This window comes from Oncorhynchus keta, unplaced genomic scaffold (assembly GCF_023373465.1).
Source record: "Oncorhynchus keta strain PuntledgeMale-10-30-2019 unplaced genomic scaffold, Oket_V2 Un_contig_2186_pilon_pilon, whole genome shotgun sequence".
NCBI lineage: Eukaryota > Metazoa > Chordata > Actinopteri > Salmoniformes > Salmonidae > Oncorhynchus > Oncorhynchus keta.
The window spans coordinates 225532-349423 of record NW_026282653.1 but is presented as its reverse complement, the minus strand read 5'-3'; the positions used below and the strand labels follow the sequence as shown (position 1 = coordinate 349423).

The following is a 123892-nucleotide window of genomic DNA, read 5'->3' as shown; positions in this document are numbered from 1 at the left end:
TATTGCTGGCATAAATGTCCATAACCAGAGGTAATTAAAACACTGTTCTGTGTTCTTTTTCTCTCCTCCTCTCTGCCTGTCTTGTTGTACGTGGAACCTGTCTCACATGCGTTAATTTAAAAACCTTTAAGATGTACAGCGGCGAACCTGACACCTCACCAGCTGTGGCATATCGGAATGCTCCAAACACCTGTGTCTGAGCCAGACTATGCAGAGGTATGTGTCTGTGTGATATGTTAATGGCTTTACAGATCTTCCTTTAAATGTATCTTCTCTAATACAGATTGTTTATTTTGAGCATTCCAGATTTAGCAGGTGGAGGACCTGCTTTATCAGGAGGATAATTTGGCATCTGGAAACACTGACAAGGGGGTCATTGTGTCACGGGTGTTGTTGGAAGTAGACCAAGGTGCAGAGTGGTGAGAGTGAATTTTATTTTATTTAAATAAAATGTCGCCAACAAAACAAGAAATAACAAAACAACCATGAAGCTTAACAGGCCTAAGTGCCACAAACAAAGTTAACTACCCACAATGAAGGATGGAAAAAGGGCTACCTAAGGGCTACCTATGATTCCCAATCAGAGACAATGATAGACAGCTGTCCCTGATTGAGAACCATACCTGGCCAAAACATAGAAATTAAGAAACAGAAAACAAAACATAGAATGCCCACCCTACATCACACCCCGACCTAACCAAATAGAGAAATAAAATGGCTCTCTAAGGTCAGGGCGTGACACATTGTTCCTGACATCCCATGCCCCCTGTCTGAGATTCTTGCTGTGATTTGAACATATAAAACTGATAAATACCATGTAACAATCAACATTTTGCAGTATAACAGTGTCAAATGAATTACATGTGAATTATTGTAACATGTTCACGGCACTACCATTGGACATACAGCAAACAGGTTCCAAGTTCAGAGGTGAACCTATAGTACTTTCTAATAATGCAGTGATCTATGATGGCTAGCAGACCGGTGACGTCGACCCCCGAGCACCGCCTGAACAAGGAGAGGCAACGACTTCGGGCGGAGGTCGTGACAGTACCCCCTGACGCATGGCTCCAGCACCGCGTCGACACCAGCCTCGGAGGGCGAGGTGCAGGGCGATCCGGATGGAGACGGTGGAAATCTTTTAATATGGAAGGATCTAACACGTCCTCTACCGGAACCCAGCATCTCTCCTCCGGCCCGTACCCCTCCCAGTCCATGAGGTACTGAAGGCCCCTCGCCCGACGTCTCGAATCCAAAATGGATCGAACAGAGTACTCCGGGACCCCCTCGATTTCTAGAGGAGGCTGAGGAACATCACGCACTTCAGCCTCCTGGAGCTGGCCAGCCACCACCGGCCTGAGGAGAGACACATGGAACGAGGGGTTAATACGGTAATTAGTGGGCAGTTGAAACCTTTAACATACCTCGTTCACTCTTCTCAGGACTTTAAACGGCCCCACAAACCGTGCGTCTGCCTTGACGTTCTGTGAGCCTGGTCTGTCAGAAAGAGTAAACACAAAACGAGTGAAAAACATGGCCCACCTTTCCTGGCGAGGATTCAGTCTCTTCGCCTGCCGGATGTACTCCAGATTGTGGTGGTCAGTCCAGATGAGAAAATGGTGTTTAGCCCCCTCAAGCCAATGCCTCCATGCCTTCAAGGCTTTTACGACAGCTCACAGCTCCCGGTCCCCCACATCATCATAGTTTCGAGCTGAGCTTCTTTGAAAAGAAAGCACAAGGGCGAAGCTTCAGTGGCGTACCCGAACGCTGAGAGAGTACTGCTCCTATCCCAGCTTCAGATGCGTCCACCTCCACTATGAATGGCAAAGAGGGATACGGATGACTCAACACAGGCACCGAGGTAAACAGAGTCTTCAGGTGTCCAAAAGCCCTGTTCTCCTCAGCCGACCACTGCAAGCGCACCAAACCCCCCTTTAGCAGTGAGGTAATGGGAGCAGCATCCTGACCAAAACCCTGGATAAACCTCTGGTATTAATTGGCAGACCCTAAAAACGCTGAACAAAACAAATTGTTGGAAGATATATAGATCATATAGATCATGCTCCAACAGGCGACCAAGCACCCTGCGCACAAGGGACACATGCTCGGCGCATGTAGCGGAGTATATCAGAATATCATCGATATACACCACTACACCCTACCCGTGCAGGTCCCTGAAGATCTCATCTACAAATGATTGGAAGACTGATGGAGCATTCATCAACCCATATGGCATGACAGGGTACTGAGGTGGTGCTAAATGCCGTCTTCCACTCATCACCCTTCCGAATACTCACCAGAATGTACGCACTCCTGAGATCAAATTTTGTGAAGAAGCGTGCCCCGTGCATTGACTCAATAACCGTATTTATCAGAGGTAGCGGGTAACTATATTTCACCGTGATTTTATTTCGACCTCGATAATCAATGCACGCCAAACCGCCATCCTTTCTTTTCACAAAAAAAGAAACTCAAATAAATGGGTGAAATGGATGGCTGAATGTACCACTGATGCAGGGATTCAGAGACATACAAAATACTTATTTTCCACCATAATTTGCAAATAAATTCATTAAAAATTCTACAATGTGATTTTCTGCATTTTTTCTCATTTTGTCTGTCATAGTTGAAGTGTACCTACGAAGAAAATTACAGGCCTCTCTCATGTTTTTAAGTGGGAGAACTTGCACAATTTGTGGCTGACTAAATACTTTTTTGCCCCACTGTAAGTTTTCATGTACCGAATAAAAATCTAAAGTTCAATGTGTTTTCATCACATTTTCAACTGATAGTTCTGTCACAAACTGTTGCGTTAAATAGCAAATGTGCCTACTCTACTCTTGGCACATGCGCTCTAGACAACAGTTAGCTGAAACAGACCTTAACATCCATCACCCAATGACACAACAACCCAGGCATTGTGTGGTGGCAGTCATGCATGTCAGAGAGATGGGTGGGGAGACTTGCCGTCTTTTCCAGGTCAGTTACACCTTTCATTATACGATTCATTGGGTGCCTGAAGCATATATTTATTTACTTATCTCTGACAATGACATGTTCTATCATGTTTCTGACTCTGAGCCATTTAGACATCCCTGAAATAATGGTTTCTCTTATGTCTTCTCTCATTTTATAAGAAAATAATTCTGACATTTCAGCACCAGTCTTCTTAATCCAAGTACAAGCTAAACTGAGGACAGTTGAACATAATCACTTGTGGAATGTTTTAACAGCAGTTGCAAGTGATGAAGGTTGTGATTGATTGCCTGGCACAATGGAGAGAAAGTTCCATCCCACATGGGTGTGTGGGAGGGACTGGTGGAAACTAGTGTTCAATTCTGATGTGAAAGACCTCTCCGTGACAACATTTATGAGCCACTCTAAGTCTTTCATTTCGAAGGGAATCAGCACCAGACTGATGTCATTGCCTAGATTCATGGCACTCTCTGGGTGCAGACGTGGTGTGTTGGCCATGAGCCTGACATTTTTCTCATACGAATCGTGCCACACATTTACTGTAGGACGACTGTATTTCTCAGACCATTATGACTATAATGTCCATCATTTAGGTACATTCAATGTACGAGTTGTAAATGTAGTTTAGGTACACAATAGCTATATTAGGATATATTAGTGTATATTTTTCACGTTCTGACCTTTATTTCCTTTGTTTTGTCTTTATTTAGTATGGTCAGGGCGTGAGTTGGGGTGGGCAGTCTATGTTTGTTTTTCTATGTTTGGCTTCTGTTTCGGCCTAGTATGGTCCTCAATCAGAGGCTGGTGTTAGTTGTCCGGCGCTGCCGGAATCTCCCGTCCATTTGGGACCCATGGCTTGGGTCCCCAGTCAGAGGTCGGCGGCAAGGGTCGCCGCACATAAGAGGCCACACGGGTGGTTGAGGAGGTGGACAAAAACTGTGGTGAAGTGGGGTCCACGTCCCGCGCCAGAGCCGCCACCGCGGACAGACGTCCACCCAGACCCTCCCCTATAGGTTCAGGTTTTGCGGATGGAGTCCGCACCTTTGGGGGGTACTGTCCCGTTCTGACCTTTATTTCCTTTGTTTTGTCTTTATTTATAGTATGGTCAGGGCGTGAGTTGGGGTGGGCAGTCTGTTTGTTTTTCTATGTTTGGTTTCTGTTTCGGCCTGTTTCGGCCTAGTATGGTTCTCAATCAGAGGCAGGTGTCTCTGATTGAAAATCATACTTAGGTAGCCTGGGTTTCACTGTTGTTTTTTGGGTATTTGTTTCCTTGTGTGTGTTTGTCGTCACACGGTACTGTTTCGGTTTTTGTAGATTTCACGTTATCGTTAATTGTTTTTGTTCGAGTGTTCATTCGTCTTTATTAAAATTATTATGGGCACTTACCACGCTGCATCTTGGTCCGATCCTTACTTCTCTTCAGACAAAGAGGAGATCTGCCGTTACAATATTGATATTAATTTGTTTCAAATGTATATTCAATACGCACCAGTCACTGAACTTCCACCACTTGAGGGTCTCTGTTGACATTGCTTTCGGACAGCAACATATGGATAGAATAGTTAAAGTGCTTATCAAACCATTCAGAGATGTTAGTCTGGGTTACACCGTGTCTGCAGGCCGTTGTCTGGTAATAGATTCCGCTAGTGTGGTCCAACTGAGTATGTTCTCGATTTTGAGTAAATACTGTTTGTTGCAAACATCATACAGCAACAAACCAATAGGACAATGACCAATAAGCATTTCACTATATAATATTTTTCTCAATATGAGCTGCATTGCTAGACCTCAAGCAGTTGATGAGTGTCCTGAGAACTGTTTTGGGGGGGAAATGTTGAGTCTTATGATTTTAGATACGATGTACAACTACATGAATAGTTGATATTTCAATATCCAAAATAATAACTGTGATATGTATTTCCCGATGTGCAGAGATGATACCTATAGCTCCCTGTAAACAAGAAATTGTGAAAAATATAGTTTAGATTAAGATTAATTTCTAAATTAAAAAAGTCAAAAATGCAATGGAAATAGATTGAACTTTAAATTTTTATTTGGTACATGAAAACGAAGTGAAAAGCTACATTTTGTGTGCATATGTCAACATGCACTGATTTTTATCTGCAAGAAGTCCATTTGGTGGAAACACCACTGGTGGGAAAATACACATATTTTCTTAATGCAGATTTTTTAATATTCACATGAGAATCTGTCACCAATTGGATGGAATATTCTAACACCTCATTTGACACTTAACTGTGGCTCAATTTCACTTGTGCTTATGTGAAGATAGAGTTCCACACCTTTTGTATTGTATTATTGTCTGTGTCATTAAATCATTCAGAAGAATTAGAAAGCTATTAAGAGCAAGTGAGTTGTGAATAGTGTTTTGTGAGTACAAAAACATACTGGAGGTGACAACTGTCTAAGAGCAATGCATTCAAACCTTAAAATACTGATTCTCCAATTACATCCATAAAGCCCTTATTCTTGTGTTGAATTCCACTGAATTAAAGCTACAGTTATTGGGCGAGCTGACAAAATACCCATAGAAATGTGAGTTATATATCTATCATTCTCATTGAAAGCAAGTATAAGAAGCGTTAGATCTGTTCAATCTGTGCTATTTCTATGCTTCCCGTTCTAAAGTTTATTTTTTGCATCTTTTACTTTCGGTTTTGTACGCCGGCTTCAAACAGCTGAAAATACAATATTTCTGGTTGTGAAAAATATATTTTGCAGCAGTTTACATGGTACAGTGATTTTCTATACAAAACTCATGGTTAAATAAACTGAAATTAGGCAAATAATTATACATTTTAGCAAACAGGTTATGGTGGAGCGATTTCTGCATAGTGCATCTTTACATAAAGATTTGTTTGGAGTGCAAAAATCTTCACTCGAACATAAAAAAATGTAAATACTCAAAAGACATTGCATTTCGTATTCATACCTCATACGTTTATTTACATTCTTAAGGTCTTAACATTAAAATACAATGTCACCCTTTCAATACACCATTTTAACCATGCCTGATAACCCAACTTTAAAGTACATCCTTCCAACCATTTTAAAGGCTTCACAACGAAAAAATGGATACAACTATTTATATTGAATATTTTCAACCAGGTTTGTACAACATGCAAAGCAAAAATAAAATGTATCATATGAAAATATAATGAATATTGAGATAGAACATGATGATTTACAAAGGAAAGAAGAAGGAAGAAAAAAAACAAGCAATTGTCTTGGGAAATATGAACACTGGTTCACGAGGCAACAAGTGACGAAGCTAAAATATATTTTCCAAATATGTAGAATACAGTCATATGTAGAATACAGTAAAGATTTCAAAACTGAATCATTTTTGTGATAAACATTTATTTAAATCTTAGCCTTGTACAAATGTTCTTAGTTCAATCTAGTGAAATAAAAGGGTGTCGATGCGGTATGAAAATATTAAGAACATTTGTATGACTGCCATGAATTTGGGAAATACCTGATGATAACCATATTATTTTTCCAGTTCTGAATCACTCAATTTACAGTATTATTCACACCTTGTAGTCTGTGAAACCCTTTCATGCATTGAATATGCAGGCACTAACAAAAACATTACAATACAGCAATTGTGATTCATGTGGTGGTGGTTAGGGCTGTTACCATATGAGATCAGATATATTAGTAGGCAGGTGTAGGGTAGAAGCAAGGCAGTACAATGATTCATTATATTTTGCATAATAAACATTAAGATCTGCCTTTTCAGAGTTATTTGTTAATAATTATCTGAAAAATAAAAGGCGAAACTGAATTATGTAAACGTATCTCGGTGTAGTCTTAAGTGTTAATGCTAACGTTTATTTCAGCTAAGTTCTTCGTTTTGACTTGACGGTCTCAGGAAAACATAGGCTTCAACAAAATGAAGAAAAAAATACTTGAATATACAGAATTGATTCAAGATTTGTGTCTGGCAAAACGATTTCTGCTGAGAAGTTATTGCAGCTTGAGATGAGACCAGGGGTGTCCAATGGTGTTTCATGGTGATGTGAGGCATCTTTTACTTCAAGTGTGTTGGTCCATGTTTTATTATGTTGGGATTGCCATCCTTGGAATGCTCTCTCCAGGAGGATGCTTAACTGTATAAAGACTGCATAGTTTTAACTGTTTGATAGTCCCTTGTATATCACAAGCAGGGGATAGGTAGAATCCAGACATTGGCACAGTATTAGGGACAGTACAGCAGAGATAAGAAAATATTTTGAGGCTTGGTTTTCTTGAAGCATTTGCTCCAGTGTTATAATAAATCATTGTTCTGTGACTATTTACTCTGCTCTGCAGATTGGACGTTTTGTATCTATTTCTAGACATTCTAAATGTCCTCCTACCAAATAGTTTAACAGCTTTCACATCTAATTTGGTTTGCTATAAAAATGGATACTTTAACCAAGATACTTTCTTTGATGGAATTTAATAGAATCCAAATATAATTTTAACCCAAGTCAGAAAATGTTAATTACAATTAATAACAAGCTGACTTAAAAATAGAACATTTTCAATATGTCTAATATTGAAAAGGTTATTAGCAATATCATTATAGTTGCTAAAAATAAAAAGATATTTTGAATACAGTCAGCTCTTCTGTATTTAAGCATATAAATAATGCAACACAAATGGACTTCTCAGACACAATACAAAAGAGACCAACCTAAAATGTACTTTGAAAATGTAAAACTGAATCAAATTTTGACCAAATTCACTTAAAGCCAGCAAAAATAATTACAATATATTGCTGAAAAGCCCCATAATAACCACATGCAGAGCAGAATAAAGGTAGACTATTTTTCTAATAAGAATTAGGCAACTGGGGAGTAATTGGTGTGTATTGTGGTAAAACTTCTCTCTTCAGAATTGCAGTTCCTGCCCATTGCTAATGATGTCAGGGCCTGTGCTAGCGCATCCATGCTAAATCCGCTGTGTGATCCTGCATCATATCTGCGCCCATAGCTTGTGGAGCTGAAGGATGAGGAAGATAAATTAGTGGAGAAGCCAGAGCCTGTGGCATCAAAGCTCCCTCGTCTGGAGCCTGACCTGGAGCCCGTTCTTGAGTCGGGCCGGGAACCGGATGCTGACCCAGAACTGTTAACACTGTAAGGACTGTAAAGGCCTTTACTTGACTGAGAAGACCCTTCCAACAGACGCAGACCAGAACCCTCCTCAATCATGCTTCTATCCATCGCATCCTTGTATGAGATCTTAAGCTTTGTCTTGGGGCAGGTGAGGTATTTGGAGTATCGACTGATATCCCGTAGCTTCTGTGCAGTACGTGCATCTAGGGTGCCCTTGTTGATAGCAACATCCAGTGGAACTCTGCCATTGACATCTGGTTCGATCAAACCACCAGTTAGATATTGTACTTCTAGGAATCTCTGTCCCGCCTCATAATACAACCACCCCTTTTGTAATGCTTGTGCAGCAGACATTTTTGTTTTGGTTCGGGGATCCTCAAATCCATTGAAGGCCTTCTGTGCCAGGTTGATTCGGTCAACCATGATCTTATCCACAAGTCCCATGTTCACTGCATCTGCAACTGAGAATTTCTCTCCAGTATTTGGATCAATGATGCCACCAGTGGAAGCCTGAGCCTCCAGCAATCTTTGACCTGTGATATTGTCCACAAGATTTCTGTGCATGGCTTCTGTCACTGACACCTTATCCAATGTGTCAGTATCTAGTATTCCAGCCACAGGGCCCGATTCTTCTGTTGGGTCATTCCATATTGTTGCTGGGGGTTTGATAGAGGGGGCTGAACTATTGGAGTAAGAGGAGGATGACCTAGATCTGGTGCCACTTACGTTTCCGGACAGCATGTCCGCAAACTCTGTGATGGACAGAGTGCCAGCACGGTACTGATCCAGAGCAGACTGGTCAATGAGGCCTTTTGTGGTGGCATCATCAATATCATACTGTTGGCCAGACCTTCTATCAATGATCATGGACTTCACAACACCATCAGATGAGGATATAGTAATCTCCTCCCACTCACACTCCTGCTCTGCAAGCTCCATGTAGGTCTGGTGATCAATAAGTCCTTTGTGATATGCCTCGTAAACAGACATCTCTTTGCCTGTCTCTGGGTCAACAATGACTACTCTACGTTTACGCACAGACGATTTGGAGGATGTCTTCCTCTCACGTTTCTTTTCTTTTAACAGCAAAAGTGCAAGTCCAGTTTCCGGGTCAATCAGGCATCGCTCCATCAGCTGCAGGTAAGTGAGGTTCTCCTCAGTGTTAGGGTCAAAGAAGCCTTTCGTGTCATCAGATGGGTCTGTAAGAATGCCATTCATCTCCTCATCAAACAGACCACGTGTGTAGGCCATCTCAACTGGCAAGCGGTGACTCTCTTCTGGATCAACGATCCCACCAGTGGCAATTTGGGCTTCCAATAGTCGAATGCCATGGTCTTTCAGAATGAGACCCTTTTTCATAGCCTGGAATAGAGAGATGTTCTTGCCAGAGTACGGATCCCTGTAGCCTGTAACGGCACGCTCAGCAGAGATGAGCTTGTCTTTGAACTCTGAACCAACGACTCCCATTTTAACAGCTTCACCAACATTCAGCTTCAGGTTCTGTATTGGGTCAATTATATATCCTGTTGCTGCTTGAGCCTCAAGAAGTTCAAAGGCTGTCCCGGGTCTTATCATGTTCTTTTTCATTGCTTGGTAGATTGACAGACGATCTTTGCTAGATTCTACATATACTCCGGCAATGCAGCTTGTGCCCTCAAGGTACTTCTTCACTTCTCTGCTGACCTCTTCCACTGAGATAAGGCCTTCAGTGAGATTATTGTATGTCTTTTGGTCAATAATCTGCGAACAAAGCAGCTCATCCAAGGTAACTTGCTTTCTGAGACCCTTGAAAAGCAGCCTTCTGTCTTCCATCGAAAGTAATCGCAGACCACTCTCTTTATCAACTTTGCATCTCTTCAGCAGTTGGGCATAAGTCTGTCTCTCCTCTGTGGTTGGATCAACATAACCTTGTATATCACAGTTTGGATCAGTGATCCTGTCAAATGTTTCCTTATTGATGTACCCGCGTTGCATGGCAACATCTGTGGGAAGGTGGAAGTAGTATTCTGGATCCATAAGGCCTCCAGTGGAAGCCTGGGCTTCAAGGAGCCTCAGGGCATAATCCTCAGGAACAAGGTATTTTTTCATCGCTTGGAAGAGAGAGATTACTTTTCCACTGTAAGGATCCTTGTAGCCAGTGACTGACCTCTCGGCAGAAAGAAGTTTGTCATGGATTTCAGGGCCGACTATCCCTTTGCGCACAGCCTCGTCAACAGTTAGCAATTCATCTTTCACAGGGTCAATGATGAATCCTGTTGCTGCTTGGGCCTCCAGGAGACTGATAGCAAAATCAGGCTTAATGAGACCTCTCTTCAATGCCTGGTAAATACTGACCTTAGAGGGGGAGTCTGAGAGGATTCCAGCAATACTGCCAGTGCCAAACAGATACTGCTTTACAGATGGCATTTCCATAACCTCACGGATAGTTTTCTTCTCTTGCTTCAACAGATTGTATGTTTGAAGATCGATAATGCGAGAACTGTAGAGCTCCTCAATAGTGACTCTTCGTCTGATCACGTCACAGAACATGCTCTGCTCTACTTTCAGTATGTCCCTTTGTTCAATGATTTCAATGACGATGATGATCATTCTCTCCTTTGTGATTTGCCCACGACGATACTGTTCCAGGAGCCTTAGCTTTTCCTCCTCAGGGAGCAGGTTTGACATCATGACATCCCATAGGGTCATTACCTTCCCTCCATAGGTCTGATGAGGGATATCCACTTGACTCTTAGTCAAGTCTGTCTGTGCCTGTTCTTCTGTGTATACGTAGGACTTATCCACTGGACTTTGAGCTTCAGCTTTTGATAGTGGCAGGAAGCACAGACCAGTATCTGGATCTCTTATGCATTTCTCTTGCAGTTGTTTATACGTGTAACTTTCATTAGTGTTGGGGTCAACGAAGGCTTTGATATCCCCTGACGGGTCAGTAAAGGTCTTAGCCATCTGCTTATTGAAATAGCCACGTTGGAAGGCAACATCATTTGGGACACGGTGACTGCTGACTGGGTCAATAATCCCCCCTGTGGCCATCTGAGCTTCCAAAAGGGGAATGGCATGTTCTCGTAGCACAAGCTCCTTCTTCATGGCTTGGAAGAGGGAAATAATGTTGCCTGTGTATGGATCTCTGAAACCAGTCACTGCTTTCTCAGCTGAAAGAAGTTTCTCGTGAACCTCAGGACCAACAACTCCTGCTTTCACAGCATCATCCACAGTGTACCGCTGGTTTTTGACAGGATCGATAATGAAACCAGTTGCTGCTTGTACCTCGAGTAATGCAAGACCTGTATTTTGTCTCAATATATTCTTCTTCATTGCTTGATAAATGCTAACCTTTTCCTTTGAGTCACCCATATAGATGCCTGCAATCTGTCCATCTGTTCCTTGCAAGTATTTCCTGACTGCGTCCATGTCACTGATTTCTTTCGGTTTCTTTTCGCCCTGTTGGAGTTGATCATATGTAGCTTCATCAATTATTTTGGATTCAAACAATGAGTTGGCAGTGACAGGTGCTCTAAGACCTTCAAAGCTGGCCTGTTCTTTTTCCTGTTTCTTGGTCTCCTTTTTATCAACCATTGTGACAAGGATTGTAATAATTTGTTCAATAGTCACTCTTCCAGTTCTGTACTGTTGAATTACCTCGATTCTTTGTTCCTCTGTAATATATTCAGAGTTTATGATCTCCCAAATAGTGACTTTCCTTCCTTTGAAAGGTCCATACTGCAGCTCCATTGTTGCCTGATTCAAGGCATCTTTGATCTGGAGCTCAGTGTATTGATGATCCTCTTTTGACTTTTGTTTCTCTTTTGACTTTTGAATTGCATTCTCTGAGAGCGGAAGAAATGGAAAACCAGTCTCTTTGTCAGTGACACATTTTTTCATGAGTTGTACATAAGATGCATTCTCCCACATGTTAGGATCAAAGAATACTTTAGTTTCATCAGTGTGGTTGCTCAAGGTCTTGTTCATTTCTTCTTCAAAATATCCACGTTTACAGGCAACATCATGTGGGATGCGATAACTTTTGACTGGATCAATTATACCTCCAGTTGCAAGCTGAGCCTCTAGCAGACGGATACCCTGGTCTTTCTTAATAAGGTCTTTCAACATTGCCTGAAATAGGGATACATTCTTTCCAGTGTAGGGATCTTTGTAGCCATTAACAGCTCTCTCTGCAGACAGAAGTTTTTCATGCATCTCTGGGCCAACAAGACCTGATTTAACAGCCTCATCCACAGTGAGCTTCTGATTTTTGACAGGGTCAATTATAAATCCAGTCCCAGCTTGAGCCTCAAGAAGAGTCAATGCAGTCTCGGGAGAGAGCATCTGTTTCTTTACAGCTTGATAGAATGGTATTTTCTCCTTGGTTGACTCAATGATCACTCCAGCAATGCTAGGTGTTCCTCTTAAGGCTTTCTTAACACACTCCATCTCAGAGATTTCAATGACAGTTGTTTTGCCATTATGCAATTTGTTGAACAAGTCTTTATCGATGATCTTTGATTCTAGAAGTTCAGCTGCAGTGACAGGTGTCCTCAGACCATCAAACACAATTTCATTCTTCTTCGCTTTGTCTTCCACAACACTAATGACAATTTTGATACATTTTTCTATTGTGATTTTTCCAGTCTTATACTGATGAATCAGATCCTTCCTCTGTAGCTCTGTAAAATAATCTGAGTTAATGATTTCCCAAATGGTCACAGTCTTTCCTTGGAATCTTCCAACTAGAACAGAGATATTTGCTTTAGTGAGTACATCTTTAGTCTCTTCAGTTGTGTAGGTCTTGTCACTTTGTGCAGCGTTCTCTGTGATTGGTAACACAAGTAGGCCTGTCTCTGCATCTGAGGTGCACCTCTCCAATAGTTGCTGATAAGTGAGGCTCTCCTGAGTGCTTGGGTCATGGAATAACTTTGAGTCAGCAGTAGGGTTTGATAAAGTTCTGTTAATCTCAGAATCCAATTGGCCCTGCTTATAGGCTGTCTGGAGTGGTACACGGTGACTATTGACAGGGTCAATTATTCCACCAGTTGCAATCTGAGCATCCAGAAGTCTAACGGCCTGGTCTTGTTCAATCAAACCCTTTTTCATTGCCTCAAAGAGTGAGATTTTGTCTCCAGTATAAGGATCTTTGTAACCAGTAGCTGCTTTTTCTGCAGAAAGCATTTTGATATGGAGTTCTGGACCTATTAATTCCTCCTTTACAGCTTCATCCACAGAGAGCATTCTGTTTTTCACTGGATCAATGAGGTACCCAGATGCTGCCTGAGCTTCAAGAAGCATTGTGGCAGCACCAGGAGAAAGTTTATTCTCTTTCATGGCCTGATACACACTCATTTTCTGCTTGGCTGGGGTCAAGACTCCGCCAACACTATTCTTGCCTTTGAGACATGTTTTCACTTTCTCGGTCTTGCTCAGGTCTTGCACTGTGGTTTTCCCTGTTTTCAGCTTGTCAAAGTCCATTTTGTTCAGTATACCAATGTCATGGAGCCTGCTGGCGGGAACCTTGTCCCTAATACCATCAAAAGCAAATGGTGAATCTTTGTTTGTCTTTGCACCATCTACTACTTCAGACCCATTGAATACTTTATTTGTAGTCCCCACCATTGTCATTGCAATTAGCTGGTCTTCAGGGACCTCCTCAGTTTGAATCTCCCTTTCTTTAGTGTGGGGTGTTACTGATTTTTTAGGTGTAGAAAGTTGCTGCAGCTTCTCATGAAGCTTTTTATTCTCCTCACCCAACAAATTATCTTGTTCAAGCCTTCTATTTTCAAGATCCTGCATCCCTTTCTGCTTATTGCACATCTCCTCCTCAGCATCCTTCTGCTTTTTCAAAACGGCATCCATGGTAGCCTGGAGTTTCTTCTTCTCCTGTTCCATCTGCTTCATTTGATGATCCTGCTCATCTTTGAGGGCTTTGGCCTTCTTAACCTCATCTTCAAACTGTTTCTCAAGCTCTTCCTCAATGAGCTTTTCTTTTTTCAGCAACATTTGTTTTTCTTTCAGGATAGTCTGCTCAATAATTATCTTTTCCTTTTTAATTTGTTTTTGTTGGGCATTGGCCATCTAATTTGGAGAGAAAAAAATAAAGATAAAATTAATACAACTTTAAAGACATTTTTGCACATGGTCTTAACATTATATTATTCTGATTATAGTTAACTGCTACATAATATAATCAAAATATTAATATATAAATATGATATATTATATACGACATGTAATATTCTGAAATGTATTCGAAATCGGTTTCATTTGAAAAGCATTTGCTAGAAAATACAATTTAATTTACAAAACGCTGCAACATTCAGTTCATGAGCTGGACACTTAGTATTGATGACAGTCTCTGCAATTCACATGAATAGGACATTTGGATCTCCTTTATGTGTTAGTGTTTTTGAGAAGCTATGGTTACTTGCAAATGGATTTTCACAAGATTATTTTACATTGCACAATACCTCTTTAGACTTAGTCTGTAGATCTGCAGCCTCTTTTTGTAATTTCTCATTTTCTTTCTCAAGGTCAGCTATGGTTTTACATAAATCATCAGACTGTTTGCTTCTCTGTAATCTCTGCCCCTCCAGTTTATCTACAATTACTTTTTCTGAAGCATTTTGCTCTTTCTCTTGGAGACAAACTCTTATCTCATTTATTATCTCAGCTTGTTTCTTGAATTTCATGGCCTCCTCCTCTGCTTTGGACTGAGCATCACTGAGCTGTGTCACCCTAAGCTTCAATTTCTCTGCTTCTGCAGTTGTTTCACGCTGCCTCTTGCGCTCAGCCTCTAGAGATTTTTGGAAGCCCTTTGTCTCCTCATCAAGACGCTGCTGCATTTGCTGCTTGTCCTCCAGCAGTTTTTGGGCCTGCTCCTGAGCTTTGTCCTTTTGTTTCTGGAGCTTCTCTGCCTCAGCTTTCAGTTTAGTTGCTTCTTGAATAGCCTGCATATTCTCCTTCAGCATTTTGTCAGCAAGAGCCCTCTGTTCGGCAAGCTCGGACTCTGCAATCTGTCTCTCTTGGGCTGCCTCCTGAGCTTCTAAGCTTAGCCTGGCAGCATCCTCTGCTAACTTCTTCATGTTCTCAGCTTCCTCTTCCAGGAATTTCTGAGCATTAGCTTTGTCTTTATTCATGAGACGCTGATTCTCATTCTCAATTCTAAGCTTAAGTTTGACCAGCTCCTCCATCTGGACCTTGACCTTAAATAGCTCATCCTCAACTTGAACTTTCTGCTTGACAGCATTGCTAACTTCATCCTTTTGGCGCTGAAGCTCCTCATCTAAAACATATTTCTGCTTATCAGTCTCATCCAGTCGCATTTTCACCTTTGCTAGCTCCTGCTCAACTTGTGTCTTCTGCTTCAATGTTTGTTGAGCTAGCTCTTTGTGCTTGGCCATCTCTGCGTCTGCCTGCTGCTTCTGTTTCAGAGCAGAAGCCTCAGCTTCTGCTCGCTTTGCAGCCTCCTGCTCTGCTTCCTTCTTCAGTCTCTCAGCATCCCCCTGAGCCTTGGCCTGTTTGGCAGCCTCAGCTTCGGCTGCTTTCTTCTGTTTCTCAGCATTCTCTGCTTTTTGACGGAGTAAAGCAGCCTCTTTCTCAGCTTTCTCCTTGGCCTTCTCAGCTTCTTGTGCAAGTTTCTTAGCCATGTCAAACTCCTCTTTGAGCTTGGCCTGGGAAAGATTGTCCTCTTTCTGCTTGACCAGAACATCCTGTGCTCTCTTTTCTGCATCACTACATTTCTGTGCAGCCTCTTTGGCTAGAATAATTTGTCTCTCTGTTTCTTTGTCAGCATTGTCCTTCTGCTTGTTAGCATCGGCAGCAATCGTTTTGAGGCGCTCAACTTCTTTCTGAGCTACATGGCATTGTTGTGCTGCTTCTTCCTCTGCAGCAGTGATCTTTTTAACTTTCTCTTCAGCTTGCTTTCTTTTGTTCTCCTCCTCTAAAGCAAGCTTTCTGAGTTTCTCTGCCTCTTCCTCAGCCTTGACTCTGTTCTTATGCGTCTCATCTGCAATGCCTTTAAGCTTGTTCAACTCCAACTCAAGATCTAACTTGCCTGTTGATGCCGTCTCAAAGTTTAGTTTTAGGATGCAAATCTCCTCCTCGACCACCCTCCTCTGCTTAAGAGTTTCCTCTACAATCTTCTTCTGTCTCTCCAATTCAGAATCAGAAGTCTTCATAAGCTGGGTGATCTTTTCATCAATGTCTTGCTTGTGCTGTTTTGCTTGGTCTTCTAAGACCTTTCTCTGATAACCCTCATCTTCGGCTTTTCTCCTAAGTCTCTCATTTTCTGCCTCTTTATCCTTCAGGGCAATCTCAGCTTCAGTTTTCAGGCCAGTTGCTTCATTAATGGCTGCCAGTTTTTCCTTGAGTATCTTCTCAGCCTCTGCTCTTTGCTGAGCCGCATTATTCTCCGCTACCTGCCTCTGCTTCTTTGCCTCTTCAGCGATTGATCTCAGCTTAGTCGCCTCTTCAGCTAGATGCCTCATTTTTGATGCCTCAGACTCGAGGAGATTTCTGCTTTTCTCTGTTGTAGACATGGTCTCCTTCTCAGCTTTCAACTTCAACTGAAGAAGAACTTCCATTTCACTTCTCACTTTAGCCAGTTCGTCTTCTAGCTGTTTCCTTTCTTTTACTGCAGCATTCACCTCATTTTTCAGGCGCTGGAGCTCTTCATCCAATAAAGACCTCTGTTGCTTACCATGGTCAAAGTCAGACCTTAGGCGAATTAACTCTTGTTCTGCAGAGAGTTTCTGCTGTGCTGTTCCCTCTGCCAATTTCCTCTGTTTATCCAGCTCCTTCTCTGCCATTTCCTTTTGCTTAAGAGCAGCCTTTTCAGCCTTAGCCCTTTTCTTTGCCTCTTGCTCAGCTTCCTCTTTCTGTTTCTCTGCTTCCTCCTGAGCCTGGCTCTTCATGTGGGCTTCTTCCTCAGCCTGGAGCCTCAAACGGAGTGCCTCATTGGCTTTCTGCCTCCACTTCTCAAGCTCCTTCTCTGCTTCCTCCCTGGCTTTGTTGGCTTCTTCTTGTTGCTTCTTGAGATACTCTGCCTCTTCCTGCAACTGAATAACAGTGTCCTGTTCTTGTTTCAGCGATGCCTCAAGCTTTACTGCCTTCTCATTAAAGGACAAGCGTTTGGTCTGCAGTTCGGTGGCGGCACTATTCTGTGCCACCTCCTCTGCAACCATGACCTGCCTATGCTTCTCCCCTTCTGCCTGTTTCATGCGCCTCTCTGCCTCTTCAGCTTGCACCTTGAACTTCTGCAACTCATCCAGGGCCTTCTGCTTTTGCTTGGCAGCTTCTTGTTCTGCCTCTGTTTTGCGATTCAGTTCCTCCTCTGCGTTGCGCTTTTTCTGAGTCTCTTCATTCACCTGCTTGCGAAGCTTCTCTGCCTCCTCCTGAGTAACTTTCCTCAGTCTCTCAGCCTCGGCAGCCATGTCCCTGAGCTGCTGTAGTTGGGCCTCAGCTGTGGCCTTTTGCTTTATGGTAGTCTCTAATTGGATTCTGATGATAAGGATCTCCTCCTCCATCTTGGTACGACTATACAGTGCCTCCTCAACCTGCTGGCTCTTGGTTTGGATCTCCTGCTCTGACAGGTTCTTGAGTTTGTGCAGCTCCTGCTGTATGTTGTGCTTCTGTTTCTCAGAATCTACTTTCACAACCTCTCTCCTGCAGACCTCTTCTTTCATTTTCAACTTGAGTACCTGGGCTTCTTGTTCCGCTTTAGTGATAGCTTTGATGTGTGCCTCAGCTAACTGCCTTTGTTTGTCTAATTCAGCCTGCATCTCAGCCAACTTTTTTCTCTCCTCCTTCTTTAGTATTTCAGTAGCTGTCTGTATGAGTGGAAGCAAACAGAAAAGGGTAAAACAATGTTAAGTATTACAGTGTTAGAATATAAATGTTTGAGCTGTTTGAAATACTCAAAAAAGTTAAACGTTTAAGTACATGTAGATAGACAGAGTGGGGTCCACAATTATCGACACCCTTGATAAAAGATGAGCAAAAATGACTGTATAAAATACATAGTTCAAATACTGATAGCTACAGTGCATTCGGAAAGTATTCAGACCCCTTCACTTTTTCCACATTTGTGACTCACCACCTGGATTTGGTCTTATGTAGCAAAAGCTGAAATTGTGTTTTTTTACATTGGATGAATTAGAGGCTCAGAGCTACACAATGGTATATCATACACTGCATTTGAGGAACAATGGGAAAGTAATTCTGCTTTGAAAGTTGATCAACTTGTAAACTCACTTTTGAGAAAATCACCTTCAAATGTTTTGATATCAAGTGATGAGCTCTTCTTTGTCTACACCGATTCAGCATCATTCACACCCTCTTAAGCTTTAGCCCCACACATCTCGTTTCGCTCTTGGAGCGCACACTTGACGCTCTGGCTGATGATTTGTTTACCTAAATCAAATCAAATCAAATATTTGTCACATACACATGGTTAGCAGATGTTAATGCAAGTGTAGCGAAATGCTTGTGCTTCTAGTTCCGACAATGCAGTAATAACCAACAAGTAATCTAACTAACAATTCCAAAACTACTGTCTTATGCACAGTGTAAGGGGATAAGAATGTACATAAAGATATATGAATGGGTGATGGTACAGAGCAGCATAGGCAAGACACAGTAGATGGTATCGAGTACAGTATATACATATGAGATGAGTATGTAAACAAAGTGGCATAGTTAAAGTGGCTAGCGACACATGTATTACATAAGGATGCAGTAGATGATATTGAGTACAGTATATACATATTCATATGAGATGAATAATGTAGGGTATGTAAACATTATATTAGGTAGCATTGTTTAAAGTGGCTAGTGATATGTTTTACATAATTTCCCATCAATTCCCATTATTAAAGTGGCTGGAGTTGAGTCAGTGTGTTGGCAGCGGCCACTCAGTGTTAGTGGTTGCTGTTTAACAGTCTGATGGCCTTGAGATAGAAGCTGTTTTTCAGTCTCTCGGTCCCAGATTTGATGCACCTGTACTGACCTCGCCTTCTGGATGATAGCGGGGTGAACAGGCAGTGGCTTGGGTGGTTGTTGTCCTTGATGATCTTTATGGCCTTCCTGTAACATCGGGTGGTGTAGGTGTCCTGGAGGGCAGGTAGTTTGCCCCCGGTGATGCGTTGTGCAGACCTCACTACCCTCTGGAGAGCCTTACGGTTGTGGGCGGAGCAGTTGCCGTACCAGGCGGTGATACAGCCCGCCAGGATGCTCTCAATTGTGCATCTGTAGAAGTTTGTGAGAGCTTTTGGTGACAAGACTAATTTCTTCAGCCTCCTGAGGTTGAAGAGGCGCTGCTGCGCCTTCTTCACGATGCTGTCTGTGTGAGTGGACCAATTGAGTTTGTCTGTGATGTGTATGCCGAGGAACTTAAAACTTAATACCCTCTCCACTATTGTTCCATCGATGTGGATAGGGGGGTGTTCCCTCTGCTGTTTCCTGAAGTCCACAATCATCTCCTTAGTTTTGTTGACGTTGAGTGTGAGGTTATTTTCCTGACACCACACTCCGAGGGCCCTCACCTCCTCCCTGTAGGCGGTCTCGTCGTTGTTGGTAATCAAACCTACCACTGTTGTGTCGTCCGCAAACTTGATGATTGAGTTGGAGGCGTGCGTGGCCACTCAGTCGTGGGTGAACAGGGAGTACAGGAGAGGGCTCAGAACGCACCCTTGTGGGGCCCCAGTGTTGAGGATCAGCGGGGTGGAGATGTTGTTTCCTACCCTCACCACCTGGGGGCAGCCCGTCAGGAAGTCCAGTACCCAGTTGCACAGGGCGGGGTCGAGACCCAGGGTCTCGAGCTTGATGACGAGCTTGGAGGGCACTATGGTGTTAAATGCCGAGCTGTAGTCGATGAACAGCATTCTCACATAGGTATTCCTCTTGTCCAGATGGGTTAGGGCAGTGTGCAGTGTGGTTGAGATTGCATCGTCTGTGGACCTATTTGGGCGGTAAGCAAATTGGAGTGGGTCTAGGGTGTCAGGTAGGGTGGAGGTGATATGGTCCTTGACTAGTCTCTCAAAGCACTTCATGATGACGGAAGTGAGTGCTACGGGGCGGTAGTCGTTTAGCTCAGTTACCTTAGCTTTCTTGGGAACAGGAACAATGGTGGCCCTCTTGAAGCATGTGGGAACAGCAGACTGGTATAGGGATTGATTGAATATGTTCGTAAACACACCAGCCAGCTGGTCTGCGCATGCTCTGAGGGCGCGGCTGGGGATGCCGTCTGGGCCTGCAGCCTTGCAAGGGTTAACACATTTAAATGTTTTACTCACCTCGGCTGCAGTGAAGGAGAGGCCGCATGTTTTCGTTTGGAGGCCGTGTCAGTGGCACTGTATTGTCCTCAAAGCGGGCAAAAAGTTATTTAGTCTGCCTGGGAGCAAGACATCCTGGTCCGTAACTGGGCTGGTTTTCTTCCTGTTGTCCGTAATTGACTGTAGACCCGGGCCACATACCTCTTGTGTCTGAGCCGTTGAATTGAGATTCTACTTTGTCTCTATACTGACGCTTAGCTTGTTTGATAGCCTTGCGGAGGGAATAACTGCACTGTTTGTATTCAGTCATGTTACCAGTCACCTTGCCCTGATTAAAAGCAGTGGTTCGCGCTTTCAGTTTCACGCGAATGCTGCCATCAATCCACGGTTTCTGGTTAGGGAATGTTCTAATCGTTGCTATGGGAACGACATCTTCAACGCACGTTCTAATGAACTCGCACACCAAATCAGTGTATTCATCAATGTTGCTGTCTGACGCAATACGAAACATATCCCAGTCCACGTGATGGAAGCAGACTTGGAGTGTGGAATCAGCTTGGTCGGACCAGCGTTGGACAGACCTCAGCTTGGGAGCTTCTTGTTTTAGCTTCTGTTTGTAGGCAGGGATCAGCAAAATGGAGTCGTGGTCAGCTTTTCCGAAAGGAGGGCGGGGCAGGGCCTTATATGCGTCGCGGAAGTTAGAGTAACAATGATCCAAGGTTTTTCCCGCCCTGGTTTGCGCAGTCGATATGCAGATACAATTTAGGGAGTCTTGTTTTCAGATTAGCCTTGTTAAAATCCCCAGCTACAATGAATGCAGCCTCCGGATAAATGGATTCCAGTTTGCAAAGAGTCAAATAAAGTTCGTTCAGAGCCATCGATGTGTCTGCTTGGGGGGGGAATATATACGGCTGTGATTATAATCGAAGAGAATTCTCTTGATAGATAATGCGGTCTACATTTGATTGTGAGGAATTCTAAATCAGGTGAACAGAAGGATTTGAGTTCCTTTATGTTTCTGTCATCACACCACGTCTCGTTAGCCATAAGGCATACGCCCCCGCCCCTCTTCTTACCAGAAAGTTGTTTGTTTCTGTCGGCGCGATGCGTGGAGAAACCCACTGGCTGCACCGCCTCCGATAGCATTTCTCCAGTGAGCCATGTTTCCGTGAAGCAAAGAACGTTACAGTCTCTGATGTCCCTCTGGAATGCTACCCTTGCTCGGAATTCATCAACCTTGTTGTCAAGAGACTGGACATTGGCGAGAAGAATGCTGGGGAGTGGTGCACGATGTGCCCGTCTCCGGAGTCTGACCAGAAGACCGCCTCGTTTCCCTCTTTTACGGAGTCGTTTTTTTGGGTCGCCGAATGGGATCCATTCCGTTGTCCTGGTTGAAAGGCAGAACACCGGGTCCACTTCGTGAAAGTCATATTCTTGGTCGTACTGATGGTGAGTTGACGCTGATCTTATATTCAGTAGTTCCTCTCGACTGTATGTAATGAAACCTAAGATGACCTGGGGTACTAATGTAAGAAATAACACGTAAAAAAACAAAAAACTGCATAGTTTCCTAGGAACTCGAAGCGAGGCGGCCATCTCTGTCGGCGCCGGAAGTAGAGACATTATACCTCTGGATAACATGAAAACAGCCGTTACTGACACCGGCCATATTCAACTGGTGTTATACACTCATCACGTAATGTTTGCTAACGAGCCAGCCAGCTAACATTAGCTAGTTAAGCAACAATGAACAAAGTGCCAACAACGAACAAAGTGCCAACATTAATAAAAAAATACATATATTTAACTAGGCAACAAACTAACTAAGAACAAATTCTTATTTACAATGACGGCCTACACCGGCCAAATCCAGACAACACTGGGCCAATTGTGTGCCGCCCTATGGGACTCCCAATCACATCCGGTTGTGATACAGCCTGGACCAGGGTGTCTGTAGTGATGCCTCTAGTACTGAGATGCAGTGACTTAGACCGCTGCTCCACTCAGGAGCCACATTAGGATATAACTAGAAAAGAAAACAGCTCTGGGAAATGAATAATAACGTCCGCTAGGGAGCCAGCCAGCTAACGTTAGCTAGTTAGCTAACAGTACACCTTAGCTTAAGACATATACAGTGGGGCAAAAAAAGTATTTAGTCAGCCACAAATTGTGCAAGTTCTCCCACTTAAAAAGATGAGAGAGGCCTGTAATTTTCATCATAGTTACACTTCAACTATGACAGACAAAACGAGAAAAAAAATCCAGAAAATCACATTGTAGGATTTTTAATGAATTTATTTGCAAATTATGGTGGAAAATAAGTATTTGGTCCCCTACAAACAAGCAAGATTTCTGGCTCTCACAGACCTGCAACTTCTTCTTTAAGAGGTTCCTCTGTCCTCCACTTGTTACCTGTATTAATGGCACCTGTTTGAACTTGTTATCAGTATAAAAAACACCTGTCCACAACCTCAAACAGTCACACTCCAAACTCCACTATGGCCAAGACCAAAGAGCTGTCAAAGGACACCAGAAACAAAATTGTAGACCTGCACCACTTGGTTTGAAGAAATCAACTGTGGGAGCAATTATTAGGAAATGGAAGACATACAAGACCACTGATAATTTCCCTCGATCTGGGGCTCCACGCAAGATCTCACCCCGTGGGGGGTCAAAATTATAATAAGAACGGTGAGCAAAAATCCCAGAACCACACGGGGGAACCTAGTGATTGACCTGCAGAGAGCTGGGACCAAAGTAACAAAGCCTACCATCAGTAACACATTACGCCGCCAGGGACTCAAATCCTGCAGTGCCAGACTTGTTCCCCTGCTTAAGCCAGTACATGTCTAGGCCCGTCTGAAGTTTGCTAGAGAGCATTTGGATGATCCAGAAGAAGATTGGGAGAATGTCATATGGTCAGAGGAAACCAAAATATAACTTTTTGGTAAAAACTCAACTCGTCGTGTTTGGAGGACAAAGAATGCTAAGTTGCAGGAGCATTCTTTAACCGATAGCTAGCTAGCTAGATAAACAATGCACCTAATGCACCTAGCTAGCTCGCAACATTTAAGATCACATACATCACATAACGTTAGCTAACAAAGCCAGCCAGGTAACATTAGCTGGTTAAACAACAACAAACAAAGTGCCAACAATGCCACAGTGCTGGGAGCTAACCAACCAGGGCCAATGTTATCTAGCTAGCATTAGGCTTTAACTAGAAAAGAAAATGCCTCTGGGAAACAAATAATAACGTCAGCTAGGGAGCCAGCCAGCTAACGTTAGCTAGCTAGCTAACAGTACACTTTAGCTTGAAATGAAACCACTTTCTGTCAAAATTACAAACGTGTAATATCTGAAAATGTAGCTAGCTATCGCTAGACTATCTCACCTGTATACATCATCATGCCTGATGGACGCGTCTCCCTGTCAGGAATGCCATACCACAGTTGCCCTTGGTTTGAAAATGTAATCTGGAGACAGCTGTTTTCTCCATCTCTTTAGCTATCATACTCTAATTCCACTGATTTCAAAACTTGATCCTCCAGAAAGTGGAAAGCAACACTTATGCAGCTCCACTACACAATACCTAAAAAAAAGGCTGCGTTCGACAGGATTACCAACACATACTGATGAGCTCAAATAGACAGAAGCCTTCAATATGGCAGACCAATCCAAACTCCTCTCTCGGCATGTCCAGCCCACTCATTATCTCAGTCAATCATGGCTAGTGGTAAGGTTTGCCTCCTTTTTCTGTGGCTTAACTAACAAGGCTCATCATTTAACAATTCTTTTCTTATTTACAAGTTTGTTTGGCACATGAAAGTTCACATGTTCGAGAAGGCATTTCTGCCAAAAAAACACATTAGTTGCGCTTAGTTTCCTGAATCGGGTCAAATTTTGTTACGTTACAGCCTTATTAAAAAAATTATAATAATAATTAAACTCAGCAATCTACAACCACAATACCCCATAATGACAAAGCGTGAACAGGTTTTTAGAAACTTGATTGATTCAATGGATTGGACATGATTTGGAAAGGCAGACACCTGTCTATATACAGTCCCACAGTTGTCAGAGCAAAAACCAAGCCATGAGGTCAAAGGAATTGTCTGTAGAGTTCAGAGACAGGATTGTGTCAAGGCACAGCTAAGGGGAAGGGTACCAAAACATTTCTGCAGCATTGAAGGTTTCCAAGAACTGAGCAATCGTGGGAGAAGGGCCTTGGTCAGAGAGGTGACCAAGAACCCGATGGTCACTCTGAAAGAGCTCCAGAGTTCCTCTGTGGAGATGGGAGAACCTTTCAGAATGACAACCATCTCTGCAGCACTCCACCAATCATGCTTTTATGCTAGAGCGGCCAGATGGAAGCCACTTCCTCAGTAAAAGGCACATGACAGCCGCTTTGAGTTTTCCAAAAGGCATCTAAAGGACTCTTGGACCATGAGAAACAAGATTCTCTGGTCTGATGAAACCAAGATTGAACTCTTTGGCCTGAATGCCAACCTTCACGTCTGGAGGAAACCAGGCACCACACATCACCTGCCCAATACCATCCCTACGGTGAAGCATGGTGATGGCAGCATCATGCTGAGGGCTTGTTTTTCAGCGGCAGGGACTGGGAGACTAGTCAGGATCGAGGGAATGATGAACAGAGCAAAGAGAGATCCTTGATGAAAATCTGCTCCCAAGCGCTCAGGACCAGACTTGAACCCGATCTAACATCTCTGGAGAGACCTGAAAATAGCTGTACAGCGATGCTCCCCATCCAACCTGACAGAGGTTGAGAGGATCTGCAGAGAAGAATTGGAGAAACTCTCCAAATACAGGTGTGCCAAGATTGTAGCGTCATACCCAAGAAGACACGAGGCTGTAATCGCTGCCAAAGGTGCTTCAACAAAGTACTGAGTAAAGGGTCTGAATACTTATGTAAAGGTTAAATTTCCGTTTTTTTTTTAAATACATATGCAAACTTTCTAAAAACATGTTTGAACGTTGTTATTATGTATGCTAAAAAGTTCTAATGTTTTTGAGCACACAATTTATTTTATACAGTCATTTTTGCTCATCTTTATCATGGTTGTCAATAATGTCGGAACCTAAATGTATTTCAAATGAATAAATATTCGTTATCTAGGGACAGAAATGTTTGCTATTTGCTTTGAGAAAATAATCCCATACTTAATGTATGGCTCACATAGTGAGACTTTACATTGCAACAACACTATTGAGATCTTGAATAGCATAATGCAGTTGAGACATTTTTCCTTGTTTTCTCTTGTAGAAACCATTTCATCTTTCATTACTAAAATCAAATAAGAATCAATCAAAGAACACGTTCAATGTACTGACTTGGCTACTACTCTTGAACTTTACCTTGGACTAAGATTGTATTATATTTTACCTTCTTCAAATTCAATCCACCATGTTTTAAAATTGGAAATAAACTTGAAAGGACAGAAGCAGAGAAATAATAATGTGCAAAGACCATGCAAAGTGTATTACCCACAGAGGCTTAAATCGAGTTGATCAGTATTTTTTAATTATTAGGAAAAATTCGGAGCACCTACACGGCCATGTACAGAGGTTTGTAAAATGTCAAAGCTACTGTACGTAAGCAAGCCAATCCCAATTACTGACATTTACTGCATAATCTAATCCTACTTTTATGCAAGATATTTTGGAAGATATATTATTTGATTAATAAGAGACAAGGTCCAAAAATGGGGATTTGATGTCTTCACTATTATTGTACAATGTAGAAAATAGTAAAGAATTAAGAAAAACTGGCGAACTGGTGTTCTGACTGGTACTATATACTGACAAGGAAATATTTGATTTTCCATAAAGAGAGTGTTTTATAGTAACTGTTGTTATAGCCTGCGTATGTGAGTCTGTTCGTGCCATCATGCCACTCCTTGACATGCCACAAAATGTTTGGCATGGAACAGAGTTGACATGATAGCACAAACAGATCTTGGACCAGGATATTGTTGTTATGGTTAGTGGATAAGCAGGGAGCTGCTGCCTATTTTCAATCTGTCCCTCAATTACCTCCTCATCCTCAAGTCGGTGCTGTGTCTCCATTATAAACTTGATGTACTGGCTGGTCAGAGTCATCAATTCACTGTAGCGGGTTCTCAGAGTCACATACTGAAAGACAATTCCAGATGTTTAAAGTCCTGAAACAATTGTGAATAATGATCATACCTCCAAGACATGCTAGCCTCTCACCACAGCAATAACAGGAGAGGTTAGCATTTTTGGGGGGTATGATATTTATGCCTGCATTCATCATTATTCACGACAAGATTATCCATAATCATGGTAGCATCCACATTAATGTAGAAGTGTTAGAAACATTCTTATTCTTATTTACAATAAAAGTGATTCCAAAACGACACAAGACATTATTTACCATTAATTTCTATTGGGCAAAAAATAAGCAGAAACACAACTAAAACAAACAGCAAATGCATCCAACAAGTTTGTAGTCACTAGCTTGATGTAATTATTGTGTGCTAGGAATATGTGGCCAAATACTACATTTCTGACTGTTGATGATGGACTACTTTAATACACATATAATTTCTCCCAATACCTTTGGTCCCCTAAAACTATGTACAAAACCTGCTGCCATTTCTAAACGGTTCACCCAATATGGATGAAAATACACTCACATTAAAGCTGTCAGTCTGCACCTATATCTCATAATCATTGTTTAATTAAAACTGTCCCAATACTTTTGCAGCTCACTGTAATTGTAAACAACTTTAAAGCTACTTGAAGCTGTAAAAGACTATTAAATAAATTCCCCATCATGTCTATATGTCTACCTCTTGGATGATATTGTCAGATGCACACTCCATTTTGGTTTTCTTTAGGGGTGAAGCCAGAGGTGACATCAGAGCTTTGTACGTCAACAACTGAAGGTCATAGTCCTGGGGAAAACACATTGACATAATATACAAATATCATTGATGCAACAAATCTGCATTTGCATAATCTTATTTTAAGTGACATCTGATCTGCATACGCACCTTGACCGCATCAATATATGACCTTGCATGTTTTTGACACTCCTCAACCTTATCTTTGGTTTTCTCGATCTCTTCTAGGAGTTTCTGCAATAATAAAAGATTGTAAAACTGAAAAACCGAGTCTTGATAACGTAACATTACATTACATTCCATCATCGAGCTAAGAATCTTCAGCTCCCCTATTTGTAATGGAAGCCTCCTGATACCTAGTCCTGGGTGCCTCACATCGATGGTGGATTAGGTGAGTTTCCCTGTTACTATGTAAAACACTGAGCATCTTGGTAGAATTATTATTATTATCAGTTGTACAGTACCTTCTCCTGTGCCAACTGCTGCTTGAGGGCCTCGCTGTCACCGATGGGCACAGCCTGGATTTTCTCCTGCCTCTGCTTGGCATCATTGAGCCATCTGATGAGCCAGTCATAGCTCTCGCGGTAGGAGCGCATCTGCCTCCCCAGCAAGTCCAGCTCGCGTTGGCGCAGGTCTATCTGGGCGAACACGGCCTGCCAGCGCTCCTCTAGCACAGCCACTACTTGGCGAAAGTGTTCCAGCTCGGCATCGTGCTCGCTGTGGACCTGCGTCATCCGCTCGTTTACGACCATCTTCTTCTGCAGCTTTTCCTGGAGAGTGTCGAACGTATTCTGGTCATCCTCGGCCTCGCCAAGCATTGTCTACCAGAGAGAGAGAGGGAGAGAAAGAGAAAAAGAGGGAGACAGAGAGCGAGTGAGAGAGTTAGAGAAAAAGAGAGAGAGAGTAGACAGAGAGAGAAAGCGAGAGATATATAAAGAGAGTATATATATATATATATATATATATATATATATATATATATAGAGAGAGAGAGAGAGAGAGCGAGAGAGAGAGAGAGAGAGAGAGAGAGAGAGAGAGAGAGAGAGCGCAAGAAAGAGGGGGGGAGAGAGAGCAAGAAAGAGGGAGAGAGAGAGGAACATTGCTAGAAATGCATAGAAATCATTAAGTCACTGTCTGATAACCAGTCCATATGAAAGCATTGTCTACACACCAACGGATAGAATACAGTTAATTCTAACAGAGATACTGTACCTTTAGCTGGGTGCGGTAGTTCTCCACCTCTTTTTCGTCTGTTGGTATCTTGTTGACATCTCGTAAACGGGCTTCGTACTTTTTGAGGGTGTCCTCTACACCCTTTGTGCTGCGGATCACTATGTCGATGGTTTGCAGTCTAAACAAGGAGTGGTGTATAGTGTTAGCTGTGTGTGTATTTTGATTCAGATAAACTATTTAGATTGAAGATGTTACTTATTGGTCTTATGGTTTTGATATGCATGTAGTAACAATCAGAGTTAGCGAGGGACTCACTTGTCCAGGTACACGGAGGACAGGCTGTAGATGTGCTCCATCTTCTTCAGCGTAATATCCAGCTCAGAGCACAGTACTAGGGCGGAGCTGGACTGCTGAGCGGATGTCAGTACCTTCTGTGTCTTCTCAGCCACATTGGTCAGGTCTTTCTTCAAGTCCTCCAACTCTGAATGGACTTTCTATGAGCAGAAAAGGGAATAATGGACCATAACTAGCCATTCCACCTGCAGTCTTTTTTTCATGGAGTTGCTAACAAGCAAAATAGGAATACAAAGGTCTTCTGAAATAATTATGACAAGAATCGAGCAGATGTAACATACTACACAGCATGTCTGATCTAAAAACGTTAGTTTGCCCTTCTACTGCCTAACTTAATTTACTTGACACAAGGGAACTTGAAATACTTTCCTAAACAATAACCCTCTGTTGAATGTGGCCTGGCTCTGTTTCAAATAGGTATGTTATCTATTTTGGGCTGACAATTCATCACAGATCTACCATTAACTTCAGTCTGTTTACTTTGGGATTGGATGTGTGATTTACGGTAACCATTGCAGTGGCATGGTGACCCCCTGAATTTAAATTACATACAGTCATGTGAAAAAATAAGTACACCCCCTGCAAAGTGTTTTTTATTTTGTTTGACATATTTGGACACCTGGATATTTGAGCTAAATTCCAACCAAAGGTAAACCAATTAACAAATCACGCACAAAAACGTTAACTTTTATTGGAAAAAAGTCAGTATACCCCTACCTTTACCATGACATAAAATGGCAAAGATTTGAATCAGGTGCACCACAACAAGTGCAAATAATTAGAAAATCATTAGAGAGTAACTTGGGAAGGTCCAGAAACTTGGTCTGGTTTGGTCTTAACCATATGTGTGTGTCAAAAGACCTATCAAAGGCACTTAGAAGAAGGATTATTGATGTCCATGAGTCTGGGAGGGGTTAGATATCATTTTCCAAGCAATTCGAAGTACATCATTCCACTGTCAAACAGATCATCTACAAATTGAGAAAATTCCAGACCACTGGCAATCTAACTAGGGCAGGTAGTCCCACAAAATTCAGCCCAAGAGCTGACCGAAAGATGCTCATGGAAGTCTCAAATAACCCCAGGGTAACATCAAGAGATTTACAGGCTTCTCTCTTTACAGGCTTCATGTAATACATGTATCACTAGCCTCTTTAACTATGCCACTTTGTTTACTTTGTCTACATACTCATCTCATATGTATATACTGTACTCGATACCATCTACTGTATGCTGCTCTGTACCATCACTCATTCATATATCCTTATGTACATATTCTTTATCCCCTTACACTGTGTATAAGACAATAGTTTTGGAATTGTTAGTTAGATTACTTGTTGGTTATCACTGCATTGTCGGAACTAGAAGCACAAGCATTTCGCTACACTCGCATTAACATCTGCTAACCATGTGTATGTGACAAATAAAATTTGATTTTGATTTGATTTGATTTAGCCACGATCTATGACAACTGTCATAAAGAGACTAACTTGGCCTACATGGGTGGTCAGGAAGGAAGAAACCTCTGGCAAGACTTGAAAATGGCTGTCTAGCAATGATCAACAATCAACTTGACAGAGCTTGAAGTATTTAAAAAACAATAATGGGAATATAAATATACAGTGCCTTGCGAAAGTATTCGGCCCCCTTGAACTTTGCGACCTTATGCCACATTTCAGGCTTCAAATATAAAGATATAAAACTGTATTTTTTTGTGAAGAATCAACAACAAGTGGGACACAATCATGAAGTGGAACGACATTTATTAGATATTTCAAACTTTTTTAACAAATCAAAAACTGAAAAATTGGGCGTGCAAAATTATTCAGCCCCCTTAAGTTAATACTTTGTAGCGCCACCTTTTGCTGCGATTACAGCTGTAAGTCGCTTGGGGTATGTCTCTATCAGTTTTGCACATCGAGAGACTGACATTTTTATCAGGATTGACATTACAAAAATTACATTTTGGCAAGCAATTATTGTGATTCATCCTATATTGTTCCTAACATCTTTACACCCTAGCAACAGTTGTGTGACACACACACACACACACACACACACACACACACACACACACACACACACACACACACACACACACACACACACACACACACACACACACACACACACACACACACAACCCCTTTCCCCCACAAACAACCATAAACACAGATGCTAAACAGTTGTTCCATCCCAGATCCCAAATCAAGAAGGGACTTGATTTATAAATATATATACAGTTGCAGTTGAGAGATTTAATGAACCATTGTCAAGTCCTAGGTGATGGAGATCAGATACACCCCCTTCCCCTGAAACACCCACATGCTGGTTCCCCGTTGTGACCCTATTCCAAAGCATCTCTGTGCAGTCAGACTGTTGATGATTTTGTGCCACCAGGGCCACAACAATATGCCCCCTCTCTGAATGTCCGAGTGTGATCCCCTCCCCATGGGTTTACAGCAGCTAGTGTTGACAGCACTGCCACTGCCTGGGTGGGGACCACCAACCGGCTAGGTACAAGGTTGTCAAGGTTTTCATTTAACATTTAATTCATTTAGCAGACGCTCTTATCCAGAGCGACTTACAAATTGGTGCATTCACCTTATGACATCCAGTGGAACAGCCACTTTACAATAGTGCATCTAAATCTTTTAAGGGGGGTGAGAAGGATTACTTTATCCTATCCAATGTAGACCTTTAAAACAAACACACTTAAGTTATTAAGATAATGATATTTTTTGTCCATCAATGATCTCTTAGGTTGATGCATCATTATTCAGGAAAATAGCTAACACGTGTGTCTTCTTCTGGACTTTAGGGGAGGTCTCCCTCTCGCTCCACATATCTCAGGCCTGCATCCCACACACCCCTACTGTACAGTACAGCCATGCCATGTTAAAGATCACTCACACGAAAGCACACTGTCTGCTATTGGCCACAAGGGCTGCTTGAGTTGTTCATTTACTACTTGGGAATACAAAAAAAGCTCAACTCCCTCTCATTACTGTTTCTGTCAAATATATTCTAAAACGATTTTCGTCTCGAAACACCACTCGGCCCATGATTGATTCTGAAATGAACACAACGGCCCTTAACAACTCTCGACAAAAAAACTATATTACCGTTTGCAGCCGTTCCTTTTTGACAGTAATGACTTGGTCATGTGATTCCAAACCTGCGTCTTGACATTTTTACATGTTATTCAAATAACCCTGGGAGAGTTTTTTTTTCAAAAACGGAAGAAAAAAAACAGATCCACTCGCAAATGTAAGTGTGGATTAAAACAGTCTACTCTTCATAATGCTGGTTTCCTCTCCGGCCTTCCTGGAGAACCCACGGCCAAATTTCTACCTTTACTCACACCAACCGCTCGAGCCGTCCAAAAAACTAAACACAAACACAGTGTGAGGGTTTGATGTTTGCCAATGAAGTGTCAGCAAATTGCGGTTTAACATGTGATTATCAGTGTCATTATTTATTATTATTATGGACCATTTTTGCATAGCAAAAGTATTATGAGTAAGTACGCTGAGACAAGCGGCCTGTAATGGGAGCAAGTGCACAGGGTGCCACATTACTCATTGCCAGTGTAGTTCACTTGTTTTATCGCCGTGCCAGGCTGCACTCTAAAGGGCTCCCAATCTCTGCCATTTATTCCAGTTATTCCATATGCATCTGAACTGGACTGAACAGGAAGGCTTGTTAAGTAGCCAGAGGACTGACATGCAGTCTGAACGGTTCACTTTGTTTCTTGAACTCTCTGCTGTATGAATTCTTTAGTCTTTATAACTAAATCTGTTGTTATCCAACACTAATCGTTCTATGCAAACAGAACAGATGATTTTGTTTATGAAAATAACCACTGGTCTGGTTGTCCACCATGAACTTGGCAACAGAGATAGTAATCTATATCCACCTGTTTTAAAGAGAGAGTTATTGGCATGCTTCTATAATGGGATCATTGCTTAATTGACTGTGGCAACAGGCACTTGCTTCCAGTTGGGAAGACTCTAAATGTAGGATATCATTCTGTCAGTTATGAAATATGAAGTGGAGAGAGGCCGGTGTGAGTGCTACTGGGACATTTTACTATTATTTTTTAAATTCCTCTGCAATCTTCAGGCCTACAGAGTTTTTGAGTCAGATGCTAGACATTTCCACATGATCTTAATTCATCATATACAACTCCAAAAGCCTTTTTTATCGTAAAAACGTATTTTTAAAAAAATGAAAAAAGCCACAGCCTTATCAGTTTGTTGGCTACGTTTCTGAAAATAAGCCTTGAATTTATTAAGAGGTTACGGTGGCATAAATTAATGCATATGGCTTGCATTGTCCCCTGAGTCACTCTGACAAATAAAAGAAATACAGCAACAACAAAACAAGTCATGGGAGTACCTTTAGCAACCATTGAGCGCTGCCGGGTCACGGTTTTCAGCCATTATTTCTTTTTGAGGGGAAAATGACTGATTTAAAAAATCATCCCACGCAAAATAAAGCCAGCCAAGGAAAGATTCCAGAAAGTGTGACTGTTGAGGGGAACTAAATGACAATGAAATAAACGTGGGTATGCCGTAACATGACAAATGATTTAAGAGTCTGTCAGCTTACATTTCCAATATTATGGAGGAGTCATTTTCGAGGCAGCTTTCTCTCAGTCCGCTTGCCCATGTTCATTACTGATGGGAGGAGAGCTGCTTTAGACACCAAAGGGTGTCTGTCTATAAAATAACTCTTTACTTCATCTTTTGTTAACGGCAGAAAAGCGCACATTCCTCCTGCTAACAGTCACATAAAAGATCAGCGCTAAATAGAATCTGTGTAGCTGCAAAACTTAACAAAATGTCCAAATAATCACTTCGGCCAGACACAACGTAAAGGACGAGACGTGACTACTTTTGGGAGTGGAAAAAGTGAGACTCACATATGAACACATGAGAAGTCTCGTAAAAACGCCACGTGATCGCAGCATACCATCCAAACCGCTATCACTAGGATTTCCATTGGAACGTACTGTTAGACCCATCTCCCCATACTTTAAATTCAGCTCTCTAAATTCCCATCAGACTCGTGACACTAAGTTTGCAAACATATTATCTGAGTATTACGACCACCTATGGCTGCCCACTCAATACATGCTGAGTGGACATCAGTCAAAACAAAGATGTACTTCTGTGTGGGTAATTTGTCAAAGTCATTAGTTTTCATTAGCAGCTTTCTGAATTTCCTTCTATGTTATGCTCTCCTATCAGTGGGCTTTGGCTTTGTAGGACCAACACTGCCAGGCAGGCTCAGAATCTTGAGGGGGCGGTGCTGCTTTAGTAGGTCTCTGACCACATTCATCTTTCTGATTTGGCTGCGTATAGGCTACTTACAGTAGGCCCATAAAATAGATAAGAACTTCTCCTTAGTGTATGGGTCACTCATTTGGGTGTCTAGAGTATAGGGTTGTGGATCATTCCACCATGACAGTAAATACATCAAATATATTAATAATTCATTTTAAAATGTGTATCCCATATCTGCACAAAATTGAAAGCTCTCTCTCACAACCCCTGTTAACAAACACACATGGGCTCTGGGATTTGCTGCCACTATCCTTTTTCACTTAACTCCACACTTTTCCAAACACAAAAACACACCCCAACTTCCATCACAATACACATACCCACATACTGTGCCTTCTATGTCCTCTGTGTTTTATCTCTTCCATGTTGATTCAGTACTTTTGTGTTCAGTTCCTTTATATTTCATGATGTATTATTTCACTAATTATCCTTTCTTCTAATGATGTCTTATCAATTTATTAAATACTGTAAATGGAATGTCTGAAACATTTTTTCCCCCAATATTCCCTAACTAGAATGGTATAGTGTAGTTGTAGTTTATTTCTTTAACAATTGTTGTATTTTATTGCTTTTCTATATATTTTTTTATTACAATCTCTACCATGGCTAGTTTTGCGTGTTCCATTATTCGACGACTCTATGGGAACTTTGAAATATTTAGAATAGCCTTGGAGTAGTTTTTGTGTCTCGGAACATTTGGTTATCAATATACATTTTTTCGACGACGAGAGCTACACTTTTTCCTTTCAATTTATTTTCCTTGAAGATTGGGTACAGAACTTTGCGCCGTTCTGTAATTTCCTTCGGGAACTGATCATTCATGTCTATTTTCGTGCCAGCAAGCCTTTTACCCAGTCTTTTAACTATTATTTTATCTTTAAAGAAAGCAAATTTGGCAACGATTGGCCGCTCATATCTCTGTCCGAAACGGTGTACACGTTCCAAGAACTTCTCCTTCTTTCTCTTGGATACCAGTAAGTACCAGATGTTCTATCATGGATCTAGTCTGTATGTCAAGTAAGGCTTCTCTCAAAAATATGTTTTCCTTTTTAAGTTCATTAACGTTGGTTTCAATCTTGTTGACTGTCCCTTTTGCTTGTTTGTTTCTTTCTCCAATGTCACAGTTTTTTCATCACTCATCTTGAGCCTTGCCTTCAACTCCTTTATATCCTTACTGACTAATTTGAGTATGCCCAATTTGTAATTTATCGATTTTAACAGATCAGTTCCCACCCTTACCATTCCCGGTTGTGAAAAGCTTAAAATATCTGTGTCAGTCGAAGAGTTACGTTTTCTTTCGGGATGGGTTCTCCTTTTTTACTCTCCGTCATGTTTGGGTGTTGCTTGTTTTGGTAATATTTGTCGATAAATTTCTCTAGCGTTACGATTTGTTTTGTGTTGTTATCCAGATTGAAGGTTATTACCCACCAGTTTGTGATGTGCTAATATTTAGTCTAACTTACCGATATTGAATATTACGTTTTGATCTTGAGGTGATCTACACTACTGTGTTCAGTCCGCCATCTTGCTCAATCTAGGGTGTGAATACTTATGTAAATGAGATATTTCTGTATTTAATTTTCAATACATTTGCAAAAAAATCTAAAAAACATGTTTTCACTTTGTCATTATGGGGTAGGGTGTAGATGTGTGAGAAAAACATATTTAATCTATTTTGAATTCCGACTGTAACACAACAGAATATGGAATAAGTCAAGATATATGAATAATTTCTGAAGGAACTGTATTTTTGTGTCGACCACAGGAAGACTAGCTGATGCATGTGCAACAGCTAATGGAGATCCTAATAAACAAAACAAAACAATGTCACTTAGGGGTGAAGTCCCTGCAGTACCTTCTGCTCAGTGGTCCTCTGGGCGCAAGCCAGGTTCTTGTCCACGGGCTGACGCAGACGTGTAACAGTGCGAGTCTCACAGATCTCCAGCTTCAGACGCAGGTCCTTGATCTTGGTCAGGTAGCTCAGGCACTCAGATTCTTCTTCTTCACCTGAACAGAATGGAGAAACCATTACAAAGGTGTATAAAAATATTAATTTACAGCTCAAGAGGACCAGAATCCCAGATCATAAAATAGTGCTCTGATCGCTGATTAACCTCTTAGACTATAACACAGTGTTAAGAACCTCAATGAACCGTAAAGGAAATCACCTCATTCCCTTAATATTGAATGATACAAAGAGCATATTTTTGCTTAAAATTATCAGCTTACATGGGTTGCATCCCAAATGGAACTGTATTCCTTATATAGCGCACTACTTTGGACCAGGGTTCATCTCACAGCAAGAATTGGCAAATCTGGTGCAGTCCATGAGGAGGACATGCACTGCAGTACTTAATGCAGCTGGTGGCCACACCTGATACTGACTGTTACTTTTTATTTTGACCCCCCCCCCCCTTTGATCAGGGACACATTATTCCATTTCTGTTAGTCACATGTCTGTGGAACTTGTTCAGTTTATGTCTCAGTTGTTGAATCTTGTTATGTTCATACAAATATTTACACATGTTAAGTTTGCTTAAAATAAACGCAGTTGACAGTTTCTTTTTTTGCTAAGTTTATGTCATTTGTTCTTTTACTTGTGAGACACAGCTGAGTGAGCATAATCATTTGCTTCTTTTATTTTACTTGACTGATGGCCTGCATCTGATGGTCAGTCTGAGTGGAGGGAGCAGCGGTGAGGCTCTGCCTCTCACCCTATTCATCGTCCCTCCCCTCTCCCTCCGCTGAGAAAAGGGGACAATGTCTTCCACTTCATTATTTATGCCTCATTCACCAATTCATCTTATTACTCATAATAACAACAACGCAAGCTTATAGAAACACTTTGCTACTCATTCATCGCAGCGTGAGTGGAAGTAGGGAGATTGAGCATTTCATGGCTTATAAAAGTGTTGAACAAAATGTTGACTGTGGTGAATAACAACTTAAACACTAACTTACACATAAAAACAACAGCTTCTTTGCTGTATTTGTTGAGTCTCTCTCTAGTCATAGATTTAAACGTTTTTAAATCTCACAGTATCAACTTTGCTGTGTGCTTGAGGATTATTTTAAGTCAATGGCTCAAGGAAACTGCAGACACAGTTGTCTGAGCTACCTGATTGGCCAGTGGTAGTCCTATAGGTACACGTAATTTGCTTTCTGGGCCTGCCGAATAGGCAGAGTTTTACCTTCAGACACATGTAATGATTCAAAATGGGAACACATTGCCTTCTCGGCACTAGTGCTGATGAATCAAGTGCACCTACCGCCAACAGCGCAAAATTATATATATCCAGGTGAAAGCTATGATCCCTTATTGATGTCATTAAATCCACTTCAATCAGTGTAGATGAAAGGGAGGAGAGAGGTTAAAGAAGGATTTTTAAGCCTTGAGACAATTGAGACATGTATTATGTGTGTGTGCCATTCAGAGGGTAAATGGGCAAGACAAAATATTTAAGTGCCTTTGAACAAGTTATGGTAATAGGTGCCAGGCACACCAGTTTGAGCATGTCAAGAACCACACCGCTGCTGTGTTTTTCACTCTCAAAATCAAACTCAATCAACTGCCAGCTCATGCAGGAGAAAAATTCAGAATTATTACACATAATTAAACAACACAATGCATCAACACAGGCAAACTCATGCGATTTGACAAGGTGGCTAACACAATGAACAGCGAAGTTAGAGAAAATCTTGGATGGTGACAATGATGGTTAGAAAGAGAGAAGTTGATGGAGTGAATCAGAACGGCCTATTTCCAGCCTTATCTATCAAGCTTAGCCAGTCAACACTGCAGTCTGACACTGCAACCAGGACGGACACCTTACCTCCAGTGGGCACCACATTGCCTGTAATGTGAATTCAACAGTTAACCACTATTTGTAGACAAATGGCTGTGATGAAATTCAACATTTCTAACAACAAATATTGAAATCGTGATGTTCATGAATGGAAAATGCAACGACAACTCAGAAGGTATGCAATAAAGAGTGCAATAAAGTGTGCATAACAAAGTGCAATACTGATGTCATCAAAAATAACTTGGTTGGATGCTTCTTCTTGTACTATACAGGCCTTCTCAATGCTCGGATGTCGGACACTCACCTTTCTCCACAGAGTGCAGAAGTCCTTCGTAGTGCTGGCTGGCCTTTTTGTAGCCACTCTCCACCTGCATTCGGTCGTCTGCCCCAAAGAGCTGGGAGTCCTGGCTGTCTCTTAGAAAGTCTTGGAGGTGGAGCTCCAGGTTCCTCAATGCTAGCCTGTACTCCTCCACCGTCAGAGTCCTAAACTGCAGTGATGGGGAAGAAAGATAGGGAGGGTGAGCCTGGTCAGGCAGAGTGTTATATTCTCTTTTCCTGAATTACATCAGAAAATCCCCCCCATTCCAGAACCTTTGGAATTGTATAGCTAACAATAAATAATTCTGAGGGAGTAATATAATTCTACAACCAAGAGACACCATCTAATGACAAAAAAATGTGTTCTTTATTCTCTGATCTACTGTCTCCAAAAGTGTATATTGTATGTCCCAAATGGCACCTTATCCCCTATGTAGTGCACTACCTTTGACCAGGGCCCGTATAGCTCTACATAGGGAATAGGGTGCCATTTGAGACACAACCTGTGTGAAACCTTGAGCTCACCATGGTAATGTTCCATAAGCTGATGAGGTGGATGTCTCTCATCAGGTACTGCCAGGACATGAGGCTCTTCATGTCCACGTGCAGCATCTGCCACAGGACCAGCAGGTTCTGGTGACTTTCGTTCAGACTGTGGAGGAGGTTTGAGGTTAGTGAACCATACAAGTGCTGGGGTCAAATGTCTTTACGAGGCATCAAATGTCTGACAATGGTTAAATCAAAGGGCTAAATCAGAAGTTCTATCCACCTTATTTTAGCCTGGTAGCCATTCTGTATCTGCTCTCTTGCCAACTCCTTATGGAATTGTCATTGCAAACAACAATGGAGCGGACAAGAGCACAAACAGATCTGGGACCAGGATAATGTTGTTAATGGTAAGGCGAAATCAAAGGTTTTAGTCATATTGTTTTAAGGCAAGGAGATGATTGGTTGCCTCACCCTGAGACACCGCTCACTGCGTCCTTATTGGTGGGTGGAACCAGGAAACAGATGGAGGGCACAGTGGCCTCGCTGCCTTTGGGGTTCTGTACTTTCCACTTGTATGGTTGAGAGTTATCCATCAGCGCACACTCATCCCCTCTGAGGACTGTGATCTGGAAAAAAGAAAAAGAAACTCCCATGTTGTACTGTATCTGACCAGTTCTAATGACAGGCCTTCGAACATGACTAATAAGATAAATAAAATCAACAGATACTATTGCTGTTATACTTCTAAGTGTCACTAATCTATGTTTTGAATAAACACTCAATTTCCACAGATTCTGATAAGATGCGCTTATACTAAGTAGTAACCTAAGAGTGTTTGCTCCTCCACTGGAAAGCTGGTCACATGAACAGTAATATCTCCTCACCTCCATCTGTTTGAAGTCGCAGATGGCCTGGACAGGCACTTTACCCTTGACTGGTGTACCAGGGTTACGCGGCTTCAGCTGGACAATGGTCTTGGCCCTCCGGTTCAGCCCATTCAAGTGGGTCTTAAACTCTTTCAGTTGCTCCTTCTCATCCTATATATGAACCACCACAGGGGTATTTAACAAAACAGACAATGAAAGATGCTGTTGCTTTAGTAATGTCACTGAATCAGAGTTGCTGTATTTTCTCTTCACTTCTTCAATAAAGTAGAATAAGTCAACCTACAACTGCGTCCTGTAACAAGTCCTCGAGTCGTGTGACAGTGATGTTACGGTCACACGTGTATTTCTTCTTCATAGTCTCCTGCATCTTTTTCATCTTCTCCTCTGCCTCTTTCACGTCTGAGAAAAACTACCAGGGTAGAAAAAGAGGAGCACAAACCGTTTTAGAGATAGGATGATGCATTTTAATTGGACTATCTGAGGGGGATATATGAGTTGGCATACTTGGAAGTAGGAAGTGTTCTCTTTCAGGTGGGACTCGATGCAACAGCAAAGCTGCAGGATCCAACTCCACTGGGTCTGCAAGGCTTTAGTGAAGGCCTTTGGTGGGGAGAGAAAGAAATAGCTTAAAAAACCACCTATTCTCATATCCTCTGCTCTTAGAAATAAAAGACAAAGTCAAATCCATGTTAAATATATACTGTAATGCAGGACAATTTATGCGGATTTTTGCAGATAGAACATAATTACAACAATTTGAACACCGCAAATTCACCACAAGTAAGCCCAAAAAGAGATTGTATTTGAAAATAACATGATCATTTCATACCTTGATTACATTGAGGAACAATCACAAATCTTAATTTTATTAATGGGTAAATATTTTCTGAATACATTTTTTTAGCTGAATTTTTTTTAACCAAAAACGAAAATCTGAAAAACTTTGCGGTGGCAAAACAAATCACTTGTGGGACGGTTTTGGTCCATGGGCCCCCTGTTAACAACCCCTGCTGTAATGTGTGTGTTTGTATAGTGGTCAGGAAATTACAACAACTTAGAAACTCTAGTGATTGTGTTCTCACCTCTACAGACTTCTTGGCAGGGTGACCCTCCTTCAGCAGTTTGTCTCCTTGGATCTGGACACTGTTGACCCGCTTCTCTCTGTGCTCCAGCTCTTTCATCACCCCCTGAAACAAAAAAACAAAAAACAGAGTGTTATGGCATTAGGGGGGATATTACTAGATATGAAAGTGCATCCACCTAATCATAATAAATTACATTTCATTGTCAAAATAATAATTTAACATAATCTGATCAAAATCAAATTAAAGATGGGAGTACTACTGTTCTGTACAGTGCAGTACCTTTTTACTTTACCCTACAAGATCTGTATTGTGCCTAACTCTATTTAGCTAATGTTGAACTTTCCAGGTTGGGTGAGGATGAGAACAGCCATACCGAGTAGTTGTCTTTCTTGGCATTCATGTTGGTATTGCGTTCGCTCCAGTCATAGTTAACCTCCTCCTCCTCTTTCTCATTCAGCCACATCAACTCCTTGGTGGCTGCAGTGACAAAGGCATGAAGCTCATCCAGGCTGCACAGACGAGCCTTGGAAGAACTCTGAGGAGAAAAGAATTACAATGAGATTGGAGAAGCATTAGATAAATGGCAGATTGTTGAAAATTTGTAGTTGTACGTTAATATTTTGAGTCAATAACTTACCAGAAGCTTGCTATAATGCAACTCCAGCTTGAGTAAGTAGTCTCTGTAGGCACATTTGCTGACAGGGGAGAGCTGACTGAAGGGGAATAGAAAAATACGAAAGATTAGAGAAGAAGCATGGCTAAAAAAAAGAAGCGATCATTTTGGCAGTAACCAAAGAGGATCAATGATGTTATGACTCAGTCTAATTTTCCCCTAACTCCAATCCCATCCCAGGTAGTTTTTCACACTGTACCTCGTCTGCTTTTGCTTTGTTGATCTTAGCATGGAACTCCTCCACTGACTGGTGCAGGCCGCGGTGGCTGCCCAGCCGGGACTCCACGGTGTGCAGGTCCGAGCCCCATTCCCCCTGGTCCACCCACCTCTGGTTCTCCTCAACCCAAGCCAGCAGGTCCTGGATGTAGCACAGGGTCACCTCATCCAGCTCGGGATGCACCCTCATTGGAACCTGCTGAAGGGTCTGCATCTGGGACATGGGTATTTGGGTGGCAGTCACTCCGGACTTCAGGCTCAGGTTGTACTCACTGCAAAGGTTCACCAGCCGCTCGTGGAGACGGTACACTCTGGAGGTAAAACAGGAGAAACAATGCTGAATTGTTCAATGACAACAAAACAGGTATTTCAATCAATTGGATTTAACAAGTTGGTTTAACAATACAGTAAGCGCTTAGGTTTCATCGCGTGTCACACAAGGCCTCACAATATTACAGTAATGCTCTGAGTGGATAAGACTGCGGAATAGCCAGACTGCTAAATAGTCAATTAATGGTACCCGAACTATCAGTACTGACTTGCACTGACCCTACTCAAACTGACTAGACTATATATACACACTCACTCACACACACTACATTGACACTCCAACACAAAAACCCACACACACATTCACATACACTACTACCCCCCTCCCACACACACACCCACATTACAAACTCACACACTTTTACAGTCATGATTTGCGGCTGCTACTCTGTTCTTTATTTTACTATTACTATTATCTATTCTGATGCCTAGTCACGTTACTCTGCCTTCATGTACAGTACATTTCTACCTCAAATACCTCTGCACATTGATCTGGTACAGGTACCTCCTGTATATAGCTCCATTCTTGTGTATTTTATTTGATTTATTTTGTGTTACAATTATTATTATTTTTTAACCATCGTTGGGAAGGCCTCGTAAGCAGGCATTTCACGGTAAAGTCTACACCAGTTGTATTGTGACACAAAGTTAGATTTTATTTTGATGTGGTTTTACTCAGTGGTTGTTCTGACCTGCGGTACATCTGTTCAGCTTGTAGATGGCGTCCGTTCTTCAGCAGCTGCACGTCATTGAAGAGGTACCGGATCATGCCCTCTGCCTTGTCCAGGTCTGTCTCTACCTCTGCTGTGTGCTTAGCAGGCTTTGCTGAGCTCAGCAAATGGAGATCCTAGAACATATATACAGTATAAACACTATGACACCATGTGTTCCATCTTGAATACAGCATTAGTAGACATCAGTCCATGAGCCTGAGAATGCTTTTGAACATCCGAACACATCCAATCTCACATAACTGTGGGGTATTCAATCACTGTATCATTGACTAGTCAGTCTAGCAGCATGGATTTGTGGTGACAAATCTGTAGGGCCACAGATTGTACATTATAAAGTCTACATTGGCTGTGACTGTCTGCCCCGGCAGGGTGTGAGACTCACCATCTGTAGCAAACCCTCAACCTGGTTGAGCTGCTCCTCACACAACCCAGACTCCATCTGGACCTTACTGACAATCCTCTGCAGCCGCTCCAGCCTGAGGGTCAAAGGTCAACACATCAGGTCAACACATGTTCCACAGTCTCTCCTAAATCAGCTCTGAGGCTGGGGTATTGTCTAAAGAGGTAATGAAATAACTAGATGATGGTAATGTAAATCGTGACTGGTAATACTTTACTCAAAGACAACAGTGGCCCTTTGGCCAGATCCCTTGTGAAACAAGCATTTTGACCTCAATGGGACAACCTAGTAAAATAACGATATAATGAAATAATAATGTTGGTATAAATTTAAATCCAATGGACATAAATTTCAATAAATTTCAAGAGCATCAATACAAATATCTGGAGAAAAGACGTTCGGCAAATTAGAGCAAACATTACACAATCTTCTCAGAAACATTATGCAGGCAGGGTAAAACACTCACTCCTTCTTCACCTTCTTCTTGCGAAGTAAATACTCTAAACCGTAGCTCTGACTGGCAAAGGCCATGATGGATTCTCTGATAGCTAGTCCTCCCCAGTTGCTATGATGACAGTCCATAGGATGTTGTAATGCGATAAGGTTTTGTGAGGTTAGCTGTGCTGTGACTCACAGCCCACAGTAGCTTCCCTGACTACTGCCCTGACTGCTTACTTTAAGACGGGAAGTCTTGTGATGAGGGACCAACCCTTAACAAAAATTACATATGCCCTGCTTTCTTGTGATTTGGTAAGGATGGTCCTATAATAACTTACTTATGACGTAAATAATCACATTATTGAACGTTTTTGAACTCTTAGATCCAGACATAAGTTCTGGATCTTTCAGTGAATCATCATGTGGTTGTCCAGCTATCTTTATCTCACAATGTCTTCTCACATCCACCAAACTGGTTATGATCCACATAGTTACAGTACCAGTCAAAAGTTTGGACACACGTACTCATTCAAGGGTTTTTCTTTATTTTTTACCATTTCTACATTATAAAATAATAGTGAAGACATCAAAACCATGAAATAACACATATGGAATCATGTAGTAACCAAAAAAGTATTAAACAAATCAAAATATATTTGAGATTTGAGATTCTTCAAAGTAGTCAGCATTTGCCTTGATGACAGCTTTGCACACGCTTGGCCTTCTCTCAACCAGCTTCATCAGGTAGTCACCTGGAATGCATTTCAATTAACAGGTGTTCCTTTTTAAATGTTCATTTCTGTAATTTCTTTCCTTCTTAATGTGTTTGAGCCAATCAGTTGTGTTGTGACAAGGTAGGGGTGGTATACAGAAGATAGCCCTATTTGGTCCATATTATGGCAAGAACAGCTCAAATAAGCAAAGAGAAACACACGTCCATCATTACTTTAAGACATAGGTCAGTCAATCTGGAAAATGTCAAGAACTTTGAAAGTTACTTCGAAAGTTACTTCAAGTGCAGTCACAAAAACCAGCAAGTGCTATGATGAAACTGGCTCTCATGAGGACCAACAGGAAAGGAAGACCCAGAATTACCTCTGCTGCAGAGGAGAAGTTCATTAGAGATAACTGCACCTCAGATTTCATCCCAAAGAAATGCTTCAGAGTTCAAGTAACAGACACATCTCAACATCAACTGTTCAGAGGAGACTGAGTGAATAAGGCCTTCATGATCAAATTGCTGCAAAGAAACCACTACCAAAGGACACCAAAAAGAAGAAGAGACTTGCTTCGACCAAGAAACCCAAGCAATGGACATTAGACCGTTGGAAATCTGTCCTTTGGTCTGATGAGTCCAAATGTGTGTTTCCCACCATGAAGCATGGAGGAGGAGGTGTGATGGTGATACTGTCAGTGATTTATTTAGAATTCAAAGCACACTTAACCAGCATGGTTACCACAGCATTCTGCAGCGATACGCCATCCCATCTGGTTTGCACTTATTGGGACAATCATTTGTTTTACAACAGGACAATGAACCAAAACACACCTCAAGGCTATGTAAGGGCTATTTGACCAAGGAGATGTGATGGAGCGCTGCATCAGATGACCTGGCCTCACCCGATCTCAACCCAATTAAGATGGTTTGGGATAAGTTGGTCCTCAGAGTGAAAGAAAAGCAGCCAACAAGTGCTTGGCATAAGTGGGAACTTCAAGGCTGTTGGAAAAGCATTCCAGATGAAGCTGGTTGAGAGAATGCCACGAGTGTGCAAAGCTGTCATCAAGGCAAATGGTGGCTACTTGAAGAATCTCAATATAAAATATATTTGGACTTGTACTTTTTGGTTACTACATGATCCCATATGTGTTATTTCATAGTTTTGACGTCTTCACTATTATTCTACAATGTAGAAAATAGTAAAACAATTAAGAAAAACCCTTGAATGAGAAGGTGTGTCCACACTTTTGACTGGTACTGTAGTTACAGAGGCCTTTGGGTGTGAATGCTCTTTTTTACAATGTTTTATGTCCTGTTTAATGTGTTACTTCTAATAGACATTGAGCTTCTAATTTAACAACTGAAATACAACAGAAACACCACGTGACAGAGTTCCCAAATCAAGAATTTCTCCTCAGAACTGCATCTAACAAAAACATCTGTAACGGAATTCAGCATCATCTCAAAGATGAAGGTATAATCTCAAACATCATTGACCCTCCACAGTGTTGTACGTACATATAATGGCAGTCTCACCTCTCATATTCTGTCCTTAGAAGACACTCTCTCTCCAGTATGACTACATGGAGACGACCCCACTCCTTCTCCACATCAATAGGCTGGTACCCAGGGGGAACCTTGACATTACCCACCTGAACTGCACCCTACAAGGACAGACAACGACAGGCACAGGCGGGAACATTTTCAAAAAAGGGCCAGCATTTACTTGATGCATTTAGATTATTTAACTATTCTTCAGATGTGTCCCAACATTCACACTGGCCGTTGTGGTTTGCACCTTCTTCTCCTTTTCGTGGTTTAATTGCTAACCTCAAAAGACATATAGATGTGTTTGGATCGATTCTTGTCTGCTTCCTTTGCAGGCAGCTCTGTCTCCTTGAACTTCAGAAACTGGCGCCAAATAACCTGTGGTTTTAAGATGTTGCTGAATTAATTCAACATGACAATTAAACATACGAAGCTCTTGTTTCATCACATCGCTCAGACAATTTTCAGAAATCAGAGACAAACAGGTAGATTATTTCCTTACCAAGCAAGACATAAATTATGGAGGCTTTAGTACCCTTTACCAGTGACTTATTTTCTCATTGCAGACCACTTCCATAACTGCTACCCCACTGGCCCCAATAGGAAAAAATTATGCTAAATTAATTAACTGTTACAACTGAACATAGCCTTTGTCATACATCAAGTCTCTAAGACAATTATAACACATTTGGAGCAGACAGAATATTCACTTACATGTATCAAGAGATTTCCCTAATAGGTGAGGAGACTTACCTCAATCTCCTCATGGCTGGTAGGGAACTTCCTCTCCTCAAACACGATGATGTGGTGTCTGATCCACTGCAGCAGCAGGGTCACCAGCTCATAGTACTCCTGCCAGCGCAGCTCCAGCTCCTGAGGGACACACAGGAGACAGAAAAGGGTTCATTTAGAGAAAGGTTGAATAGACTAAATCAGTTGTGGGTAGTCACCATATTAAACATCACTCCACTGGTTAAACATGGTGTAGGTTGAGGTTTCCTCTAGATGCTGATCTTGGGTCAGTTTTGCATTTACCCCTCTAATGGTTAATGTTAGTATTGGGGGAGGAGAAGCTGATCCTATACCTGTACTTAAGGGAAAATTCACTCCGGAGCATCAAAGACATCTTACATTTTGGGAAGATGTGATCTCAAAGGTGAGACCAGGAGGATTCCCCCTAGTGGTGATGGCCTATATGGTTCCAAGAAGACGACACTTACATTGGCTTTCACCTCATCCTGGACGTCAGGTACACGGGGCATGACGTCATACAGGGAGGAGACGTATGTGATGATGGACTTCTCGTCTGGGTGTGGCACATCCACATCTTAATAGAGGGGAGACAATGAACACCAGTTAAAAAGTGATTTTAGAAAAAGATAAATGCAAGTATTCATACAAATACGCCAATAATAGTATTGGGAGTAATTGAGAAAACGATACAAGTGAGTTCCCTTACCTTCTGGGTCGAGCAGCCGAGTGACTCCCAGGTCTCTCTCTGCCACACTGAAGGCCTGCTCCAGGTTCTCTACATGGGTCTGTCGGTACACCTTACTCATGTCAATCAGAGTAGGGCTGGGGACAGAACATAGAAAAGACTATTAAAACTATAAAATTGCATCTCAGACACTGTATTTTCTTATAGGATATAGGACAAATGGTTGTATTATATTCATCTTTGCAACCCCAAAACATTCAGGTAAAACCAATAAATTGAGGTTATTTTCTAAAAACACGAGGATAAAACATAATATAATTATATAATAATATATATAATATTGTTATGGCCTACATCATTTTGCCCCTGTCAGGCATCTGTAAAACAATCAAACCCATTGACTGATCCAGCAGCTTGTTGCTGTAGGCCAGGGATCATCAACTAGATTCTTGAGCGAACGATCAGGGGCCCGGAACACAATTATAATTAACTTGTAGCCTGAAAATTGACTGCAAGAAGCCGAAACAGATATAATATTTGACCAAAACACAATCATTTCAAACCTTGCTTGGATTTGTATACTATCACATATCTCTCTGTTATGCATGGGAATATTTGGGAACAGATTTCCAAAATGAATATCCCTTGGAGCTGATTTCATGGTGTCTTTTATGTCCAACAATGAAAATTCCCCCAAAAATAACCGCCAGGTGGGGAACCCTGCTGTAGGCAGTTTAATTGTGATGGACTGACTGCATTAGATACTTATCGACATTCCTCTCTCAGAGGAATGTTTATACAGACAGGGGCAGGCAAAAACAAGAGCTCCTACTAACAACCAATTCGTTTGAAATTCCATGTACAACTTGTTCCATGTACACTGCCAATAAAGCTAATTGCAGTCAAATAGTGTGCAGATACAAGATTTGACTGCTTGGAATGAGCACAGGGCATCTCATATATTCCAATGGATTTAGCCTAGCGTGGTTAAACAAAATACAGGGGCTTTGTAAACAATAGGCGAAAAGTGCATAACTTATTATATTCCCTATTAGAAAATAACTAATGTCTAGAAGTAGCATAGCCGTTTCGGCTATCAAAATGTATCCCAACCACCACCTTAATGAAACAATGACATAAACCCTGCATACCCTTGCACGACTCTCTGCACATAGTAGTCTCCATGGCCCCTGGGGTAGTGCTCCATATCAGAGTAGAGGACCTGTCTATAGGAGTGTCTGTCTCTGTTCAGGTGCACTATGCGTGGGTCTGATCCTGACCCAGACCCTGCCTCCTGCTCCCCGATCTGGGAACCTCGGCTGGAGGAGAACTCCCCCGGGTTCTGGAACCCCCGATTCGAGTCAAAAGTGCTACTCTCAGCTGAGATGTCCTCACACAGCATGACAACCCGGTCTTCCAGGTCACTGACAGAGCCCTGGGTGCTGCTGGAGGTGCTGTTCAACCGTCTCTTGGAGGAGCGGAACTTCTTCTTTAGACTGTGCATCATGTTGATGGTGTGTGTCCTCAACTGCAACAGTGTCTAAACTCTCCTCTTGCAGTTTTCCTTTTCAGTCTTACAAATCCATCCATGAATGAGACTATGACTGATGTTTTTCAGATTTAGCTCAGATGTAGCATCCCCTTTCCACGGCTAGATGATGTGCAAGACTGACTTGACTGTTGACGGTCATAGAATTGAGAGATTACTTTCTCATGCATTTCTCTCGTTCAATTAGTTGTACGTGAGTCCAGACTGCTTTGTTGCTTTGTCGTTCTGCAGAGTGTGCTTCTGTCTTGTTCTTGGTCTGTGTGAAGTTTGTATGGCAGACACACCTGAGACACCTGGGCATACCTGAGCTGTGCTGCTACTTGCTGAGACTTAAAAGCACAGCCCCTGTGGGCATCTTATTTTCAAATTCATGGCACACACACCCTCAATCACAATCTTCTCTCTTTTCATGCAACTAAATAAAACCACAAAGCTGCCTCGCCTAGCCACCTCCTGTGCCTTTCTCCTGAGTCCTGTGTGTAGTGTGTGAGCATACAGGGTGTGTGTTTGTACAGTATGTGCAAAAATGAAAAGTCTCTTGTCAAACTCTATCCTGACCCCTTATGGTAGTTGTTATGCATATTCTTTTTACACAGACATTTAGCCAACTTTTTCATTGTAGATTGAATGTTACTGCTATGTGAGGTGTTGGATTTGCACCTACCTGCCTCGGTGGATGACCGTGGAAGATCTTTCACCCAGAACTGTCAATAGGCTAATTGAAATGTTGGGTTTTGTTGTTTCTTGCTGTAGTGAAAAGTCCTATACAAATTACATCTATTATTATTATTATTATTTATTATTGCTATGTACTTGAATGCATACCTGGTCATGCATGATTGCTATGTCAAATGAAAACAAATAAAATAACGAGAAGTACTTGCAACTGACTGCATAACTGTAGCGGAAGAATGAGATGAGGTGATACTTGCGACTCTAGCGACTTGCAGGCGCTGAGAACCAGCGTGATGACTCAATCACGATTTATGCCATTTGGATGGTTGACCATTTGTGGGCTATCACAGGGGTCAAACACAACTTATCTGTGGCTTTCTCTGGGGTGGGACATTCCCCCAAAACCCTGGGAGCATGGACACCGTTGGACAGATGAAATCCACTAAATTAATGTTACTATGAATTACATCACTGCAACTCTAAGTTCTGCGATGCATACAAAGCCCGCTCTCCCTCCGGAAAATCCGACCATCTACAGTTTTATAGGCAGAAACACAAACAGGATGTACCAGTGACGAGAACCATTCAACGCTGGTCCAACCAATTGGAAACCATGCTTCAAAATGGTTTTGATCACGCGGACTGAAATATGTTCCAGTCAGCCTCAGAGAACAACATCGACCTATACACTGACTCGGTGAGTGTGGTTATAAAGAAGTGCATTGGAGATGTTGTACCCACTGTGACTATTAAAACCTACCCTAACCAGAAACCGTGGATGGATAGCGGCATTTGTGCAAAACTGAAAGCTCGATTCACCTTCCATTTAACCATGGAAAGAGGTCTGGGAATATGACTGAATATAAACCGTGTAGTTATTCCCTCCACAAGGCAATCAAACAAGCGAAATGCCAGTACAGAGACAAGGTGGAGTCGAAATTCAACGGCTTAGACACGAGATGTATGTCTACTGGAAATCACGGACTACAAAAAGAAAACCACCGACGTCACGCTCCCAGACAAACTAAACGCCTTCTTTGCCCGCTTTGAGGGTAATACATTACCACCGCCGCAGCCCACTGACAAGGACTGCCCCCCCACCCCCCCCTCTTCTTCGTTGCTGACGTGGGTAAGACCTTTAAACATGTTAACCCTCGCAAGGCTGCTGGCCCAGACGGCATCCCTAGCCACGCCCACAGAGCATGCGCAGACAAGCTGGCTGGTGTGTTTACAAACATATTCAATCGCTCCCTATCCCAGACTGTTGTCCCCACATGCTTCAAGATGGCTACCATTGTTCCTGTACCAAAGAAGGTAAAAAATAACTGAACTAAATGACTACTGCCCTGAAGCACTCACTTCTGTCATCAAGTGCTTTGAGAGACTAACCAAGGATCATATCACCTCCACCTTACAGGCCACCTTAGACCCACTTCAGTTTGCATACCGCCCCAACAGGTCATCAGACGATGCAATTGCAATCACACTGCACACTGCCGTATCCCATCTGGACAAAAGGAATACCTATGTTAGAATGCTGTTCATTGACTACAGCTCAGCATTCAACATCATAGTACCCTCCAAGCTCATCCTCATGCTGGAGGCCCTGGGACTAAACCCCGGCCTATGCAATTGGGTCCTGGACTTTCTGACGGGCCGCCCCCCAGGTGGTGAAGATAGAAAATAACATCTCCACTTCACTGACCCTCAACACTGGGGCCCCACAAGGGTGTGTGCTCAACCCCCTCCTGTACTCCCTGTACACCCACTACTGCGTGGCCATGCACGCCTTCAATTCAATCATCAAGTTTGCAGACGACACAACAGTAGTGGGCTTGATTACCAATAACGATGAGACAGCTTACAGGGAGGAGGTGAGGGCACTCGGAGTGTGTCAGGAAAACAACCTCTCTCTCAACGTCAACAAAACAAAGGAGATGATCATGGGCCAAAGGACACAGCACTGGGAGCACCCCCCTATCCCCATCAAAGGGACAGTAGTGGAGAAGGTGGAAAGTTTTTTAAGTTCCTCGGCGTACACATCACAGACGAACTGAAATGGTCCACCCACACAGACAGTGTGGTGACGGAGGTGCAACAGCGCCTCTTCAACCTCAGGAGGCTGAAGAAATTTGTCTTGTCACCCAACCCCCTGACAAACTTTTACAGATGCACAATCGAGAGCATCCTCTCGGGCTGTATCACAGCCTGGTACGGCAACTGCACCATCCTCAACCGTAAGGCTCTCCAGAGAGTGGTGCGGTCTGCACAACGCATCGCCCGGGGCAAACTGCCTGTCCTCCAGGACACATACAGCACCCGATGTCACAGGAAGGTCTAAAAGATCATCAAGGGCATCAACCACCCGAGCCACTGCCTTTTCAAACCGCTACCATCTAGAACAGTGGTCACCAAACTACGGCCCGCGGGCCGGATACGGCCCGTCAGCACATTTGGCCCGGCCCTCTGAACAATACCAGAGACGCTATCGAATTTTTTTCCTATTTGGCCTCCAGAAAAAAAATCCTAGGCCTGGCCCTGTCAAAGAGAGAACGGAATAATGGCGAAAAGGTTAGGTAAGAGAAACATTGATTCAGAATGCAGGGTATTTAAGCTGCAGTGGACAAACGATAATTTTTTTGTTAATTAACGCATTTCTTCATTTAAAAGACAAAACGGTCCTAGAGCTGATCGACCCAGAATGGAAATGGCACCTCGCATTTTTAACAGACGTGACAGAAATACTTAACAGCCTTAACTTGCAGCTACAAGGCGAGGGGAAACTCATTTGCGACATGTATTCACACATAAAAGCATTTGAGGTGAAATTAGCGCTGCTTTTGGAACAAGTGAAAAAGCGCAACTTCGTCCATCTTCCTGCTACCCAAAACCTGTCGACAGAGAACCCAACGGTCCCGTTCCCAGCTGAAAAGTGCGTGGAAGCACTGGAAATGCTGAAGGCGGAGTTCGGTGTGCGATTCAGTGAACTACATGTTCATGCAAAAGAAATCCGTCTTTTTCAGAACCCCTTTGTTGCCGACATTGATGAAGCCCAGCCTTCATATCAGTTTGAGTTGGCTGAGTTACAGAACTGTGATGTTCTGAAAGACGCATTCAAGCCCAACAGTCTCATTGACTTCTATGCCGCCCTCCCAAACGACACATATCCAAACATCAAAAAACACGCAATGAAAATGTCCACAGTTTTTGGCAGCAAGTATATCTGCGAGAAAACCTTTTCTCGCATGAAACTGCTGAAAACCCCGATGAGATCAAGATTGACAGATGAACATTTGCATCAGTGCTTGAGACTGGCTGTAACTAGAATGGAACCTGATATTCAACTTCTCACCAGCCAGATGCAGGCCCACAGTTCACACTGATGAACATAAGCTCACTTTTCTGACTTGAATGAGTCATTCTGAGCATAAACAAATATAATCATAATAAAATCTACTGGGATAAAATCCATCTTTACAACCATACTGGTAGTGAAATGTATTGTGCTGTGTAGGTGCTGTATCACTTAGTTCAGTTTCTCAACCTGCTTCTTTTGTGGTTTTCACAGGGAAGTTGATGAGAGAGAGCTGCAAACAGCGGTGTCTACAAGCCTACTGGAACCTACAAAAGGATTATAAGGAAGGAACACAAGAACTTTAAGAGACTGCTCATATGTGTCAGAGAGATTCTGCTCTGACAACTGAGCTGAACTTTTATCTGTTAAGATTGTGCATGGCACGACAGAAAGTTAATGTTCCATGGCTTTTTTTTCTATGAAGAACCCAGAGAGAGTTATTTAGTTATTATTTATTTCCTGTTTTTTCTGTGAAGAACTCAGAGAGGGTTATTTAGTTATTATTTATTTCATTAATAGTGTTATTATTTGTTTCCTGACTTTTTTTCTGTAAAGAACCTGGAAAGGGTTATTTGGTTATGCGTGGCTTTCTGGAAAACAATACATTTTTTAAGCTCCCCTACGATCGTCACACTTTTTCTGTTACAAACTGACACCGGCCCCCCATCAGAGAAGGGAAAAGTTATGTGGCCCTCACAGGAAAAAGTTTGGGGACCCCTGGATCTAGAAGGTGATGTCAGTACAGGTGCATCAAAGAGAGACTGAAAAACAGCAATCACTAACTCAGAGAAGCTGCTGCCCACATTGAGATCACTAGACACTTTATTTAATGACACTCTAAATAATGCCACTTTAATGTTTACATATCTTACATTACTAATATCACGTGTATATTGTATTTTATCATCTATCTATTGCATCGCTCATCCATTTACTTACATGTACATATTCTCATTCACCCCTTTAGATTTGTGGGTATTAGGTAGTTGTTGGGGAATTGTTAGATTACTTGTTAGATATTACTGCACTGTCGGAACTAGAAGCACAAGAATTTCGCTACACTCACATTAACATCTGCTAACCATGTGTATGTGACAAATACATTTTTATTTGATTTATGTTTGGATTGTTTCAAGTTCAAATGTTGATATACTTTATTGTACAGTAAGTGCTATGGATTTATTGTTACAGGGAAACTGTGTTATTTGTTCGGTGGACTGAGGAGATTTCAAAGAGGAGTGACACATGGGTGCTCTCCAATCATTTAAATTTAGTTGATTCGATTAGGATCTGGGTGTGTTGTTCCTGTCTATTGTTTTTCTAGCAAAGTGCAAAGAAATTTAAATTTTGCTTGAATTGGGAAAAAGGATGGTGAATTTCAGAACTTGTCAGAAAGCTCCATACGTTTTTCTCTTAGAGAATATTCTGAACTGAAGACGTGTCACCATCTTAGGTCTTAGCGATAATTTAAAAAATGTTAAAATTATGTAACCTTTATTTAATGACGACCTACCCCAGCCAAACCCTAACCTGGACGATGCTGAGCCAATTGTGCGCCGCCCTATGGTACTTCAAATCACGGACAGGGTCTGTAGTGACGCCTCTAGCATCACTAAATGTACACTGTAATAGTTTGAGGGTTAAATCTTTCGTGGCTAATAAATTATATTAGTTGAATTGAGTAAATGCATTCTTCATTTTACAGAGTAATTATTTTATTGACTATACGCTAATAATTTAGTAGATCTATTGGTAGTTGTTATTTACACTATACACATAGCATATGATTGAGTAACACCTTGACATCCCTGATCTGCTTGCCTCAATAAATGAATGCCAGAACATTGGCCACCAGGATTAGCTATTTGTATCTAGTCTCTTAATAATTGCGTAACGGTGCAAATTAGACACGTTCATTATAGTCATACTAAGTGGTGACGCAAGGCTAACTACCATGACTAGATCCTCTAGGGAGGCATAGGGCCTGTTGCATTTATTCACATAATATTGGAGTCAGATTGCTAAATGTAGTTTATTATTATATTCAACATTTCTACATAATTGTTGGATAATTTCGATCCAACTATAAATGGTGACCCCTCCTCAGTTGACAGGGATTTTTACACCCTTACATAACTACCTGAACAAGTCAGCCTTTCTGCAGTGCACAGCAACTATGAATTTCACAATCCTCTCTTTGTGTGTATAGTAATAAAGAAAACATAACATGTATGTGGAAACTTGCAAGGATCACAGGGGTTCACTACGTCCAAAGGATGTATATAATAGCAAGTTCAGGCAAGCGCATGATCAGGCATAGCTAAAAAAAAAATTATTGCATGTCTATTTAGCCCCCTGGCACAACCTTCATCCGTGACCCCATAATTTCCTCAATCCCCAGTCAGATCACCTCAACAATACTTCTTCAAGGCTGCATCTCACCTGTGTTTGTGTATGACAGCGTTGAAGAGCTTGCCGTCCCTCCAGCTGGTGGTGAAGTTGTCGCAGCGCATTCCATGGTATCCCTCCACCATTCGCTGGGACCACAGCAGCAGCTTGTCCTTCGCCGTCATGTCGTCTGACTGGCCATTCACCTGGATGTCTGAGATCTGGGGGGTATTGGTATTGGTAAGGCAGGCTATAGAGTATTCGTTAATTGTGGGATCCATAGGGTATCCCAATAGTATTAACACATCCGATTTGAACTAGTTTGATGATTAGTACATTTTTTGAATCGGGTGTGTTGGTACTGGGCTTAATCAAAAACCTGCACAACTTGTAGGTCTGAATAACACTGTTATAGATGGTTCAAGGTGTGCTGGTTTGGCAAAAAGGCTGGCAAAAAGGGTTAAGGGCTGTGGATAAAGTGCACATACTGGAAGAGAACTGTACATGCTTTAGTCATTATGCATGGATTTAAAGTTCAAAGCCACTTGATTTGATCCAGGCAGATGATACATTTTCAACCTGAATAACCAACAGTCAGATGTAAAAAGCATATGGAATTCATTGCAGTTTACTGCTGTGAAACCCTCCTGAACAGCTTTATGTTCCTGGGTGCAGAATCCAACTTGTGAAAGTAAAAACATCCATGGGGTACAGAATTGAAGGTGAAGCAAATTACTGCAGTGAATTCCTGCTTGAAAGAAGATGGAAGACAAAGCTATGAGTCACAGGTACATCCTTTTGAATCTCTCAGCAGTCTATTTCCCTCAGCAGTCTATTTCCCTCAGCAGTCTATGGTGGAGCTGTGTTTACTTTAGTGTTTTGTTTCTGATGCTCAACCGCTCAATACTATGTGTGCATTGCGTACTGTGTTCAATGCATTGTTAAATCATTTATGGTTTTTTTAACCTTTATTTAACCAGGCAAGTCAGTTAATTAAGAACACATTCTTATTTTCAATTACGGCCTAGGAACAGTGGGTTAACTGCCTGTTCAGGGGCAGAACAACATATTTGAACTCGCAACCTTCCGGTTACTAGTCCAACGCTCTAACCAATAGGCTACCCTGCCGCCCCATGCCATGCTAGAAATACTACGCGTAACTCAACCCCTCTCAACCACCAAAAATAAAACAATAACCAAAGAAAAAATAGATGATCAATGGAGTCATGGTTGATTTTAGTCATAGCAAGAGACTTTATTGGGCTTTATTAGAACAACTAAGATGTCTTTATGACCAATGTGACATTTCCAATGTGGCACACTGTCAGGCGTTCTAATATTACTTTCAGGTTTTTGTTATGGTAAGGGTGGAGAGCGAAAATATTTAGGACTTACCGTCTCATCCCTTTCGCTTCTTCTCTGTAGTGGGGGAACCCCACTACTATGTACACTCTCACGATGTGACTCACACCACATTGAAAGAGGCCCTCTGACCTCTCAATTCACCTTCATGAGAATCTAAAGAGATTCCTGCTTCCTTCCACTTCATCAAGGCATCATGTTTTGATGAGAGGACTCAAAGGACTAAAATAACATAGAGTCTGCATCTCAAATAGCCCCCTATTCCCTATAAAGTGTGCTCTTTTGACCGGAGACCTATGGGGTCCTCTCATCAAAAAATAAGTATAGCCAATAGTGGGACTAGAGCCGCTACCTGCCACACCCACCTCTCCTGCCTGTCAACGGGAAGCACTGAGTCCCCCTGAAGTGGACGGAATCCCACATGATGTTAGTCCCAGTATAATCAGTATACCCATTATAGCATCAAAAAATATCCTTGTGCCCTTCTTTTTCCATATTTCAAAATATTCTCAACTGCTAAACAAATAACCAAATGCTCCTGGCGTATTCCATTCGGGGAGAAATAAGTTCCATCCGAGTTATATTGAGGATGAAAACCTCACATGGTCTTCAAATAAATGTTTCAATATGTTTTTTCAATGTTCAGTCTGAAATCCCTCAGACATATGGTAATCATGAGTAGTAGAGTTGTATATAGATAGTGGGTGCCAAATGCTAAAAGTTGCCGATTTGGAATAATTGAATTTTACTCAAATCTGCTCTGTCAACATAAGTGGTGGGCTTGGGAATTGATTAGTTGGCCAAGACAAGTCATACTGTAGCTTTTCCTACTGTTATAGGCAAGGATAACAAATTATCCTTCCAGGTGAAATATACCAAAGAGGTTATAGGATGTTGTACCTGGATCCCATCACCCTGGCCAGGCTTATCATTTTAATGATAATAAACATATTGGTTGTTGTTATGCTATGAGTGAAGCATGATATACCTGGAAGTGAAGGATGATGGTCCATATCAGGCCCAGGGTCAGCTTGGGGTTTCCATCGGCGATGTCATCATTCCTGATGTTGACCAGTTTAACCTGTCACAAAGGGGACACAAGTATGTACAAGCATCTTAAAGAAAATTGTCCCTCTAGATTAAGTTGTATCTAAATGGTTATCTAATGAATTATAAGGTATTGGGACTGTTAGTTTACATTATGAGAATCAGTTCAAAGTGAAAAAAATATGTTAAAAAACACTGAGGGTACAAAACATTAGTAATACCTGCTTTTTTCATGACATAGGTGACATCCAGGTCAAAGCTATGTCACCTGTTAAATCAACTTCCGTATAGATGAAGGGAAGGACACAGGTTAAAGAAGGATTTTTAAGCCTTAAAACAACAGACACGGATTGCACCATTCAGAGGGCAAGACAAAATATTTAAGTGCCTTTGAACGGGGTATGTTAGTAGGTGCTAGGCACATCGGTATGAGTGTGTCAAGAACTGCAATGTTGCTGTTTTTTTCACGCTCCAAAGTGTCCTGTGTGTATCAAGAATGTCCCACCACCCAAAGGACATCCAGCCAGCTTGACACAACTATGGGAAGCATTGGAGACAACATTGGCCAGCATCCCTGTGGAACGCTTTTGACACCTTGTAGAGTCCATGTCCTGAAGAACAGAGGCTGTTCTGATGGCAAAATGGGGAGCAACTCAGCGTTAGGAAGGTGTTCCTAGTGTTTTGTAGACTCAGTGTTGATTGACGCAATTAATCATCACATTGTACCTGTCTGTGTTTGAGGAAGTCCAGTCCGATCTGAACATTCTGCAGTTTGTGGAAGCGCATGCGCCCCTTCTCCCTGGGCTGTGAGAAGAGAACAAACTTTAGAGGGAGAAGAGACAGCACATACAATACCAATAGGGCAAGGAAGAGAAGGCCCCATGACTGCAGGCAAAGTATTTCAGATTGAGAAAACATTTTATATGGATAACAAGCAGCAGTCATGGTCCTATATAATCAACCACACTGAATGGACATTACAGAACAGTTCATAATAACAGAGCAAATGGAATAACACCAAACACCTGAACACCATGTGTTTGATGTATTTGATACCATCCCATCTATTCCGCTCCAGTCATTACCTGCCTGCATCTCTTTCTCAGAACTCAGACTAATACGCAAAGACTTGGAGGGAGGGCACAGACGAAACTAGAAGACTGAACATGAAATGATCTAGGGCTGAAACTGAAGGAAATATCCCAGCTTTATTCATAATGTTTTTTATACAACGGGTGGGTCTAATCCTGAATGCTGGGTGGTTAAAACCGCATTCTAGCCGGTGTCAATTCCACAAGTTACCACCAGCTAAATCTATGAAGTTAAAATGCATATTTACTCTGTTCCTTCTGACTGCACAATCCACTGTCTCGTCAGTCCAGCCAGACAATTTATAAACTTGATCTCCACTATAGAAAAACATTTAGACATTCTCACATTTATTTTAGACTAACATTTTGTTTTCAACAGCAGAGATTTGTTTAAACATTGCTGTCTGTCTCTCTGAAATTTGCAACCTTGTTTCAATATTCAAAATCGATCTTCAGCTGTCCCATAGTAATGAACGTGTCGGGAGTTGGGTCGAAAGCACATATTTCTTTGCCAGGCAATATCACGCCTCATTAGCTCATTGTTATGGATGTATCCAAATAAATGTCACTAGAAAACATCTTAAACAAATGCAAATGCAGCTACTTTGCTGTTATTCTGGCTAGATAGCAAGCAAGGGATTAGAACATTGGAACATTTAGAATGAACCACACAGACACTCCAGTTTCAACTGACCTGAGCCCTAGGACCGTGCCCCAGGACTACCTGACATGATGACTCCTTGCTGTCCCCAGTCCACCTGACTGCTGCTGCTCCAGTTTCAACTGTTCTGCCTTATTATTATTCGACCATGCTGGTCATTTATGAACATTTGAACATCTTGGCCATGTTCTGTTATAATCTCCACCCGGCACAGCCAGAAGAGGACTGGCCACCCCACATAGCCTGGTTCCTCTCTAGATTTCTTCCTAGGTTTTGGCCTTTCTAGGGAGTTTTTCCTAGCCACCGTGCTTCTACACCTGCATTGCTTTCTGTTTGGGGTTTTAGGCTGGGTTTCTGTACAGCACTTTGAGATATCAGCTGATGTACGAAGGGCTATATAAATACATTGGATTTGATTTGATTTGATACAGAACAAATAGACTGAGCGACTGGGTCGCGTCTCTGGCTACCGAACCGATAGAACGAATGACCAGTCGGCTTGGATAGCAACCCTAGAATTGTGTCGGGACTATATCTAGTTGAAGGATGAAATAGTGTGAATAAATTAATCAAAATAATGTGTTTAATGAAAATATGTCAATCATCATGAATATGTTGGTAACCAGTTGTATACAAGTGATAATGTCTCCGAAGCCGGTGTTTGGAGGTTAAATTGACTTGTCTCAGGCCTAACGACACCCGTGCCAATATATCCTACAAACACCAACTTCTCAGGCATTATAACTTAAATAAGTAAACAAGAAACCTTCTCCACCCACATAGCTTATCACAGCACAATGACTAGGGACTACCAGTCATTTACCACACAATATCCCAAAATCGAACACAAAAAGGACAATCTCATATCTTCATTCCCTACTCAGTGATGCTCAGCTCAACCTTTTTGCAGAGTTGGGTTGGATTTCTTTTTGCAGGGTTGGGTTTCTGTGATACATCCCAAATGGCAACCTGTTCCCTACATAGTGTACCACTTTTGACCAGGGCCCATAGGGAAAGTATTCAGACCCCTTGACTTTTTCCACATTTTGTTATGTTACAGCCGTATTCTAAAGAGCATAAATAAATAAATAAAAATCCTCATTAATCGACACACAATACCAGATAATGACAAAGCAAAAATAGTTTTACACTTTTTATTTACCCCTTCTCCCCAATTTTGTGATATCCAATTGGTAGTTACAGTCTTGTCTCATCGCTGCAACTCCCGTTCGGACTCTGGAGAGGCGAAGGTCAAGAGATGTGCGTCCTCCAAAACACAACCCAACCAACCTGCACTGCTTCTTGATACAATGTCCACATAACCCGGAACCCAGCCATACCAACATGTCGGAGGACACTACGTACACCTGGCGACCGTGTCAGCTTGCACTGTGCCCGGCCCACCACAGAAGTCGCTAGTGCGTGATGGGACAAGGACATCCCTGCCGGCCAAACCCTCCCCTAACCCGGACAATGCTGGGCCAATTGTGCACCGCCCGATGAGTCTCCGGTCACGGCTGGCTGCGGCAGAGCCTGGACTCCAACCCAGAATCTTTAGTGGCACAGCTAGCACTGGGATGCAGAGCCTTAGACCACTGAGCCACTTGGGAGGCCCCAATTTTTACAAACATTTTAAAATATGAAACAGAAATACCAGGTGCATCCTGTTTCCATTGATCATCCTTGAGATGTTTCGCACAACTTGATTGTGCATGTCAGAGCAAAAAACAAGCCATGAGGTTGAAGGAATTGTCCGTAGAGCTCAGAGACATTATTGTGTCGAGGCACAGATCTGGGGAAAGGTACCAGAACATTTCTGCAGCTTTGAAGGTCCCCAAGAATACAGTGGCTTCCATCATTCTTAAATGGAAGTAGTTTGGAATCACCAAGACTCTTCCTAGAGCTGGCTGCCTGGCCAAACTGAGTAATCGGGGGAGAAGGGCGATGGTCACTCTAACAGAGCTCCAGAGTTCCTCTGTGGAGATAGGAGAACCTTCCAGAAGGACAACCATCTCTGCAGCACTCCGTCAATCAGTCCTTTGTGGTAGAGTGGCCAGACAGAAGCCACTCCACAGTAAAAGGTACATGACAGCCCACTTGGAGTTTGCCAAAAGGCAACTAAAGGACTCTCAGACCATGAGAAACAAGATTCTCTGATCTGATGAAACCAAGATTCAACTCTTTGGCCTGAAGGCCAAGTGTCACGTCTGGAGGAAACCTGGCACCATCCCTATGGTGAAGCATGGTGGTGACAGCATCATGCTGTTTTTTTAGCGGCAGGGACTGAGAGACTAGCCAGGATCGAGGGAAAGATGAACGGAGCAAAGTACAGAGAGATCCTTGATGAAAACCTGCTCCAGAGGGCTCAGGACCTCAGACTGGGGTGAAAGTTCACCTTCCAACAGGACAATAACCCTAAGAACACAGCCAAGACAACACAGGAGTGGCTTCAGGACAAGTCTCAGAATGTCCTTGAGTGGCCTAGCCAGAGCCCGAACTTGAACCTGATCTAACATCTCTGGAGAGATCTGAAAATAGCTGTGCAACAACGCTCCCCATCCAACCTGACAGAGCTTGAGAGGATCTGCAGAGAAGAATGGGATAAACTCCCCAAATACATGTGTGCCAAGCTTGTAGCATCATACCCAAGAAGACTCGAGGCTGTAATTGCTGATAAAGGTTCTTCAACAAAGTACTGAGTAAAGGGTCTGAATACTTATGTAAACGTGATATTTCATGTATTTTTTATTAAATTACTAAAAATGTGTAAAAACCTGTTTTTGCTTTGTCATTATGGGGTACTGTGTGTAGATTTATTAGGGGGATAAAACAATGTAATCAACTTTAGTATAAGGCTGTAACATAACATGTGGAAAACGTCAAGGGGTCTGAATACTTTCTGAATGCACTGTATGTAGGGAATAGGGCGCCACTTGGGACACAGTCCTAGTCTCTACAAGCTCGTCGACAAATGGAAAAAGAGGACTACGTTGCATACACAGAGAGGGCAAGACAAGGAGGTGACATCAACATGCACAACCCGGCAGCCACCTGGGGGAGTGACACATGCCACGCCTGAGGAGGCACTACACAGTCCACGCCCACTCACCAACCGCAAGTTCCTGGCAATGTCACGCTCCCTCGGCTACCACAAGCAAGATAATTCACAAGAGAAGAGGCAAAGGAAAAGGGGGCAAAGGTTAGGGCATGACAGGAATTATAAAAGGAACAACAGGGGTCAAACAAGTGCAAAGGCAGAGAAATAGAGAGAGTGAGAGAGAGAGAAAGAGCGAGAGCGAGAGACAGAAAAAGACACGAAAATTATGAAATAAGTGTTAAATTAATGCTATGAGATATTATTTACAAAAACACCTTCAAATCAGTACTATGTATAGGCTAAATCAAATTGTGAGGAATTCTGAAACATGTAGTGTATTATTCGTGGACCACATACTGTATCTCTGCAGGTTTTAACACGAGGTGGTAAAGGTAAGAGGGTAAAAACAAAACCTACCAGCCTAGGTTGTGTATTACATGTGACGTCAAGTAGAGGAAAGATGACAAAATATATAATGCATAATCATTCTTTATAAACTCAGCAAAAAAATAACTAAGGCAGGTCCTAACCAGACATCACGGTCAACAACGTTGCCTATGGGCACAAACCCACCGTCGCTGGACCAGACAGGACTGGCAAAAAGTGCTCTTCACTGACGAGTCGCGGTTTTGTCTCGCCAGGGGTGATGGTGGAATTCACGTTTATTGGCGAAGGATGAGGCCTGTACTCTGGAGCAAGAATCGGCAAGTCTGGTGCAGTCCATGAGGAGGAGATGCACTGCAGTACTTAATGCAACTGGTGGCCACACCAGATACTGACTGTTACTTTTTTGACCTCCCCTTTGTTCAGGGACACATTATTCAATTTCTGTTAGACACATGTCTGTGGAACTTGTTCATTTTGTCTCAGTTGTTGAATCTTGTTATGTTCATACAAATATTTACACATGTTAAATTTGCTGAAAATAAAACTCAGTTGACAGTGAGAGGAGGTTTCTTTTTTTGCTGAGTATACAGCATCATGACAGATTTAAAAAAAAAAAAAAGATAGTATAATGGACTGAAAAGTAGGATGGGGAAAAGGGACAGAAGGAAAGGAGAGTTTGGGAATGAAGGTTGGATAGGTTGTAGCAGAAGCAGAGGTCCTTCTCCTTCCAGTCAGAGTACAAAGGTCATATGGACTCACCAGTGTCTCTCCAGAGAGCACCTCCAGCAGGGAGATGAGGTTGTGTCCATCTCTGAGGTCCTCGTACAGATCAGTGATATGCCGCTGGGCCTGGGGAGGGGAGAGGTCAAGAGAGACAGTTTGAGACTATTCACAGAGATGCAAAATGGGTTCATTATGACTCAATGCACGTGAAGTTAAGGTATTTTCTCTGTATTCAATACACTGATCAGCTATGAGGAATGAATCATGTACTGTAAAACTCATGATCCAACAAGACCAGTGCTCAAAAAAGCTTTGTTTGTGAAGGAACAACACTGTTCCTGAGAATTGAATCTGGGATTTATGAGCCAATTTTCAGTAAACCACATTCGCAATCACCACTTTGACAGACTGGAGTGGCCATAGTATTTATAACTAAAGAAACCTCTAGTAATGCTATAGTAACTCTGTGTTGTCTGTTGACACTGCTATGCTTTATCTTGGCCAGGTCGCAGTTGCAAATGAGAACTTGTTCTCAACTAGCCTACCTGGTTAAATAAAGGTGAAATAAAAAAAATAAAAAAAATCTCTGTCCGTATATATCTTGATTGTAATCATACTCCACTACTCACACACGGCAAAATGATCACACAAAAATAATAATAATCAAATCAAATTGTATTTGTCACATGCGCCAAATACAACAGCTTTACAGTGAAATGCTTACTTACAAGCCCTTAATCAACATTGCTTTAAGAAGTTAAAAAAAATAAATGTTAAGGACAAAAGAGAAAAAAATAAATTACAAATAATTAAAAAGCAGCAGTAAAATAACAATAGCGAGGCTATATACAGGCAAGCGGTACCGGTACAGAGTCAATGTGCTGAGGCAACGGTTAGTCAAGGTAATTGAGGTAATATGTACATGTAGGTAGAGTAAAAGTGACTATGCATAGATAATAAACAGAGAGTAGCAGCAGTGTAAAAGAAAAGTCTAGGTAGTCCTTGGATTAGCTGTTCAGGAGTCTTATGGCCTGGGGGTAGAAGCTGTTAAGAAGCCTTTTGGACCTAGACTTGGCATTCCGGTACCGCTTGCCGTGTGGTAGTAAAGAGAACGGTGGCGGCAGCGTAGCCTAGTGGTTAGAGCGTTGGACTAGTAACCGAAAGGTTGCAAGATTGAATCCTGAGCTGACACAGGTACAAATCTGTCGTTCTGCCCCTGAACAAGGCAGTTAACCCACTGTTCCTAGGCTGTCATTGAAAATAAGAATTTTTAACTGACTTGCCTAGTAAAATAAAAGAGAGAACAGTCTATAACTAGGGTGGCTGGAGTCTTGGACAATTTTTAGGGCATTCCTTTGACACCACCTGGTATCAAGGTACTGGGTGGCAGGAAGCTTGGCCCCAGTGATGTACTGGGCCTTACGCACTACTCTCTGCAGTGCCTTGCGGTCGGAGGCAGAGCAGTTGCCATACCAGGCAGTGATGCAACCAGTCAGGATGCCCTCGAAAGTGCAGCTGTAGAACCGTTTGAGGATCTGAGGACCCATGCCGAATATTTTCAGTTTTCTGAGGGGGAATAGGTTTTGTTGTGCCCTCTTCATGACTGTCTTAGTGTGTTTGGACCATGATAGTTTGTTGGTGATGTGGACACCAAGGAACTTGAAGCTCTCAACCTGCTCAGTCCTCCATTTCCTGTAGTCCACAATCATCTCCTTTGTCTTTACTACGTTGAGGTGGTTGTTGTCCTGGCACCACACGGCCAGGTCTCTGACCTCCTCCCTATAGGCTGTCTCATCGTTGACGGTGATCATCATTGTGTCATCGGCAAAACTTGATGATGGTGTTGGAGTCGTGCCTGGCCATGCAGTCATGAGTGAATGGGGAGTACAGGAGGGGACTGAGCACGCACCCCTGAGGGGCCCCCGTGTTGAGGATCAGTGTGGCGGATGTGTTGCTACCAACCCTTATCGCCTGGGGGCGGCCCGTCAGGAAGTCCAGGATCCAGTTACAGAGGGAGGTGTTTAGTCCCAGGCTCCTTAGCTTAGTGATGAGCTTTGAGGGCACTATGGTGTTGAACACTGAGCTGTATTCAATGAATAGCGTTCTCACATAGGTGTTCCTTTTGTTCAGGTGGGGAAAAGGGCAGTGTTGATTGCAATAGAGATTGCATCATCTGTGGATCTGTTGGTGCGGTATGCAAATTGGAGTGGGTCTAGGGTTTCTGGGATAATGGGGTTGATGTGAGCCATGACCAGCTTTTCAAAGGACTTCATGGCTACAGACGTGAGTGCTACAGGTCAGTAATGATTTAGGCAGGTTACCTTAATGTTCTTGGGCACAGGGACTATGGTGGTCTGCTTGAAACATGTTGGTAATACAGACACCGTCAGGGACAGGTTGAAAATATCAGTGAAGATGCACGTCCTGGTTATCCGTCTGGCCCTGCGGCCTTGAGAATGTTGACCTGTTTAAAGGTCTTACTCACATTGGCTACGGCGAGTGTGATCACCCAGTTGTCCGAAACAGCTGATGCGCTCATGCAAGTTTCAGTGTTACTTGCCTCGAAGCAAGCATAGAAGTAATTTAGCTCGTCTGGTAGGCTCTTGTCACTGGGCAGCCAGTGGTTGTGCTTCGCTTTGTAGCCTGTAATAGTTTGCAAGCCCTGCCACATCCGACGCGTATCGGAGCTGATGTAGTACGATTCAATCTTAACCCTGTGTTAACACTTTGCCTGTTTGATGGTTCATCGGAGGGGATAGTGGGATTTCTTATAAGCTTCCTGGTTAGAGTCCTGCTCCTTGAAAGTGGCAGCTCTGCCCTTTAGCTCAGTGCGGATGTTGCTTGTAATCCATGGTTTCTGGTTGGAATATGTACATACAGTCACTGTGGGGATGACGTCATCGATGCACTTATTGATGAAGCCAGTGACTGATGTGGTGTACTCTTCTTCCATTTGAAGAATCCCGGAACATATTCCGGTCTGTGCTAGCAGAACATTCCTGTAGCTCAGCATCTGCTTTATCTGCCCACTTTCTTATTGACCGAGTTACTGGTGCTTCCTGCTTTAGTTTTTGCTTGTAAGCAGGAATCAGGAGGATAGAATTATGGTCAGATTTGCCAAATGGAGGCCGAATGAGAGCATTGTACACTTCTCAGTGTGTGGAGTAAATGTGGTCTTGAGTTTTTTTTTTTTTTTTTTACCTCTGGTTGCACTTTTAACATACTGGTAGAAATGAGGTAAAACTGATTTATGTTTCCCTGCATTAAAGTTCCCGGCCATTTGGAGCGCCGCTGGATGACCGTTTTCCTGTTTGCTTATGGCCGTATACAGCTCATTGAGTGCGGTCTTAGTGCCAGCATTGGTTTGTGGTTGTAAATAGACAGCTACGAAGAATATAGATACACTCTCTTGGTAAATAGTGTGGTCTACAGATTATCATGAGATACTCTACCTTAGGCGAGCAAAACCTCGAGACTTCCTTAGATTTCGTGTACCAGCTGTTTTTTGTTTGTTGCAAATATAGATTGTGTGTGCTAAGCTGACATCAAGGCAAAGGTTGGCTATTTGAAGAACCTCAAATATAAAATGTATTTTGATTTGCTTAACAATTGTTTGGCTACTACATGATTCCATATGTGTTATTTTATAGTTTTGATGTCTTCACTATTATTCTACAATGTAGAAAACAGTAAAATTAAGAAAAACCCTTGAATAAGTGTCACACCCTGACCATAGTTTTCTTTGTATGTTTCTATGTTTTGGTTGGTCAGGGTGTGATGGGCATTCTATGTTGGATGTCTTGTTTGTCTATTTCTATGTCTGGCCTGATATGGTTCTCAATCAGAGGCAGGTGTTAGTCATTGTCTCTGATTGGGAACCATATTTAGGTAGCCTGGGTTTCACTGTGTGTTTGTGGGTGATTGTTCCTGTCTCTGTGTTTGCACCAGATAGAGCTGTTTAGGTTTTCGCACGTTTATTATTTTTGTTTGTTTATTCATGTATAGTGTCTTTATAAATTAAACATGAATAACCACCACGCTGTGATTTGGTCCGCCTCTACTTCACCTAAGGAAAACCCTTACAATAAGTAGGAGTTCCAAAACATTTGACCGGGAGTGTATAGCTCAAACTATTTTGGGGAGGGTGGGGATAGCAGGCGTAATTGTTCATCCATACTGTTAGAGGCCCTTGCTAGGGGCCTCAGCATTTACTGAGAGTGACAGAAACATCTCTCTGCAAGCAGTGATTACTTATCAATGACACAAGTCATGTGAATGTGCATAGAGGCACTGCAGATAGTCCAGATGACTGGGAACTCGCCCCCAGTGATGAACTGGTCTGTCCACCCAAGCCCAGCTCAGTTAATGCCTACCATTGTGTCATTGAGTCGTCATAATACTTTAGCAAATGTATGTTATACCAGGGGCATTGGTAGACACAATGTAAGTAACCTAATGTATGTCCCTCTTTAACGTCCCTCTCTGCCTCTGCTGATCTTACAGTTATTGTATGCAGCAATCATGTGTCTATGAATCCAGATTTATGCTGTTAGCACTGAGGCGGTGTGCCCTAGTAGGAAGTCCACTAGGCCAGTGGTGGAGGTGTTGCTGTTAATATTCTATTCTACACTTGTGTTCTGCTTGATAATGTATGTGATATCAACAGAGAGGTATATTTTCTGGGTGATTTAAATATTAACTGGCTTTCATCAAGCTGCCCACTCAAGAAAAAGCTTCAAACTGTAACCAGTGACTGCAACCTGGTTCAGGTTATCGGTCAACCTACCAGGGTAGTTACAAAACAGTACAGGAATTAAATCATCAACATGTATTGATCAGATCTTTACAATTGACGCAGAAATGTGCTTGAAAGCATATATCCAGATCCATTGGATATAGTGATCACAATAAAGTAGCCATATCTAGGAAAACCAAAGTTCCAAAGGCTGGGCCTAATAGAGTGTATAAGAGGTCATACAACATGTTTTGTATCGATTCCTATGTTGTTGATATAAATAATTTTTGTTGGTCGGTGGTATGTAATGAGGAGCAAACAGAAGTTGTACTTGAAACATTCATGAAATTAATTATCACAGTTACGAATAAGCATGCACCCATTAGGAAAATTACTGTAAAAACTTACATCTCTGTGGCTTGATGAGGAATTGAAAAATGGTATGGTTGAGAGGGATGAGGCAAAAGGAATGTCAATGGTTAAGGCTTGGTGAATGGCGCTGAAGGAGATGGCTGCTGTTTTACGATCACGTAAACAATTGTGCTATCCCAGAAACCCTAGACCCACTCCAATTTGCATATTGCTCCAACAGTTCCACAGATGATGCCATCTCTATTGCACTCCACACTGCCCTTTCACACCTGGACAAAAGGAGAATGTGAGAATGCTATTCCTTGACTACACTTCAGAGTTTAACAACATAGTGCCCTCAAAGCTCATCACTAAGCTAAGGACCCTGGGACTACACACCTCCCTCTTCAACTGGATCCTGTACTTCCTGACGGACCGCCCCCAGGTGGTAAGGGTAGGTAACGACACATCTGCCACGCTGATCCTCAACACGGGGGTCCCTCAGGGTGCGTGCTCTGTCCCCTCCTGTACTCCCTGTTCACTCATGACTGCATGGCCAGGCACGACTTCAACACCATCATCGAGTTTGCAGATGACACAACAGTGGTAGGCCTGATCACCAACAGCGATAAGACAGCCTATAGGGAGGAGGTCAGAGGGCCTCCTCTGTGGGGGCACAGGACAACAACCTTTCCCTCAAAGTTATCAAGACAAACGAGATGATAGTGGACTACAGGAAAGGAGGGCTGAGCACGCCCCCATTCTCATCGATGGGGCTGTAGTGGAGCAGGTTAAGAGCTTCAAGTTTCTCCGTGTCCACATCACCAACAAACTATCATGGGCCAAAGACAGTCGTGAATAGGGTACAACAAAGCCTATTCCCGCTCAGGAGACTAAAAAGATTTGGCATGGGTCCTCAGATTCTCAAATGGTTCTACAGCTGCACCATCAAGAGCATATTGACTGGTTGCATCACTGCCTGGTATGGCAACTGCTCGGCCTAGTAGTGCGTACGGCCCAGTACATTACTGGGGCCATGGTTCCTCTCATCCAGGACCTCTATACCAGGCCGTGTCAGAGTAAGAACCTAAAAATTGTTGAAGACTCCAGCCACGCTAGTCATGGACTGTCCACTCTACAACCGCACGACAAGTGGTATCGGAGCGCCAAGTCTAGGTCCAAAAGGCTTCTTAACAGCTTCTACCCCCAAGCCATAAGACTTCTGAACAGCTAATTAAATGGCTACCCAGACCCCTCTTTTACTCTGCTGCTACTCTCTGTTTATTGTCTATGCATAGTCACTCCCTACCATGTACATGATACCTCAATTACCTTGACTAAACGGTACACCTTGACTCTGTACTGGTACCCCCTGTATTTAGCCTCGCCATTGTTATTTTACTGCTGTTGTGAATAATTTGTTACTTTCTACTTTTTACAAAAAACATTTGTATTTTTTTACTTCTTAAAATATTGTTGGTTAAATGCTTGTAAGTAAGCATTTCATTGTAAGGTCTACTACACCTGTTGTATTCGGCGCATGTACAAATAACATTTGATTTGATAAATCTGGCTGTACAACCGATTGGCAAACATACTGCAAATTGAGAAATCATATGACTGAACGGAACCTACACAATTAAACTGTCACGACTTCCGCCGAGATTGGCTCTCCTGCCCGTTCAGGCGGTGCTCGGCGGTCGTCGTCACCGTCCTATTAGCCACTTACCGATCCCTTTTCGTGTATCTGTTGGTTTTGTCTGATTGTTTTCACCTGTGTGTTAGTTAATTAGTGTCTGTATATAATGTAGCCATCACCATCACTCCTATGTTTAAATTGCATGTTTTGTTAGCTAATCCAAGTTTATAATTTTAAAAGGCTAATTCATCATCAGAAAACCCCATTTCAATTACGTTAGCACATAATCCCTGTTGTGCTCAGGGATAGGCGTCACGTAATATTAAATATTCATGAACATCTTATATCATTTAAAAGCTTAAATTCGTGTTAATCGAACTGTGTTGTCCGATTTAGAATAGGCTTTACAGCGATGGCAAACCATGCGATTGTCTGAGGACAGCGCCCCATATCAACATATTTTTCAACCAGCACAGGCTTCACAAAATCACAAATAGCGATTAAATAAATCACTTCTTCAAATCTTTCTTTGTTTGCAATCCCAAGGGTCCCAGCTACAACATGAATGGTCGTTTTGTTAGTTAAAATCTGTCTTTTTTTCCCATAAAGTCAGTTTAATTGGCGCCATTGATTGGAACAAACTCCCTCACGACGCCAGGACAGCGGAGTCAATCACCACCTTCCGGAGACACCTGAAACCCCACCTCTTTAAGGAATACCTAGGATAGGATAAGTAATCCTTCTCACCCCCCCCCCCCTTTAAGATTTAGATGCACTATTGTAAAGTGACTGTTCCACTGGATGTCATAAGGTGAATGCACCAATTTGTAAGTCGCTCTGGATAAGAGCGTCTGCTAAATGACTTAAATGTAAATGTAAATGTTAAGTAATCCACTCGTTCAACATGCAGACAAAGGAGTCCAAAAAGCTACGGCTAAACTTCGTCCAAACAAGTCAAACAACATTTCTATGTAATCTTCAGGTATCCTACAATGTAAATAAACTATAATATTTCATACGGAAAGTAGTATGTTCAATAGGAAAGTAAAATTAGTAAGTGAGCGTCCTCTTCTACATGCGCCGAAAGACTGATATTGTCCTGGTGCTCTCTTCACCAGAACTCAAAATTCCTGCTTGGTTTACAAAAAACATGCCTGAAACCTTGAATAAAGACTGTTTACATCTAGTGGAAGCCATAGGAATTGCAATCTAGGAGCCGGAATTACATAGGACCCATACCTTTCCATTGTAAGAGCCTGGGACCTAAAAAAAAGAAAAAAATCTGGTTGGTTTTTCTTTGGATTTTCAACTGCCAAATCAATTCTGTTATAGTCTTAGACATTATTTTAACAGTTTTAGAAACTTCAAAGTGTTTTCAACTATATGCATATCCTGGCTTCTGGGCCTGAGTAACAGGCAGTTTACTTTGGGCACATCAGTCAGGCGGAAATTCAGAGAACACATAACACATTTTAAAGAAGCAGTAAAACTGGCCTTCTTTAGACTAGTTGAGTATCTGGAGCATCGGCATTTGTGGGTTAGATTACAGGCTCAAAATGGCCAGAACCAAATGTTTTTTCTGAAACTCGTCTGTTCTGAGAAAGGAAGGCTATTCCATGCGAGAAATTGCAAAGACACTGAAGATCTCGTACAACGCCTACGTCAGAGGTGGGCAAACTTTTTGACTCGCGGGCCACAATGGGTTCTAAAATTTGACAGAGGGGCCGGGCCAGGAGCATTTGGAGGGAGTGTTTGGGCCGGATATACTAAAGCATTAAATGTAGTGTGTGCAAACCTCATAGCACAGTAAGAACACTACAACCCAATTTATTAACTGTCTTTCAAATGTGAAAAATAGCCCTTATCAGTTAATAAATTTGTCTCAAGGAATATGCAAGATATGGCATTTACATACTATTTCGCAGATACTGGGAGGAGGAAATGTAAATAGATTAAAATAACATACGCACTGTGATTTATCAAGATTGCGTCTGTTTTTAATAAGTTTCAATCGAAGGTGCACAGTTAAAGAAATCAACATTTATTGAAAAATGGAATCACTTTCAACATTCAAAACATATTATTACACAACGAAATACTCAAGCTCAATAATATCTACTTGTGTTAAACTCCGCAAAATCATGGATGGATTGTCCTGACCGCGCGCTCTACAAACTCGCCACGGACGCCCTCGACTTCACGCGCAAACAGTACACGTGTATCGTTGCCAAGCACACATACATAGGCTGTATTAAATATCCTACCTGCAGCTGAAAATTTAAATTTAAATTAAGAGCGATGTGCGGCGTGTTAATTAAGCTACTGTACCGCTGCTGTGCGTAAATGCGCATTGCTCTTAATTAAAAGACGCACTTCCAAACTTTCCATATGCATTTTTTCATAACACAGCAGAAAAACTCACCATTTCAGTGGGAACAGTGTTGTTGGTCTCCCTTTTTTGCCAGTGCATCAAAGTCTGGAGTTAGTTTTGTTGTGGCAATTCTCAGGACAGATCTGAGGTGTTGGTCAGTTAACTTGGATCTGTGATGGGCTTTTGTTGAGTCAAGTTCTGTTGACTCTGTAAATTAGCTGCCAACCTCTGAGCAGTAGCCGCCCGTTCTTGTGTTGACTGCTTGCTAGCATAGTTTGCATGCTTCGTGGCAAAGTGACGGCTGATATTGTACTCTTTGAAAACCGCAACAGCTTCTTGGCATATCAGACATACAGCCGTTGATCGGACTTCAGTGAAGAAGTATTTTGTTGTCCACTCCTTATTAAACACTCGGCATTCGCTGTCCACTTTCCTTCTCTTTGGTCCGCTCATTTTCACAGAAGGGCTTAATGGTGACGTGAAACGAAGTGAAAATTAAAGTGAAATAAAGAGAAATACGCGCCACTCCAACAACGGTCAATGTGTTTTGAGTGCGCCATCTATTGGGGAAACGTGGGCATTGCAGGGAAAGGGGAAAAAATGAGGTTTTTACTATAATTTGGACAAGTTCGGCGGGCCGGATTAAAAAGCCTAATATGTGGCCCGCGGGCCGTAGTTTGCCCATGTCTGGCCTACGTAGATATTCCATTAAAAATCAGTCATTTCCAGCTACAATAGTCATTTACAACATTAACAATGTCTACACTGTATTTCTGATCAAGTTCATTTTAATTGACAAAAAAATGTGTTTTTCATTCAAAAACAAGGACATTTCTAAGTGACCCCTCTTCTTCCGACAAAAGCCGTGACAGAACCACCCACCACAAACGGACCAAGCAGTGGGGTAACAGGGAGCAGAGGTTGATGGACTCATGGACATGGGAGGAGATATTGGACGGCAGGGGACCCTGGAGAAAGGCTGGGGAATATCGTGGCAGTGATATGAGGTAACGAATTTTAACAATTCCATATGTCCGCTTTTTCTTCTTTTTGCAAAAAAGTAGTGTGTAGTTCCAGTAGTTGGCTACATATTGAGCGATTTCAGTGCCAACAGAAAATGTATTTGAGTTCCACAATTTCTTATTTCTATTAGGATATTGACTTTCAATATAATATTTGTATTTGTAATGCACGCATTTAATCATTGAATTCATAAATGAACTTGTATTTCATGATTTGAAACTGAATTGAGTGAATATTGCATTACATTTTCAAATTCAATTTAACCTTTTCACAGGTACCAACAAACGGGTGTGATCCTTCTACAGTGGTCCCTGTGATTTAGAATGCTTATTCAGAATGTGCAGTTTTGATTGACGCAACAGTCAGCATTTGAGCGAGCCAAATCGTTTTTTCACATAAACATTTTGCACAAACACAGTCCTTACAAAGTTATGTCCAGAATGTGACCAGTTTATTTTGAATGGAGACATTTACAGAAGTAGCTACAGCATAACACAATCATCCAAACTGGAAAATGTAGGCTAAATATGTCATAGCGCTAACTGAGTAAAGTTTGATGTAATACAAGAGGTCATATTTTTATAATTCTCGGCTGACAGAAACTACAATATGAATTGGCTAATAGCAATTACTATTTATAATTAATCACATCACAGGTGAGCTCACCACTGATTGAAATTATTGAGTGAAACACTTTCTAGAAATCTAAAGTAATACGACGATGGTTACTTTGTGCGCGCTGCCATGTTTTTTTCTCGCATCAGCCAAAGATAATAAGAGGAGTTGAAGGGGGTGTATGTATGGTCTACACCCGTTCACATCCCATCATTCAAGTTTGTGAGTGAACCCTCCCTCATGTCATTTTGTTATAATATCTTTGGTCTGAAAGATATTTCCTTGTCAACAAACATGTCTCCAAAAAATAGCTGTAATTAGCTTAGCTCATCATAATCAGTACAACCTTCAAAAAAGTAGCTGGTGGGAGACATTGTAGAGGAGCCCAATTGCTATGCCTTGGAGCTAAAGGAGAAGAGAGAGACAGGAGTGAGGGGGAAACTTGCTAAATGGGTGACAACCACAATTAGTGAAATGTACACCTTCCTGGTGACTGTCCTCATGGGACACATTCTTTTGGAGAGATTGGAAACCCAAATTGGTCTACACGGACAAGTTCTGGCCTGGTTTAGATCTTATCTGTCGGAAAGATATCAGTTTGTCTCTGTGAATGGTTTTCCTCTGACAAATCAACTGTAAATTTCGGTGTTCCTCAAGGTTCCGTTTTTAGGACCACTATTGTTTTCACTATATATTTTACATCTTGGGGATGTCGTTTGAAAACAATGTTAACTCACTGCTATGCGGATGACACACAGCTGTACATTTCAATGAAACATGGTGAAGCCCCAAAATTGCCCTCGCTAGAAGCATGTGTTTCAGACATAAGGAAGTGGATGGCTGCAAACTTTCTACTATTAAACTCGGACAAAACAGAGATGCTTGTTCTATGTCCCAAAAAACAAAGATCTTCTGTTAATTAATTAACAATTCATCTTAATGGTTGTACAGTCGTCTCAAATAAAACTGTGAAGGACCTCGGCGTTACTCTGGACCCTGATCTCTCTTTTGAAGAACATATCAAGACTGTTTCAAGGACAGCTTTTTTCCATCTACTGGAAAAAATCTAACTTTCTGTCCAAAAATGATGCAGAAAAATTAATCCATGCTTTTGTCACTTCTAGGTTAGACTACTGCAATGCTCTACTTTCCGGCTACCCGGATAAAGCACAAAATAAACTTCAGTTAGTGCTAAATACGGATGCTAGAATCCTGATTAGAACCAAAAAATGTGATCATATTACTCCAGTGCTAGCCTCCCTACACTGGCTTCCTGTCAAGGCAAGGGCTGATTTCAAGGTTTTACTGCTAACCTACAAAGCATTTACATGGGCTTGCTCCTACCTATCTCTCTGATTTGGTCCTGCCGTACATACCTATATGTACGCATCGGTCACAAGACGCAGGCCTCCTAATTGTCCCTAGAATTTCTAAGCAAACAGCTGGAGGCAGGGCTTTCTCCTATAGAGCTCCATTTTTATGGAATGGTCTGCCTACCCATGTGAGAGACGCAAACTCGGTCTCAACCTTTAAGTTGAGTGTAGTCTGGCCCAGGAGTGTGAAGGTGAACGGAAAGGCTCTGGAGCAACGAACCACCCTTGCTGTCTCTGCCTGGCCGGTTCCCCTCTTTCCACTGGGATTCTCTGCCTCTAACACTATTAGAGGGGCTGAGTCACTGGCTTACCTAGGGCTCTTTCATACCGTCCCTAGGAGGGGTGCGTCACTTGAGTGGGTTGAGTCACTGATGTGATCTTCCTGTCTGGGTTGGCGCCCCCCGGGCTATACTCGGCCTTGTCTCAGGATGGTAAGTTGGTGGTTGACGATATCCCTCCAGTGGTGTGGGGGCTGTGTTTTGGTAAAGTGGGTGGGGTTATATCATTCCTGTTTGGCCCTGTCCAGGGGTGTCCTCGGATGGGGCCACAGTGTCTCCTGACCCCTCCTGTCTCAGCCTCCAGTATAGAAGGGAAAGGATGCACTTAACTCTGCAATGTGATTTTCTGGATTTTTGTTTTAGATTCCGTCTCTCATAGTTGAAGTGTACTACCTATGATACAAATTACAGACCTCTACATGCTTTGTAAGTATGAAAACCTGCAAAATCGGCAGTGTATCAAATACTTGTTCTCCCCACTGTAGGTACGTGGTTGCAAAGGGCGTCTTAACAGCGCGATTTGACAAGGCAAGAAACTGAGCGCAGCACTATCCAGAAATCTGGCAGTGGCTTCTGATTAAATTCAATGTTCACAGAACCGCTTGTTGCAATTTCGATGAGGCTCTCTTGTTCAGATATCGGGAGGAGGCATGGTATGAAAGGGATATCGAATCCAGTTGTTTGTGTCGCCTGTTTTGGGAAAGTACCTGGGTAATTGCGCACCAAGCTCACTCAGGTACTTTGCTATATCACATATGACATCTTCCGTAAGCTTGAGTTCATTTGCGCACAAAATAATCATACAATGATGGAAAGACCTGTGTGTTGTCCTTGTTAATGCAGAAAAAAGAGCTCCAACTTCTTAATCATAGCCTCAATTTTGTCCCGCACGTTGAATACAGTTGCGAAGAGTCCCTGTAATCCTAGATTCAGATCATTCAAGCGAGAAAACACCACCCAGATAGACCAGTCGTGTGAGAAACTCATCATCATGCAAGGTGTCAGACAAGTGAAAATTATGGACAGTAAAGAAAACTTTAAGCTCGTCTCTCAATTTAAAAAAACATGCCAATACTTTGCCCTTTGATAACCAGCGCACTTCTGTATGTTGTAAAAGCGTCACATGGCCGTTGCCCATATCATTGCATAATGCAGAAAATGCATGATAGTTCAGGGGCCTTGCTTTAACAAAGTTAACCATGGTTACATGGTGGAATTTCCGCGAGAGTAGTGGTTAATGTGGTTGGATGTTAATTGTTTGAGTATGCTACCTGTATTTGACATTGTGTTGTTATTTTGCTGAAACACTAGATAGTTTAAAATGTATAGCCCCGTTGGAAAATATAAATGTGAAGATTCACTTATTTTTTAAATTTATTTATGTGAATCACATTTTATTTGGCATACACGTACCCCAGTTTGGGAATACCTGGTCTACTGTATCAAAAGCTTTGGGCAAGTCAATGGGTGACACCCTCCAGGTGTCGGCCATCTTTCCCACTTATCCCCTGGATATTTATACCTGTGTTTTCTGTCTGTCTGTGCCAGTCTGTCTTGTTTGTCAAGTCAACCAGTGTTTTGTCTCAGCTCCTTTTTTCTCTAGTCTCTCTTTTCCTCGCTCTCCTGGTTTTGACCATTGCCTGTCCTGACTCTGAGCCGCCTGCCTGACCACTCTGCCTGCCTCTGACCCTGAGCCTGCCTGCCATCCTGTGCCTTTGCCACTACTCTGGATTATCGACACCAGCCTGCCTTGACCTGTCATTTGCCTGCCCCTGTTGCTGTAATAATCAGTTTCTGCATTTGGGTCTTACCTGAAACTTGATACCTATAAGAGTTAGGATCAGCTTGATCTCCCCCTTTAAATAAATTACAAACCGTGGCTGCCTTCCAAAGCAATGGGAACATCCCCAGAGGGGAGAGACAGGTTAAAAAGATCAGAGATAGGCTTGGTGATTATATGGGTAGCAACCTTTTAAAGAAGAAAGTGTCTAAACCATCTGACCCAGATGTTTTTTTGGGGTCAAGTTTAAGGAGCTCCTTTAGTGCCTCGGACTCAGTGACTGGCTGCAGGGAGAAACTTTGTAACAGGGCAGCTTCCAAAAGCTCCAAATCATATTTGGGAGTCACAATGGAATTATACAGTGCAAATCCATATTTTTATGCAAACCAAGCTTCCGTTGAGTAATATCGGATGATTCATAATACTAAGGCAGCACCACAGGCCAGTGTTTTCCTTTTCTTACCATAGACACTTACACAACAGGCAGTGATAATAGTAGTACCAGTTATGTTTTATGACCCGCAGGCTGGATAGACTATAGTACCACACAGAAATTGCTGCAGCAATTAAGCTGAGGAGCTGAGGGATGTGCTCAAGAGTGAGGTGTTGTATATGTCCTCATCTCACCTTCATCAAGTGCTTGTTGACCCATTTTGTGAAGGTCTTTTTCTGTACCCGGTCCCGTTCATCTATGGTAGAGAGAGAAAGTGATGGTTAAAAGGGATTAGTAAACCTCGTTAGGGATTAGCTCCTCTGTGGGGATCAAATCAGCGGAAATTTCAAGAGCGCCGCGTATAGTTTTTGATAAAAATCTAACTTTCATTAAAACACACATGCAAGGTACTGAATTAAAGCTACACTCGTTGTGAATCTAGCCACCGAGTCAGATTTGTAAAATGCTTTTCGGCGAAAGCATGAGAAGCTATTATCTGATAGCATGCACCCCCAAAGTACTGGAACGTCACCTAAAACGACTGATTTTGCGGTAGCCGGCGCTATCCAAAACGCAGAAATAAAATATAAAACATTCATTACCTTTGACAAGCTTCTTTCTTGGCACTCCTATATATATCCCATAAACATCACAATTGGGTCTTTTTCCCGATTAAATCCGTCATTGTATAGCCAAAATGTAGTTTTCCTTAGACCGGTCTGATCCAGGAATATTCAATTTTACAAGACGCAACGTCACTTTTTAAAATGACAAAAGTTGCCTATAAACTTTTACAAAACACTTCAAACTACTTTTCTAAACCAACTTTAGGTATTAATAAACGTTAATAATCTATACAATTCATCACGGGTGATCTGTATTCGATAGCAGCTAGTCTTGAAATCAGCGTCCATCTTTTTCATTTTAACAACATCCTGTTGAGAGACTAAAACAGGAAAGGCCAAAACGTCATACAACCAAGGATTAAGTCTGCTAGAAATGCCAGCACTGGCGACATCGTGTGGAAGCTGTAGGCGTTTACAGGGCATCTTCATGTATTTGCAGTCGCCTTAAACAATACATTTGACTGGCGGATTATTATATTTTTTGTGTTTTTGGAGAACAGTTTTTCGAGGGATTTTTACTCCTAAGCACGTTATGTTATAGCCACAGACACGATTTAACCAGTTTTAGAGACTTCAGAGTGTTTTCTATACACACATACTTATCATTTGCATATACTATATTCCTGGCATGAGTAGCAGGACTTTGAAATGTTGCGTGATTTTTAACAAAAAGCTGCGAAAATTCGCATGATCCATAAGAGGTTTTATCAACAGCATGCAGACACTCAACTTCATCTAAGAGACCAAGAGTTATATACAGGGTAGATATAGAATTCTGGGGTGTTTGAGGTAATATCTATTGGGATCACGAACATGTGAATATTTCATACAGTCAAGTGGGGTGGTACGTTCACATCCATAAAACTGGATCAGAAAGGATAATAATGTTGAAAAAAAAAGTTATTAAAAAAAGTTCCATCTAACAGTTCTTACAGTGCCTTGGCAACACACACTTTATATATAAAAGTATGTGGAACCCCCTTCAAATTAGTGGATTTGGCTATTTCAGCAAGTCCATGTAGGAATGTTACAACATCTAGTGGAAAGCCTTCCCAGAAGAGTGAAGACTGTCCTGCTATCGCACTCAATCTACCAGCAGCAGGCGTGAGTTGTGCAATGTTTTCCAACCAGGAACCTGATCCAAGCCTGGCAAGACAAATACCAAGGCAACCAAATTCTCACTTCCCTATTCAGTCTCATTCTGTACAATAGTTTAACGCAGCATTAAGATAAGAACATATAGCCAGCTACGCTATTATCTAAGCTTGAAATATAGAGACGGTTTAAGAGAGTGAGAATTGAGTACAGTTCATCTGTTTCAAAGCAAAGCCTAGCATGGGAGTTGAAGCTATAATTCATTCATAAGTCATCTGTGACTTGATAAATAGAGTTTGATTTCATCCTCAGAATAAGCTATTAGATCAAAGCAGATCTCATGTGACAATAAGAAAGAACAGAGCAATATCACGGGAGTCATGGGGCAGGGCAAAAGAGAAGATGTGCCCCACCAGTGCCAAATCCCTTTACTGGTACTGCCTGTGTAACAACACAGAAGTGGCTACGTGAGGTGCATTTCAGGTTGTGCCAATGCAGCAACCTTGTGGTAGGCAGCTAAGTCAAATCCCCCTCAGATATGTCTTCAACAGTAAAACTGTGTACGTAATGGAACTCTATTCCCTATAGCGCACTACATTTGACCAGCACCCCATATGACTGTATAGTGCACTATACAGGGAATAGTGTGCAATATGCGACAGAGCTTAAGAGTCCCCCTGCTGTGACACTGTGATAGAGGAAAATATAGTTTAGATGATCAAATGTATACTTTAATGATTAGAACCATTCATGCTAATACTATATTTGTTATGATCTGAAAAGTATGGGTTCTTAATTGTACTGTTACTGAAAATGTAAGCAGAAATGAATTGTGTCTGTGTCTCCTGGGAAAGTTTTGAAGCAGGGATAAGATAGTACTTCAAACAGATAAGAATGTTTTGGTTGGATTCCATTAGCAGAGAGAAGTATATCCTTTAGGCAGGTTGGAATGTAGTTTATGAGGGGAGTGAAACTATCTCCAGGACTGAATACTGCGCCATTGTACGGCTGGGAGAGGGGGTGTAACTGATGACGTCATTTTATGTCTTCTTCAGATTTAAAATGTAATGTTCTTTGTATTTTGGGTCAGTACTCATCAAGAATAAATGCTGAACTTGTTTTTTAAGACTGGTCTCTTGCTAATTCATGCAAATGATAAACTTACAACTTATCATGAATTAGAAATGAGTGCGAATTTGATTGGCTTTGGTAATAAAACATAAGGGAATTAAAAAAATTCCTCTATCACACTGACTATGATCTACAGAAGCAAAAGTCAAGGGGTACCTGAAACAAACACTTATCATTCCAACCCCAAATTATAGGCAATTAGCAAGAAACCCACAATAAAGGAGACCACTTCTCAGTTCCTATGCTTCCTGGCTAATGTTTTGGTCACTTTTGAATGCTGGCAGTGCTTTCACTCTAGTGGTAGCGTGAGACGGAGTCTCAGCTCATCCAGGATGGCACATCAATGCGAGCTGTGGCAAGAAGGTTTGCTGTGTCTGTCAGCGTAGTATCCAGAGCATGGAGGCACTACCAGGAGACAGGCCAGTACATCAGGAGACGTGGAGGAGGCCGTAGGAGGGCAACAACCCAGCAGCAGGACCGCTACCTCCGCCTTTGTGCAAGGAGGAGCAGGAGGAGCACTGCCAGAGCCCTGCAAACTGACCTCCAGCAGGCCACAAATGTGCATGTGTCTGCTCAAACGGTCAGAAACAGACTCCATGAGGGTGGTAAGGCGGTTGTGGGGGTTGTGCTTACACCCCAACACCGTGCAGGACGTTTGGCATTTGCCAGAGAACACCAAGATTGGCAAATTCGCCACTGGCGCCCTGTGCTCTTCACAGATGAAAGCAGGTTCACACTGAGCACATGTGACAGACATGACAGTCTGGAGACGCATGGAGAACATTCTGTTGCCTGCAACATCCTCCAGCATGACCGTTTTGGCGGTGGGTCAGTCATGGTGTGGGGTGGCATTTCTTTGGGGGGCCGCACAGCCCTCCATGTGCTCGCCAGAGGTAGCCTGACTGTCATTAGGTACCGAGATGAGATCCTCAGACCCCTTGTGAGACCATATGCTGGTGCGGTTGGCCCTGGGTTCCTCCTAATGCAAAACAATGCTAGACCTCATGTGGCTGGAGTGTGTCAGCAGTTCCTGCAAGAGGAAGGCATTGATACTATGGACTGGCCCGCCCGTTCCCCAGACCTGAATCCAATTGAGCACATCTGGGACATCATGTCTCGCTCCATCCACCAACGCCACGTTGTACCACAGACTGTCCAGGAGTTGGCGGATGCTTTAGTCCAGGTCTGGGAGGAGATCCCTCAGGAGACCATCCGCCACCTCATCCGGAGCATGCGCAGGCGTTGTAGGGAGGTCATACAGGCACGTGGAGGCCACACACACTACTGAGCCTCATTTTGACTTGTTTTAAGGACATTACATCAAAGTTGGATCAGCCTGTAGAGTGGTTTTCCACTTTAATTTTGAGTGTGACTCCAAACCCAGACCTCCATGGGTTGATAAATTTGAATTCCATTGATCATTTTTGTGTGATTTTGTTGTCAGCACATTCAACTATGTAAAGAAAAAAGTATTTAATAAGAATATTTCATTCATTCAGATCTAGGATGTGTTATTTTAGTGTTCCCTTTATTTTTTTGAGCAGTGTATATATATATTAGATTGAGGCAATGTCGTAGTGGCATTGACTAAAATACATTAGAATATATTTTTTTATTTAACTCGGCAAATCAGGTAAGAACAAACTCATTTACAATGGCGGCCTACTGGGGAACAGTGGGTTAACTGCCTTTTTCAGGGACAGAACGATAGATTTCTACCTTGTCAGCTAGGGGATTCAACCTTTCGGTAACTGGACCAACGCTCTAACCACTAGGCTATATGAGATGAGTGAAGTAGTATGTGAAGTAGTATTCAGTGACTAGTATTCCATTATTATCATGATTATTAATTTCATTATTCCAGGGCAGCAGGCACCAAGGTGCAAGGTTGCGTAACAGGGTGGAAGGTGGCTAGTGATAGCTATTTAATTTAACAACATTAACCCTAACATCAAACTAACTATGGAGTACAGCAAGGATAACATTCATTTTTCTGGACCTCGACATTAGTCAAAATGACAAAAGTTGTTTGCACACATCAATCTTTAGGTAGCCTACAGATGGGAATACCATTCTGAGGACAGACAGCTTTCACCCCAAAAGGCTAAAAGAGATTATTCCATATGGCCAATTCCAAAGAGTCCGCAGAATTTGCGATCAGGAAACAGACTACAATGTAAAATCTGCTGAATTAGAGAATCGCTTCTTGAATCGAGGCTACAGCGTTCAGGTCCTGAAAGATGCAGGTAAAAGGGGCTGGATTACTTGACAGAGAGCTTGTTGTGAAGGGGAGTGACTCGTGACACATCAGAGAGTGTATTTTGTCACAAAATATAGCACTGAAGCAGAGAACATTAAAATAATCATTAAAAATAATTGGGGAATCATCCAAAGTGATACGCTTCTACGCCAAGTCTTTCCTGAGCCACCAGTCATAAGCTTTAAGAGATGTCCTACCCTAAATGACAAATTAGTCCACAGTTATCTTCCGGGTGACTCTCAAAAAACTTGGCTTGACCACAAACCCAAGGGCTCTTTTAAATGTAACCATTGCAACCATTGCAGAAATATAGCACAGAAGAAGTATTTTGTTCACACAGCTTCCAAAATGTAGTATTACGTCAAGCATTTCATTAACTGCAAAACTACTCATGTCATTTATAGATTTGAATGTCCACAGTGCAAGGTGTTCTACATTGAGACGGACGAAGAGACACCTTCAAGACCGCTTAGCGGAAACACAAGTACACCATACGGATAAGCAATGAAGACTACCCCATGGCAAGGCACTACAAGTCCCTACACCATGGCAACCCTACCAAGCTATGGGTATTGATCATGTTCCGGCCTCTATTAGAAAAGGGGACCCGCTTAAACAGTTAAACGAAAGGGAAGGTTTTTGGATTTACAAACTACAGGCCACTAAATACCCTGGTTTAAATGAAGATATGGATTTCTCACCCTTCCTGTAGGGTCGTGATAGGTCCATTTGCTGTCATCTAGTGGACATTTTGCTCTATTGCCCTCAGCTATGTTTAGACTGTTGTTGTTCATGTTTTTCTGTGTTCTAGTGTACTGGGGAATATATTTCTTTCTTATTTTTGACACTTCTCCCAGTCATATTTAAGGTTAGAACAACCTCTCTAAGTGTTCTGATAGTTCTAGCTTGGAGTTGTATCTTTATGATAACATAGCTACATCATTTCACCATATAATGTGTATATTATTGCTTACTAGGTGTGTCCAATCAATCTTGTGACCACTCCTTCTTTCAATTAGGGCTAATTGGGAAAAGAAGCGAGGGCCAGCCAACGAGAGCGTACAGGTCGCAATGGTGGGTAGTATATGGGGCTTTGGTGACAAAACGGATTGCACTGTGATAGACTGCATCCAATTGTTTGAGTAGGGTATTGGAGGCTATTTTGTAAATGACATCGCCAAAGTCGAGGATTGGTAGGATGGTCAGTTTTACAAGGGTATGTTTGGCAGCATGAGTGAAGGATGCTTTGTTGCAAAATAGGAAGCCAATTCTAGATTTAACTTTGGATTGGAGATGTTTGATATGGGTCTGGAAGGAGAGTTTACAGTCTAACCAAACACCTAAGTATTTGTAGTTGTCCACGTATTCTAAGTCAGAGCCGTCCAGAGTAGCGATGTTGGACAGGCGGGTAGGTGCAGGAAGCGATCGGTTGAAGAGCATGCATTTAGTTTTACTTGTATTTAAGAGCAATTGGAGGCCACGGAAGGAGAGTTGTATGGCATTGACGCTTGCCTGGAGGGTTGTTAAGTGTCCAAAGAAGGGCCGGAAGTATACAGAATGGTGTCGTCTGCGTAGAGGTGGATCAGAGACTCACCAGCAGCAAGAGCGACCTCATTGATGTATACAGAGAAGAGAGTCGGTCCAAGAATTGAACCCTGTGGCACCCCCATAGAGACTGCCAGAGGTCCGGACAGCAGACCCTCCGATTTGACACACTGAACTCTATCAGAGAAGTAGTTGGTGAACCAGGCATGGCAATAATTTGAGAAACCAAGGCTGTCGAGTCTGCCGATGAGGATGTGGTGATTGACAGAGTCGAAAGCCTTGGCCAGATCAATGAATACGGCTGCACAGTAATGTTTCTTATTGATGGCGGTTAAGATATCGTTTAGGACCTTGAGCGTGGCTGAGGTGCACCCATGACCAGCTTTGAAACCAGATTGCATAGCAGAGAAGGTATGGTGAGATTCGAAATGGTCGGTAATCTGTTTGTTGAGTTGGCTTTCGAAGACCTTAGAAAGGCATGGTAGGATAGATATAGGTCTGTAGCAGTTTGGGTCAAGAGTGTCCCCCCCTTTGAAGAGGGGGATGACCGCAGCTGCTTTCCAATCTTTGGGAATCTCAGACGACACGAAAGAGAGGTTGAACAGGCTAGTAATAGGGGTGGCAACAATTTCGGCAGATAATTTTAGAAAGAAAGGGTCCAGATTGTCTAGCCCGGCTGATTTGTAGGGGTCCAGATTTTGCAGCTCTTTCAGAACATCAGCTGAATGGATTTGGGAGAAGGAGAAATGGGGAAGGCTTGGGCGAGTTGCTGTTGGGGGTGCAGTGCTGTTGACCGGGGTAGGAGTAGCCAGGTGGAAAGCATGGCCAGCCGTAGAAAAATGCTTATTGAAATTCTCAATTATGGTGGATTTATCAGTGGTGACAGTGTTTCCTATCTTCAGTGCAGTGGGCAGCTGGGAGGAGGTGTTCTTATTATCCATGGACTTTACAGTGTCCCAGAACTTTTTTGATTTAGTGTTGCAGGAAGCAAATTTCTTCTTGAAAAAGCTAGCCTTGGCTTTTCTAACTGCCTGTGTATAATGGTTTCTAGCTTCCCTGAACAGCTGCATATCACGGGGGCTGTTCGATGCTAATGCAGAACGTCATAGGATGTTTTTGTGTTGGTTAAGGGCAGTCAGGTCTGGAGAGAACCAAGGGCTATATCTGTTCCTGGTTCTAAATTTCTTGAATGGAGCATGTTTATTAAAGATGGTTAGGAAGGCATTTTTTAAAAATATCCAGGCATCCTCTACTGACGGGATGAGATCAATATCCTTCCAGGATACCCCGGCCAGGTCGATTAGAAAGGCCTGCTGTTGTCGATGTGTTCCTGTTTTACTAAAGTGCCTATAAGAACATCCAATAGTCAAAGGTATATGAAATACAAATCGTAGAGAGAAATAGTCCTATATAGTCCTATAATAATTACAACCTAAAACTTCTTACCTGGTCCTTCTGTAGCTCAGTTGGTAGAGCATGGCGCTTGTAACGCCAGGGTAGTGGGTTCGATCCCCGGGACCACCCATACGTAGAATGTATGCACACATGACTGTAAGTCGCTTTGGATAAAAGCGTCTGCTAAATGGCATATATTATTATATTATTATTATATTAAAAGCTGTTCAAAAGAGGACATTGTATTCCTTCTTTTTTTGTACTTCCTGATGAAGGCCATGCAGCCGAAACACGTTGTGTTTTAAAAATGTTGTTTCTATTGAACATGCCATACTAATAAAGGCATTTTAATTCATTATATGAAGAGTGCCTTGGTCCTCCTTTCTTTTTGATGACCAATTTACCCCTTTTACCAAAGAGCACCTTCTATCTACCAAAATGTACTATTGTGTACTATTGTGTACCTTAGTAGTGCTTCCCTCCCTCCTCTTTCTACAAATACAAGTTCATCTGACTCTGGGGAAGTAGATAAAGGGCCTCATTGCCAAAATCCCTTTAATAGTTTCAGTAGACTATATGGATGCAGATACTGATGTGCTTCACCTGCAAGACAGTAAATTCTGCTTCAATCCTATTCCAACGACTTGACAAACGTTCACAGGACAGCTAAAAGAGCAGTTCAATTTTTTTGGAAACATTCATCAAGTTTGCAAACAGGAGCAGGAAAAAAGTCACAAAAAACAAGAAAAAAAAGGCTAGATGAGTAGACATCCCCTCTTCTTACTCATGTTGGAAAGGTTTAGCCATACAACCATACAGTAAAGTTTCACTAGAATCTGCTTTAGCTACGTGTTCTGGCTAGTGATTCCAAGTGTGTGGTGAGAGATAGAGGAAGAATGTACATGCAGCTAAAACGATCACAGCCAGCCCACACTGAATGAAAGGCCTGTGTTATACCAGACCAGACTAGGGGGTACAAAGCAATAGAAATTAGTCATCAGCTATTCCACCACATGGCACAATCACAAAATAACCCTTTTCACGGAGCATTTGTTTCCATCAGCACTCAATTTGAGGGAAACCTCCATCAATAAGTGTTTCCATACAGTGTACACTGTCCCAAATAACACCCATTTCCCTACATAGTGCTTTTGAGCGGAATGGGACGCAACCCAAGACAGGAGATAATGAATCAGTTGCAGACAGATACAAAGTGCTGATCAGTTCCCATGTTTGAAAGGAGTGGTTAATGTTATTAAGCATTTGGTTTGGATGTTTTTCCAAACTTATGTCACATCTAATTTGGTTTGCCAAACTACCCACACTGTTTAAAAAAAAAAAGGGAATCCATTGTGTCTGAATTGAATGGAGAACATCAAAACAAGACTGATTTGATGCTATGAGTGTGTCTCACTTGATAAAATGTTTCCATATGTCCACAACTAATGCAAAAAAATGATGTGGGGTGAAAGTTGAAACTGGACTTGAAATTATGAACTGTGTGTGATTTGGAGGGGTCAAGGTCATAGCACAAGCACAGACAGACATGATAGCTGGCGGCAGTAAACCCCCTTCTCCCTTCAAAGGTCACCACAGGTGTATTACATAGCACCCAGATACCTCTTACACTTTTAACCTTCAAGATCATACATCTTTCTCTTTAAAAGGGGACATTCACGTATTATCACGAAGAAGAGCAGACTTGGATGACTGCTTAGGGCTTGTTTGGGCTTGAGCAGTGGAGAGTGACACTGCTCTTCTGCCAGGCCCTGTATCTCCGCAAGGCAGGTAAAGTTAGAGAGCATGGAAAGTCCATGTTTAACACTTTTCTGGTTACTACACGATTCCATATGTCATTTCATCGTTTTGACGTCTTCCCTACTATTTTACAATGTAGAAAATAGTACAAATAAAATAAAAAATCCTGGAATGAGTAGGTGTGTCCAAACTTTTGATTGGTACTGTATATGAGAATTCAAATAGGAAATGTAACCCTATGCAAAACTGATAGATACATTTATGCTTGGAGGGTCTAAGTCAATGAACAACAACCACTGTCAATCATTAATAAATATGATAAAACTGTCAGCTTTGGTGGAAGGAGAAGCCTGTCACTATACAGTACATTCGTGCTGGGGTTGTAAAGTGCGGTACCCACCCTTCCTACAGACGGGGAGCCTCCTCCTCATGATAACACACCAATGGCTACATCTTCGACTCTGCCAACCCATATCTCTGCGTGTGCGAACATGTGATGGCCATTGCATAATGAAGATAGGAATTTTAACAAAACACAATAAATAATATGGCTTACACACGTGCACAGCAGGTTCTGATTTATGATGTATGTAGGAATACAATGAATGTCGAGCTCCCTAAAGCAAGACCTGTGGGCATCGGAAGGCAAAAATACTAGCTACTCAAATTCACTACTGTCATCGTTAATGCAGCAGCATGTCTCTCGGCTTGGGAATATTTTAGTTGGAATGTATTCTTCGAGCACATACAGTGCCTTCAGAAAGTATTCATACCCCTTGACTTATTCCACATTTTGTTGTGTTACAGCCTGAATTCAAAGGATTAAATAGATTTTATACACACTATGAAAACATGATGAAATGCAAACATGTTTTTAGACATTTTTGCAAATGTGTAAAAAATGAATTACATAAATATCTTATTTGCGTAAGTATTCACACCCATGAGTCAATACTTTGTAGAAGCACCTTTGACAGTGATTACAGCTGTGAGTCTTTCTGGGTAGGAGCTTTCACACCTCGATTGTGCAACATTTGTCCATTATTCTTTTCAAAATTCTTGAAGCGCAGTCAAATTGGTTGTTGATCATCGATAGACAACCATTTTCAGGTCGCCATAGATTTTCAAGTAGATTTAACTCAAAACTGTAACTCGGCCACTCAGGAACATTCACGGTCTTCTTGGTAAGTAACTCCCGTGTAGATTTGGCCTTGTGTTTTAGGTTATTGTCCTGCTGAAAGGTCAATTAATCTCCTAGTGTCTGGTGGAAAGCAGACCACGTTTTCCTCTAGAATTTTTTCCTGTGCTTAGCTCTATTCTGTTTCTATTTATCCTAAGAAACTCCCTAGTCATTGCCTATGACAAGCATACCCATAACATGATGCAGCCACCACAATGCTTGAAATTATGAAGAGTGGTACTCAGTGATGTGTTGTGTTGGATTTGCCCCAAACATAACAGTTTGTATTCAGTTCATAATGTGTATTTCATTGCCACATATTTTGGCAGTTTTTCTTTAGTGCCTTATTGCAAACAGGATGCATGCATGTTTGGAATAATGTTTATTCTGTACAGGCTTCCTTCTTTTCATCATCAGTTTTCTCCATTACAGCCATTAAACTCTGTAACTGTTTTTTAAAGTCACCATTGATCCATTGCCGCAGGAAGTTTTTTATTGTGAAAAATATTAAATCAGACCCCCCCAACCCCCTCAACGAAAAAAATAATTGCAGCACCCCCAAACTACTTTCCACGGCTAAGTATCGGCCCCTAGCTAAAATTCATGTGTGGTTTCCTTCCTTTCCGACAACTGAGTTAGGAAGGACGCCTGTATCTTTGTAGTGACTGGGTGTATTGATAAGCCATCCAAAGTGTAATTAATAACTTCACCATGCTCAAAAGGATAATTAATGTCTGCTTTTTTAAAACCCATTTAACAACAGGTGCCCTTCTTTGTGAGGCATTGGAAAACCTGTTTTTGTGGTTGAATCTGTGTTTGAAATTCACTTCTCGACTGAGGGACCTTACAGATAGTTGTATGTGTGGGGTACAGCGATGAGGTAGTCATTCAAAAATCATGTTAAGCACTATTATTGCACACAGAGTCCATGCAACTTATTATGTGACTTAAGAAAGTTTTTACTTGTGAACTTATTTAGGCTTGCAATAACAAAGGGGTTGAATACTTATTGACTCAAGACATTTCAGCTTTTCATTTTTTATTCATTTGTAACAATTTCGAAAAACATAATTCAAATAAAATTATATTTGTCACATACACATGGTTAGCAGATGTTAATGCGAGTGTAGCGAAATGCTTGTGCTTCTAGTTACGAATTCCACTCTGGCATTATGGGATATTGTTTGTAGGCCAGTGGCAAAAAAAATCTCTATTTAATAAATGTTCAATTCAGGCTGTAACACAACAACATGTGGACAAAGTTAAATGGTGTGAATAGTTTGTGAAGGCAGTGTATGTGCCCCTGTTTTTTCCAGAGGTCCAAATTATAATCTCATGTCATATATTATGCATGCGTTATTGCATCCAAAACTATCGCACAATCTTGTGACTCAAAAATGACACGTGACATTGATCAGCCCACATACATATACCATAGTGTCACACCCTGACCATAGTTTGCTTTGTTTGTTTCTATGTTTTGGTTGGTCAGGGTGTGAGCTGGGTGGGCATTCTATGTTACATGTTTAATTTGTCTAGTTTGTCTAGTTCTATGTTTGGCCTGATATGGTTCTCAATCAGAGGCAGGTGTTCGTCATTGTCTCTGATTGGGAACCATATTTAGGTAGCCTGTTTGGTGTTGGGTTTTGTGGGCGATTGTCCTTAGTGTCTTGATGGCCTTGTTCTGTGTGTATGTGCACCAGTATTAGGCTGTTTCGGTTTTCGTTACGTTTTGTAGTGTTTGTATTTAGATTCGTGTTGCTTCAGTTGAATAAACATGGCTCGCAATCTACACGCCGCATTTTGGTCCGACTCTCTTTCCCATACAGAAAACCGTTACATAGTCGTATGCTGTATACATAAATCAGATGGGATGCATGTCGTGCATAAATTGCTCACTTCAAAAATGCAATAACTACCTTCTTAAAAAATACTGCAAGGAACAGATCTCATTGGTATGGAAAATGTATTATAATCTTATTTCAACACTGAAGATGGGGCCAAATTGTAAGTATCCCAGGCATAAATCTGTGGTTGTCTCCCTCTTCTGTTGAAAACAAGGCACTACAGAAACATGCCACTGTTGATCAAAAATGTTAATTGACACCCTGAAGAATTTCTATACAAAATCATCAAGTTAATCAGGGTCAACTAAACTTGAACTAAACTTCCCCTCCTCACTTTATTTCAATAGTTTTTATTGAGTCGTCAAAAGACAGTTTATCCTTACACCATAAAGGAACCTTTGATGTCTCGCTTATCACCGAAACATTTTCCTCTGCACATCTACTCTACCTCATCAGCATTTTGACTACTAACATCCAAGGTCAACATTTAATGGGGTTCTGAAATGTTAGTTGACAGTCATGTAAAATTGTGTAAAAAATGAAATGCGAAAGCCATTTGTTTCCAAGACAACAGACCAAAACACACAGGAGCCAGGAGCCCATTAACTACTATTTATAGATGTGTGGTTTTGGCCAGAGACCTCTCTGGAGCACCAAAAAGTCTATTAGAGCCTGAGTCAGAGGGAAAGGGGGGTTGGGGGTTGGGGGTGTGCTCACTTTTCTGCGAAGTAGAACAGTTTTGTCAGGGAGGGCTGCCCTTTAATTCCACATGATCCACTACATCCATCCCACTGTGCTTGGCTACAATTACAGTACTGTTATGCATTGGTCTAATTGGAAGGACATCATATAAATCAACCTACTACTTCAGACACACTAGTGGTGGAAGTCACATACAATAAACCACACACAATATAGGTCTTGATAAGATAAGATTTACTGGGGGTTTTTGTTCTCAAAATAATATAGCACACATTTTTTTAACCATAGTAGGCTAAAACCACAATGATAACAATACAGTCTCTATAACTTCTATTTTAATATTACTGCAGAGATGACTTACACGTCTCATTTGACAGTTTTGCTACCCTGGGCGAACAGTCCTTTACAGTCTTGTTTACAGGTGCTGGCATGGAATAGGTTAATGTTATCTGCCCACACCAATACCTGCCTCCCTGCCAGAACTCCTCCTCTCCAGTGTTATATGGACGGAGTGTTGGACACTGTCGTGCTTACCTGCGCAACACATTATGTTGTACAGATGGGACCCCACCTTTCCCTGTTTGGAGCCGACATACCGGGAAGACATAGCAGCCTTCCGTAGTTGTATTCTACTGTACATTCCCCGCCGCAGCGGGACATTGCGTTCCTATTGGAATGCAATTCTAAAGGACATCCCCGATATAGCAGTCTGTCTGGACTGTTTCAGTCCACAGGCGATGTTTCTTCTTTTTGCTAGTATGCAGGCCTAATGTGTTTCTTACAACCATTAGGCTACATAATGCACCTTGGAATGGTGTCAACAGCACTAGTCACCAAATGCACATAACACAGGTGTTACAATTCTTGCATTTTAAACTGCCTTTTGGCACTATTTATTTTGATACATTTATTCTATAATTTAGCAGATGCTCTTATCCAGTATCCTTTTTGTACTGGTCCCCTGTGGCAATCAAACCCACATTTTGGCATTGCAAGGGCCATGCTCTACCAGCTGAGCCACACAGTACCCTTTTCACATATATAATCTAATTACATATTATTAGACAGGCTTACACTTCTGAGATTGAGAATTACACTGAAGTTTCTATTCAATCTGAGTTGTGAGGAGTTGTTGGGAGTTCTGATGATATCCTCTATCCATGCATTATAGGCTATTACATCTGTTAGTAATACATTGTTTCAGCAGAACCAACTGGTTTTCATTGCCATGGCACAGAATCCTCAAGTGCTCCACAGTTATCACACACAATTGTTTTCTCTTTCACAATCTTCAAATGATGAGAAATGAACATGAAAGGAAAGGGTGATAACAAAATGTATATTTCAGTTCGAGAAAAATAAACATGCATTGAGCCATAAATAATGTGTTCGACTGCATTCAATTATTAAAATAATAACACTAAATAATTTACGCATAGTGAGATGGAAGTAAAGGATATTGGGAGATTCATAGGAGTCTGCCCTTTCAGGTCACTGTCAGGACTTCCCCCGAGGTTGGCTCTCCTGCCCGTTCAGGCGGTGCTCGGCGGTCGTCGTCACCGTCCTATTAGCCACTACCGATCCCTTTTCGTGTATCTGTTGGTTTTGTCTGATTGTTTTCACCTGTGTGTTAGTTAATTAGTGTCTGTATATAATGTAGGTTGTCCCGCCCTTGTTTTGTGCGGGATTGTTTGTTTTGTCATTCGTTTCGTCTGTCTGTGTTTTTTGTGTTTATTATTCTCCGGTTTGTCTGTTATCCTGTTTTGGATAATTTCACCCTGTTTGTATTTTGGGTTTTCTGTGTTTATTTTTGTTATATATATGCCATTTTTGTTCACCGGAGAATAAACTTATTATGGCTATTTCCTCTCTGTGCCTGATTCCACCCACCTTGACTAGACGTGACAGTCCTCCCTTGCACTTATCTGATTGTCTGATAGGATCAAGAGATTGAATACAATTGTATAGCAGACTCATTTTAATAGAAAGCTACAAACTATGTTTAGGGCTATGATAGAAAATGTTTCACATGTCAAAAAAGTCCTAATCCCTAGTCACATTATGTAGACATTTATTGTCAATGCTGACTACAAATGTATTTTGTAGTCTATGAGACGGAAACCGGTTTGTCAGCATGAACGGATTGCTTTATTACCCCCTATTGCTATTAGGAGAAGCCATTGCCAACATCAACTTTAAAACCCACGCCAAAGCTCTTAATTTGGCCAACGATTTATAAAAACCAACTGTTTTTCATTTCTGGCCTGGGCAACGTTGAGTAAAAGCTATACAAATAATACACCCATTCACTCAGCAGAGACGTTAAAACCTTGCGCTGTGCTAATGGATCTTTGATTATTGTAGTGCACACCAAATGGCGAATAGGGCCAATAGGGCTATGGCCAAAAGTAGTGCACTATGAAACGAATAGGGTGCCATTTGGGACTGTGCCAGTGAATAGCACACATGCCTTCAAATCCACTGAGCCATTCTGGGACCCTGAGGACAAGTCAAGGGGAACTTCCAGTATGTTATGGTTGTATCGAGCAGCCAGTTCATTATTTAAACTTGTCGGGGGGAAACCTCCCCTATAACTGAAATAGGTCGAAGGTCTACATGTCAATCAAAGTACTGCCTAACATAAGTGCTCTCTGCCAGGCCATGTTTGTCCCTCCCCTCCTCATCCAACATGTGACCTATATAATATATATGTATATATGTTAATCAAACATAAAAGCCATCCAATACTCTGCTAAAAGAAGTCCAATACGGTATGGCAAGAGTGAAAACAGTGCACTGACATAAGGTAGCATTAGCCATGAAACCACAAATGTGATAGACTTCTGCACTTCCTTATGCATTCAAATCAAATCAAATCAAATCGAATTTTATTTGTCACATACACATGGTTAGCAGATGTTAAATGCGAGTGTAGCGAAATGCTTGTGCTTCTAGTTCCGACAATGCAGTGATAACCAACAAGTAATCTAACTAACAATTCCAAAACTACTGTCTTATACACAGTGTAAGGGGATAAGGAACATGTACATAAGGATATATGAATGAGTGATGGTACAGAGCAGCATACAGTAGATGGTATCGAGTACAGTATATACATATGAGATGAGTGTGTAGACAAAGTAAACAAAGTGGCATAGTTAAAGTGGCTAGTGATACATGTGTTACATAAGGATGCAGTCGATGATGTAGAGTACAGTATATACATATGCATATGAGATGAATAATGTAGGGTAAGTAACATTATATAAGGTAGCATTGTTTAAAGTGGCTAGTGATATATTTACATAATTCCCATCAATTCCCATTATTAAAATGGCTGGAGTTGGGTCAGTGTCAATGACAGTGTGTTGGCAGCAGCCACTCACTGTTAGTGGTGGCTGTTTAACAGTCTGATGGCCTTGAGATAGAAGCTGTTTTTCAGTCTCTCGGTCCCAGCTTTGATGCACCTGTACTGACCTCGCCTTCTGGATGATAGCGGGGTGAACAGGCAGTGGTTCGGGTGGTTGATGTCCTTGATGATCTTTATGGCCTTCCTGTAACAACGGGTGGTGTAGGTGTCCTGGAGGGCAGGTAGTTTGCCCCCGGTGATGCGTTGTGCAGTCCTCACTACCCTCTGGAGAGCCTTACGGTTGAGGGCGGAGCAGTTGCTGTACCAGGCGGTGATACAGCCCGCCAGGATGCTCTCGATTGTGCATCTGTAGAAGTTTGTGAGTGCTTTTGGTGACAGGCCGAATTTCTTCAGCCTCCTGAGGTTGAATAGGCGCTGCTGCGCCTTCTTCACGACGCTGTCAGTGTGAGTGGACCAATTCAGTTTGTCTGTGATGTGTATGCCGAGGAACTTAAAACTAGCTACCCTCTCCACTACTGTTCCATCGATGTGGATAGGGGGGTGTTCCCTCTGCTGTTTCCTGAAGTCCACAATTGTCTGTAGTGCAACAGCTGCAATGCTGAAAGGAGACCAGGTCAAATGTAAAGCAGCTGAATATTAACACGCAGAGTTAGAGATAACCCACTGCCTAGTTTTACAAAGCAATGTTAGTCATTTCACAGTCAAACCAACATTATTGGTTAGTATGTCTAGTGGTGGATTCAATAAAATGCAGTAGCATATATGTCGTCTTCAATAAAGATGTGGTTCATGCAGTAAGGATATTACTTAACAAAACAAGTAGGACTCACTTGAAAAAGGGATATCAATGTCAATGTGACTTCCCTGTTTAAATAAAGAATAAATAAAGTAGAAAGCTGTAGAAATCTCCTTATCTAAATAGGCGGTTCCTCTGTGAGACTGATCTAGTCTGCAGTCTACCAGCGAGAACACTGGGAGAGATATGGATAGGCCTGTTGTCTGTCTGGTACAGTACTTGGCCAATGTTCAGGAAAACAACAATTTGACTCAAAAATCTACAGCTTTACTTTACCATTGTCCTGTCCATCAGACTTGTTGATTTAAAGTATGGGGGTCATATGGGTGAGTGAGCAAGGCTAGAAAGTAAAATACTATTATCCTCTCTCTCTCTCTATCTCGCTCTCCACACCTGCAGCCTTTCACTCAGGCATCCTGTAATTTTCCTCTGGGTGTGACTGTCCCACTGTCTGCAGAGGAGAGCCTGACAGGTTCACTGTAACAAGCTGTGTCAACAGGAAATTACATTTGAAACAAAGAGGTGTGTCAAGTAAGTGCCACATACATAGAGTAGTAGCTAGCTAACCTTTATGAGGTTATCGGAGTAGAATAGTGTGTGATCTATTCTCCAGAGACCAGAAGGCCCAAGTATAGCCCATGTATAACTATTAACACTGTGAACATTCCATATAGGAGCACTGTGAAAGCCTATTGAACAGGATCATAAACATAGAAGACTTGTTGCATAACTCAGTTATGTTTAGAAGGGGAAAGCCAAGAAGGGGGGAAAAAATCAAAGGAGGATTTTCCACAATTCAAGACTTTTGAGTTCACCTTGTAAGCAAGTCTATTCTACACAAGATCAATCAATCAAATGTATTTATAAAGCCCTTTTTTACACCAGCCGAGGTCACAAAGTGCTGTACAGAAAAATAATTCAGATTTACCATGTAACAGATTAAACATTATTATGTTATCATACAGTTCTCTAACCCACTACCCACTAAAACTGCTCCACTCTCACAAAAATAACAAATGATCTTTAAGTGAATCAAAATGATAATATCTGTCATAAGGCCCCATGCAGTATCAAATCATTTCTGGGTAACAATTAAGTACCTTACTGTAACAGATTTCCATTAACCCCTTACACTCATGGAAATTGACCTATATGAATAGGGACACATATTTCTAACAGAATAACTATAAAAAGCATATGCATGACCATGTTAGCAATTGAAATAGAACACTTGGATATTATGGGGAAATTATCAGACCAAAGGTCTGACATCACGCTGTTGATATTCTGTGTATTTTTTTTATGTAGTTTTCACAGCATTTGTTAATAAAGAAATCTGAAAATACTCTTTCAATGATATTCATTGAAATTTGGGAGTATGTGCAAGATAAGAAAAAACTATTACAAGGGTTTGAGTGATAGGTCTAACTGGTGTCTCCAAGTGGCCACACACATCTCTAAACTGTGCACACACCTCTCCTAGCTTTGCCATTGAGGAACCAAAGCAAGCACACTTGTAGTTTTTTTTGGAACCCTGTGTTCCCACCATCACGCAATTACGGTTCATGTTTACGCAATCCAAAAACATTCAATTATAAATTGCATTTTGGATCATCAAATGATGCCCACCTGATTATTGCCAACATGCTAGCTATAAGTTATGAAATACGATCTTACAGTGTTAGGCTTTCAAAAGGTCCTTCACACAAACTACTTGTAATTTTGGTGTGCATAGAATGGAGTCATGAATGCATTCAAGTGCATGTTCCGTGGCAAATTTCCTTCACAATCTGATAAACATATAAGATAGGCTCATTCTATTCAGGACAACCCAGGGTATAAAGCATGCCATCCTCGTAACTGTGGATCAAACATAACAATCATAAACGTTTATATTGTAAATTACATGAGTTTTCAAATATGGAAATGTGAAGTGCACATTTGGACTCATGGGTGTGTGGTTTGTTTTTATGACATGAAGTATTTATTATAATCCTTAATGTCTGATCTTTCAGAACACATCGACTCCTCTCGATGTTCAGCATTTCCTTCACTCAGACACCAATAATGTGCAAAAGTAGCCCAATTATTAGGATACAATAGTATGTGGAGACCCCTTCAGATGAGTGGATTCTGCCATTTCAGCCACACCTGTTGCTGACAGGTGTATAAAATTGAGCACACAGCCATGCAATCTCTATAAACAAACAGTGACAGTCAATGCTGTCACTTGTCCACTCAAGCTTAACATTGTTGTCATCTATCGGCCAACCTGGTGCCCTTGGAGAGTTCCTCAATGAGCTTGACACGTTGATAAGCTAATTTCCTAACGACCGCTTACCACTCGTCGTACTTGACGACTTCAACCTCCTGACGTCTGCCTTCGATTAATTTATTTCCAACTCTTTCCCCTCTTCGCCTCACCCTTTCCCAATCCCCTTCAACTCACAAAGCAGGCAATATGCTTGACCTCTTCTTTACTAGAGGCTGTTCGCCTACTAATTTCACTGCAACCCCCTCCAGGTCTCTCATCATTACTTTGTTTCCTTTACTGTCTCCCTTTCCTCCAACCCTAGCCACTCAGCCCCTATCCAGATGGTCATGTGCCGTTGCAATCTACGCTCTCCCATTACTCTCTCCTCTTCCATCCTATCATCTCTTCCTTCTGCTAAATCCCTCTCCCTCAGGTCCTGATTCTTACTCTTTGACCCTACTCTCCTTGGATTGTATCCACATTGTTGGATTGTATCCTACTACCAGGTGACATGGAGAGGATCTGTCTGCAGCAAACTCTCACTACTGGTGTCCCCAGGGCTCGGTTCTAGGCCCTCTCCTCTTCTCTCTGTACACCAAGTCACTCTGCTCTGTCAAATCCTCACATGGTCTCTCCTATCAATACTATGAGGATGATACTCAACTACTTTTAACCTTCCACCCTTCTGTCACCCAGTTAGCGAATTGCAATTCTGCGTGCCTGGCAGATATCTCAGCTTGGATGTCGGCCCACCACCTCAACCTAGACAAGATGGAGCTGCTCTTCGTGTTGTGTTAAGTAAAAAATAAAAGTAACAAATAATTAAACAGCAGCAGTAAAATAACAATAGCGATGCTATATACATGGCGTACCGGTACAGAGTCAATGTGCTAGGGCACCAGTTAGTCGAGGTAATTGAGGTAATATGTACATGTAGGTAGAGTTAAAGTGACTATGCATAGATAATAAACAGAGTAGCAGCAGTGTAAAAGACGGGGGTCAACGCAAATAGTCTGGGTGCCATTTGATTAGCTGTTCGGGAGTCTTATGACTTGGGGGTAGAAGCTGTTAAGAAGTCTTTTGGACCTAGACTTGGCGCTCCGGTACCACTTGCCGTGTGGTGGCAGAGAGAACAGTCTGCGACTTGGGTGGCTGGAGTCTTTGACAATTTTTATTTTAGGGCCTTCCTCTGACCCCACCTGGTAGAGAGGTCCTGGATGGCTCCAGTGATGCACTGGGCCGTACGCACTACCCTCTGTAGTGCCTTGCGGTCAGAGGCCGAGCAGTTGTCATACCAGGCAGTGAATCAACCATGTTCTCAATGGTACAGCTGTAAAACATTTTGAGGATCTGAGGACCCATGCCAAATCTTTTCAGTCTCCTGAGGGGGAATAGGATTGCTCGTGCCTGCTTCACGACTGTCTCGGTGTGTTTGGACCATGATAGTTTGTTGTTGATGTGGACACCAAGGAACTAGAAGCTTTCAACATGCTCCACTACTGCCCCGTCGATGAGAATAGGGGCTTGCTCAGTCCTCATTTTCCTGTAGTCCACAATCATCTCCTTTGTCTTGATCACGTTGAGGGAGAGGTTGTTGTCCTGGCACCACACGGCCAGGTCTCTGTTCTCCTCCCTATAGGCTGTGGTAGGGCGGGGCTCCCATCCATTACAAGACCATGGCGCTTGCCTACAGAGCAGAAAGAGGAGCTGCCCCGCCCTACCTATGTTCAAACCCTACACCACAACCCGAGCACTCTGTTCTGCCACCTCCGGTCTCTTGACCCTCCCTCCCCTCAGCCCAGTCCAATTTGTTCCATTTCCGTGCATCCCAATGGTGGAACCAGCAATCCCTGAAGCTAGGTCAGCAGAGTCCCTACCCATCTTCCGAAAGCACCTGAAACCCTACCTCTTCAAAGAGTTGCTTAATAATCCCCCCTCCCACAAAAAAACTCTCCCGACTCCCCCCTTTCTGACTCTAACTTTGCTGATAGCTACTTTATTGAGGAACATTGTACATACTATGCCTGTGATATGTAGCTTTCTTAAGATTAAATCACTAACTGTGAATTGCTCTCGATAAGAGCATCTGCTAAATGACTAAAATGTAAATGTCACAATGGAAAGCCAAAACTCCCACCCATGCAAACCTGCTAGTTAGAAGGCCCTGTGTAGATTGTATTTTCAACCAGCAACTACCAAGAAATAAAGATGGTAAAAATGTTAGTTAGTTCATCAGCTGCTGTATAATATGATATGAAACACAGGAAAACGTATTTTTTACTGCAATGGGCCTTTAAGGTTATTTTGCAATCATAGAGAATCATTCATTTCTCCTTAGCGCATGTAAATCCATAACAACACAAGAAAAGTCAGACAAGGCTGAGGCGGAACTAGAAGTCTTGAGTCCAACTGTGAAGCAACGCTAGTCAACAACAATACCACTGCTCCTATGTCATCATATTACAACCAGCATTTGCAGGGTTAAACCCATCTTCTTGACACATCAGGAAATCTAGCTGGATAGGAGAAAAACGAGGGGAAGCAGTGTGAGACACAAAAGCAAAGAGGGAAGAGAGAGCAGACCATTTAAGACGACGAATGGTGAAGACTAGAGACCGGACCCGTTCACACAGCAGCAAACTTCTGATCTCTCCTCATGTGCCCCAAAGACGTACAGTAGCATCACCTTTCCTGAAAGACAGTAAGCCTCATAACAAGATTGTTACCCAGCTGGTCTTACCTTCTCTTAACTGCCTCCTATGTTGCCTCCACTGCCAAACAGCGATCAAAGTGACAACATGTCCTACAACCACCAGGGTTGGGAACACGTTTCCAGGGGGGCTTGCAGACAGAGTGAGAAATCGCAGGCTTCAGAGATAAGTGGGAGGGCCTAGGGTGAGATGTGATGGGGGAGTGTAGGACGGGGAGATCAGCCAGGGGTGTGGTGCCACCGTCACGGACTTTAAACCAAAGAGGCAGCCAACTTTCGCAACTTACGAGAGAGCAGAGCAAAATAGCAGCTCTTCCACCTTTTTTCTCTCTGTCCGATTCAGACTGCTGGCAAAAGTGGCTGAGCTCCCTCCCTCTCGCTCTTTCCCTCTCGCCATTCCTTCCTTCACAATCTCTGGTCTCTGCTTCTCGTTTGTACACTCATACCTACATTCTTCTCTTCTTCATTTAGCCTGGTACATTTATTCACGTTAGCTTTCAGGAAACAAATGAAAAACTCCTAATATAGTTAGAATAGTTTCCTCATCTTTTGTTTGCTATTCATACACCAACTGGTTTGCTTTGTTTCCAGTCAAGGGCTGTCTCACCGCAGCCTATCTGGCAGCAGTTAATAATACATGAGACCTTTTTTTGTAACGCACACACTTAGGCCAGCCCTGATAAGGAAAGTAAGTGCAGAGCATTGAGATTGAGATGTAACCCTGTCATGCTCATAATGATTCAATACAGGTTTCTCCTCACAAACCTCTAGTCGTAAGCTACTCATTATTTCCCACCTTCCCCATGAGTCATGACAAAAGGATCCTACTTTTTACACTATTTATACAAAACTATGTGGACACCTCTTAAAATTTGTGGATTTGGCTAGTTCAGTCCCACCCGTTGCTGACAGGTGTATAAAATTGAGCACGCCACCATGCAATCTCCATAGACAAACATTGTCAGTAGAATAGCCATACAGAAGAGCTCAGTAACTTTCAACGTGGCACCGTCATTGGATGCCACCTTTCCAACACGACATGTCGTCAAATTTCTGCCCTGCTAGAGCTGCCCCGATCAACTGTAAGTGCTGCTATTGTGAAGTAAAAACATCTAGGAGCAACAACCACTCAGTCGTGAAGTCGTAGTCCACATAAGCTCACAGAACGGGACCCGCGTGTACTGAAGCGTGTACAAATCATCTGTCCTCCGTTGCAACAGTCATTACCGAGTTCAAAACTGCCTCTGGAAGCAACGTCCGCACAATAACTGTTTGTGGGGAGCTTCATAAAATGCGTTTCTATGGCCGAGTAGCCACACACAGGGCTTGAACATCAGTGCTCGACCTCACTAATACTCATGGCGGAATGGAAGCAATGTTCCAACATCTTTTGGAAAGTCTTCCCAGAAGAGTGGAGGCTAGCAGAAGTGAATAGTGTTTATAGCAGCAAAAGGGGGACCAACTCCATATTAATGCCCATGATTCTGGAATGAGATGTTCGTTGAGCAGGCGTCCACATATTTTTGGTAATGTAGTGTATCATAGAGATCCTGTGATGATGCTGTCTTTGCAGAGCCCCACAATGCATAAGTCCTCCGAGTGTATCCCCCATCATTTCGCTACACTCGCATTAACATCTGCTAACCATGTGTATGTGACAAATACATTTTGATCACTAAAGAAATCATGACTTGTCACTCTTCCCAAAGCCACGGAAGAGGCAAGAGTGTTGCTTCCAAATCAAATAAAATAAAATAAAATCTAATTTTATTTGTCACATACACATGGTTAGCAGATGTTAATGCGAGTGTAGCGAAATGCTTGTGCTTCTAGTTCCGACAATGCAGTAATAACCAACAAGTAATCTAACTAACAATTCCAAAACTACTGTCTTATACACAGTGTAAGGGGATAAAGAATATGTACATAAGGATATATGAGTGAGTGATGAGCAGCATAGGCAAGATACAGTAGATGGTATCAAGTACAGTATATACATATGAGATGAGTATGTAAACAAAGTGGCAGTGTTTTCTGTAAGCAAAACGCAGTGAGGTGAACTTTAGGTGGGGCAGAGAGTGTCACTTACAACTCAAATGACACATGGTAATCCAACACCATGATCAGTGTCTCTGCTCCCATAGAGGAAGAAGGACCATGCCAAACGCACCGGCCCATAAAGAAGAGACCAAAATAGACATTGCGACAGACCACAAGTCGCCTACAGTATGTCCTATGGCACAGTCAATAACAATTTATATATGGTAGACAATCTACAGAGGTACGTAGGCTACAAACATACAGTATGCTCTAACTGAATTAGTAAGCATGCCCAGTAGCCTCTGCCAAAGGAGCGAAGCAACACACAGGCACACTTCTATCAACCTACCAGGCATGATCATCTATAGAAGATTGTAAGAGGGATATTTATTCTAAGAGAAGCAGCTCTTCAGGATGTCAAATAGAGCTGTGTTCGAATACTGATACTAACTGCATTAACCATACTATTTGTGACATAAATTTAGTATGTAGTATGTGAATGGGTCATTGTATGGATATAGTTAGTATGCCAAAAGTTCCCGGATATCGTACCACATTCGCCAAAATAGTATACAAGCAGTGGACACTATTTCCGTGATTTTAGGGCCTATAATACAATTCTTCAAAAAATGGTTGTAGCTTCACAACGTTTTCAGTTTTGAAGAAAATCCGAAAAGCCGAAATCCGAGAGAGCAGATACAAATTCATTGCTTTAACTAATTATATGACAAATGTTAAGAAAATGTTGAGCAATGTAATAAAGTATGGACTTTTATATAAGTTACGTTACACATTATGTTGGCAGACAATTTGTTAGCTACACTATCCTTACGAACCACATAGCATACAGCAGTATGTACCGGATGTTTGCTAGCTACCTAAAGTTAGTTGGCTATTAATACATCAAACTTGCCAGTATATTATATGCTATCTAACTAACTACCCAACTGTGTGTTCATAAACGCTCTGGGCGTTCCTAAATAAGAGCTTTGTCAGATTGCCTGTTTGTAAATTGAACCATTGCGCACACTGGATTCTCTGGCCGGTGGAGTAGGGTTGATCCGAGTGTTCTGTCCTCCCAATGGCAGTCAAGCACCCAAGCTAACTGGATAACGTTGGCTAGCTTACTAGCTACTTGCAGACACAACTAAGAGAACACCTCACTGACCATTTTACTCGCCCTAGCAGAACTGGTTAGGCTGTTTTCATGTTATCTAGAGTGTTGGTGACTAACTGTGCTGCTGGCAAGAGTTTTATCATGCTTCTTTGCTGATGTTTACTGACACCGGCCATATTCAACAGGTGTTGAGCGTTTGTAAATTCGGAATTTATTCTGCGCCCTTGCACACTCAGACGAGAGTGCTCTGAAATCGGAGTAGATAGCCAGAGTGAATTTACGAACACAACCTATTGACTTGATTATTCATGTCATTCTTAGCTTAGCTAAGTGGTATAGTCGTTGTGAGTTCCAAATGGACATTGTTAATGAAGTTGTAAGATGTCTAGCTAGTAATTTGTTATGCTAACAAGCTAGCAAGAAGTTGAATAGCATCATCATCAACTTCCAGTAGACAGGCGAAGCGCTAGTACGCTCAACTGAAAGTATACCATTTGTTTACAGGTAGTAAACACACTCATTAAGTATATAGTATACATTATGTTAGTATGGATATTCCAACAAAGCTCTGGTCTGAAGAGACAGAGGTGGTTTCTCGCTTATCTCTGTCTGATAGCTCAATTATGAGGGGTATCCCTTTTACACTATTTTGAGGGGTGCCTGTTTTATCCCTGCAGGTAAATGTCAACCAAAACCCTGGTGACCAAAACAATTGTCCAGGGGATATGGAGAAGGCTTATGCATTACAATTAAAAGTGGACACTGAATGGGCAATATGGTCATTATGATAGGGTTAGAATCAGACAGAGCAAAAGAGATGTCTAGCTTTCTGATGTCACATCACCACTCCTCCATATGGCTGGTCTGCCCCCATCTTTAATACATTTCCTACAGCTAGCTGGAAACTGTACCAACATTTTTTCTGCAGGTGCCTCCTCTTTCGAAAACATAAATTGAGGAGTCACCTTAAGCTTGAGAGGAATAGGAGATGGAGTGGAGGAATGCAGTGCTGAGGCAGAGGGCTCATTGTGAGGACGACTGACTAGCTATTACTCTGAACTGTGTGTGGTGAGCTTTGGGGTGCCTAGACCTGCAGAGGCATCACCCTAGTGGGTGCCACACATTGTGAAGGCGGATAACTCCAGTGGTTACATGACAGGCTGGTTCTCAGAGTAGCCCTCTACAAGGTCATCCACCATCTCCCTGACCACCTTCATCTGATTAAGCCATGAACTGACCTTCTCCATTTTTGGAGGATGCATGCACTCAAAGGCTCTATTGGTTGACCTAGCTAGCTTTTGAAGTGCTTTGAGATTTATTCATGTTACGAAAACACTGTAGAAGTTGAATAAATTGATATTTATAATTACTTTTAAACAGCATGGACCGGAGTGATTCGCAAGACATATGGCACAACAGGCCTCAAATATTATCGCTTATACTTTGTATTTATAATACAAATTGAACAATTGAAATAAGTGAGAAAGTAATCACATAAATCAAATTATGTTATAGTTACTTTAGGTTATATTTACATAGACTACCTGCTCAGATGTCACTTCCTAGACTATATCAATACCTTATTGAACTTGACATCTTTCTAAAACATACAATTGCTTAACCAACTAAACAAAATATTTCAGCTACCTTTAAATCACCTAAATCATCACTACTTCTTGCAGTAAAATATGTTGTTTCAGTTGGGAGGGCAAAGGCCAAAGATAGCATCATGCATCACCAGGGAATGGGATAACACATTCCTACAGTACCAGTGTATCCCTCACAAAAGAGCTAACAGTGCTTCACTGCCAATCAGCATCCTTTATTCAACATACTCTACAAAATAATTTTCCAACCTACCGTCAGATCGACCGACACACAGACACCATATGTCCACCTCAATTCACTGCGGTCCATATTTTAGACAAAATACTGACTAACACCCGCTGCAATGTATGCTGATCAAAACCAGAGGGAAGTGCTCATGCCCAAAAAAGGAAAAGAATAGTGGGAAACCCCCAAAAAACAAGTGAGCCACAAGTTTGATTTATTTTGAGTGACCTTCTGCAGAGGAAACACAGCATCCCTAGTGTGGCGGTCGGTCTGGGACGTTGGCAACTGGATGGCTTCCATGTATCAACAACAGAGGACACATTTCTTTTCTTACAGGAATGGGAGACAAAGCATGGAAAACATTATTTTTTCAGCCCAGCTACCCCAACAAAGGTCTCTCTGTTTGGAGATGGGAATCTCGAGCAATGCTATGATTATGAACCCAAGTCGAATTACAGTACTTGATCAATTATCACCAGCGCAATGGATCTCTTGTACAATACAACTCTGTGACAATATTTACATGTCAACAAAAGCAAATGCCAATGTACTGCAAATGTTTGTCATACAAGATCACTGTACAGTACACTGTCCCATAACACCCTAGAGCAGCTGACTGCCATTGGAAGAGAGGGGTCAGGGAGTAGCCACTCAGAGGAGTTCACCCAGGCTCACACCCCTGGATTTAGCCTAGCTCTGGGGAACCCGAACCCAGCGAGAACCTGACTGTGTGAGTTGGAGGGAGCCTGCCCTACAAATATTCGTCTTGACTATAAAGTTTGAGCTACAACTCTGCTTCACAGTATTATTATCAAGATAAATCAGTAAATCCAAATATATAGAATGTAGGCTATGGATTGTTGGCTAACAATTTATTGACCATAAATCTGAACTTTCAACAGTGACCACTAGTTTACCACCGAATCACTATCAAAGTCAAATGGAATATAAATAAATATGAACCATTTGTCACATGTATGAAATGTAGAGATGGAATGCCACTACTGTTATCTGATACACTGGCAGCATTAAATCCCAGCTTTATCAATGTAAATCTAATGCTGACACCTCTTGGTAAGAATACTGTACTGTACCAGTAGTTAAAATGTCCTATCTTGGCCCTGTTGAATCAGATCTTCCATGAAGGATCTACCATTATCAACCTCCATAATTGCATTTTGTTTTACCCTATTCACAATAATAGAGAAAACGTTTAAAAAAGCATCTACCACTAGCTACTAGAATCTAGTCTGTTTGCATTTATTCTATTTTAATACGTCCAGCAGCAACAGCTTTGGCTGTTTTAAGGTGGCAGCTGCCACATGTTCTCATCTGAGCTCGATTATGTAGGAGCCGAGGCTTCGTCCCATTCAGCAGGATAAAGGGAAGGAAAAGCTCAGTGTTCCCTTTTTGGACTCTCATTTCCCAATTACTTGCTGAGTCATTTATCAGCCTGCAGAGAATGGAAAGTTCTCAGGCTGCATGGGTGTAGAAGTCTGAAACAGGCCATGTGGTTTCATGTGTTTTGGTGGAGTTTAAAATGGTGACTGGTGGTGAGAAGGAACTGTGGTTGTAAGAAACAAACATCTAATAAAGCAAAGATAAATGAGTTTGTTTATTTTCTGTAAATAAATACAATTTCAATGAATCTTGCTTTTGCTAATTATAAAAAGTAAGTTTTAGCTTGCTGAGCTGATTTCAGTTGAGATTAGAGATTTATTTAAAAGTCTGTTGCATTCAAAAACATGATTTTACTGTGTTTTATATATATTTTCACACTATGTAGTTGGAATAAAACTGTGAAAATTATGATAATTCCCTCAATTAGCTAGCTGCACTTTTTGTGAATTTTGAAGCATTTATGACATTTTTTCTTTTAAATCACAAAAAGCACATAAAAGGCTTCATAATTCATTATGGTCATGTTAACAGTTAACTGACTGCTTTTATTTCATAGAACAAACTGTTTAAGATCTCCTAAGCCTGTATTAACCTCAGACCTTATTTTGGGCATTTATCCCAAAATCCTATTCTTTCCCCATTCATTTTCCCCTTAGGAATGGCTGAACGAACCAGAGGTAACTAATTTCCAGTTTTTAGGACTGCAAACTGACGAGCTCTATTGGATCTTTAATCAGACTCACTTTGACTTCATATAGTGCTCCAAGAGATCTTCTTTTGCTTACGTCCATACCAGATCTCGTCAGATGTCAGAAGCTAAGCAGGGTTGGGCCTGACTAGTACTTGGATGGGAGACTGCCTAAGAAGACCAGGTGCTGTAAAGCTTTTTGTCCACTAGGGGGTGGTCTTGAATCATTTCATCAGCAACACAGACTTCTAGTATTCATTTGATGCTGAATGTTTCTTTGACTAAATGCATATTGTATGGGCTAGTCTCCCCGGTCCTATTAATAGAATCATTGATCCTTTTGTTGTCAGGGAGCAACTGCCTTTAAACTAAAATGTGTGCATCTCTGAGTTACCCCAGTGATCTTACTGTACTGTACATTCAGTGTGACTGAAAGATCCACAGGCCAGGATTGAAAGAATCAGCCATACCTTTACATTTTATTTTATCTTTATCTAACTAGGCAAGTCAGTTAAGAACAAATTCTTATTAACAATGATGTGACAGATGAAAATCTGTTAGAAACTTAGAAAGAGGGGGAATATAATAGTAACTACTATGATGGGTTGCTAATATGACTGGGATTGTGCCGTTGGCTTCTGGACAATGAAAGAAAGTTGATATGAAAACCAACAGAACAGGAGAGAAATGCTGGTTAATGGCATGAGGCCATCTTTATAAAATAATTGCCTCCACTTTTCTATGGATAGATTTTCTAAGGGCTACTTTGAAAGAAGGTAAGACGTGCCTCATTATTTGAAGTAAAGTCAAATGTTCAGGTTTCAAACAATTATGCTGCCTCAAACTTGCATTGCAAAGTAGTTGGTGACTCGCTGATAGTCAAAGGTAGTCAGGCTATAGTATGGCGCGAGATAGCTGTCACGCCCTGATCTGTTTCACCTGTTCCTGTGACTGTCTCCACCCCCTCTAGGTGTCGCTTATTTTCCCCAGTGTATTTATCCCTGTGTTTCCTGTCTCTATGTGCCAGTTCATCTTGTATGTTTAGTCAAGTCAACCAGCGTGTTTCTCCCCGTAAGCTATTCTCTTTTTCTAGTCCTCCAGGTTTTGACCTTTGCCTGTTTCTGGACTATGTACCCGCCTGCCTGACCATTCTGCCTGCCTTGACCACGAGCCTGTCTGCCACTCTGTACCTCCTGGACTCTGATCTGGTTTTGACTTTGTTGCTTGTCCACAACCATTCTCTTGCCTACCCCTTTGGATGATTAAACATTGTAAGACTCCAAACATCTGCCTCCGTCTGCATTTGGATCTCGCCTTGATAGTTAGGATCGTAAGAAAAGCCAATGCGTGAAACATGAAATGTAAATGTTAATTAGGTCTGTAAATGTACAAACCCTATGTTACAACTATGAATTAACATTTTACACATTCAATTCCTACTTTATGTCTAACTTTACTCGGTTACAAACCTTTGTCAGTAATGTGGCATCTGCAAAGGACAAGAACCGAACGTAGCTAGTCAATCAAGCAACTCTAGCTGAGACTTGTTTGTTTGCAGCTTCTGGTTTCCAAAATAAAAGTCTAAGGCTGGTTTTAGAATAACAATGATGTTACACCAGTAGATAGTGTACTATTTTTATTTTTATTCTACCTTTATTTAACCAGGCAAGTCAGTTAAGAACACATTCTTATTTTCAATGACGGCCTAGGAACAGTGGGTTAACTGCCTGTTCAGGGGCAGAACGACAGCTCAGGGATTTGAACTCGCAACCTTCCGGTTACTAGTCCAATGCTCTAACCACTAGGCTACCCGGCCTTCAGCAAATGACTTGTGAGAATGAAAGACCCAGAAGAGTCTTGTCTAGAATAACTGCCTAAGCTGCAAAGTAGAAAGTAAATATGATTTAGGCCTATTCCACTCTCTAAATATGCTGGTGTGTATAATTCAATGGTCATATAATTGCATAATACATTTATATACCCTTTATTGGCAATGACAGAGGTCAAACGTTTTCTGTAAGTCTTCACAAGGTTCACACACTGTTGCTGGTATTTTGGCCCATTCCTCCATGCAGATCTCCTCTAGAGCAATGATGTTTTGGGGCTGTTGCTGGGCAACACAGCCTTTCAACTCCATCCAAAGATTTTCTATGGGGTTGAGATCTGGAGACTGGCTAGGCCACTCCAGGACCTTGAAATGCTTCTTACGAAGCCACTCCTTCATTGCCCGGGCAGTGTGTTTGGGATCATTGTCATGCTGAAAGACCCAGCCACGTTTCATCTTCAATGCCCTTGCTGATGGAAGGAGGTTTTCACTCAAAATCTCACGATACATGGCCCCATTCATTCTTTCCTTTACACAGATCAGTCGTCCTGGTCCCTTTGCTAATGTCAGCTGGCTGACTCGCTAGCTAACTTTACGGGTATGATCTTATTATTCGTATCTCAGAGCCATTTGCTTGGCGAGTTATAGCCTAATGTTAGCTAGCTAACATTGAACCTGGTTGGTTATCTACCTGCAGATTCATGCAGGGTAGTAACGTCATGAGTTAGGATTATAGTTTATTGTTTAGCTAGCTAGCTACATGTCTTAACAAAAGAGGTACCAAAAGTAGGTACCAAAACATTCAAATGCATTTTCTCAAAAGTGAGGTTACAAGTTTATTAACTTTCAAAGCATAAATACTTTCCCATTGTTCCTCAAATGCCGTGTATGATATACAATTTTCTAGATCTGAGTCTCTACTATTATCCACCACCTGAATCCAGGTGGTGGGTCACATGTGTTCATGACCTGATTCATATAAATCATGTACAATTATTTTAAATCCGTATTAACCCCTCCTTCAGAATATCCTTTGGCAAGATTTTGAGTGATGAAATAAGTATAAAAATATTAAATAAAAAAAATATTTTGAGTGGGCTCTGTCATACATAATTCACAGATTCACCAAACATCTATTATTATTCTATGTTTCATTATTCCTGGTATATACTACTGGTTATGATTGCAGACAAAGCCCAGAGAACGGCATGGTGTAATATTGAATTGGTCATATTTTGATAAGGTGTATGCATGGGGATGTCCACATCACCCAGAGATATGTTCATGCTGTAGAGAAACTTAGCGGACTGAAACTTCCCTGTTGTAGGTATAATACAGCTAGTGCTATCTAGGCTTGCGCTGTCAAACAAATCCATTACATTAGCTACCTAGCTACCTAAATGTGAAGTAAACTCAACTGAGGAGTAAAAGAGAATGGAGACATTTAACTAGAAAACGTGCAGGATACCTCTTTCCGGTTTCCCTAACATCTGTGTTTTTTATTCTGTGTTAGCATAGCACTCATCACAGGCAGATTGGTGTACGTTTTTTTTGTTGGTAAGATGAAACTGCCAAAACTCTAAAATGCATTATTGAATGTCAGAATTTGGGGGCTCCCGAGTAGCGCAGCGGTCTAAAGCACTGCATCGCAGTGCTAGAGGCATCACTACAGACCCCGGTTCGACCTCAGGCTGTATCACAACCGGCCGTGATCAGGAGTCCCATAGGGCGGCATAAAATTGGCCCAGCATCGTCCGGGTTTGACGGGCATAGGCTGTCATTGTAAATAAGAATTTGTTCTTAACTGACTTGCCTCGTTAAATATAGGTTAAATAAATTAAAATAGCAGCAAGATTTGTTCAAGTCTAAAATATTGATCGGTTATCGTAACCTGGTCTTTGTATGTTCACAGATTAAATGTCACATTTATGTTTCATGTTCCAGAGCGTTTGTTCTTACGATCATAACAATTTACGTAAGGATTTGTGTATGTACATTCAACCTTTTGGCAGGTATCTCCCTCAATAATATATAGTCTATGCTTGGGTAGTCCTACAGTTGTCCAATCGTCCAACATCAGTTGATTGACGCCATTTCCGGTCACAACTTGCAGACTTGTTTACGTGTTGCTGTGCGTTTTGTTGCCAACCTTACTTTGCTACCTGACAACTTTACGTTTTTTACTTTTTAATTACCGTTTATATTTTTGGTTTTTCCCTCACTCAACTTTTTTTCCCTCAACTTTTTCACTCTGGACGCTTTATCTGGACATCGTTCGTCAGGACATCCAACAGCTGAAGCTAAATAGTAACATTAACATGATGCCTTCTAATTGCAGTCGCTGTACTCATAATATACAGGAGAACGATCGCCTTACGGCGAGGATAGCTGTGCTTCAAGCCCAGCTTCAGACGCAATCGTTAGGCAAGGGTCATTTCACTGTAGGAAAGGATGAAACAGCGTCTGTGCCACCAGTAAGTACAGATGGTAACGTTAGTATAAATCCCCTCGCACGGTTCCCGCAGCCAGACAACATTCTCACGGTTTCTGGAGGGAAATGCCGTAGGAATGCTCAACCGGTGTCGCTCATTCAACCGACAGAAACTTTCAACCGTTTTTCCCCATTAAGCAACGAGTCGGAGTCAGAGGCCGAGCCTTCTCTGGTCTCTCCTCCTCCCGTTACGGGGTCTGAGACTCTGAAGCTTCCCACCATTAGCTCTGACAAATTGAAAACTCTAGTCATTGGCGACTCCATTACCAACAGTATTAGACTTAAAACACTGTTTACCAGGGTGCAGGGCTACCGACATTAAGGCTAATCTGAAGATGGCGCTGGCTAAAGCTAAAACTGGCGAGTGTAGAGAGAATAGGGATATTGTTATCCACGTCGGCACCAACGATGTTAGGATGAAACAGTCAGAGATCACCAAGCGCAACGTCAGCGTGTAAATCAGCTAGAAAGATGTCGGCATCGAGTAATTGTCTCTGGCCCCCTCCCAGTTAGGGGGAGTGATAAGCTCTACAGCAGAGTCTCACAACTCCATCGCTGGTTGAACTGTTTTCTGGTCCTCCCAAAAGATAGAATTTGTAGATAATTGGCCCTCTTTCTGGGACTCACCAACAAACAGGACCAAGTCTGGCCTGCTGAAGAGTGACGGACTCCATCCTAGCTGGAGGGGTGCTCTCATCTTATCTACCAACATAGACAGGGCTCTAACTCCTCTAGCTCCACAATGAAATAGGGTGAAGGCCAGGCAGCAGGCTGTTAGCTGGCCTGCCAGCATAGTGGAGTCTGCCACTAGCACAGTCAGTGTAGTCAGCTCAGCTATCCCCATTGAGACCGTGTCTGTGCCCCGACCTAAGTTGGGCAAAACTAAACATGGCGGTGTTCGCCTTAGCAATCTCACTAGGATAAAGACCTCCTCCATTCCTGTCATTATTGAAAGAGATCGTGATACCTCACATCTAAAAATAGGGCTACTTAATGTTAGATCGGACAAGTACAAGGTCGTCAAGGTTCTCATTAGCAGCTTTAAGAATTTCCTTGTATATTATGCTCTCCCATCAAGGGGCTTTGGCTTTGTAGGACCAACCCGCCAGGCAGTCTCTGAATCTAGATGGGGCGGTGCTGCTTTAGTAGGTCTCTGACCACATTCATCTTTCTGATTTGGCTGCGTATAGGCTACTTGCTGCGTATAGGCCCATAAAACAGATATGGACTTCTCCTTAGTGTATGTGTCTCCCAGGTGGGTGTATAGGGTTGGGGACCCTTCCATCATGATAGGACAGTAAATAAATGAATATCAATTTATTTTAAAATGTATATCCCATATCTGCACACAATTGAAAGCTGTCTTTCATAACCGCTGCTCACAAACATACATGTGCTCTGGGATTTGCAATGCACACTCTTTTACACTCACTTAACACCACACTTTTCCAAACACAAAGCCACACCCACCTTCCATCATAATACATGCACACATACCCTTCTATGTCCTCCGTGTTTTATATCTTCCATTTTGATTCAGTACTTTTGTGTTCCAGTTCCTTATGTTGATGATGTATTATTTCGTTAATTATGTTTTCTTCTAATGCTGTCTTATCAATTTATTAAATACTGTAAATGGGAAGTCTAAAACTAATTATTTTCCAACATCCCTATCTAGAATGGTAAAGTGTAGTTGTAGTTTATTTATTTAACAATTGTTGTATTTTATTGCTTTCTATATATTTTTTTATTGCAATCCCTATCATGGCTAGTATTGCGTGTTCCATTATTCGACTCCGCTATGGGAACTTTGTAGTATTTAGAATAGCGATAGAGTAGTCTTTGTGTCTCTGAACATTTGGATATCAATATATAGTTTATCCACTACGAGAGCTATGCGTTTCACTTTCAATCTATTTTCCTTGAAGATTAGATACATAACTTTGCGCCGTTCTGCAGTTTCCTTCAGGAACTGATCATTCATGCCTATTTTCGTACCAGCAAGTCTTTTTACCAGGCTTTTAACCATTGGTTTATCTTTAAAGAAAGCACATTTGGCAACAATTGGGCATTCGTACCTCTGCCCTCTCTGACCGAACGGTGTACACGTTCGTGTTGGACTGTAATGACAGATTTTATTTGTAAACCCTGTGGAGTTCATTTGGAAGTGTCACTGTGATGATATCCCCTATCAACAGCTAGTGTCTACTAACTAAAGATTGACTGCACTTTTCTTTGGGACTCTGTGAGAACCACAAGCACTTGGAACACAGCTTGAATTTGAAATAGAAAATATCTGCCTCAATGCCCTTTAAAAGAAAAGGTTGGAATAGCTAACTGCTGAGCTGTTAGGTAAATGAGGAGCAACCATTTGAGTGAGAGAGGCAAATGGCCCACTGAACGACATAGCTGACAGAAAATTGGGGAGTTCCAGAGTAGTGGTGCCAGGAACTATGTACATGCCATCTACAGTTAACAGGGGAAACCAGTCCCCGAGAAACAACACAGTCACACAAAAGGGGCAGTGTCTTTTGGCTTTTAACACATAAAGAGCTAGGCACTAGCCAGTGCCATTCTTAAAAGGTCACGTGTCTTAACTTTCGTTGAATAAAATTAAGACTAAGAGAAATTAACAAAAGTTATTTTGTTGATTATAGCCTACTTGTGGTCAGGATTTTTGTTTTACGTGGTCAGGAAAAAGGTCAGTTAGAATCGGTCATTATCAATGCCTCCTCTGAAAGAATATGCTGCAGGGGAATGATGAAATACTTGTTTTCCTATTTTTTGATGATGGTAGAGTTATGCCCTCCTCCTAGCATCTCTAGGAGTCTGTAGAGTGGAGTTATGCCTTCCTCCTAGCTTCTCTAGGAGTCTGTAGAGTGGAGTGGACCACAATGTCAGTAGAGTGTGGTGTACCAGTAGCCTCCATGTCAACTCACACTGCCCTCTACAGCTCACTAGTGGGGACTGGACCCAAAGCACTTGGGTTCAGGTGACACAACACAACAAAGCCACAAACACATATAATGGTCCTGAGGTGCATTCCAAATCCAAATGGCAGCCTATTACAGTGCATTCGGAAAGTATTCAGACCCCTTGACTTTTTGGAGGCCATAGTGTTCTTGGGGACCTTCAATGCTGCAGACATTCTTTGTTACGTTTTCACAGATCTGTGCCTCAACCCAATCCTGTCTCGGAGCTCTACGGACAATTTCTTCAACCCCATGGCCTGGTTTTTGCCTTGCCATCCTCTGTCAACTGTGGGACATTATATAGACCGGTGTGTGCCTTTCCAAATCCTGTCCAATCAATTGAATTTACCACAGTTGGACACCAATCAAGTTGTAGAAACATCTCAAGGATGATCAATGAAAACAGGATGCACCTGAGCTCAAATTTCGAGTCTCATAGCATAGGTTCTGAATAATTACATTGGTAAGACAAAGTATGTGAACCCTTTGGAATTACCTGGATTTCTGCATAAATTGGTCATACAATTTTATCTGATCGTCATCGAAATCACAACAATTGTCAGCTGAGCTTCTGCACAGTGCCAATCTCCTGGAAGGTGTCAACCATTGTACCGGTGCCTAAGAAGCCACCAAATTACTAAACTACTTTCGATCTGTGGCCCACATGCCCCCTTATGGTCAATTGCATGGAAAGGGTTGTTAGTAAACCCCTTATCCTGTCCATAGCAAACCAACTGGACCAGGTAAACATGGTGACGAGTCAACTTGGTGACCAAACTTTTTTCAAAATGAACTCCATAATATCGACAGAAACACGGCAAACGTTTAGGATCCATCCTCAAGGTGTTTTTAACATATGTATTCGATAATATATCCGTTAAGGCAGTTGGTTTCTCATAAGAAACGATTGGAAAAATGGCTACCTCAGTATTTTACGCAAGGTTTTCTCCGGGAGACATGTGACCACTCGCCCTATATGGTCTCTTACAGCCATTCTCCAATGGAAATGCCTAAAAAGACATCACAATGCTGTAGACACCTTGGGGAAAACGTGGAAAACGTAAGCTGACTCCTCGCTCCTTCACAGCCATATAAGGAGTCATTGGCATGAGGCGGTTTCAAAAAATGCGGCACTTCCTGATTGGATTTTTATCTGGGTTTCGCCTGTAACATCAGTTCTGTGGCACTCACAGACAATATCTTTGCAGTTTTGGAAACGTCAGAGTGTTTTCTTTCCAAAGCTGTCAATTATATGCATAGTCGAGCATCTTTTCGTGACAAAATATCTTTTTTAAAACGGGAATGTTTTTCATCCAAAAAGTAAAAGAGCGCCCCCTATATCCAACTGGTTAAAGATGGTATAACAAGATAACGCAAAACTCTACAAATGTATATGTCCCATTTATCAGATTGACATCTAAATGTTGTAAAACTTACATAATTAAATATTAAACTATTTGTGAAAAGATAGCAATGTGATTTTAGCCTTCTTAATTAGATAATTGTTGGAATCCAATCAGGAAGAGCCTCTTATTTTGAAACCTCTGTGTTCCTATGCGAGCCTGTCCTCCATTTAAAGGTATATCTACCAGATTCCTTTTTCTGTGACTTCCCTACGGTGTCAACAGTCTTTAGACATAGTTTCAGGCTTTTATTTTGAAAAATGAGTGTGAAGGATCACATTGCATAAGTGGAGATGTGGGGGCTCTCAGAGTGAGACGGTGCGCAATTGAGTGAAGCGGCCATTGTTCCTCCCGCTGTTATGGAAAAAGCTACACACTCGGTTGATATATTATCGAATATATATTTTAAACTACCTGAGGAATGATTATAAAAAACGTTTGACATGTTTCTGTGGACATCATGAAGACTAATTTGTAATTTCCGTTTGCATTGTCGTGACCCCTCTTTCCTGTCGATTTCTGAACATAACGCAACAAACAAACGTCAGTATTTTGGGTATTAAAATCATCTTTATGGAACAAAAGGAACATTTGCTATGTAACTGGGGGTCTCGTGAGTGAAAACATCCGAAGATCATCAAAGGTAAACGGTTAATTTGATTGCTTTTCTGATTTTCCTGACCAATCTTCCTGATACTAAGCGTACATAATGCTATGCTAGGCTATCGATAAACTTACACAAACGCTTGGATTGCTTTCGCTGTAAAGCATCATTTCAAAATCTAAGACGACAGGGTGATTAACAAAAGGCTAAGCTGTGTTTCAAAATATTGCACTTGTGATTTCATGAATAGGAATATTAACTAGTAATATTATTTGACTGTTGCGCTATGCTATTCAGCGGTTGCAGGGATTGGTAGAGACATCACAAAACAATGCAGATTTGATATGATTATTGTTTGGATCCTCACCAACCATTAGAAATATTGGTACATTATCCACTTTTGGATGTTGGAGTTTTGGTGGCAGATTCTCTCTCTACACACATCCAATTCATTTATTCAATACTGCCGGGCCAGAGCTACAAAGTTTACGACCGGTTGATAAAGTCCTAATACCTTCCTACCCTTCTCTTTGATCCTCACCCAGGAGGGAAAGGCATGATAATGTTTAATAATAAAATACCTATCAAAAAAGAGAACATGGATGTGGTTTATTTCTGTGCAGGTTAAAAAGTAAAATAAGTAGCATATCTGGATGTGATTTAAAGTATATCTGTCAACAGTCATTCACATGACGTATAATCCTGTAATACGATTCTGGCCCGCGATGGCAAAAAATATTTTATATTGTGTCCCTCCATGGAAAATAATAAGAACACCCTCAATTTGAGAGGTTTCCCAATTTGTTTTCGTTTTGCTGTTGGACTACTAAATGCAACGTAAATTGTATCAGTATACAGTACCAGTCAAAGTTTTGGACACACCTAGTTAATCAAAGGTTTTTCTTTATTTTACTATTTTCTACATTGTAGAATAATAGTGAAGACATCAACATTATGAAATAACACATATGGAATCATGTAGTAACCAAAAAGTGTTATATATATAACAAATATATATAATAGTATATTTTATATTTGAGATTCTTCAAAGTAGCCACCCTTTGCCTTGATGACAGCTTTGCACACTCTTGGCATTCTCTCAACCAGCTTCAATAAGGTATGCTTTTCCAACAGGCTTGAAGGAGTTCCCACATATGCTGAGCTCTTGTTGGCTGCTTTTCCTTCACTCTCCGGTCCAACTCAACCAAAACCATCTCAACTGGGTTGAGGTAGGCTGGTTGTGGAGGCCAGGTCATCTGATGCAGCACTCCATCACTCTCCTTCTTGGTCAAATAGCCCTTTCACAGCCTGGAGGTGTGTTTTGGGTCATTGTCCTATTGAAAAACAAATGATAGTCCCACCAAGCACAAACCAGATGGGATGGTGTATTGCTGCAGAATGCTGTGGTAGCCATGCTGGTTAAGTGTGCCTTGAATTCTAAATCAATCACAGACAGTGTCACCAGCAAAGCACCCCCAGACCAGCACACCTCCTCCTCCATGTATCACAGTGGGAACCATACATGCGGAGATCATCCGTTCACCTACTCCGCATCTCAGAAAGACACATTTGGACTCATCAGACCAAAGGACAAGTGTCCACTGGTCTAATGCCCATTGCTTGTGTTTTTTGGCCAAAGCAAGTCTCTTCTTATTGGTGTCCTTTTAGTCGTTTTTTCTTTGCAGCAATTCGATCATGAAGGCCTGATTTACGTCTACTCTGAACAGTTGATGTTAAGATGTGTCTGTTACTGTGTCTGTTACTTGAACTCTGTGAAGCATATATTTGGCCTGCAACTCTAATGAACTTTGGGTCTTCCTTTCCTATGTCGTTCCTCATGAGAGCCAGTTTCATCATAGTGCTTGATGTTTTTTTGCGACTAGCATATTGTTGGAGTTCCGACGGGGGCTGTGCCGGCCAGCCATTGGCTACATATTCCAGCAAGGCCGTGAAGATGGGGTTGTCGGCTGATTCTTGGGTCAGCTCCTTGTGCAACACTGTGTCTTGGAGAGGTGAGTGCAGGAGCTGGATGAGGACCTCCTCGGAGTCAACCTGGGGGCAGGTGGAGTCTGGGGTAACTGAGCGTGAAAGGAGGTCAGCCACCACATTGTCCCTGTCCGTCGTAAAATGCAGCCTAAAGTTATACTGCTGGAGGCAGTTTGACCAGCGGTACATGCGGAGTGGCTTGTGACCCGACCCGGAGGTAGACATCAAGTCTGTCAGGGCCTGGTGCTCGGTGCACAAGGTGAACGAACGTCCGTAGAGGTAAATGTGTCACCGCTCACAGGCCCAGATGCATGCTAGAGCCTCCCTCTCTCCAACGGAGTACTTCTGTTCGGTGGGTTCAATGCAATGCAAGGGATGCGAAAGCCACTGGCATCTCAACACCGTCCTAAAGCGGAGAGAGGACCACTCCCAATGCTGTGGCTGACGCGTCACAAGTGAGTTGGGCTGGACAGGTGAAGTGGTCAGCAGTTCTTTGAGAGAGTGGGCAGCCTGTGCACAATCAATTTTCCAGTCCCAGTACACCACCTTCTTCAAAAGATGATGCCATGGGGAAGTGATGGCTGAGTACTGGAGCAGAAAGTGCATGTAGTAACCCATCCATCCCAGAAATTAGGCAAGTTGTTAGCAGATGTCGGTTCTGCGACAAGATGGACGGCCGAAAGTCGATCTCTGGCACTGAGAACAAGCACACATATATGCATAGTCACTTTAATCATATCTACATGAACATACTACCTCAATCAGCCTGACTAACCGGTGTCTGTATGTAGCCTCGCTAATTTTATAGCCTCACTACTGTACTATTTACTTGCATATTGCTCACATAACACATTTTTTCCACTTTTTGCACTATTGGCCTATAAGTAAGCATTTCACTGTAAGGTCTACCTGTTGTATTCGGCGCACGTGACAAATAAACTTTGATTTGAATTGCAGTCGCTGTACTCATAATATACAGGAGAACGATCGCCTTCTGGCGAGTATAGCTGTGCTGCAAGCCCAGCTTCAGACGCAATCGTTAGGCAAGGTTAATAACATAATAAACGGCTCTCTATCCGTCGGATGTGTACCAAACTCACTAAAAGTGGCAATATTAAAGTCTCTCCTGAAAAAGCCAAACCTTGACCCGGTAAATATGAAAAACTTTCAGCCTATATCGAATCTCCCATTCCTCTACAAACAAAATTAAAAAGCCATTGCACAGCAACTCACTGTCTTCCTGAAGACAGACAATGTATACGAAACGCTTCAGTCTGGTTTTAGACCCCATCACAGCACTGACACTGCACTTGTGAAGGTAGTAAATTACATTTTATTAGCGTCAGACCGAGGCTCTGCATCTGTCCTCATGCTACTAGACCTTAGTACTGCTTTTGATACCATCGATCAACACATTCTTTTTTTGGAGAGATTGGAAACCCAAATTGTTCTACACGGACAAATTCAGTACGAGTTTAGATCTTATCTGTTGGAAAGATATCAGTTTGTCTGGCCCAGGAGTGTGAAAGTGAACGGAAGGGCACTGGAGCAACGAACCGCCCTTGCTGTCTCTGTAGATGGTTTGTCCTCTGACAAATCAACTGTACATTTCGGTGATCCTCAAGGCTTCGTTTTAGGACCACTATTGTTTTCACTATATATTTTACCTCTTGGTGATGTAATTTGGAAACATAATGTTAACTTTCACTGCTATGCGGACGACACACAGCTGTATATTTCGATGAAACATGGTGAATCACCAAAATTGCCCTCCCTGGAAACCTGTATTTCAGACATTAGGAAGTGGATGGCGGGGAATGTTTTACTTTTAAACTCGGAATAAACAGAGATGCTAGTTCTAGGTCCCAAGAAACAAAGAGATCTTCTGTTGAATCTGACAATTAATTTTGATGGTTGTACAGTCGTCTCAAATAAAACTGTGAAAGCCCTGGGGCATTAATCTGGACCCTGATCTCTCTTTTGATTAACATATCAAGACTGTTTCAAGGACAGCTTTTTTCCATCTACGTAACATTGAAAATCTGAAACTTTCTGTCCAAAAATTATGCAGAAAAATGTATCCATTCTTTTGTCACTTCCAGGTTAGACTACTGCAACGCTCTACTTTCCGGCTACCTGGATAAAGCACTTAATACACTTCAGTTAGTGCTGAACATGGCTGATAGAATCTTGACTAGAACCACATTTTTTAAATCATATTACTCCAGTGCTAACCTCTCTACACTGGCATCCTGTTAAGGCTAGGGCTTATTTCAAAGTTTTACTGCTAACCTACAAAGCATTACATGGGTTACATGGTTTTGCTCCTACGTATCTTTCCGATTTGGTTTTGCCGATTTCGCCCTGCCGTATAAACCTACACGTACGCTACAGTCACAAGCCTCCTCCTCCTTACTGTCCCTATAATTTCTAAGCAAACAGCTGGAGGCAGGGCTTTCTCCTATAGAGCTCCATTTTTATGGAATGGTCTGCCTATCCATGTTAGAGACGCAGACTCGGTCTCGACCTTTAAGTCTTTATCAAAGACTCATCTCTTCAGTAGGTCCTATGATTGAGTGTAGTCTGGCCCAGGAGTGTGAAGGTGAACGGAAAGGCTCTGGAGCAACGAAACGCCCTTGCTGTCTCTGACTGGCTGGTTCCCCTCTCTACACTGGAATTCTCTGCCTCAAACTCTATTACAGGGGCTGAGTCACTGGTTTACTGGTGTTCTTGTATGTCGTCCCTAGGAGGGGTGCGTCACTTGAGTGGGTTGACTCACTGACGTGATCTTCCTATCCGGTTGGTTGCCCCCCTTTGGGTTCGTGCCATGGGGGAGATTTTCGTGGGCTATACTCGGCCTCGTCTCAGTATGGTAAGTTGGTGGTTGAAGATATCCCTCTCGTGGTGTGCGGGCTGTGTGGGTGGGGTTATAAGTGGGTGGGGTTATATCCTGCCTGTTTGGCCCTGTCCGGGTGTATCGTTGTCAGTCTCTCCCGACCCCTCATGTCTCGTCCTCCAGTATTTATGCTGCAATAGTTTGTGTCGGGGTGCTAGAGTCCGTCTGTTATATCTGGAGTCCTGTCTTATCCTGTCTTATCCTGTGTCCTGTGTGAATTTAAGTATGTTCTCTCTTTTTCTCTCTCTCTCGGAGGACCTGAGCCCTATGACCATGCCTCGGGACTACCTGGTCTGATGACTCCTTGCTGTCCTGTCCACCTGGTCGTGCTGCTGCTCCAGTTTAAACTGTTCTGCCTGCGGCTATGGAACCCAGAACTGTTCACCGGATGTGCTACCTTGTCCCAGACCTGCTGTTTTCAACTCTCCAGAGACAGCAGGAGCTGTAGAGATACTCTGAATGATCGACTATGAAAAGCCAACTGACATTTACTCCTGAGGTGCTGACCTGTTGCACCCTCTACAATCACTGTGAATATTATTATTTGACCATGCTGGTCATCTATGAACATTTGAACATCTTGGCCATGTTCTGTTATAATCTCCACCCGGCAGAGCCAGAAGAGGACTGGCCACCCCTCATAGCCTGGTTCCTCTGTAGGTTTCTTCCTCGGTTCCGGACTTTCTATGGAATTTTTCCCAGCCACCGTGCTTCTACATCTGCATTGCTTACTGTTTGGGGTTTTAGGCTGGATTTCTGTGCAGCACTTCGTGACATCAGCTTATGTAAGAAGGGCTTTATGAATACATTTGATTGATAACTCTTCCTGGAAGCGAGCATGGCTAAGATCTCATCCTGTGATGTCATCCTAATGATTAATAGCCATCTATGTACTTTTATTGGGATATATCATATCGTAAAAGCCTGAGGATTGGTATATTGTCAGTGCCAACAGGATCTGGCACATACAATCTGGTTTCATGATGGTTATGAAAATAAAAAGTATTTACTTTTGCAAGCCCCCTCACCCTGAGCTGTGGTCAGGAATGTTTTCCTAAATAATTTAATCTGCTTCCTCGTTACCGAAGTTGGCACGATTTTAGCCATACCACATTGTGACAAGCCAGCATTGAAATGAACAAATGCTTTAGTTTAGAGACAGCAAAGATCAACAACCTGGTGGTCCATCCATTCCATAATCATCTGACAAGGAAGCTGTCTGTGTGGTCTTACTACTGACCAGTGACTGAGCCATAGGGTACTGTGTACAGTAAGCATGCTCTACAACCCTCAAGTCTATCTCTCTCAAACATGTTTGCAAAAACCAAACCCAAATAAAAGACTGACCAAGAAGAATATGCCTTCTTCAAACAAGAAACACAAACATTTGAGGAAATCCTCTGGCCTTCATGGTTTGCTGGCTTTGAAGTTGAGGTCTTTCCCCAGTGACACTAGCAGGTTTTGCTTTGTAAAGATCACACTAAATAGCTGGGGAGCCAATAGGCTTGCTCCAGTCCAGAAGAGCTCAACCAATAGAAGCACACTTGAAGAAAGCCCCCTTAGCAGTACACATTCAATCATAATAGCACTGCTCCTTGGCAAGAGTCCAACAAAGTCACTGTAACAGGGTAAGAAAAGCAACAAATGACGGAGTACAGTAGTTGTCAAGTTCACCTGGCTTCGACTGAGCTTTAGTTTGTTCACAGAGTTAAACTTGGTATGTATTTTATCCATGACTGCTCTGGGGCCTTCAAAATCCACCTCCTTCCTCTCTCTGTTCTCACAGCTGGGAATGCAGGGCCTAGTCACAGCCCCTTAAAG

The 123892-nt window shown here is 42.0% G+C and overlaps 1 protein-coding gene across 1 annotated transcript; it reads right to left on the bottom strand.

Moving 5' to 3' along the window:
• Window positions 1-5015: 5015 nt before the first annotated feature.
• On the bottom strand, window positions 5016-119400 carry LOC118375193 (plectin-like). The gene is made up of 33 exons (XM_052505005.1): window positions 119093-119400; window positions 100846-100973; window positions 78341-78402; window positions 63585-63674; window positions 58316-58393; window positions 57531-57623; window positions 55235-55401; window positions 47235-47350; window positions 46996-47102; window positions 46529-46648; window positions 46058-46153; window positions 45764-45891; window positions 43054-43147; window positions 42630-42784; window positions 41586-41918; window positions 41356-41431; window positions 41092-41253; window positions 40716-40820; window positions 40138-40233; window positions 39917-40042; window positions 39631-39783; window positions 39218-39372; window positions 38783-38909; window positions 38244-38427; window positions 35989-36140; window positions 28744-28922; window positions 28468-28606; window positions 27720-28076; window positions 27406-27489; window positions 27202-27306; window positions 26420-26518; window positions 14561-17920; window positions 5016-14168 (listed from the first exon to the last, which is right to left on the bottom strand). The coding sequence occupies exons 1-33, from the start codon at window positions 119398-119400 to the stop codon at window positions 7830-7832; spliced, it is 14073 nt and encodes a 4690-aa protein (XP_052360965.1). The 3' UTR covers window positions 5016-7829.
• Window positions 119401-123892: the final 4492 nt, after the last annotated feature.

What these genes read in the sequence shown, in the direction of transcription:
- LOC118375193 (XM_052505005.1), bottom strand. Translation starts at nt 119,400, where the DNA reads ATGTCTACCTCCGGGTCGGGTCACAAGCCACTCCGCATGTACCGCTGG. An exon ending in GGCTGGCCGGCACAGCCCCC is followed by an intron (nt 100,974 to 119,092) that starts GTCGGAACTCCA and finishes TTATCTCTGAAG; the next exon opens with CCTGCGATTTCTCACTCTGT. An exon ending in TGCTCTCTGGAGAGACACTG is followed by an intron (nt 58,394 to 63,584) that starts GTGAGTCCATAT and finishes CTCTTCTCACAG; the next exon opens with CCCAGGGAGAAGGGGCGCAT.